The sequence below is a fragment of the Corylus avellana genome, chromosome 1 (assembly GCF_965113065.1).
Source record: "Corylus avellana chromosome 1, dhCorAvel1.hap1.2, whole genome shotgun sequence".
Taxonomy (NCBI): Eukaryota; Viridiplantae; Streptophyta; class Magnoliopsida; order Fagales; family Betulaceae; genus Corylus; species Corylus avellana.
Window position 1 is genome coordinate 13,111,079 of NC_142490.1, and position 140,308 is coordinate 13,251,386.

Sequence of the window (140,308 nt, forward strand, 5' to 3'; positions counted from 1 at the left end):
TGATATATTCTATCAATCTTAAGCTTATGATGATCTTAATTCCTTTGGTGGATATTGGTTTAGGGATAATTGTGTTCCAATAACATAGCATCCAGGCAAGTGGATCTCTTTTTAGAGCACACAGAAGCAGTCAACTCTTTCAAAATCCACGAGGAAATTGCATGCGCATGTTGGGGCACGCTCGAACATGGTGTCCGGCGCATCCACTTTATAACCATGATGAGGTGCATGACTGCACAAATTTCAAACCGGAAGGGCACTTTAAATTTCAAAGCTGGTGGACCAACAAAAAGTGAAAGTATTTCTTATGATTTACAGTGGCCATTTCTGTTTGGACTGTCTCAAAGAAAGTGTCATATCCTATTATCGTACGTATTAGGACATTTCACTTCCTCAATATAAGCATACGAAATCCTGCCCCCTCCCTCTTTCCATGTATATATATATATATATATATATATATATATATATATCTTTCTCAAAAAAAAAAAAAAAAAGCGCATGGGAAATCCTGGTGAATATCTGCAGGATTCAAACTAACCTTCAATTCCTACTTTCTTAGTGCTTGTACTAATGGCCACGAGCCAAGGACAGTGGATTTTTGTCAAAATTATTCTACCCATCTACTTTGTCACAACTCAGGAAAAGTTTAGTCACATGTGTGGCTGTGTGCTATATTTCAAAGAACTAGTTGAAGGTATAATTGGAGCTCTTTAAAATTACTCATGAAACGCAATTTTACTACATGGTATTACTATATATAATATTGGTTCTACCAATTGTCACGATTGAGGAAAAATTCTAGTCATGTCTAGATTATATCCTCCAAAATGACTAATCAAATAATTACAATTGAAACTTTCTAAAATCTGTTGTGAAACTTAATTGTAGCTAATTAATAAGAAATGAATATATATATATATATATATATATATATATATATATATATATATATATATGACTTAACATTGATACAATGTATTTACAATCCACCCATCTAATATAGGATTTAACTCTATGAGAGTCATATCTTGGTCCATACCTAATAATAAGATTTGCATTATGCTCACATGAGTAGATGTAAGCCAAGTCTCCATAATTAACCAATTATATTCTTTTTAATGGGTTGTAGTTGTTTGGGAGAGAATCGCCTAAGAAGTCCATAAAGAGCACATTAATGTATACGTTTGGACACCACTCTAACCCCAAAGCTCAAACTAATTATGTGTTTGGGTCCACTTATATATATTAACTATTTATTTTGTTTATTTTTCCTTAATGTATGACTCAACACTAATATGTACACTCATAACACATCTTCCTCTCATGTGTAAGTCTCTTCTACATTGCACAACTCCTCCTTGCATGTGAGTCCTTTACAAATCTAAGAGTGTCATATATACAAAAGTTCTAAGAGCCATCCACACTCTTTATTAGAGCCAAACCAAACACGTCAATGACAAAGACACCCATTTAAGTGAAAGCTGAAATGTAGCTCTCATACCAATTTGTTAGGGAGAGAATTGCCTAGTGAGTCCACAAATAGCACATTAACATACATATTTGGACACCACTCCAACTTCAAAGCTTAAGTTAATGGGTTTTGTTCTATTATGTATATTAACTACTCAAATTTCTTTAAATAAGATCTCTCTCTAAGGGCTCTCCACTCTCTCTCATAAAGTATGTCCCTTCCTATCCTCTGGCCTTCTCCATTTCTCTCAGTCATAAACCCTGACCTAGCTAGAAGATATTCAGTATCGGATTACCCAAATAAAGGCCCTTAATTGACAGGATAATTAGAGAATTATGGAAAGTGATCGCGCTGGAGATCTTTCAAATCACAAAATCAATTAGCCTTCCCCTTTCTATATTGACCGAAATCCTTGATTGGTTCATTAATGTTCTAGCTGTCAAAAGCCAACTAAATAATCTATGTTAGGGAGATTGATATTTGGAAAGTCTTTTTTAAGTGAGTCCATAATATAGAATGTAGAGACACTACATAACCCAAAAGCTTAAGCTTATGAGTTTGGGCCCAATAATATCATATTAACCACTCATACTTCTTACATATTTCCAAGGTGAGACTCTGTCCATCTCACACATATATACTTAACATTATCCTCCTTATGTGTGAGTTCATCACCACAGTGCTGCACTTCTCTCAAACGGAAGCCTTTTATCAATCTTATGTGGGCTATATGGGTTTGTCTGCGCTACACATCTTTGTCCTTACTCCATGGACTCTCATTGTGCCTTGTGTCTGTGCCATGAACCTTTTTGCTCATTTTCTAGTGATCATTGTTCATTCTCATAACTTGCACATTTGTTCTTACTCCAAGAATCGTTGTCAAGCCCATGCCATGAACCTTTGACATTCACTTCAAGGACGCTCATCCATGCTCACATCTTGTATCTTTTTGTCTATACTCTAGTAACTTTTTTGTTTATGCCTATGCCACTTCACCATTGCCCATCACTTCAAGGACGCTCATAGCACCTTGCACCTTTTTGTCCGTACTTTAGGGACTTTTTTGTCTGTGTCTGTGTCTGTACCAGTGAACTCACGTACACCACCATTGACTCTTATACCACTTATTAGGGAGATTGATACTTGGAGAATCTTTTTTAAGTGAGCTCATAATATATAGCATGTTGAGACACCATACAATCCAAAAATTTAAACTTATGGGTTTGGGTCCAACAATACTATATAAACCACTCACATTTCTTACATATTAAACTCTATCATTTTAAACTCACACATATATACTGAATAATCTCGTCGTCGACAATGAAATGACCCGATAGTAAATCCTCACTCCCCTTGCGATCCGTCTGCGATAAGGTATATAACACATGTCCTACATGTGACAACCAGTCGTATGACTCGTATATATGGTGCTTTTATTTTGTCATGAAGGCATGGCTTTTCATGTTGCGTAGTTGTTGCAGATTCCGATTCTTAGTGTCTAGTTAATGTTTCGCATTAATTTCATACTGCGAATGAGGTGAGCAGTGACATAATGAAGTTCCGTCGAGATCAAAATCAAGTGGCCTTTGGTAAATTAAACAGAACGTACAAGGGAAAATGTCCACCTAGTTTTTTAGTACCTTTTGCTTTGTCTTGTCCGACTACGAGACACATTGAGAAATGACACCGCAGGTTATCCTGTTTCCATGTTGCGTAACAGCTGGCAACTTCAACTCCATTGCTTCAGATATACATTCGACAATTAGCTACCAAAGTCTCTTCCCATTTAGATCACTTGGGATTGATTTTTTTTCCTTTTTCTTTTGGAGTTGTTTTATTTGGACGGAAATTTCGTGCAAGAAGATTGTTCTATTGTAAAATATCTCATGAAAGCGTATAAACAGGCTTTATTTGTTCGGACAGATATTCGAACAGATGCAATTTAAATTGTTCAGACACTCCTATCTAAAAAGATAAAAGTTGTCTATACTTTCACATGAATTGTCATGTTGCAAACAATCTTATTGCACTATATCGGAATCCATCTTATCTAATTGCTTGTTATGGGATCACGTCATACCCAAACATTCTTGCTCCCCTTTTTTCATAAAGTCATAGATAAATGATGAATACATGAGTTCACCAAAAAGGCATATATATATATAAAATTGCTCCACATGCAAAGGCAGTGGCACCAACTTATGATGCACCCCCGCCCCTTCAAACTGCTAAAGACTATATATATATATTATATGTCTAGCTAGCTACTAGCATGAAAGGAAGATTATTAGCATAGCTAGTACTATAGGTAAGATAAGTCTAGCTTGCACATACATAAGACAATAGTATTCTAAGGAACCCACTTTGGATCCCTAGGGCTAAAAAAAGATGCCTTGACATGAGAATTAAGCAGCTTGAGAGCTGCTTTAGATTTGATGCACCTCGGCGTTTTATATTGGTTTATCGACCCACCTCGGTCGATGAACAAGTCCATCAATTCCTCAAAAGTGCCAGGCTCCACCACACGAATCTCAAGGGGCCCTACAGACCTCTCATTTACTCGGCATCCTCTGTATATGTAGTCAAGCTCTTCTTCCACAGCAATGCAACATTCTTGGAGCACCTTATCATCAAGTACTGCAATGGCTGCACCCATGCCTGCAGCCTTTGATCCATGAAGTTGGATTTCCCAAAACAATACATAATGTCCAGGCAAAGTTGACGTGTCTGCATAGCTTGTGTACTCCACCAGCAAAGCATTGTAAGGCTCCAGCAATTTCTTTGCCGCAGTGATGCTCTTATGCAAATCCTCTTCGTTGGTTTTGTCATTGTCAATGCTGAGGAGGACATTTCTCCTGCAGATGAATCTGAACTGAGGGGCTGTATTGTGGAATCCAGTCACTTGCAGCACATCACCAATACGATATCGATATAGCCCTATATCATTTACCAAAAAAGCTTAGCATTAATGCTACTACAACCCTTACCAATTGGTACCACAAAAAAAAAAAAAAAAGAAAAAAAAAAAGGCTTTTGAAGTAAGAATCTTTTTAATCTGTACTTTATCATATATAGAAAAAGAAATGTTACACGAACTCTCTTTTATGACCTTTTTTAATCCCTTTTACTTAGGTGCTTCTTACATAACGTAACAGTTGCTACGTTTGCTTTTCACTACACTATTTTTTTAATCTCATATGCTTATTAACTTGGGTGTAAAAATAAATGGAAATTAACAATGTTTTTAAACCATGAATATGAGAGGAAGCAAGAAGGGAAAGAAAATGGTTTAATATTTAAAGAGTAGTCTTACCAGCAAAAGTAGTGACGACCAATTCATAATAGCAGCCGAGCCTAACCTGCACCAGGTCGACAAGCTTATCACTGTTCACCTCCTCTTCTTCACCGACGTCCATTAACATTGTACCATTCTCTCCCAATGGTATAAATTCAAAATAACACATGTTGGGCATGAGGGTAAACGCAACGTCGGCGGGGTCACATAACGGCTTCAAGTTGACGCCGAAGTAACATTCCGACGAGGCGTACATGGTGGAAACCAAGGGCAATTTCCCATCACTGTAATACTCCAGCGCCGGTATATACTGTGCCATGGAGCCGGTCACCACAGCCTCAATGTACTTAGCTCTAGGCCAAAGGCGGCACAAAACACCCTTCCACGATGAACGGCTGCAGATGTCGTAGATCTCGCTCGCAAGACGCGGGTCCGGCGACGAAAGCACAGCGGACATCCCCGAACGGCATCGGGGGTCGGTGATGGTCAGGTCCAGTTGGCCGGTGCGGATGTCGTCGCAGAGACGAACCCAATTCCGTTCGAGGAACGAGATTGCTCGGAGAAAAGCAGAGGCAAAAACCGCCCCTAGCCGGAGGACTTGGTGGCGGTGGATTAGCCCCGCGAGCAGCTGGCAATACATGCTTTGGCTGCTGTCGTTGGACAAAATGGCTTGGTCGGGGCTTGTATAGTCGTTGAAAGGGTCGCGTGCGCGGCACTTGAAGTGCTTGCTTTTGTAGAAGCTTGTCAGCACAGCCCGCGCGGGTAATCCGCAGGGTGTAGACATTTCTGCCTTGATAAAATAAAGGTACATCGCCTTTCCCCCGTCAAGACCGGAGACATATCTGCCATTTTTAAATTGATTTAATTAGCTGCTCAAAATGATTTTAAATGTCTCTGAAAATAATGTAAATTGGATTAACTGATTCATGATTGGCATGATGAGATTGTATAAAAATGTTCTTCTGTCAAGATCTTCTGCTATTGAAGGCATCAACTTAGGCGCTCCAGCTGAAGTCCCTGAACTGCAAATATATACCATGATGACACAAGTTTATTAATATATAGAAAACCCAGAAACAGAACTCAAAAAAAAAAAATGAGAATCATGCACAGATCACCTGCTAAGCATTTCCGTAATGGGGTGACCAGAAATGAGAGAGGAGTCTTCACCATTAGCAATTCTTTGGATAAAGGGGCGGATACCCTTGTAAGTAATGACAGGAACATTAAGCTTGAACTCTAAGACATCTTTTGATCCTTTCATATACTTGTTGAGATACTCAGTTTCTCTGTTTCGGGTTAAGATTTCTTTCAAGATGTTCTTTTGAACTTCGTCAGCCTTTTGTGTGAGCCTCTCAATCTCCTTCAATGCCTCCTCGCCTTTGTACTCCAATTTCTTCCCATCCATTGTCTCAGACGGAGGAAGATGAGCAGAAGAGCACTTTTGATCGACTTGGAAAAATATTATATTCTTCTTGTTGAAACGCTATAGAACCCACAGGGGGTTTATATAAAATCTCTCTCTACACTCTACACGTACACATCATATGGTGCTGAATGCTGATGCCATTCATATTAATGCATATGATGTGGCCCCTCACAAGCTTTTCTTGATTTGAAGTTTTTTCCTCTCTGCTTAATCTACCATATTGCTTTAAAACCTTAAACATCTTTCTGATCAAATTACCGTTTTTCCTTAAGAGCATTAATTACAAATCCACACGACTAATCAAAGACGTACGTTTATGATGCACGGAATGATGATCATCTTATTATCTGTAGATGTATTTAAGCAAAAGCATTATCCTTATCCTCTGCCCCCAGCTGATAACTTTGAAATTATGTATATATTAAAAGCATCAGGATTAATTCTAGAATCAATATTCTTGCGTAACACACAAGTGCACTTGTTCAATGTCACCTGCATTTCAAACTTATTATGGAATGAGAAAAATTAATTAGCATGTAATTTACTAGAAATATTTAGAAACCGCCTTTATAACATGTGGGTTTTATTCGATAGTGTGCACGTAAAATTGATACTAAAAAATGGAAAATTATTAAGAAGGTATGATTGACAAGTTAATCACTAACTTATTAAATTGACAAATTATAAATTGTATATATGTACCTATCACGTTAGTTTGTAAAAACTTTATAGTAAAAATTGAAGTACTTTAATGCGAGCATGCGTGTATATATAAGAACGTGGCCTAAATGAAATATTCATACGGCATATAAAACTATATAATGGACAACATTGAGGTTGTAATTAGTATCTGGTTCTATGTCTCATGGGATTATCCACATACCAAAGCTTTTTTCTCTTTCCTTGTCTCACTAAAAGCAAGAGAAGAAAAGCAGGTAAAATCAAATCTCCTTTATAGTATATGTTTCCCTCTCTCAAAACGGAATGTGACGTGTAAAACACGCAAACAAAACCCTACTTCTTTCCTTTCAATAGCAAAGGTAGTGCCTTACAAGCTGTGCTAGAAAGGTGCATTTAAAACAAACCCAAGTTGCAGGCACAAAGAGTCATTCAAAGGCCCCATTAACATGATAAAGTGATTCCTAAATACCATGCACATATATATATATATATAAAGGAATTGCATGCAGCTTCAATCCATCCTCTTCAATAGTGAAAAAATAAGAGACAATCTCAGCCGTTGGATGGCTCCTGATCATCTGTGTATATCAGCAATATCCTTATCCAGATGGAAATCAAACCCCAAGTGTCGTCAGCATCGACATCTTTAAGAGATGTACCATTCAATGAGGTTGGTGCCCGCCGCATCTGTTTACAATCTTTCTTCACCTTTTTCAAGGTCCTGAGAATGATTCACTGTATCAATAAGGAAGCTCTCTTGCTCTCAAGCCCCCACAATGACAATTCAGGCAAGACATTAACACTAGTGCAATCGAATTTCTTTTGCCATTGCAGGGAAGTTTTTGATAATGGAGGAGAAAGTGAACTTTTCGGGGCATCATTTTTCCATGACTAGATTGAGCACATCGCGTGCTTCACTCAAATCATGATGTCCCCCAATACCTCCTTGGAAGTATTCACCGTACCATCTTTCTACACTTACCAACATTACATCCATCATCCCCTTCAGTGCCTTTTTTTTTTATATTTTTTCTATGTACTTTACCGTCCACGATCTCCTTTTCTTTCTCTAGGATTGTTCATAATTTTGATGCAGCATGGCGTAATGGGTTTGTAAAGACAAACAGCATAAGAGTCGCTACTCTTTTTAAAATTAGGGGTTGTTTGGCAAACAACACCCCCACCTCTAAACACTATTTACTTTATTCTTAAAAAAAAATCAACATCAAAGCATTCTCATTTTTATTTTACATCATTCACTTTTTATATCATATCATTTACTTTTTACTAATAAAAAAATTTAAAAAAAAAAAATCTCACTATAAAATAAAACTTTTTCACTTTTTAATACACTTTTTCACTTCTCGATCAATACTAATCACTATTTTTATTTTTATTTTTTTTAGGTGAACAGTGTGTGGGGGTGTTTGTGTTGTTTAACAAATTAAACACCCCCTAAGATTTGAGCAGTATTTATTAAAAAAAAAAAAACTAAAAAACTATTGAAAAGCGACGCTTTAGGTTGCATGTCCATAACATGTATCTATACAAAACGAACTTCTAAATCTAGTAGAAAGCTTAAATAAAATTGATTTAACAAAATTATCGACAGCTTGTACAAATGGGATCACTTACTCGTTTGCAATAAAATTTAAAATTTCATTCTTAGATTGTAAGGAACACCCAAACAAGATAGCGAACGTGAACTATTGTAAGTCCTCCTAGCTAGATGATCACCTCGTTCGAAGACCCAGATAGCGAACGGGGCATTTTAGAACCTTTCCTCAGACTTTTGCCCTGCCTAGATAGTATGAACGAGCCGTATACCTCTTACGAACGCCTATGCTAGTTCCATTTGTTTTCTTAAATTCAAATGCTACCTGGTCTACATCAATCTTATTTGCTGTTTGGATGTAACTCACTTCATACATGCCATAGTAACAACAATAGACATGAAGGAAGACATATAATACAAGAGCTTTGAAAGTAAATGAATTAAGAGCAATAATATGTGCGAAACCCTTTCACAAGGAATTTGCTGGCAAAAGCAAATTATCACTATAAATAGGAAAAATGCAATGCGTGTGTACGTGGCAATATTGTTTCAATGTGTGATAATATCTTTCTCAATGTCTATAAATGGGGGTCACATGGGGCCTCATTAACTGAAACCCATCATAAATATCTTTGAGATTTTTCACAAAACGTGGCACTTTTTTGAGGATAGGGCTTCATCTAGTTCTGAAGACTCTTATCCCTTCTCTGATGAAATATAACCGTACGTACAATGAATATTATTTTGCACGACAAGCACTATGCTCTATGACAAAAAAGGCCTACGATAAAAGCTTCCTATAAGGATGTATAGGCCAGCATTTTTCTTGCAAGAAGCATAATGGAGGCCACCTTTTGGGTAGTGTGAGGAAGGTGAGAAAGATACACCAAATGAGACGTACAAATTAACCAGCTGCTTTAACATGATCATGAAATATATATATATATATATATATATATATATATATATATAATAGTTCTTTTTTTTTTCTTTTGGAAAATGTAGGTGTAATGACGTGTATAATTCCTGAATAAGCATAGCATATTATGTATGCATGATATGATGTGACTATGTATAGTAGGTGCGTCGGTGACACTCATTTTACTCTCTTTCTCTCATGACTTCGCTCCATCATGAGAAGGGGTTTTCATATACAGAAACATGCATTGTTTCTGGCCAACTTCTTCAATTCAATGCCAATGCCATGACTTCACTTTTGGGACATTCAATTCTAGGCGTTAATGGAATATTTCATTCTCTTCCATGTTCTTACTAGCTTTTAATCATAGCTCTTAATGAGTACTGAGTATGCATCAATAATGAGACATTTCATGTATGTTTCAATAAAGCACTCTTAGCCAAGCAGTGTTGGCGACTTATGCAATACCCCGAAAGTTTAGCAGCAAAAATCATTAAAGCAAAGTACTACCCCAATGGGTCTTTTTTGTCGGCTAAGATGGGGAATAGGCCGTCGTATGCTTGGAGGAGTATTATGGCAGGCAGGGAATTATATGAAGAAGGGATCTTTTGGCGTATTGGTAATGGTAGGTCAATCTGGATCCGAGAAGACAAATGGATTCCACTACCTATCACGTACTCACCACAATTGGCTAGTCCCAACATACGTGGGCAGGCAGTGGTGGCTAATTTACTAGATGACAACCTAGTTTAGTGGAACAGGTCTTATATTTTCCAGAATTTTGGTGCAGACGAAGCAACTGTAATTTGTAATATCCCTTTGAGTAGATATAACCAAGCGGACAAACTTATTTGGCGAGGGTCCAAGTCGGGCGAATTCTCGGTTAGAAGCGCTTACCACCTCGAAAAAGAGAGATAGGCTCGGAGGAAGGGGGAAAGCTCCTAGGGAGCCCAATCACAGGCCGTATGGAAAATGATTTGGAGGCTGAGGATTTCGAACGCGGCAAAGGTGTTTTTATGGAGGGCTTGCAACAATATCCTTCCAACAAAAGACAACCTTAAGAAGAGGAAAGTCTTCGCAAATGACACATGTTTTTTCTATTGTAGGGCCATTGAAACTGTCCATCATATTCTTTGGGACTGTCCTTCATCCCAGGATGTCTGGAGTGTAAGTGGCAGTAAACTCCAAAAACAGAGGACAGGGGGTGACAACTTTAGGGAGGCGATGGAGTATCTGAAGGATTCCTTACGCAGAGAAGACATGGAGTTATTCGTTTTGACTGCCAAGAGGATCTGGAAAAGGAGAAATGGGGTGGTACATGGGGATCAGTTCACCCATCCATGTGTGGTATCGAAAGAAGCCAGGGATGAAGTGCAACAATACCAGCGGGCCAACGAAAAACATCAAGAGGACTCTACAATCTCGCAGGTGATTAAGCAGAAATGGGAAGCTCCTCCATCGGGAATCTTTAAAGTCAATTGGGATGTTGCTATTGTCCAAGCGAAGGAACGAATGGGAGTGGGGGTTGTTATACGAGATGAAAGGGGGGCTATTATTGTAGCGCTATGTAAGCCAGTAGATGGGCTCCACGACCCAATAGAAGCCGAAGCAGCTACTGCTCTCAGCGCCGTAGAATTTTGCATGGAGGTGGGAGTACACGATATTCTCCTAGAAGGGGATTCGTCTCTCGTGATAAAGGCGGTAAGAGATTCGAGCCCAAACTGGCTCCACTATAGGCAGATAATTGATGACATTAAAATTGTTTTGGGGTCTCTACGTCGATGGAGTATTCGACATGTTAAACAGGAGGTGAACTCAGCGGCACATGGTCTGGCCAAAAATGCAACCAGAAATCCAAATCCTCAAGTTTGGCTGGGGGAACCACCTAATTGTATCCTTGATATGGTTATTTTCGAGCAGTTGGCTCTATCTTTGTAAGGCTTCGGCCTAAATATTTTCTAAATTATGAATGAAATTTATCATTCCTAAAAAAAGAGACATTTCATGTTCAATTATCTTATTATTTTATCAATATTGGGTCATTAATGGCGGGGTTCAAGTAATTAAACAGATTGATGGCAATTAGTTTGCTAGAGAAATGTAAAAAATAAGATGGAGAAAAAGTATGTGTGTGTTGTGTGGGTATTCTTTCCTTAGTTCAAAACATGATTTACATTTTGAAACCATTTATATAAATTAAATAATTAAATTAACAATTTTCTATCAACTTAAGCTTTTAGGATAAATAATAATTTAACATGGTGATTTAACATATTTAACAAAACTGTGTTTCATGAGCAAATTTCAAAATATTGATTAATTTCTGGTTTTTTCCTTGATGATTATGTATGTGGTTTTATATCAATTAAAAAAATAATTGATATACAAAATGCATTTTAATTCTCATGGCTTATTATTTGAAGAAGTTAATATGAAACAGTCGTTAGGGTTTTCTCATCCTCATCAATATCGTAGGGCTTGTTTGGATGCAATATTAAACAATGATATTTATGGGCTGAAGCAAAGCCCCACGGGCCCAATTATGCTAATTGAGCTCAAAATTACAAAAAATGGACTTCTCTACTTCTCAGTCTCATTCATTACGTTTTGTACTTCGAGAAGCTTCTCATGACGTCATCCACTGCGATTGATTCCTTAATCCGTTCATTCAATTTGGATTTTGCGATAAAACAAGTTGGTGATCTTCATTATAATTTTCTCTTGCTCTCACAAAGGCAATACATCATCAATTGGCTTAACATACTCATATGCTACGCAGCGATATTATAAATTTAATATAAAGTTATTTATAAAGTGGTGGTGATAATTTATAATCGAGGAAATAATTAAGTAAAAAAAGTTAGCTTATCAATTTCTCTAATTAGGGGAAAAATACACTTTACTCCCCGAAATATCCATGCATTTGTGTTTTAACGCCAATGTTTAAAAAGTGACGAAAGACCCCCACAATGTATTTGACATTGGCAAAAACCACCATTTGTCCATCAAATCCGTCTATTTGGACGAAACTAAGTCATATGGTGGCACATGACATTTTTCAACTGAAACTTTCAAAAATGTCATCGGGAATAAAGTGTAATCATAAATGACTTTGGGGGTAAAGTGTAAACATAAAAATTTTAAAAAAAATAAAAACACTAGACCTAAAACTTAAAATAAAAAGTTTATATTAAAAATTAAAATTAACAGAAAAAACCAAAAACTAAACTAAACCTAAACTTAAAACAGAAAGTTTATATACAAAATAAAAAATCAATGGAAAAAAAAAAAAAAAAAAAAAAAGCTGGGGGTGGCCAAGCCATTTGGGTTAGCTCGGCCCCCTCAATTTGGCCAAGGGGGCGGCTTGGCTACCCCAATTCGACCGGTATGGGGTACTGAACCACGTATGTGCCCTATGGGGGTGGTCCAACCACTTCATATGCTTGAATAGGGGTGGGCGAAACAACCCCAAATGGGTTTGGGGGTGGCCAATCGTCCGAGAGCTCATCCCTTAATAGGAGGCAAAAGAAAGTTGTTAATGAGGGAACATCTTTCAAATACTTTAAATTCTACTAAAAAATCTTTAGTTTGCTCTTTTTCTAGGCGTGGAGCAATATGGGCACCGGGGTAAATCAATTTGCTCGTAGCTCCTATTTGTCTACTATGATGGGTGAAGAAGAAGATTCTCTCCCAAGTTCAGAGGTATTGGGAATGGAATTGATTGAAGGTTATTGAGACGGATCCTCTAGAGTACTTCCCTCATAAGGCGGTATGATCACAACGTCTAACTTAGCCAACAAGGGAGGGTTTTGTGGCCATGGATGTAAGGCAGAATGGGAAGGCTAGTTACAATTGGAAGTCCTCATTCGGTCGGTCTAGGGGTAGCTTGGCTAAGTAAAAGTTTTTTTTAGGGGTTTCTTCTTTCTTTCCTTTTTTTTTGTAGTTTTTGATTTTTTTTTCTTTTAATTTCTTTTTTATTTTGTATATAAACCTTTTGTTTTAAGTTTTAAGTTTTTTTTTTTTTTGTTTAGTTTTTGGTTTTTGATTTTTCTTTAATTTCGTTTTTTATTTTTTACATAAGCTTTTTTTCTTTTTCTTTTTTTACACTTTATCCCCCCCCCCCCCCCCCCCCCAAAAAAAAAAAGTTACTTACGTTTACAGAGGTTATTTTTGAAAGTTTTGGTTAAAAAAGGTCACGTGCCACTCACGTGACTTGGTTTCCGTCCAAATAGATGGATTTTATAGACGGGTGACTTTTTTGTCAACGTCAGATACATTGTAGAGATCTTTTGTCACTTTTTAAACATTGAGTGCCAAAAAGCAAATGCGTTGATACTTTAGGAGGCTAAAGTGTATTTTTCCCCTTAATTATTTTATTAATGATAGATTGTCAAGTTAGTTTGTAAATGATTTTGTCGTAATAGTTTTAGTACTACCCCTAGTACCCCGAGTATTTTCCTATAAAGGAAACATCACTTATACCCCCATGAAGTTTCATCACTTTTGAGAAAAAAATAATAATAATAATAATAAGAGAGAGAGAGAGAGAATTTAAGGGTAGAAGAGCTCTTATATCCCATTTGGGAAACAACCAAATGTTAAAATACCACCTTCCCATATAAGAGACCACTTGTTAAACAACCACTTGTTAGACCTCTGATTGTGGAATAGTATGATGTACATAGGAGGCTCCTAGCCTTTTTGATTATGATCACTTCACACCAATTGATGTCACTGTGTCGAATGGCCACTTAAAATAATAAAACTTTCCGCATCGATTCAGCTCATGTCACGTCATTGGTATGAAGTGCATATGATAAAATGGGTGTGAAGAATATATTTATATATTAGCATATTAATTGCAACTAGGTTTGGGCGGAAAAAAATAAAATTGTTGATATGAACAAGACATAGTATTACAAATCCCCCATTCCTTGATCAAATCGATGACTCCAAATGATCATTCAATAGTTTCAACATTAAAAATAGTTTTCAAGACTAACACTTGGAAAGTTCTTCCAAACCTTTATGAATACACATGTAACTTTGTGTAAGATATCGACGTTTCTTGATGGCTCATAGCATTTGAAAGAAGCTACAACCATTGCTTTTATTGTAACATACAACCATCCAACCATCGATTTAATAGTACTCCACAATACCATAATTAACATTCCAAGCTTCGATTAGAGAGGCTCCTAGGTTTTTGGAAAAAAGCTCTTTGCGATGTTCCTGCCACCACCATTAGGATAAAACCCGCCAGGTTTACGCTCATCGCCACTTCCATATATTATCCTCAAGATCTCTGGCGGCGTCCGAGCGTATGAACGAGAGTTAGAATTGGCGGAGAGAACATTGTTGTACATAGGATTTTCCACTGAACGAAAGAAAGGTACTGTTACTCCTTCATCTTTGTTGCCACACTTGCCTAGCTTGTTTCTGAGCCAAGAGATTATGTTCGTAAACATAGCAACAGTAATGTTATATGGAAGCACCTTCTGGTAGGCTCTCTCGTATAGTAGTGTTCTTATAACCGCATCCTGTCAAGCCTCCATGCCTAAAAGCGACGCCACCAACTACCAAGAGAGAATATTGACTAATTATAAGGTGATACTTGCATGGTTGAAACAAAATTGTCTAAACTTTTGGGATAAATAGTAATTTATGCTCTGACAGGTTGGCCACACATAATTCTACTAGATCCCAATCACATCTTCGAAGACATTCTATTCCCACACACTATCTTCCTCCAAAACTCCTTAAATTATATGAAAATAAAAGAAATATTTGGTGACTTTCCATACGAGACAAACGTAGAAAATTGTGCTTTAAACCCTTTTTAAGGTTGTAGAGTGTAGACAAATTAATGTTTTCAGCTGAATACATTTCCCAACAGAAAATTAATATTTTACACCAAAACAAAATGGGCTTTATTATGGTATTAGAGCAATTGTTCTAGTTCAAATCTTATATCTGTCATTCATCTTGATACCATATCAATGAAATATTAATTTTGTGTATTGAGCATCATCACTTATTAATGCCATATGTGGGGAGTGTTAGAATATAATTAAATCAATTACTTTTTATTAGCTTAAAAGGAGTACAAGTAGAGGTTCTTACACTTCGAGAAGTTTCGTTGGTAAGGCTTGGAATGGTGCCAACATAACCCACGAGTCCTACATAAAGGATTGCATAACATGTTAAGAGATAGTGGACAGTGTCATAGTAAGGGTCGAATGGAGGATTCAATTTGAAACCAAATGCTTTGTCAAATAAGTTTGCAAAACTCTGAGGGCTAAGATCCAACTTGGACCTTGGAATTCCTCCTATTGATGTAATTATAGCCTTGAAAAATCATTGTCAATTTATTAAATATTGTGTATCTGCTAAAATGAAACAAAAATGGAGGAGATTACAAATTGAATGAAAATAAATCAAATATATTTTTTATCTATAGGACTTGAGATGACCAACTTCCTGGTATGCAAATTCCTCAATGATACTGCCAATTACAGGCTCAAGATTGGCCTTCTTAGCACCAATGGGAGGCAGACCACCGGCAACAAAAGTTGGAGTGATGGCGTCAAGTCCTTTACCAAGTGCACCATACAAGAAAAATTCAGCTTCAAGGAATTCAAGGTTAAAAGCAAATTGAATCCGGTCAATATCATTGGCAACAATTGACCCATAGTTGGGTTTACCCAAGACCTAGCTAAGTTTCAATGAAATAAGAAAGATAAAGACATAAAAGGAAGGGCTAGCCATTGTCTATAATGTCTAAGGCATGCAGCTTATGTGAGATGTGCATTATTGAAGTATGCATTTGCAGCTTATATAGAGAAGGTTTGTTAGAGATAAGATTAGGGTGCATGAGATATGTTTACTATTTGTGTTGGAATTATTAGAATTAGGTTAATTAAAATTAGTATTGGGATTAATTAGAAGTTCTTATATATCCATCAGCTTAGGTGTCACCCTATAAATTGCATTATATATAAAGATCATTTTGTTGTGAATAAAAAAAAAAATCAGATAATGTATTAATTTGTGAATCGGTTGTATTCTCTTGCCTTGAATGGAGTTTTGAGTCGCCGCTTATATGGTCAACGCTATTGCTACAATTTATTGTAGTGTGGTAAAGATAGCATTTATAATTTCCTTAATTTTCAATTTGATGGCTGTTGTAACACCCAGTGAAAATCAATTAACTGTTAATTGATCTCATGGTTCATCTCTCAGCCTTATTCCGCAGGGAACAAGACCAAGGGATCTCTACTCCTCAAAAAGAGAGGATACTAAGCAGCAGAAAGCATTAAGATTTTATAAACATTAATCATTACAACCAGATCATTTACCAAGGAAAATCACAGTAGATGTAATCACACCATACATATCATCTTTACAGGGGATTCATTATATACCTTAATATGCAAACATGCATCAAAGCTCTTAAGTCTACAACATAACCCAAAAGTACTAGTTACCATAAGCACCCGCCTAAGCTTGCAATCAGTCTTCAAGGATCTCCCGGATCGAATCTTCCACAATAACCAGATGTTTCGCGGTATCCATCTTCTGCTAAACTATCTATAACAGCATGTACATATGGAGAAAAAAGAAGAAGGAAAGAATGCAAAGGTAAGTCTGACGACTTAATGAGTATAAATGTACATGAAGTACCCATCATTAAATGGTAAACTCGGTTATTTATAAAGCACATGGAACATTATATGAGATGACAGTTTATCATGTATGCAATATAGATATAATATATATTGTAATATGATAATCAATGATATTTCAACTGTATAGTCTACTCGAAATATTACCTCTTTCCGGCATGGTTGGCGTTGTCCCGAAGGACCTGTATTACAATACCAGTGCCTCGAATATTTTACGCTACCGTCCATAAAACTAACAGCCCGACCGTGTTCGACCTTGGGTGGCCCATACTACTAGTAATGTATGTCCTGTCAGTGGCGGAGCCAGAATTTTGATTCAAGGGGTCAAGATTAAAAAATGAAGTTGAACGAAAATTGATTAAAAATTTTTAAAATAGAAGTAAGGAAATAAATTAACAATTCAACAAAATGTAATTATTGTTTAAAACATATAAATATAACCTCTTTTTTTTTGTCACGCCTAATGTTAATTTAGTCAGTTGTCATCGATGAGTGACATGAGTCTTTATATTTTAAAACTGCTATATAGTTTACTGTCTTTAATATATTTTTCTCAATATACTTAACCATATAATAATTATTCTACTACTAATATCCATTCGGTTATGTAAACGATTTTTAATAATATTTATTGTTAAAAATGCTCTTTCAGTCGTAAATGTTACAACTAAATCAATAACAATGTTACAAATAAATAATTGAATAGGAATAAAGCAAAAGAGTAGAATTGTATGAAAAAAGGTTATACAAATAATTCAAACGGAATTCGCAACTACCAACACAATTTAGGTTCACTTTTTTTTATTTATATATAATATGCTAATATTTCGGTCTTTTTTTTTTATATATAATATACAATTTTTTTTTTTTTTTCAATAGTCACTTTTCACATTTTATCATAAAAGGTTAAATGAAACGGTGCATTTTTTGATCTCTTGAGTTGGGCACTCCACGTCTTCTCGCAATTCAACTGTCAGGCATGAAAAACGTAACGTTTTATCTTGGATGCCCTCAAGATATCCAAAAAAAATTTAGTGGGGGCGAGGGAAATTTTATGCCCCGATCAACCCCCCTCCCTCCACTCCTACGTTTTGTAGTGACCAACCGTTAGGCATGGCTACGTCGGTCACGAAATAATCATTGGATCCAAGGACCACATACACACACATTTGACCATAAAATTAATCTGTATAGTAAGCTTATGACTATTATCCCGCACGTACCGATGTACCATGTCATACGATGCAACTAATTTTATCCATCTCTTACATGTATACTTTTACAAGTCTCATAATTATCTTGTTAATTAACATACTTTTTTCATAAAAAAGAGTTCATAGTAGTTTCAAAAAATGTATTCCATGAGAGTTGTAAATATGTATGTTTAACATAAATAAAATAGACGTGCAATGTGGAAAAAGAAATAACAAGTATCCATGTGAGTTTGTACTCACCCGAGTCGTAAGGCTCTTCCATAAAATCTCCTCAAGGCTCCATAACCTCGAATACTAAAAAAAAAACCTATCATTAGTTTTAAGCTCGAACTAAAACGAACCTATAACATAAAATAAGGACTATAGAACATTGGACCAAGATGATGTTCCCTGGAATGTGGAAAACTTTTTACAAAAAATATTTTATATCGAAACAAACGAACTATAAGTACAACCCTTGTTTTTCATTCACGAATGAAACATGTGAAGATTGACTTCTACTTTGTGAGGAAAAAGGTTGAAAGAGGAGCAGTGGGAACATCTCTAACAAGCCAACCCACAAAAGGCAACAGCATTACAGATTCTTAATGAATTGTTTGAAGAACAACAAAAATCATGCTGATCGAAGCATCAATGTCAGTGATTGTGAGATGAGAGCCGCCTAGAGTAATACTAAAAGGAAGATTAGAATCATTCTTGAGTTCTCCAAATGTGACTTCACTTTTAAAATTATCATTGAATTTGAAATGATCATTATGAAATTTTAATTTGTTGGTAATTTTAAAAATCAAGTCAGATTTAAGAGGATTTTTCTCCTTTTTGCATTACTCGAACGACTTAATATTATGAACTAATGCTATAAGTCACTCTTGTGTCCCTCCAAGAATGATGTGACTCTTAAAATTAATATTTAGCTTGTAATTGATCATTATTGAATTTTAATCAAATTATAATTTTAAAAGCTATATTATTTTTTGAGTAACACAATAAAGACTTATAGAAGTACTTAATATTATGACATAACATTGAACAAAATCAGGTTGGATCCTGAGTACAAAGATCGCATCGAAGAATAAGGTAGTTGTAACAAAGCGTGCACATATGAAACGACAATAACAACAGTGTTGTTGGGAAACGACATGGAACTTAATGCCGTATAAAAAAACGATCAGAACCGTTCCTTCTTACAAGGAACGTACCTACACACGGCCCAGATTTGCGCTGCAGGAGATAAGGGCCCCACTCTCGAAGCTATTCGGATAGATTGACAACGATAATCTGCGACTTGAACTCTCTGTGTCTCAAGTATCTCTCGATGGCCGTGGCTGCTTTTGCTTTGCACCACCAATTGTTCAGCTTCACAAACTCAGAAACAAGAGCAAGGCCATGGCTTTCATACAAAACAAACTTTTTGCATTCTCAAAAGAAAACTCATTTCTGTTTAATTTCTTGCTCTTCCTCTTCTTCTTCTACTTCAGAGTCTCCAGAAGCCAATATAGAGACAGCTGAGTCCTGCGTCAACTTGGGTCTCCAGCTCTTCTCCAACGGACGGGTATGAATTTTATGGTTTTGTGAAACGGGTATGTTGGAATTTGGTGATTTTTGGTCATAGACCGACAAATTTGACGATGTACAACCTGGGTTACGATTTTTCGGTGAAAATTTCCTATAGAGACTGTAGTGATTAATTTTTAGCCGAATTGTGTTTCGCATATTTGAGAAGTTTGAGGCTTTGATTTGGAGAGAGGGGGTGACTTTTACTCTTTGTTGGGAGCTGAAACTTTTACTGTGTTGGAAATCATCCGGTCCTACTGTTGTTCCTTAAAAATCCAGGTTTTTTTGTACAGCACAGAGGTAAGTTGTGTCACTCTTCGCTTAGAAAATCTTTAACACTCAAGTCCCACGTTGGAAAGATGATAACCCACGTATAATTACTAGAATATAAAGGAGCTCTTGAGTGCTAAGTCCTAGTTCCTTGCTAGGTGAGACTTGTCTTTATAAGCAATTCTATGGAACTTCAATTGCAATTTGATTAATCCTTTTGAAATAGTAACGCAAATGTAACTAGCACTTAATAAATGATACTGAAGCAACTTAGCAACGCAATGTAGTAATGGAGCGGACGTCATAGATTTAAGGAAGGAGATTATAACACCCAAATCCCACATTGAAAAGATGATGATCCCACATTGAGTGGGTAGATTATAAAATAGCTCATAGGTGCTAAGTCTTGCATAGTTTCCTTACTAGGCGAGACTAAGTTTTATATGCGATTCTACAGAGCTCCAATTATAACTTCACTACTTCTTTTGGAGTATGGCTATCGCTTGCCCTAAGTTGCTACAAATTCTCTATAACTCATGAACTCTTTTTTAGGTGTTTGTACTGGTATCATGGTTAATGACTTGCCTAAACAATATTCCCTCCTCCAGTTTTAACTCAATATATGTCCAAGCCACATGTCTCAGAAGGCTGTATTGTCCAATCATTTAATTTTTCCCACGGGACCAGTAACAACATGTCTTTGCATGATGTAATCTTTGTTTTTGTACATCAAGTAGGTATATTTTGTTCTTATATCTATTTTTTTGTTCTGCAGAGTTCACTTTTTGAGAATATGTAAATAAATTTAATTTGATCTCCATAATGATGGATTTATCAGGTAAAAGATGCTCTGGTCCAGTTTGAAACAGCACTTAATTTGGATCCTAACCCAATGGAGGCCCAAGCTGCACTTTATAACAAAGCATGTTGTCACGCCTACCGGTATTTTTTTTTTTTTTTCCCTGGATGATATGGTTTTCAGGATTTCCTTTTGTTTTGTCACTATTCATGTCATTTCATTGGACCTATTTCTTCCTTTGTTTTAGTATCAACATTATTCAATTACATGGAAATCACTTGTAAAGGGTGAAATGAATGATAAGCATTATTAAAATGATACAATATGAACTCCTGTTAAGGAGTATGTTACATTAATGCTTACTTGAAATTGCTTCCCAACCATATAGTGTAGCTTGTCTATCAAAACTCAAAATTTAGAATCTTCTTTCAAAGAAAGGCCTTGAATAGTCACAGATACTAACATATGGTTATTAGGCAAGCATCGAATCCAATCAATTTTCCTGACATCCACATGCTCTTCTTAAAAAGAATTACCTAGATAAACAGCTGTTAAAAGGTTTTCTTTGTATCTTTCTCTTAGCCTAGTGTTTCAAACCAAATTTTGAATTCATCTTTAAGAATTGCTTTACAAAGCTGATGGATCTAGTTTTTTTCATTCTTATTTGGAGGAAGAGGGGAAGGAAAAAAAGCCGCTGATTGTCTACGAACTGCATTGAGAGAATATAACCTTAAATTTGGTACAATTCTGAATGATCCTGACTTGGCCTCCTTTAGAGCTTTGCCTGAATTCAAAGAATTGCAAGAAGAGGTTTGTTGCTAAACTTTGGGTTCTTAAGTTGTGTTTGTTTCAACATAAAACATTCTTCAGAGATTATCTACATTTTCCATTCTTAGGTGTAGTTAAAAACCTTATTTAACAGAAAACAATTTCCTAGTCCGCAGAAAACTAAGCAAAACAAGCGAAAAATGATTCTTTCTAAAAAGGTAAACATTTTCCAAACGTTAAAACAAGCGAAAAATGATTCTTTCTAAAAAGGTAAACATTTTCCAAACGTTAAAAGCCTCTCTCTTGAGGCCTTAGCCCTTGCCACCATGGCCAACCTAAGCCCCAGTGTCACTACCCTTGTCAGTGAAGTCCTTGTCAGACATGCTGGTCTAGATGATGTTGTTGGATCAAGTGCCACCATTGATGACCTGGCCACTCCAGATTGTCAGCCTTGAGTACACCATCATGATAATAACATGGATGTGCATGAGGAGTGTGGCAGCAAAGTGGATGCTACTGATGCTACAGAGGATGACGACAAGGGCCATATAGATCTTGGCATACTTGTGGTCAAGCTTCTCAAGGTGAGGTTGATGCCTTGACAGGCCATGCTGACCATTCGGACAATGCTACCAACGATGACCTTGCCGCTCAAGTAGCAAGCACGGAGTGCACCATCTTGATAATAACATCATTGTGATGGAGGCAAGCAGGCGGCAATTTGGATGCTATTGGTGCAACAAAGGATGATGTCAAGGTCCATATATATCTCAGCATACTTGCAGTTCTCAGGGTGAGATTGATGCCTCGGCAGGCCAAGATGATCACATGAATGGCCTAGTTGACAATGTGCAGGCACTCAAAGACGTTGACAACGGAGTTATCGTTGTTGTGGTCCGCGGTGGTGATACCGAGATGGTACATCAAGGGGTAGTTACTCTCCACACTGACAAATGGCCTGGCTTGTTGAGGCGCCAAGGGGTTGTCACCACAGGAGGCACTGGGGTCGTCATCAACAGCAAGAAGCATCAGATTGTTCTATCAAGAGTTAGCAGAAAAGCTTAAGCAGGTTTGGCTGAAGGCAGAAACCGCAACGAGTGTACAGGCTGGTGGAAACCGCTCACGAGTCTAGACGAGGCTCTTGAATTAGTTTGCGAGTTGGAGAGAGAGAGAGAGGAGGGGAGGGGGGGCTAAATAGGAGATTGTAAAGAACTTAGGACTGATTTTCAATACTATCCAAACTACAAAAGAATGTTTTCAAGATTATTTTTAAGGTTTTAAGCCAAACAACAGAAACGTTAATACTTTTTTCTTAAGATATTTTCTACTGAAAACATTTTCCAATGGAAAATATTTTATATTGAAACAAATAGATCCTTAATGTCTATTCCTGTTTTGTCCTTTTCTTTTTACTTTTATCTTTTTTGCACAATGGAAGTTTGTCAAGCCACCTTTAACCTTTAGAACTAAATATTTCACCTCATCTTCAGCTTCTTCTTTTTTTTCTTTTTCTTTTTTTCTAACCATGCCAAAATAGGAATTGATAGAATCTCTTGAAAGGATTTTAACTATGAGTAAACCCTCACCATGATTTCTTCTATCTATGGATTCAAATTCTAAGACGTTATATCTCACAACTATTTGTTATTTTTACAGGCTAGGTTGGGTGGGGAAGACATAGGCTACGGTTTCCGAAGAGATCTCAAACTCATTAGTGAAGTCCAAGCACCATTCCGGGGGGTTAGGAGATTCTTTTATGTGGCATTCTCTGCAGCCGCAGGAATATCAACGTTCTTTACTATACCCAGGCTATTTCGTGCAATTAAAGGTGGTGATGATGCACCTGATTTATGGGAAACTGCTGGAAATGTTGCCATTAATGTTGGAGGTAAACACTGAGCTTTTACTTACATAAGAAGAGATTGGAATGTAATTGATATACGTTGTCTTTGGTGAACGATCTTAAGTTTAAAATGGTCAATAGGGAAAAAGTATGATTATTTAGAAAATGCTTTATAACTTGTTTCTTAAAATGACTAAGCTTTTGAATCAGCATTCTACAGGTATCATTGTCCTGGTGGCACTGTTTTTATGGGACAACAAGAAAGAGGAGGAACAACTTGCCCAGATATCCCGAGATGAAACCCTATCAAGGTTGCCTTTGCGCCTTACCACTAATCGAGTTGTTGAACTCGTGCAGCTGCGAGACACTGTTAGGCCAGTTAGTATCAACACTTAATTTTGCTTAAATTGTTCCTGTCAGAATTTGTGTGCACTATTCTAGATTACTTTTCATGCACCAATGTCATCAAAAGTATTGCCCTAAATATTGGTTGCATCTTTCTTCATCTCTACTTATAAAGCAAGAGAAGAATGTTATGCAAATTCAGATTAGACAGTTTCAGTTTTTCTGAAAATGTCTATTCCTCTGTATATTCATGAATATATTGTGATACTTTCCAGAGTGGTACTACTTCAACATGAACTACTAGGTTACTTTTAAAATTTTTGGACTGTTATGTCAAGGCAGAGTGGTAAGTTTTGCTTCCAATGCAGTTTGAAGCATCTCATTGATGCTCATGCATGTCGAAAGCAACCAGAAATTTCTGGCAATGATATGTCTTTTACTTTCTTCCCCTTTTCCATATTTTCTGAGAAATTAACATCAACTGGGGAGAATGGGGAGTGGGGCATAAATATGGAGAGAATCAAATGTATAAGGAGAGGGACTGTAAAATTGAAAAACTTTGGGCTTTTGCACTTGAAGATTTCATCAGAAATCTGGGACTAGATTTTGAGTGTGTGTTCATCTCTTTAAGTACTATTGCTTTCTTTTTCTGCATTGAATTTCTTACTCCATATGCTAAGTGTAATCTATATGTGTCTCCATGTGTGTGTGCATGCAAATGCAACTTATACATAGATCTGCTTCCTTTTCTTTCCTGTCCATTCTTTTGTCTTTATCTGAATTTTTAAGGCTTGGATATAGGTTATTTTAGCAGGGAAAAAAGAGACTGTTTCTTTGGCCATGCAGAAGGCAGAGAGAGTCCGGACTGAGCTCCTTAAGCGAGGTGTTCTTTTAGTCCCTGTCATCTGGGGTCAAGGTAAGGAACCACAAATTGAGAAGAAAGGATTTGGTGTACCGCCAAAGGCAGCTGCTGCTCTTCCTTCTATTGGAGTAAGACGTGAAGGCTCAAATCTGAAATTGTCCTGCAAACATCATTAAAATCATTTTAGTCATTGAGTTTTCATATCATCTGTCATGTGTATAGTAACATTTTTGGGTAATTGATATGAATGTGATCTATTTTACATGATGCTGCATCTGCATGCTTGTGTGTGTCCGTGTTTCTTTCTTATGCTACAAAAGGCTATATCCAAAAGTATCACCACCAGTTTGATAGGTATGTAATAGATTGGTTAATGTCTTATGGAAATGAATTAAATACATGGGTTATAGAATGGGATAGATCCATGCATGTTTCAAGCTTACTTTTTAGATATAAAGATTTTGTTCCTTTCTTGACACTATATGTAATGGCACCATGGTAGGAAGATTTCGAGAAACGGGCTCAGTCCATAAGTGCAAAATCAAGGTTGAAAGCCGAAATTCGATTTAAGGCTGAGGTTGTATCACCTGCAGAATGGGAAAGGTCACATGCCACTCTACCTTGTTTACATGCTTGTTTTGCTAAAAGTTCTTTGTGCTTCTCCATAATTTGTATGCATATATTTTGACTAGTTCTTATTCTTTTTATCTTTATATATTAGATGCAATCCCACGATTTTTGGTTTAATTAGTCAATAATTATCTATTAGTACTAGAGATTTAGAGTGTTGTTGCCAATTTATAATTAAGAATTCTTGTCATTAGAGATTAGGAATCCTTTTCTATTACGGATTAGGAGTCTTTATTTATAATCAATAGAACTTATGTCCATTAGGGATTAAAAGTTTTGGGAAGTCAGAGCCACTGTCCCGTAAGCCACACAAAATTGTTTCAGAACACCTCAGAGCCACGGTCCCGTTAGCTCTCTCAAGGCTACTTAAACAAGAAACCACAATTAGGGACCATCAACCAAGATACCTTATCCCGAATAATGCCTCTAAGATCCAAAATCTTTCTCCGAGACCAAGAGCAATTCCCTAGAATCTCAACATCCAGGAAACTCCTATTTCTTAGAAACTTGAATTAACCTAACTGGACAAGATAAAGCTACCACTATTGGAGCAATGCCACACATGTTTCAACATTTTATTCCACAACTCCAAGTTTTTTGACACCCAAACCACCTTTCTTGGGAAGGCAAACAGAATTCTAAGCCACTTTAGCCCCTGAACTATTAAGCTCACCTCTTTTCCATAAGAAAGACCTAAGGATCTGCTTCACTTGATTGATAACTTCTTTAGGAAGAATAAAAAGGGAGGACTAGAACACTTGCATGGCAAAAATAATTGAATTAAATCAACTAAAGCCTTCCTACATAAGAAAGGGCTCGGCTTGCAGCTTTTGGCCTTGGTTGCAGTCCTCACTGCCTACACTGCACAATCAGCCTTCTTCAATCTAAAAGAAATTAGAGGAACCCCCAAATACCTCATTGGAAGTTTAACTTCTTGATACCCCAGAATACCCAACATTTGATTCTTAACAAGTCCTGCAACTCCACAATTAAACAAATAGCTCTTATCAAAGTTAGTAGCCAACCCTAACATATCCCTAAACCGATTCAAAGATGCCTTGACCATGGCAACATTGTTAATCTTGCTGCTACATAAGATTAGAATGTCATCAGCGAAGCAAAGATGGGATATTTTCTCCCTATAGCACCTCCAATGGAATCTAAATTAGGCCTCCTAGTCATACTATCCATGAGCCCCAAGAAGGCCACCATCACCAAAACAAACAGATAAGGCAACAAGGGGTGACCTTCCCTAAGACCTCTACTCCCAGGGAAGGTAAGTAGGCTTATATGAGAGAGATTATCCTTACACTGGTACTGATCATGGAACCTACAAATTTGAGAAGACCAAGATTGCAGCCAACTTCAGTGTTGTCTCCCTAGATGAGGTCAAATCACTGCTAATCCCGTGAAAAATAGCCCTCTTGTAGTGGCTATCAATATTGCATTCATGCAGACATATGTGAACGAGTTTCATGCCCATACTTGTGCTCAAAGCAGTTTATCACGAACTGTTATTTGTCGGCTATGGTGTCTATACTCCTGTCCAGAAAAAGGGTAGCCATCAAACAAGAAAAAGAAGAGGCTAATCTATCAGTGAAGATTCTACACGGGAGCTAATCCAGAATTTGTTAATGCCCAACCTTGATGACAAGGTTGTTATTAAGGGTGGGGAATGGTACAATCCCATGATTTTTATGTTTAATTAGTCAGTATTTATGTATTAATATTAGAGATAGAGAGTGTTTTTACCATTAATAGTTAGGAATCTTTACGCCCTTACTTGCAATTAATCAGGAATCCTTAATAGACAAGGATTAGGAGTCCTTATTTTCAATTATTAGGTTCTTGTCCAATAGGAGTGAAGAATTTTGGTAAGTCTATAAATTGTAATGTCCTATGGATTTGTTATTATGGAAGCAATAAAATTATAACTTTGGCTTAAGAGGTTAGATCCCCTCAAATATATCTAGAAGGCCAGATTCACTTGAAGTGATAACTTCTTTTTTTTTCCTCTTTCTTTTTTTCTTCAATTTCTCAAGTTATAATTGATAGAACCCTAGGGTCCTACCAATAGGATGCCAATTGACTTACATAATAAAATGATTTTGAAATTTGATTATTAAAGCTCAAAATTTGTGCATAAATTCTGCATCTTTTTCCTTGGCACTAATTTTGATCTATATAGACTGATAGATTTTTCTAAACCAATTTAGGTGGATAAGGGATCAGCAACAATCTGAAGGAGTTACTCCTGGTGAGGATGTCTACATTATACTGCGACTAGATGGTCGGGTTCGAAGATCAGGGAGAGTAAGTGCTTGTGGAGGAGATAATATGTTGCTTGTTCTTGGATTGAAATGAAATTAGTTGCAATTTAGCATGCTCAGTAGGTATCAAAAGGGAAATAGGGATATAATAAGTATTGGCATATCCAGCCTTATATGCTTGGGTAGCTGAGAGACAGTAAAACATTGAAATTTCAAAATTCAACAACATCCTACTTGTAATCTTAGATAAGTTTATAATTCAATTTTTTTTTTTTTCTTTTGTTGGAGTACTCAGCTGCAGCATTTAGTTTTCTGAAACTGATGATCAAGTCATGTTGCATGCACCTCTAATGGTTTAAATTTTTTGGGGGAAAAAAGCAACTTTGGATTTGTGTCATGTCACAATATCTTGCATTCTATTCTTTGAAGATTTTAAGAGGAGCATTGTTTTGACATAGTAAACATTTTTTCTCATATTCTGATGTTTTCAGTGCTAAACTGTCATATCTTCGCAGGGCATGCCTGACTGGCAAGAAATTGTGCAGGAGCTGCCACCATTGGAGGCATTGCTAAGTAAGCTAGAAAGATAGATGCTTGTTCTTTTTCTGTCTCTCTGCTTGTTATGTATAATTTTCTGGAAAGCAAGTCCTTTGATGCTGGTTAAAAATCTTTATCCATTCTTTCATATTTCCCAACTATCAATGTATTATGAAATTACAAAGCAAATTTTGGGAATGGAGAAATTGATATTGGTATTTGGAAGCTGATAATGTGATCCATCTCTACTGTTGATCAACTTTAGCTATTGATCTTCTTGGTTCCATTTATTTATTTTCCTTCAACATCATGATGTCCCATACCGCCACGCTGTTCTTTTTCCCCATGTTTGGATTCTCGCAAATTTTGTTTTGGTATTGAGCTTACTTGATTTTAAATGGTTTTAAGGCCATAATCTATTGAATAAAGAATATCATCTTCAAGTGTTTTGGTTTTCGAGAACAGCTCGCTGCTTGTACCTTATAGGTTCTTGAGGTGTGAATAATATGGAATAACATCTTCATATAATTTTTTTATGGATAGTGCAAAAGCATATTTTTGGACGAGATAGGTCACCTGCAAGACAAGAAGAAAATCATTGGAGTGGTGTGGGCCGGCGGCCGGTGGAGAAATCTCTGATGCATAAGTCAGTAACTTTGTGGAGAAAATAGAATAGAAAGAGTTTTCAGGTAGAAAAAATTTTTATTTTATTTGAGGACGGCCTCTCTCTTTTATATTAGACACCTTATGTTATTGTCGAGGCAATGGGCTTGTACTTGTGCGATAGTAATATGTAGGCAGTGAGGCTCCTAGGCTTTTTAACATTTCTAGTGAGTAGATATTAGGCCTTAGGCTTATTTATGGTATCATTAGAAAAGCTTCTCTCTCTAACTTTTTAGAAAGAGAATAGATCTCTCTCCTCGCCCTTGTGTGAGGCTTTTCTCCATTCTAACGAGAGGTCGTCTTCCCCCAAGTGAGCATGCCCCTCCTTCTCCCAAACCTTGCCCCTTGTTTCTTCGCCCACACGCCACCCCCATTACCTTCATTGTCTCTCTACCACCTCCTGCCACTTCCCTCCACCATGCATATATCTCATGCACCACCCTGGCTTGAGTGGGCTACACACGCGGCGCCGCTGCTCTTTTTTATTTCCTGCCACAATTTCTCGATTCTCTTGTACATCATTTCCCTCCTCCATCTTCCCCTCTACCTCTACATGGTATGTACCCCTTTTTTGGCATATAGAAACTACTAGATCTAGATATTTGACAAGGCAACTCCTTTGTCGCAAATTTTGTTTTGGGATTGAGCTTACTTGATTTTAAATGGTTTTAAGGCCATAATCTATTGAATAAAGAATATCATCTTCAAGTGTTTTGGTTTTCGAGAACAGCTCGCTGCTTGTACTTTATAGGTTCTTGAGGTGTGAATAATATGAAATAACATCTTCATATAATTTTTTTATGGATAGTGCAAAAACATATTTTTGGACGAGACAGGTCACCTGCAAGACAAGAAGAAAATCACTGGAGTGGTGTGGGCCGGTGGAGAAATCTCTTATGCATAAGTCAGTAACTTTGTTGAGAAAATAGAATAGAAGGAGTTTTTGGGTAGAAAAAAAATTTTATTTTATTTGAGGACGGTCCCTCTCTTTTATATTAGACACCTTATTTTATTGTCGAGGTAATGAGCTTGTACTTGTGCAATAGTAATACGTAGGCAGTGAGGCTCCTAGGCTTTTTAACATTTCTAGTGAGTAGATATTAGGCCTTAGGCTTATTTATGGTATCATCAGATAGCTTCTCTCTCTAACTTTTTAGAAAGAGAATAGATCTCTCTCCTCGCCCTTGTGTGAGGCTTTTTTCCATTCTAACGAGAGGTCGTCTTCCCCCAAGTGAGTATGCCCCTCCTTCTCCCAAACCTTGCCCCTTGTTTCTTCGCCCACACGCCACCCCCATTACCTTCATTGTCTCTATACCACCTCCTGCCACTTCCCTCCACCATGCATATATCTCATGCACCACCCTAGCTTGAGTGGGCTACACACGCGGCGCCGCTGCTCTTTTTTATTTCCTGCCACAATTTCTCGATTCTCTTGTACATCATTTCCCTCCTCCATCTTCCCCTCTACCTCTACATGGTATGTACCCCTTTTTTGGCATATAGAAACTACTAGATCTAGATATTTGACAAGGCAACTCCTTTGTCGAATATCGAGCTTCGAGTCGAGTATGTTCATGAGCGACTCTATTTATTTACGGCCCTAATTAAAGATAATAGAAAGTAATTAATGTTTAGAACCTACCAAAAACTAAAAGGACGTGACTGGAATACACAACTGTTAGGTCCTAGCTAGCAAGAAGATCAAGATGCAATTATGAGGCACATGCTTCTAAATATATTATCACACTTCACGACTTTTGTATCAAACTTGCATTTTTTTTTTAAAAAAGAAAAAAAAATTATTGCATACAAGTCAAATTCATACGCTATTCATAGTATCTTACCAAATTATTTATATAATTATAATTTTTTTTTTTAAAAAAAAAAAAAAAAAAAAAAAAAAGGGTCCAAGGAATGGCCGACACAATAAAAATAAAAGAAACATTACTTATTAGTTTTAATTTTGGGGGTTTGACGTTGCTAGAATATCAAAAGTACTAAACTAATGAGGAAATTAAAGCTAGTTATTCAAAATGGTTCCTATCATCATCAGCTGTTTGACAGAAATTGCTAGATGCACTAATAGATTTATGTCAAAATCAATCGTGCATGACTATTATAAAATTGCAGTTTTATTTTTTTTAAATAAAAAAACAAATTTAAAAAACATTATATAAAAAATAATAATAAGAAGAAGAAAAAAAAGGTGGTCAAACTCGGTTTGATGGAAAGGATTGTGTAAACGATACAAATTGCATATAAATTATAGGTACACAAAATGGTTAATTAAATGGTTTGAAGTTGAACAAATCAATCAATTTCGGGCAATAGTTTATATCATTTTCTGGGTAGGTTTTGAAGAAGCCACAGAGACGACAGAGTCTCAAGAATCCAGCTTTCTTTACGTAAATCACAACATATTTGAACTCTCTTCAAAGAGTCATTCAAGCAATGACCTTTCTCTCTCACAAACATATTATTATGCACCTATGTCAACTAAATTTATTTTTTATTTTCTTTCTTTATTATTATTATTATTATTATTAAGGAATCCAGGATTGGGACAGCCATGCTAGAACACGGTCTGATTCTTGATCCCCCCCAAGTAGTCAAACTCAATCCCTCCAAGATCCGCTTACACATGAACCCATTATCGTCCATTTAATTACACAACTGCCACTTTATTATTGTTGATATATATTTTATGCGTCTTAATTAGGTAGGTTGACAGAAGGCCTCAAAAGTGGTTTTGTTTAATTACTCATACTCATCTACAGGCTGATTAGCATTATATATATATATATATATATATATATATATATAATATTTGAGATGCTATAGCTTTTATTATAAATGGAATATATAATAAATGGAAATATAAATGGAATATATATATATATTATCCCAACCTTTAAAAGGACGCTAATGAACTTCAACGTCCTTGGATTCTAATTTCCACCCTAACTACAACATTATTAATTCTAATGTTTTATTTGTTTCGGACCTTATTTTTAATATCTTATGATCATAATAATGGTTGTGAGCAAATTACCAAATCAATTAATTATTAGGCTTTCTTGCTAATTTTAATTTCAAGAGTGGCATTTCCGCAAATATTGACAAGTTGAATGCCATTTTTTTAGAAGCAAACTAGTTTAGATTGCCACCCGCTCTAGTCCCAAGTCTCATACAATGTATATATATACATATAAACAAATGTAAAAACTGAAAAACAAGAACGATGGGTAGCTCTTCTTTCTCGATGCTCTTGGCCTTCTCCTTGTTCATGGCAGCTCTGATGATCTCCTCCAGGGCCACCGTTGCTGAGGCGAGCTTGGAGCAGAGCTTGAGGTGGGTGCCGACAAGGCACCACTGTCAAGGTTCCATTGCTGAGTGCATGGGTGCAGGGGATGATGAGTTTGAGATGGATTCTGAGATCAACCGCCGGATCTTGGCCACCACACAGTACGTAAGCTACGGGGCGCTGCAGCGGAACACCGTGCCATGCTCTCTCAGGGGTGCCTCCTACTACAACTGCCAGCCGGGTGCACAGGCTAATCCCTACAGCCGTGGTTGCAGTGCCATCACTCGTTGCCGAAGCTAAGCTTTTTTTCTTTTCGTTTTTTTCTTTTTTTTTTTTTCTTTTCTTTTTTTGGGTCCTTTATTAGTTTGGTTTCTACCCATTTGTAATATATGATTGTAATAAAAATGGGTATTTACTATTTAGTTACATCAATAGTGTGATTCCTCTGTGGTTATGTAGGGTGCTTTGTCTTATATAATTTTCTACGACTTTAATAGAAAGATGATTATTAATTTATGTTACTGTTCTTTTATATTCCCTTTTTCTTTTCTTTTATTTTTTTTTTATTTGGGTCCTTTGGCCAGTGATTTCACAAGTAAAAATGTGTTTTTAAAAGAAAATTATGAAAGGTATATAGTCGATCGAAAGTATGAAAAAATTCAAGTTAAACCGATTGCGATTTTAAATGTTAAACTATAATTTTATTGAGCCGTGATACAGATTACACGGCGTGCTTAGCACCCCGTGAAGGAAAAGTTTTTTTTTAATATTTTAATACAAAAAAAAAATTATTAAATGCTAACCGGCTAGTTGCAATTTAAGTTGCTATTTTTCAAGGCAGTTGTTTTGCAATTGCAACCACTAAACTAATCTTTTGCAGCCTTTTTCTTGGGAGGGGGAAAGGGGGGTTTATGTACAAGGAACTCGTGATGGTTCTCATGGAGATCCACCGGAGTTTTTGTGGCAAGAACTTCGGTTATAAAGGTTCAAAATTTTCTTATAAATGTTCCAAAAGAAGGTTAAGAGTCGGCTAATATTTTTTATATTTTGTCGATTGTCAAAGTTATGATTCCCAACTGCTAGCCCCTGACGTGATTTAACCATCATAAACTAACATAATCAATGAACAAGAGCAGATGGTTTTGAGATGTCATATATCAAACTTTAAACTATAATAATGCCCAAGTTGGGTCAGACTGAGGAACAGATCCACCTGCATTGATTCTCATATTCATGACTTCCCTATTTTAATCACAAAAACAAAACCAAAACATTTCGGTACTGTATTTATGGAAGGAAAACAGCAAAACATTAACTAAAGACGACAAAGGGGGCACTCATATGCCATGTAAGAGCAGTATTTGTTTCTCAGACCTAATCATAGACATAAAGCGGGCTTCAAATCAAGCTCATCAACTCAAATGTAAAACATGCACTTTGTTAACTTTATGCAGAACCTTCCTCTTTCTTCGCTTCATCTAAGTCTGGCTGGGATGGGGGCGCCATAGGAGATGGAGAGCCCTCCACCCCCATCTCTGCTCTTAAGTCGTTGATGCTTTGCTCCAGCTCATTTATGCGGTTTCCCATCTCATCAAGTGAGTAGCAGTTAAGGAAAGCTAAAAGCTCCTCCACTTTTACCAGTTTTGCAGAAAAGCAAATACATCTGATCTAAGTATATAATGACATGGCACACAAAACAAGGTTCCAAATCTATTTCAATCTAATGCTTTAAAAACCAATTTTGGCCAAAACCAGGAACATAGAAACAGGTTTCAATTCATTCCTGATTCCTGCTTGGGTGGTCCAAAGACCATGCATAAAGGTTTACTTACACTAATCTCTATCCATTATTTGCACCATCTAACCGAGCAATGCTACACACACTCTCACTCTCACTCCCACACTTCCTGACATGGCACTAAATATCACCATTAAATTTGGGTAGATCACTATTAACTTTAGATCCAATGGTGATTTTTCATGCTACACCATGAAGTACGAGTGTGAGTCCAAAAATTGAATGGCCAGAGATTAGGGGTTACCCTCCCCCCCTCCCCCCCGCACGGCATCTTTTTCCCTGCTTTCTCCCCCAAACTTTTAAAAATTTCCCCATATGGCCATTATTAGGAAATTTTACATGTTTCCCCTACCACAAATATGACCTATTCATCAAACAGTCAATTTGCTTTCAATGGAAACTTAGTTCCTTCAGTCATTAGTGTTCCTATCCTAGAGAAGTTATTTGTCACCAAATTGACATATGTAAGAAAAGGATATTCTTTGTAACAATAGAGTCAGACATTTGTTGGAACCTTGATTGCTGCAACAAATTTATTGTTAGTAGCGGGATATTTATTGAACATAAGCTCTATACACTACAGTAACTTACCATCTGCTGAAGAAGATTTTGCACCTGCAAAATTAATGAAAAATATATATATGTCAATAAGGCTTTGGACAAGAAAACCACCAAAACAGTAACAGCAGTGACTATAAGAAATTCCTATGTCCCTCGCACAAGCAACACCAATAATTACCCAATCATTATTGGCTTGCGAATGAATTGTGATAGATTTAACAAACAAAGGCTCAAAATCAACAGTAATAACTTCATCTTCATAGGTTCAAACTCAAAGAATACACTCATCCAAACAATTTCATACAATTACAAGAGTTAAGACATCACATTTACCAGTCACACAACTAATGGTGAATAATAATTCAATGCCTAGATTGTTCTCTATCCTTAAGAACCTGACAGAGTCCTTGGACATCAAATAGCAAAGCAATAAAGTTACATTAACTTGTTATTTTGAGAATGTTGTGGAACTTACAAAAACTGTCATATCCGCAGTGCTTTGCTTAGAATCTTCTGCATCATGTCCATCCTGCCAAAAAGATCGAAAAGAAGAAATTCAGACCACACTACACTAACACCACAAAATTTATGAAATATAAAAGGACAAGCAATTAGCCCCCCATGAAAGCTTGGATGACCAAAAACACAAAATTAATGCTAAAAGCGCAACAATTATCGATAGAAATTCAATTCGACACACAAATGCAACTGATGACCGAAATTTGATTACAGAAGTAGTTGCATAGAGATTAGCAAAAAGGAAAAAAAAAGAACAAAATAAAATTCGCTCCCAAAACTCACCTACAGAAGCAATATGAAAATTTCGAAGCATCCCCAAACGTATACAATGGTTATCACAGACACACAAAGTTATTTGGTTCATTCAAGGCCCAAATTCCCCACCAGATACATACATGTGTACGCGCAAAAATCTAATACAATACAAAATCTGACATCAAAATTTGCAGTAATGCGTCGTGTTAAAGCAGATACAACACCTGACATTCTATAATTAACATAAACTGTTGAACGAGAATAGATCTATACGCTCCGAAAAGCACATTTTGGAACAAATTTGGACTCGAAATTCTTGAAACCCTAACGGCTTCTCTACACACGAATTCACAAAGTGTATTGGTATAATGCCAGAAAATAAATCAAAAACAGAAATGATGCAAATGCTTCAGCGCAAATCTCTAAAAATAAAATAAAATAATTACCATATTCTCTCTCTCTCTCTCTGTGCTAGTCCGTACAATGGCTACAATTCGAAGTTTGAAGCGAGACTGTGTGAGAGAGAGAGGAAATGAGTGACTCGTTAACTTTTTATATTTCCCAGTCTTTTGGTACAATGACGCTTTTGCCATTGATCGGGGAAATTGCTTAATCACATGGCTTATGTTGAGTTAATCATTCTATGGGGGAATAAAAAGGACGAGATAAGGATGGTCTCCATTTTAAGTAAAGCGGAGTTCATTTGTTTCATTGGTTCAGATTTAATTATGTATATATTATCATGTGTAGTATTACATATTACCGTTAGACACAATAAAAAAATATATATAAATCATAAAGTAAAATAAATAATTTTTATTTCCTTTGAAATTGAGTGAATTCAATTCATTAAGTATGCGTGCGAATTAGTAATCCTTATAACAGACCGACATAAATTAACAAAACTACTTAACCTTTTGGCAATCCTTAATTATTGCATACAACCATTAATTAATAATTAGTAGTATAGATTATTTATTAAATGTAGTACATAGGTGGCACATTGATGTGAGCTGGATTGTTTTGTGTATTTCTCATATTTTAATATTAGACATAAATTTCTTTTAAATCAATCTGAAAGAAATATCCTTCAACCCATTTAAAATAGTGCTATAAAACCATGGCCATTTTTGTCTTTTTCTTACTTTTTAGCTTTGGCCTTGGGATTTGTTTATGGAAGCCGTTGCCCATGCCATGTGGAAAGTTCTATTGATTTCGCTGGTAGGAGCGCAAATCGTCTTCAAATTTTCAAAATTCAGGCCCACAAAAGTAAATGGAGCCCATTGTTTATGAACATAAACATGCACATGCCCCGCCCATATGCAAAAGGTTATTAGCATTAGAATTTAGAAGTAAAAGAGATCCTCTCCCTAATTTCCCTCCTTTGTTTTTTCAAGTATTGCTCAAGAAAAAACAAAATTTAAGTATTGTCACAACATATAGAGCATTAAATATTCAAAATAACAACTCTTCGGTTTTCTTGTATTCTTTAGGGTTGTGTAGATTTTCAGCGTTTCAATTGTTGATCCATTCGTGTTAGCTTCCAGCAAAAAGTAGAAACAAGGTTGGACACGATCTTTCATTTTCAATAGAAATCCAAGGCAAGAACATAACTTCATCTAGGTTTCCAACGGAATTTCCACATCATTTTATTTAAGGGTCAAATGACATTGTTTTGGCCACTATATATAGCACCACGTATACTGTTAAATGCAACAAAACAAAATCTTTAATAATAAAATACTCTTGCATAAAGCGCAACAATTTCAACAACATAATCAAACAAAATGGAGCTCTATTAAACGCACCGGCTGCACATCTGCTTGAGCTTCAAAATAGATAGTATAGAACGCTGATTAAGGTTCATCACTCTTACAAGAAGAAACCAGTTACAAACAGCTGTTTTTGCAGTCAATGGTGAAGTTTACATTTATAGTTGAAGAGTTAAAAGACTTTTTTCTTTTTCTTTTTCTTTTTTTTTCATTTTTCCTTGGTTGCCTTGTTATCCGCATAAGGATATTCAGATGGGGCAGACCAAAGACCCCATAGTATAACCAAGTGGAGAAAGAGAAGCACTGCAGATGAATAAGCATTTGAAGGATAGATATTCCAGCAAATCTCTACCCCTATAAACAAAATTAAACTGCACAACACAAAAATTGATCATGATTGAAGGAATAATCATTGCAAAAACTAACGCAGGAAGGCGTGGACAACGGAATCGACATACCGTAGCAATGTAGGAAAGGTTGTTTGCCACAATAGGTAGGGCAAACTATAGAAATACCTGCATCAAACACATAAAAATGGGGGTTAAGCAATTGTTCCTCTTCAATTTAAAATGATATGTTCTGACCATCCATAGCTAAGTTTATACACTAGATTTTAAACGATAATTGTAAAACCACATATGATCTTTACTGGGGCTGATTCTAGCAGATTCATCAAAAGTGATCCAAGGTAACAGCATGGATGTTTCAAAAAAGAGTGTAGATTACACTTCCCTCCAACATGGTCCCCTAAATATGTATTTGTGTATTGAAGACCAACAAAAATCATTTACAAATGAAAAGAACGATTTAGAGAAATGCAAAGGTAGAAAACCCAGATATGCAAAGGTAGGACAGGCACAATAAGGAAGTACGAATAAATAAAAGAAGTCCCACAATGCTTCAAATTGATTTCCTCTCCCCATCTGAGATTGCAATTAGGTACATTTTGATTTAGCAGTTAGAAAATGGGTGAGCAACTGTTCCAGCAACCAGCAGTGCTGTTCATCTACCAAATAAGTGATATATAGAAAAGGATTTTATCCAGCAAAACTTACCAAGAATAGAACTGATAATGCAATGATCGGGCACATATGATGCCAATGAAATTCCCAACAAACATTGTTGTCACGATATCTGATTTAATCAGGAGGAATTTAGCATCCAACTGGAGGAAAAGGAGAAAGAGAGTAGGAAAGGACAAAAGGGTAGGGTCAAGGGGATGGAAACCAAAATACATAGAAGTCGAATAAAAAGAGAAAAATAATCAAAGAGACGGAATTAGACATTCTCCCGATTTCATTTGGAAACCCCACCACTTACGTTCTTTCTTGAGTATCTTCAAGGATGAACTGCTATTGTCAGACTTCTTCAAAGAGACAAATCTAGAATGCAAAAAGTTGAGAAGCCCCCCATCATGCCTACAAGCAATCATTAACCAAATATAATGAACAAACAAATAATGTGGCTGCATCCAAATACAAATCTTCTGTTGAAAAATGTCTATATATATATATTATTGCATTATAATATGGTCTTCAGAAATTCAGATTTGTAACTTCTCACTGAACTTTTACTATTTTTTGATAAGTAAAATAAAATTATTTTTAGATAAGTACGGTCAATTTAACCTCACTGAACTTTTACTATGTTGAAGATACAAAATTTTTCTTCAATCTCATGTCCGCATTATCATTGCAACTTTCAATTTATTAGTTATAATAAAAATATGAATCCTTCTACTTACTTGCACCATCTATAATGAGTGAAAATTGCAAGTAACATGAGGTGAGCAAAAAGCAAAGAGACTGCAAATTCCTTTGAAACAAAAAATGGTTCAGGAATGAACTTGAAGTTAACAGACCTGAAAAAATAGAGGGCAGGTTAGGATCAATCACGACAGAAAATCATATTTTCTGATTAAAATAACATCTATAACAGAAAAAAAAATAATAAAAAAAAATTTTTTTAAATTTTTTTTTAAAGATAGAGCTAGAATATGTCATGCAAGTCATTATGATACATCACAGCAATGTTAAACTATGTTACATCACAGAACTAATTCACTTCAATGGACCACTTGGCATGGTATCCGCCCTTATTTCAAGCACTATAACTCTGAAAGTTACAAATTTGATATGTGGTTGATTGAGTAATTATCATACCGATCATGATCCTTAAGGAGTGCATCTTGCATCAACTTCAATTAAATCGACCTCTGCTGAGCCCTAGAATGATTTCTAGTAGCTCGTCTGAGGCACATATCTTGTCAAATTAAAAAAGTTCCAGCAAGTATCTACAGTAAACCATTTCAGGAAAATTTTAATTGCTTTTTTGTTTATTATTTAACAACAAAAGTATTTGCCTTTATCCATTTATTGCTCAACAAGCTAATAAGTCTGCATGGAGAAAGGTTTTCAAGAATCTGCAAAAAACCATGAAGTCAAAAGCAGAGTACCAAAAGTGGATGAAGACACGCCCAAGATTGAAGGCTCTTGATATGTAAGCAATTGGATTTGCTATGATGAAAGGAAGCCCCAGCAGGATCTGTAGAGCCATTCACCATGTAGATACAAACAAATGAATGTCATGGACAATGCCCTCTCTTACAACATAATGGTAGTTGAACTCCAACTCACCTAACCACATTGGAAAAAAAGAAATTAAAAGAATAACACATGCATCCAACTTCCAGTTTTAATAGACTTATATACCAGGAGGAAAATGACCGAAGAAAAATTTCAAGTCTAAACAAACAAGCCCTAAGAAACATGAGAGACAAGGTTAGTACCTGCACCAGTGCAGCACCAGCTAAAGCCGATATCACCCCACTAATATCCATAGCCTGTACTAAAAGTGTTTCAGGAACAAAGAATGGTTGCTTGAGAAAAATAGCTGCAGGATAAAATTTAGGAAATATAATCAAACAGAAATCACTTACCTTTAGCATGAGAAGAAATAGAGGTGGAGCGTATAGGAGTACATTCATCTTTATTGAAACAGCCCCACTGTACAAATAAAAATGAAATGATCAACCGACTTCATTTACCATAAAAAAGAATGTGCAGTAAGGAAGAGAAGATGCTACCTGAAAATGATCAAGCCTAGATGCCACTTTTTGTAAAGAAGTGATGCCAATGCAGCATGAAAGAGCATCATGGCAAAACAGTCATTAAAAAGACGAAGCACAAAGATAGAGTGCACTCTTTTTGATAGACAAAGCAAGCTAAGAGCCCACCATGGAAGCTGTAAGACATTCGAGAACAAAAGTTTATTAAAGCTGAGATAAAAAAGGTGGAGGAGGGGGAGGAGGCACAAATTGAGACGAAGTTATGAGTATGTAAGCAGTTGGGGGATAATTTCAAAGACGTGAATACTTCTTGAAAATTTTACTTTAGGTTATTTCCAGAAGACACTTTCAATATAAAATATAACACAATCTCACATCAAGGGAAAATCAGTTTCAATGATCACAGGTCACACATTTGACTTTATGCTAAAGTCGATGTTGTGCACATATCACCAAAGACCGCCAATGAGGCATGCACATGGTACAGTAGCTGATACTAATCACCTACTAGCTTTCTAAGGAGTAGCAAATGGCACATCAGTCACAGAATGTTAGATTTACTGCTCAAAGTGAGTACAGCATGTGATGCAATTTGACCATATCATAGGCTATACCCACAAGGCCTCCAACTACGTGTCAAAAAAGAGAGACAGAAACCAGAACAAGAAGAAGAAAAAAAACCCCCAAGGTGCCCCATCCCAGTGAATAAAGAAACTTTCACATCAATAATGCGAAACAAGCACATATTCATGACTAGGCTCAAGCTGAACACAAACTTGACCACTGCTCTGACCAAGCATCATTGTCCACACTGACATACAAACTGAACACTAGAAGCTGATTCATGATAAGAATAATGGAGTATGCCCCACACGTCTATGTGAACCATCAACCTGGGAGCCATAAATCAGTTGACAGAAAAGAAACTAGATAATGATGTGGGAGACTCCACAAATTGGTTGATAGCAACAGTGCAAAAGAAATCTGGGAATCTTGTAGGCTTTAATGTGCTCGGTCACCCTAAAAAAGCCTAATTAAGGACAAATGTGGGTGACTCCAATTGGCCTGAAAGCTTTATTGATACAAGCCTCATGCTAAATTGACCTAAGAGGGAAAAAACATAATTAAGGTCAGTAAGCAATATCCTGACAACAGACCATCAATCCTGCAGTTAAAGGAGGCCTGTATCTATGCATACTACAGACCTATATACTAAACCAAGCCAAGTCCCACAAAATTTTTTAACTTCTGGAGGATTTTTGGGAAAATATGTGAAAAAACAGAACTTCAGGAGCACTTAAAGATACTATCACCTTCTTCCCTTGCTCCAAAATCTCCATTAAATGGCCTAATAAAAGCAAGAACGATGCTAGCAATCAGTTAGACCAGGCTTGAATGCAGTCAATCTCATTGTTCTCTACAATGCACCTCTCCTTCTCTTCCTTCAGTGCCTCTCAACTCCATATAGGTCTCTCATCCTCGCATCCTTTCACTCCCATCCCTTCTCCCTCCTAATATGCAGATACAATGAAGGCCCACTAGGTCCACAGCTAGGCCTCATTTTGCTCTCCCAGCACTTAGTATCCTAGACCAGTAATGTTGAGAGCCATTAGCAAATTGTTAGACCAATCAGCATGGAGCATGTAGTTGGGGGTAACTCACACCACCCTGAAAATGCATGCAATAGTTTGACAATGAATACAATCTAACTACTGCATCCTTTTCAACTATACTCCACATATCAACTAATATGTACAATAGTTTTATATCAAAATCAATACCATGCATACATCAGTGACAAGCATGTCTCTTTTTTGGGTTGAAAGTGATATACATGTCTGTTAAAGACAAATTAGCGCAAAATCTTCAAAAATTAAAGATCATACCACGTCAGTCTTCGTGTAGATGAATAAGATGATTCCCAGATTTATAATGTACAAAAGGCCAAATAATATCTGCATCAACAAAAATAAAAATAAAAACCATGAGGGAGTAATTTAGCCTATGCATACATAGCATATCAATGTAAAATCTTCAATATGCAACCATATCAGTTTAGGTAGCCAAAAGAGAAAAGGGGCTGGGGGGTGGATATCAGCTTACAAAAACATATTTAAGATCGAAACAATCCCTCCAACCTGTAGCTACAACAGTCAAATTTCATTGAATGCAGCAATTAACAAAAAAATTGTCCAACATTTCCAATATCACAAATAGTGGAATTAATTTTAGTAGTGCTACAACCTATTTAACTACTATAGTGTTCATATCACTCAGATCATTCCAACCAAGATAATCTTTTAACCAGCCATCAGTCCAATATGGCTACTTATCGCCATTTTCTAAGAAAATAAAACAATAATCTCATGAGAAAAAAAAAGAGTGAATCAAATTACCTGAGCTGGAAAGATCTCTCCCCCTGTAACATACTGAATTGCAGAATAAATATATAGAAACCCAGCTGGATAGACCAGAGGCCCTGTGTCCCCTTTCAATTTGCTGTAATCCCTTTCTCCTCCAATAAACCCAGTTACCTGTTTCATAAACAGACCAGATGGTAGCAACCCATTTATCCAAACTAAAAATCACACCACCCCAGAAAGCAAAACTCCTCAACAATTCATTTGGTAGCTTACAAACTAATCATTACACCAACTTAGCCTAACCCTTTAATCCAAAATACAATCTAATCAACACGACAGTCATTTGGTAACCAATAAACCAAATACAGCCCGAACAAAAATTGAAAATTTAATATGGAGCCTTTGTTTATTGCATTCAAAGAATAAGACTTCAATGTGTTTATTTCATTTTACTTGCTTCGTTTTCTCGGGAACCAAACAAATGCTAAGATGACCTTGTGAGTTCACAGACCTGTGACATGTAAGCGTCCCAGTCAATCTTCGTATCTGAAACCACAAGATACAAACTATCAAAAATACGCTATCGTTTAAAAAGAGACCCAAAAACAACAAGAATTAGAGGGACGGAATTTACAAGGAACGTAAGCGATGATGATAGCGACGAGTATGGCATCGGCGAAAATCAAAGCGAAAGCGAAGGGCACTTGGGGGTTTCTGAAGAGCTTGGAGGTCGAAGCCGTCGATCTCCGTGAGGGTTTTGCACGCGGCGCTGATCGGACCGCCATGGTCACTTCCTTCGTCGCTGAGTCGTTTGCTTCTTCGTCAGAGAGTAAACAGACGCGGTCGTTTTCGGAGCATTCGGCCCAAACTAAGATTTATTTCTGGTCGGCCCAAACTAGTTCGGCTTAAGATCTATTATTTATTTTATGTTTTGAAAATGCAATGTTCTTTCCTAGTATTTAATTTTATATTTTATTCAATTTTTAATTAAAAATAAAAGAGTGTTATTTTGTAATTCAATAATAAACTTGTCCTAAACTCAATCAAACCAAAATTAAGGTTTTGTCCATCCGTACTCCGCCAACTTCACATAGGTTTTTAGGAAGTTCTGCATTAGAGAAAATTTAGCACACTTGATAATACAAAGATTGTTACAATGAAGATTTTGCTTAACAATTCTACCAAACAAATGACTCAAGTCCTCAAAAACATATGCAAATCATATTTGGTTTAGGTGCTATAAAAAAAACTTACAATTAATTTCATTATCTTTTTATATAAATTTAATCCATTAAAGGAACTTTAGCTCATAATCCAACCATCGGATCTTATCCCATCCAACAGACCACCGCAAACTCTGACTTCATTCCTTAATCAATCAGTCCCCTGCCACGTGCGGCTTCCCCACAGCTTTAGAAACTCCATTGACAACCTAAGCAGCACGAAAGTGTTCCAAAAAATGAAACAAGCCAAAGCGAGAGACCAAATCCTTTGAACGTGCTGTGCTGGCACTCAGCCTCACCTACGCGGAGCATTCCTGTCCACTTCTTACCACCTCATACTCCACGTGTCACCCCCTCCACCTACACAATCTTGTCTATATATATCCCTCCCTTCCCACCTACAATTCCTCCAAGAAACTTCACATACTCACAGAGCGACGCACACACATTCATGGCTTCCCAGGACCTAAAACATCGTACTACTACTACCGGAAAGGACTCCAGCATCAGCACCGGCACCGGCACCGGCACGTCCAACAAGAGCAAACGAGAGAGAAACATGGGCACGGCCAAACGTGGCCTAAGGTCACTGGCCGTGGCGGTTTCGGTGCCGCTTTCTCTGACCCTCGCAAGCATTTACCTCGGCTCAAGCCATAGCCATGGCAGATTACCAAAGCCCTTCTGGTTCTTACCTCTCTGGGCACTACACGTGCTATGCATGGCTTCGAGTTTCTTGATGGGTCTGTCGGCTTGGCTTGTCTGGGCTGAAGGTGGCTTCCATAGGAACCCAACGGCGCTGTCTCTTTACTTGGCGCAGCTCGGCTTGAGCTTCGTTTGGAATCCGATTGTTCTTGGGGCCGGAGCCACTCGGGTCGGGCTGGTGGTGTGTTTGGCAATGTTTGGTGCTCTGACTAGGTGTTATTGGATCTTTAAGGAGGTCAACCCGATTGCTGCTGATCTGACTAAGCCCTGTTTGGCATGGGCAGCGTTTTTGTCCATTGTAAATCTTAAGCTTCTTTTTGTTTGAAAGTTCACCACCCTTTTCTTTTTTTTCTTTTTTTTTTGGTTTTTTTTTATTATACTATGATGTTATTACTTATTACGTAGTGGTTTGTACATTACTGAACAGGGATTAATGTTTACATTATATTGAATGTATTTTAGTGAGTGTTGAATGTTTAAAAGAAAGATAAATTAATTGTTGTTTGGATTTTAGCCAATTCTAGGGTTCCAATGAAATACATTCAACGAGCTCAAAATGGAATCCCAATGGAGTAGGCTGCTAATATGAAAAATATAAAGAAAATCTAAATTTATTCTTTCAACATATTGAGAGGTGAAATCACCATCAAAAGACAAAACCCCAAAATGGAATCCCAATTGAGGAAGAACTTTGGCACAAACTCTCAAGACTTCAGCATTCTTGGTGATTTAAATTCTGTTTTCATTTAAACATCACAGCAAATGAAGTTTGCCTGTGACCCATTCCTTTCAAATCACAAAGACTAGGGATTTCATATAAACTAATGATATTAATCACTGATCCAACCAATCCCAAGCATAATGGTTTATAAATCCTACATAGATGGTGACAGACCTTGGTGTTGTAAAACGAGAAAGTTACAGAACTCTGGAGAAAAAAGCATCACAAATATAGCATTTAGAGATGCTGATAAGAAACAAGAGATCAGAAAGCAGCAAAATCTATTAAAGGCCTTGATGGGTATGGGATGAATCAATTTTCTGCCAAGTAAAAATTCATGGGTTAACAGATAAATTTGAAATTAAGGGCTATTTTTAAAATTCAAAAGTGTGGACTATCTGCTACAAGCATACTGATAGCCCTTCGAATTTTCATCAATTTCTATTTATATCGAGCAACCAAAATGCCCCAACGCCACACGAGTTATTGGCAATCTAAAACACCTCCTTACCCCACTTGTTGCCACTAGGACATGATGGTAAACAGATTATCACCTTCAAAGACCAGTCTACTTGATCTCCTTAGGATTTCTAGTTCTCTACCTCCACCTTTTCTGTTCCCACAGCGTCGCACAGACACAGCAAGATTGTTCAGTAACAATTTATGAATAGTATTTGCAAATGTTCAAGCCAAAATTATTTTTCTCATCCCAACCTTGAATTGCCAAACTATGTCAAATGTACTGGTATAGTGAGACCTCAAATGCAAAAGTAGCAGTAAACAATACATCACCAACATCCACCACAAACCAGATCAAAGCGGTCTCAGAGAAAAAAAAAATCCAGCCATCTGCTCATTCAAGAAGAGTTTACCACACTCTTTTCTCATCGCATACTATTCTGAACCTGTAAAGCATCTTAGGATTCAGCTTTACATCATCTTCATTAACAGATAGCTTGCTATAATTCAATGCCACATTTTCAACGAGATGAGGAGTGTGGGTCTGTGTGCATGGCTTGCATTCATCCTTGATTAACTTCAAAAAAATGGATGTTTACCACTCTTTATTGTTTTTGCAGATAATAATGAATTTATTAGTTAAAATGGAATGAATGACAAACAAGTAGACAAATAAAATAAAATGAACCAATCACACATGCAACTATATTGATGTGGTTCAACACAAGATACAAAAGATTATGTCCACAGGCAAAGACGATCAGAAAGAATTCCACTAATCAAAGATAGAATACAATGATGGTGAGAAACACTTGATACTAGCCCCTAGTAATCCCAAAGTCTCACTCAATCCCTAAGGGACTTCAGAATGGAAGAACCAAACTTGAGTGTATATACATTTACAAGGTATATTTGCACAAAGCTGACTTTTGATGCATAACCTACATACTAAGAAAAAAATACATAAAGTTGGCTAAAGATGCGTTTAATGCACAACCAAGAAAGGGAAAGGTATCTGTCCTCTTTTTTTCTTTTTGGTAAGATGATTAATACAGCCAACTTTAAGCCACTACAAAAATTTGAACTTTATAAAAACCGACTTCTAATGCATAACCAGCACGCTAAGAAAAAGCAATCAACAAAGTCGGCTACAGATACATTCAATTCAAGCCCATCATAGGGAAAGACTGTCACATTCACAATTGATTTCCTCCACATGAAAAGGCCTTCCTTAAGTTGGTAGCGCATGTAACTTACTTCAAGTGTGGCAATTTTTCCCTATGTTGGTTTGTGTATGGAATGCACATTTTGCTGACTTTATGTGTTTCTTTAATTTTTTGGCATGTCAATTAACTTAGCTGTCTTTGAGCCCCAATCTATGTCTGAGCTTTATAAAACCGACTTCTAATGCATAACCAACATACTAAGAAAAGGAATACACAAAGTCATCTAAAGGTGCAATCAATTCAAATCCATCATAGTGAAAGGCTGCCAAATTCACAGTTGATTTCCTCCACATGAAGAAGTCTTCCTTAACCAACTTTGAGTGTGACAGTATTTCCCTATGTCAGTTTATGTATTGAATGCACGTTTTGCCAATTTTATGGGTTCCTTTATTGCTTTGGTATGTCGATTAACCTAGCCAACTTTGAGCCGGTATATGAGTTTGAGCTTTATAAAACCGACTTTTAATGCATAACCAACATACTAAGAAAAAGGAGTAACAAAGTCAGTTGAACCAACATAGGAAAGGCCTTGCCACATTCACAGTCGGCTGGTTACATGAGCTATCAACTTAAAAAAGCTTCTTCATCTGGAGGAACATGAGTTGATGTTCTCCACATGAAGAACTCTTTCTTAAGTTCATAGCTCAAGTAGCCAATAGTGCATATATAAGAGCAACCATCACTGCCCGAACAAGAATTTATACCAGTGATGGACAACGAATAATGACTACCCGTGCTTATCCATGATGCGATGATTGCAATAATTTGTTATGATCTTTAGAACTTCGTGGATAATATCTCTACATCACTATATTGACACAAAACAAAAATCCGCCAAGAAGCTACAAATTTTTAATATCAACACAGATGAACAAAAGAATATACCATCTCCATACCTAGCAAATGATACAGATAGCAACAACATATAACAAAATAGCACACCTTATCTCATCACTTAGTAGTATAGGAGTGAAAAATGCAGATCAACTAAGATGATGATACCTTAACCGCTTTAACCACCGGATGAAGTAAACGAAGTTCATCTTTAACCTCAAGAGGATTACTCTTCTCATCCCTCACTCTCTTAACCCGTCTACTAGCCAACGACTTGTGCCTAAACCCATAAATCTGAAGTATCTGATTATCCCCGAAATTAAAAGCCCTATCCATCTGCTTCAAGCACTTTTCAACTGGGTAATCCCCGAACTTGCCGCACGGCTTGCACCCCACAAAATGCGTAACTAATGGCCACCGATGATCCCCAAATCCGGGCTGATAATTCTTAATCATTTCCTCAAACCTATCAACCAAAATCCCCCAATAACCGTGCAAATGATACTTGTTTTCTAAATAAACCTTATCCCCCCACTTCTCCCTCTGACTGGCCAACAAATACACCATCGCCGACTGATCATCGGCTTCGAAACCCGGCCTATCCTTAAGCTCCCTAGTCAGTACCTTCCCAGCTTCGTCCCTAACCTTCCCTTTGGGCCCCATTGGCGCCCAAGCATCCAAAATATCCAATGCCCACTGGCAATTCCTCAACAAGAAACTTCCAGTGTTCAATCCAATCCAGTTTTTCTGATCATACACCATCTCATCCCAACCATGCAGAACCAAGTTGTGATCTTTGTATCTCTCCCAAGGCACCTCAAAAGACATATCGGTGAACAGAGCATCGCTATCCATCCACCACAGAAATTCCACTTCTGGGTGTGACAAAAGTAGCCTCCGAATTAACGGAAGCTTGGCCCAAAACCCAGCCATTTCAGCGTCGAGAAGCGCCATATTGTAAAAAACCTCAATCTCATGTAACCTACAGTAATCGATCTTGTTCTTGATCGATTTCAACAGGTAATGATCACCCACCGGGTTTTCGCAGGGTTTCGGGGACGACCCGGTCACGAGCATTACCCGGGGCTTGTTGGGTCCGACAAAGTTCGGGTAATTCGGGTTTTGTTTAAGCCAATCGGATCTCTTCTCGTCCCAGTTGGAGACCTTGGGTCCGAGCCTGTAGGGTTTATTTGGGTCGAGTTTCGGGTCGTCCTCTTCGTCGTCAACGAGGAGTTTATTGACGTCGAAGGTGTTATAGTTGTTGGGGTCGTCGTCGCCGGACGTGGTCGTTTGGAGCTCTTCGAGCACGCGGTGGGGCTCGGCGAGCTTGCGGGAGGACTGGTAATTGAAGTGGTCACGGATCTCGATGAAGTCTTGCTCCGGGGTCCCGAATCGTCCAGCTCCGATCGTCCCACGTAGGACGACGACGGTGAGCACGAGGCAGAGGATTGTGACCTTGCAGTGGCGGAGAGTTCTCTGGATCTTTCGCGATCTCTGGGCTCCCAAACACTTGTCTATCATTGTTTTCTACAAATGCCTTAGAAAAAAGAAAAAAGAAAAAAGAAAAAAAAAAAAGAAGGAATTTGGAGCTCGGAGGAAATGGAAAACCTCGGCGAAATCAAAATTATTAAGGAAGGGAGAGAGTGAGTGGCACCGACATGACAAGCGGTTTGAACTTCGACATCTCGTTTTAGGACCCGATTTTGTCGAACATGGGTAAGATTGTGGGATGGTATCTCATGACATGACAGTTATATAATACCCGGTAATTATCAATTTTATTCTTAAAGTAAATAGTTCGAATATTATCATATCTGTATTTTAAACGTGATAAATATTCATGTGATAAAATATTAATAATTTAATTTTAAAATAACACTAGAGCCTTTTTTAAAAAAAATTTTATCCTCAAGATCTTCGTACGTAGTATGTTTATTCAAGACATTCTCTTTTTTTTTCTTTTCTTTTTTTTTACTTTTTTTATTCCACCTTGGTTTTCTTTTGCCCAAGAACAAGTAAATCTCATAGACTTGGCAAGAGGAAAACAATGGTAGGTGACGTGGAGGAAGAGTTGTCAATGCTGTAGGAGAGGCGAGGGCTTGTTTAATGTTTACTAATGTTTTTTTAATATTGTTTTAAGCAAAAGAACAAAAGCATTAACGAACAATTTCACACATGAAACGCTCTAGGAGACCATTGTTAAAGACTTAAAGCTAATCAAATTGGTATTAAGTTTGAAGTTACCACGTGACATGTATTTGATAAACGGTAGGAGTTGACAATATTATCCATTGTTTCTTTTTTCTGTTATTGTTTATCGAATAAGTAAGTGGAACCCTATGAACACATACAATTGGGCTTATTATGAATTATTATACGAGTATTTATTTTCAACCTAAATTTCTAGAGATGAGACTTCTCTAAAAAAGTTCACTACCAAACCTTTCGGTGTATCAGATGAGCCCCGCTGAGCACCAAGAGCTTCACCGGCAAGTCCAAGACTAGTCAAATTGCAAGTTTATTCGTGAGAGCTTGAGCTCATATGCCGTGTTGGTGTTACTAACCCTAAAGAAAGATGAAAGATGACGGATGTGTGTTGAGTCAGGCTATCAACAAAATCACCATGAAATACCGATTTTCCATTCCTTGTTACAATGAATATTCAAATCATAAGAAGCTCTGTAACAAAATTGAATGGAAAGACTTATAACTAAGCTGTTCCAGTGATGCATATGCCAAGAGGGATTTCCATCTTGAGGTTCTGTCACCCCAAGTTGGTGACAGAAATAAAAGCTCAAGTTTATCATCTAGAATGGAGTCACTAGAAGAATATAAAAGATGATGAATTTAAGTCAACCAACATTCAAGGTCAGGCCCTAAAACAGAATAATGCATATTGCAGATTTAAATGTGATGATTAAGATTCTACTCAACCTTGCAGAGCTTCCTCAGTGTTACAGAGATTCTCCTCCTCTGATTTAGCTCCTGGCCTTCCCATATTTGAAACCCTGGATTGCGATTTATTTCATGCTTCCAACAGTAGCGAGCTTCTTCTGACATAAGAATTAGAGATCCAGGGGTCAGATTAACAGGAATCTTGGTGATGGGTGGATCTGTTATTCCCTCATTTGCTATGCCACAATATGCTTCTTCAACTTGGGTGAAATGCATCACACAAGATGACTCTAAGGAGACTATGGCAATTCCATCTTCAAACCGCAAAAGGTCAACATGTGCACAGATCCCCTGGACATAATATACAATAATTGGTAAGGAACATTGTCTTTGAACTTTGTATGAAGAAGAGCTTATGGTAATGTGATAATTGGCAAGATATAGAGCACTGGAAAAGATCAATGACCCAATAGAAAAGGTATCTCGCTCTAAGACATATATGCCCCAAGGACCAGGAACAATTTTGTTGGTTTAAAACTACTCCAACCTCACGTGCTGTCATTATAAGACAACTAATCAATACCCACACAATTCCAAATTGCAACAAGGTGGAACAAATCTGTCGGGTTTCATAAGAAAAATGTGGATAGAATATCGATGTCTTAGTAATGACACTTGATGGATAACTACAAAATGCCATCGACTTTAGATGTAAAACTGCAAGAAAACCTGATTGAAGCATTTTGTCTCTTTACTGAATCAACAATCATATACATTCCTCACTATACTTATCAAAAAAGGGAAAATTAAAATTAAAAAAAAAAATCAACACTCAATCTACCAGACTACCAACATGACAAATATTAAGGCTCCATTTGGCTCTTGAAGTACAAAAGAAAAGTTGCAGGAAAGCTCCCAAAAAAAAACCTGAGGAACCAAATTTCTAAAGCAATAGTTAGCCTTTTTTTTTTTTGCTTTTTTCTCACCCTTCTTGAGATCCAAACTAACCAACTTAGAGAGAGAGAGAGAACAGAATTTTATATGTGATATATTAAAAGCATTTTTAATGTTCTACTAAAACAAATGATGATTTCTACTTACATATATTAAGTATAATTTGAGAACAGGTATTTTCATTAAAACAAGGCGCCCTTGCCTCCGGTTATACTTCTTTTACTCTTTTATTAGGAAGATCAATTTCAAATACAACCATCAATGAAAACTCTATAAGCTCTCATGACTTCCAAAGGAAGCATAAGAAATGAAACTGAAAACTTAGAAATCTGCAAGAATAAGCTGAACTTAACAACTCGCCAAGTCCAATGACTTCATGAGTTCTGACTCTGTAAAGCACAGCCTACTTAGTAGTCATATCGCACCTCACCTGGTTGGTATGCATTTACAATAAGTTGGTCAAAGAGTGGTTCTCTCCACAACAAATGTGATGGAAACGGACATGCTTCTTTAGCCCCACAATCAGTTCCCAAGTGTAAAGGATCAAAAGCAGGATCACTTAAAAGCACCAGCTCACGAATAGAATTTGAAATTTCACTTGCCCATGGCGGAAGATCTCCAAACCTCATAGCCTGCGGAGAAAGAAATGAGTAAGCTTATCAGAAACAACCTAAAAGTACACGTAAGTTTCTCATTCAATTGCCTTCGACCTTAATTATGATCCAACCCAAAAACTGTGATATATATTCTTCCTATATCATAGGATCTGCTAGATGATCTCATTCTTCCCATGCTTGATTTTTACTCTATTCATCCTACATCATTGATACTTTATTCCATTTTGAGATGTTCCAAAATGTTGTCCATTTTAAAAATTCAGGCCTAAAATTCAAATAACCTTCTTAACTTACTCTTTACTTTATTTGAAAAGTGAATTTCCGTTGTAGGTTTTCTCTATTTGGGTCTAAATCCAGGAGAATAGTTTTGAAAACTTACATCTTTTTGTTTGAAAGACAAATGTATTACATACTATCCCCTGAAAAGTTGGATTTTTCTAAACAAAACCAACAATACGGGATGGAGGGAGTACAAACTTTTGGAAATTGAGGCCAATTTTCCATATAAAATAAATGTTCCCGACTCCTAAGAGGAAAAACTTATCTTGCAGCCTTTCATGCAGCTTAGGTAGTGTGTGTCTACTTGTATAACACACGCACAGGCACTAGACTTAGGCTATGATTCCTCTAAAACTGCTACAACTAAATCACAACCCTAACCACACCAAACAGACTGCTAATATGTAAACTGCTTCACAAATGCATGACAACACATGACAGATTATCAAAACCTTATCTTGAAATGAACACACCCACAATAAGTTATAGATTATACATACAAGACTAAGAAATAACAACACTATGCTAATCTTATGTTGCATTGCCAGGACTTGGGGCTGCTACTGACCTGGTTGTTAGAGGCTTCAGCGAACCACCCTTCTGCAACAACCACACGTTAATACAAACACTTTAAAAGCATATCAATTTAAGAAAGAAAAAAAAAACAACCTTGATAGTCCCAATTTCCTTTCCATTTCTACCGATTTAATCATCAATCAAAAAGGAAGAAGAAAAGAAAGTGCGGGCATAAAACGCACCGTTCTCGATTGCGGAGAGCAGGGAAGACTGTTCTTGAGCTGAGAGGAAGTCCCTGCACAACCATAGCCCCTTGACCTCTTTGATTTGTTCCCAGTTAGGGTTTTGACCGGACCTTGTTGGCTGAGATCGATCTTCCAATTGAGGCTGCTGTTGTTGTAGTTGTTCGTAGTCTTCGCTGTCCGATGAGTCGCCGAACACTTGTTTGAAAAGTGCCCTCTGATCATCCATTCCTTCGGAAATTATGGATGATTCCGACAGGACAATGCTTTTGTTTTATCTGCCCACGGGACCCTTCCAACTGACGTGGAATTTTTTTAAAAAAAAACTGATGTGTCCACGGGGGATTCGATCCGGGCAATGCTCCAAAAATTGTCCCTCAGCTTTTTCTTAAATTTTGACCAACCAATCTCATCTACCAGCCATAATTTTGCAACGTATCTCAACTAAAGATAAATATTAAAATATTATTTATTTTAAAAAATATATATATAAAACAAAATATTAAAATTAAAAATTAAAAAAATTAGGGTGGCCGGTCAGCCCTTTGGGGTTGGCCGGCCACCCCCATGGCCCTAGGACCACCCCTGATGGCCAAAACCCAAAAATTAATTTTTGGGTTTTGGCCATGGGAGGTGGCCGAACCACCTCCTATGGCCACGGGGGTGACTCCAGCCACCCCCAGGGACCAGTTGGGGGCGGCCAAAGCCATCGCCAGCAGCCGATTGGGGGTGGTCGAACCACCCCCTAGGGCCACAGGGGTGGCTTCGGCCACCCCCAACTAGCCCCTGGGGGTGGCACCCATGACTCAGTTGGGGTGGCCGACCACCCCAGTTTTTTTAAATTTTGATTTTAATATTTTGTTTTATATATTTTTTTTAAAAAAATAATAATAATAATATTTTATTATTTATTTTTAGTTGGAACACGTGGCGAAATTGTGGCTGTTGGATGACATTAGATTGCCAGGATTTGAGAAAAAGCTTAAGGGCAATTTTTGGAGTATTGTCAGGGATCCTGATCTGTCAATGGGAATTAGTTTATCTGCCCATGGGACCCTTCCAACTGATTTTTTTTAAAAAAAAATACTGTGGCCAAAAAAAAAAAAAAAAAAAAAAAAAAAAACTGATGTGGGGAAGAATGGTAAGCTATGTTTGGCAAAGGGCTGAACCGAACTCAAAAACCTAAAAAATTCTCCTCAAAATCAACATAAACATTGTTACTTTTTACATCACATCAATCACTTTTTATTACTATTCAAATAAAAAAATCACTACAAAACAAAATTTTTCACCTTTTTATACAAAACATTCTTATTTTTTTCTCAAATATCAATTAAATTCGCCAAAGTACCGTTTCACTCCCTTTTTCCATTCCATTACCAAACACAACCGTAATTTTTGGGATCCCGGCAAATCAATTTCAAAATTCAAACGTAACTAGAACCAGTGCCACAAAAACAAAACATAAACCAAAATTTATGAATTTCTGAGAAAAACCCAGCATCCATCAGCTGCGACCACCAACGGTATCAATCCTTGAGGGGTAGTGAAGGGTAGTGTAAGGGAGGATGAAGGGTTATTGTGGTATCTTGAGAGTAGCAACACAGTAGGTTGCACAATATAAAAGCTCTCCTGTGAGAGAGAGAAACTGACGAGAGAGTCAAACAAAGGGGCTCTCTGCTTCAAGCGCCACTGGGGAACCGCCGGAGCGACGGTGCTTCGAAGCTCATGCAAAAGGAGGAGTACCATCAAGTAAAAGCTCTTCCTTGGTTGTTTTGATTTTGGAGTTTCAATGGGCTTGGATATCTTAGTGGATGGTGCTTTTCTCAATTCATGATTTTCTGAAGAATAAATGCCTTAGCTTAGCTCTGTTTATGGTTGAATTATGTATTGATTAGATACTTAGATGTCGAACATAATAGAATTTGAAGCTCTTCATCTCTGTTGATGCACAATTTTCCTCTTGGTGACATGGCATGCCTACTGAGTCTGAGTCGACTAACACTCAAGTCATTTTACTGCACAACAAAGAAAAAGAGAAGGATCGAAGAGACTGGGGTGAGCGGGGACACTCCGATGCCTAAGTCAGAATTTGAGAGAGAGAGAGTATAAGCAACAAAGGAAAGTTTAAGAGCCAAGGTTGCGCTTACCCAAATATGAAGAAATGATCCGTCTTTTATAGGCATGAAGTAGTGGAAGTCCCCTAACCAATGACTTACTCTTCCCTGAGTTTCTACGACGCAGTTACTAACAAGGGATTTGAGTGGTTATCATTTCTGAGATCTTAGGGGATTAAGATCATAGGATTTGGTGGTTACATGTATCACTTAATTTGAATATTTATATGCGATCATTGGATAATATATCTGATTTGTATTTTAAATAGATGTGATAGCTTTTGTATAGATAAGTGATCTTATCCATTAACAGTTGTATCTCCCAAGATATCCGAGTTATCCTTGTTACCGAGACCTATGTGTCTTGAGTTAATCTCGGACTTAATAGTCTCGAATCTGAGGGTCTCGGACTTGTAGGTCTTAGATCTGTAGGTCTCGTATCTTGAGGTTTCGAGCCTGGTTACCCGAAACTTTACTGGGCTTGGACCTTTCCATGCTTAGATTGGGCCCGAGGATTGCCGAGCATTTAATAGGTTGATCTATGACTCAACAATCTCTACCAAGAACTATCCCAAATCTTCTTAGATTAAAGGAAATAATGTGGGAATATATATATATATATATATATATATATATATATATATATATATATATATATATATATATATATATATTAATGAGCTCTACCTTTAGGGCCACTGCTCTCTGGTATGCGCCAAGTGTTGATGCTACTCTGTTTTCTTTTTGGTGAGTGTATGCTAGTCTTATCTAGAAAATGTAGTGCATATCACATTGGTAAGATCTCCATGCATAGTGAAGAGGAATATTCTAGCACATGATCGACCCAACTTTTTTATTTATGTAAACTGTAAACAGATGTAACTATTTTTTCCTTTTCGTTTTTATTTTTTTTATTTTTTTATTTTTTTATTTTTTATGTTGTTTAAGGACACCAACCTATATATATATGCTCACAAGGGTATTAACAATAGGTTCATTTGATTTGCGTACAACTTTTGTTCGAGCATTAGTATACATATAGTCACAATAACTACCAGTAGTGCATGCCATAACCCAAAGCAAAATGACTTTATTAACCAGCAAACCAAAAGAGAGGCAAAACAAGCAACCAGAATTCAAGCCCCATTCTCGATAGTCCATGAAACAAAGAAGAAAAAAAAAGAAGAACCAATTACTCACCACCAGACTAAGAATCTGAGTCATGTTCCTTGTCATCTTCAGCTCCGGGGGCAACTTCTTCATGAGCTTTGGGAGAAGCTACTTCAGCTTCCTCTTCCGCTTCATGAGTCGTAACTTCGGGAGGAGTTTTTGAACTGCAGCTTCATCTTCCTCTTCATGAGCCACAGCTTCGGGAGGAACAACAGCTTCGCCATGAATATTTATTCCATAATTATAAGCTCTATAATGTTCTAAAGCCGTTTCCCAATCTAATCTATCTTTATCATATTTGTCTTGGGCTTCACAATTTCAAATAAATTTTCGATGCACTTTCTTTAGGATTATTACTTCTTTTTCCACAGCTTCCTCATCTAAAAGAGAGAAAGGTACATAATCGTCATCCGGGGGACGACGCCTACCAGACTCTTTTTTTTTTCAGCTTCTATTTCATCATCAGATGACGATTCTTCTTTTTCTTCCTCTTCCTCTTCATCTTTTTCTTCTTCCTCTTCCTATTCCTCTTTTTCTTCTTTTTCTTCTTCTTCTTCTTCTTCCTCTTCCTCTTCCCCTTCATGTGTAGCAACTTTCTCTTCCTCTTCTTCATGAGTTTTGGGAGAAGCTACTTCAGCTTCCACTTCCTCTTCATAAGCTGCAGCTTCGGGAGCAGTTTCATGAATTGTAGCTTCATCTTCCTCTTCATGAGCCGTAGCTTTGGAAGGAACAACAGCTTCGTCGTGAATATTTATTCCATAATTATAAGCTCTATAATGTTCTAAAGTTGTTTCCCAATCTAATCTATCTTTATTATATTTGTCTTAGGCTTCACAATTTCGAATTCGCCGTGCTTTCTTTAGGATTGGTACTTCTCTTTCCACGACTTCCTCATCTAAAAGAGAGAAAGGTACATAATCGTCATCCGGGGGATGACGCCCATCGGACTCTTCTTGCCTCCATTTCATCATCAGAGGGCGATTCTTCTTCTTCTTCCTCTTCTTCTTCTTCTTCATCTTCCTCTTCCTCTTCCCGTTCATGTGTAGCAACTTCCTCTTCCTCTTCTTCATGAGCTTTGGGAGAAGCTACTTCAGCTTCCTCTTCCTTTTCATGAGCCGTAGCTGCGGGAGGAGTTTCATGAACTGCAGCTTCGTCTTCCTTTTCATGAGCTGCAACTTCAGAAGGAACAGCAGCTTCGTCATGAATATTTATTCCATAATTATAAGCTCTATAATGTTCTAAAGCCATTTCCCAATCTAATATATCTTTATCATATTTGTCTTGAGCTTCGCAATTTCAAATAAATTTTCGACGCGTTTTCTTTAGGATTGTTACTTCTCTTTCCATGGCTTCCTCATCTGAAAGGGAGGAAGGTACATAATCGTCATCCCGGGGACGATTCCCACCGGACTCTTCTTCTTCAGCTTCCATTTCATCATCAGAGGATGATTCTTCTTCCTCTTCCTCTTCCCCTTCATGTGTAGCAACTTCCTCTTCTTCTTCTTCATGAGCTTTGGGAGAAGCTACTTCAGCTTCCTCTTCCTCTTCATGAGCCGCAGCTTTAGGAGGAGTTTCATGAACTGCAGCTTCGTCTTCCTTTTCATGAGCCGCAGCTTCAGGAAGAACAGCAGCTTCGTCATGAATATTTATTCCATAATTATAAGCTCTATAATGTTCTAAAGTTGTTTCCAAATCTAATCTATTTTTATCATATTTGTCTTGGGCTTCGCAATTTCAAATAAATTTTCGACGCACTTTCTTTAGGATTGCTACTTCTCTTTCCACAGCTTCCTCATCTGAAAGAGAGGAAGGTACATAATCGTCACCCTGGAGACGATGCCACCGGACTCTTCTTCTTCAACTTCCATTTCATCATCAAAGAATGATTCTTCTTCTTCTTCTTTCCTCTTCCCCTTCTTCTTCTTCTTCTTCCTCTTCATCTTCCTCTTCTTCTTCTTCTTCTTCTTCTTCTTCCTCTTCCTCTTCCTCTTCCTCTTCCTATTCCCCTTCATGTGTAGCAACTTCCTCTTCCTCTTCTTCATGAGCTTTGGGAGAAGCTACTTCACCTTCCTCTTCCTTTTCATGAGCTGTAGCTTCGGGAGGTGTTTCATGAACTACAGCTTCATCTTCCTCTTTATGAGCCGCAGCTTTGGGAGGAACAGCAGCTTCGTCATGAATATTTATTCCATAATTATAAGCTATATAATGTTTTAAAGCCATTTCCCAATCTAATCTATTTTTATCATATTTGCCTTGGGCTTCGCAATTTCGAATAAATTTTCGACGCGCTTTCTTTAGGATTGCTACTTCTCTTTCCATGGCTTCCTCATCTAAAAGAGAGGAAGGTACATAATCGTCATCCTGGGACGACGCCTACCGGACTCTTCTTCTTCAACTTCCATTTCATTATCAGAGGACAATTCTTCTTCTTCTTCCCCTTTATGTGTAACAACTTCATCTTCCTTTTCTTCATGAGCAACTTCCTCTTCCTCTTATTCATGAGGAGGAGGAGGAGGAGCTTCTTTATAAACTTTATGAAGAGCAGCTCCGGAGCATGAGCTATTCTTGGTTTTCTTTCTTCATTATCTTTGCCTTTCATTTCTTCATTATCTTTATGCTAGCAGGAGCTGCTATTCTTGGTTTTCTTTCTTTATTATCTTTTCTTTTTCTTTCTTCATTATCGATGGTGGAGGAATGCATATTGACGAGTTGCGAAAATGGAGAAGGGTACTTACAGTTAGTTGAGGAGGTTAGTTGGCTAGAGTTGTTAAATAAAACTGTTAAGTAAGAGGAATTGATTAATGACTCCACCAATCGGGCCCTTGACGGGCGGAGACCTCTCTGGTTTTATTCCCTTCAGGTTTGAATGACCTCTCTAGTTGTATACAAATAATTATTTGTAGTTATGCCCGTTGGCAAAGTCAAAAGTCTTATCCAGCGAAACTGAAAATGATTCAAAAGAATCGGCATCTTGCTTGCCTTAAATAATGCTTGCAACATTATGGTAGTGAATTATTATAATGAGATATTTGAACAAATAATGCTAAAAGTACATTATTTGATATATTCATTGCAATATATAATGTCACATGGATAAATTAAAACGCATATAAGATACTTGCGAAAAATCTTATAAATTTGTTTAAGCTCAAAGATAGACAAATAAATACAAAATCCAACAAAGTTAAACTATTATTGCACCATCTTCCGACGATGAACACAACACATGTCCAACATATGTGATGATGTTGAATATAAACACAATTTTGTTGAAGGTTTCTTGTACTTTGTTAACTTCTCAGTAATGAAATCTGATGACATTGGTGAAGTATACAAAATGACCATCGCTTCCGATTCTTGTGCATTCTTGAGCAAATATTTGATTAGTTCTATTTCTTTCACTCAATCGAAAAGCTCCACAGTTACTTTTTCCAATTGATGAGTAAACATGAGGTTTTGAGATTCCCAATCTTCCATCTTCAATGAATGCTGCTGCTCTCTCGGACTCATACTCTATTGAAATTGAAATTGATTTGAGTGAGTTCAAAGATCCATGGACAATTTACAAAAACTAATTTGAAAAAAAGCAAGCTACTACTCTCTTGCTTACTCTAGCAAAGCGTATAGTGAGATGCTTTAAATTAGTTGTTCCTCTGAGAAGGTAGGACAATGGTAGGACTTCGTGAACACTAGTAGTAATTGAAGTTGTTTCCACAATTAAGTACTTAACATTATCAAGAGAAAATGGCAAGCACCCTTGCTTATTTAAAAGCTACAAGCCAGGCAAATCTTAGCACAAGTAAATTAATGCTTAAGCTAATAAAAATAGGTAAATTTGAATGTAAAAAAAATAACAAAAAAAAATCACTTTACCTCAAAGAACCTAACCATACCTATGGTTAGTTTTGTAGCCTTTTTCACACTCTGGAGAATCTTATCCAAGTTATTCTTATTGGCAGCAACTTGATTGACTCCCCTCAGTGAAAGAGCAATTGTGGCCTGCCACAGATGTTGCGCCTCCCTCATACAATAGTGATCCACAGTAAATCCACTAAACTGAAATTTTCGAAGATTTGGAGCAGAGATTTTGAGTGATCTTCTACTACCACCAGCAGCAGCTATAGAGGGTTTGGCATGCCAGAGAAGATTAAGGTCGTGGAGTTTGTCTAGCTGCTAAATGTCAATGTCGTAAAGGTGGCTGTCAAAACTTGTAATTGACAAAATCTGAAGGCACGAGCTGCTGATAGCCATGCTCTTTATCCCGCTTACTTTGTCAAGCCCCAACATCGTGAGGGACTTGAAAGATGAAAACAATGCTCCAATGTTGCTGTCGTTTTCGATTTTAACGTGGGATAATCTTAACTTCCGAAGCTTTGTAGCAAAATATGGAGGTGAGGGTAGTTTGAGAACCACATTCCCGGCATCCACCCCCAGGAACCTTAGGGAATTACAACGCACGACACAATGTGGCAAGGCAAAACTTTGCCTTTGCCTTGCCTTGCGGGGGTGGATGAATTTAAGGCAAACTTTTGCAACACCACCACCCGAAGCTACCGCATGCTGCAACCACATCTCCACTGCCCGTATTTGTTGGTGTCAGCTTTGTCTTCGTCGAAAGACCAATGGAGCTTAAACCGCTCCATCGTCACGCCATGCAAGCAGCGAAGAGCCATGAATTTATCCACAAAGCTTTTGAATTTGTCATCCGCGTGGATGTTACTCAAATGCAAATTTGGGGTTGATATGCATAACTCTTGGCATCTTTTTGACACCATGCTTTGTCTCGCAAGGTCCTTCAACCTGGCACCTTGGAGATAAAGAATGTTATGAACAACTTCTTTTGGAAGATTGATGAATCCAACAACATCACCGCCATCAGAATTCTTCTGCTTCTTCCTAGGCAGTTCCATGGATACCAAATGTTTAATCAATCAAGAGAAGAAGAAACTGGCTTGGGGCTTAATAGGTTCACCACAAAGACCAAAACCGTCTAGGACTCCAACACTCTCATACTAGGAGAATAAAACACAACTATATTGGTTTTAACTCACCCATTAGATTGTTAACCACTCTACCAATTATTACCATACTATCTTTACGGCAGTTTCAAACTCAAGCATATCTCTTATTCTATCAACAATTCAAATGTTATATTCATGTACTCAAACTCTCAAATGTAAAGTCTAATTGATCAAACATCTCTTCATCAAAACTTTCATAGATAACTATCTCTAATGGCTTATATATATATATGCAAAATATCTATATATATATTTTTAGTTTATTTCAATTTCTTCCCTCTTTTATATACCCTACAATAAAATAAATAAATAAAAAACAAACCAAATTAAGTTTGCCAAGGGACCGTTCCAAACTGACGTGAAATTTTAAAAAATAACCCTACCTGTACATAGATGTCGTGTTGGGGTGAATTTGTCAAAAAAAAAAAAAAAAAAAAAAAAAAACTTGATGTGAACGAAGGATAGAAATTTCTTCTTGTTAGGATAAAATTTTCTAATAAATTGATATTTGTTTCTAAGACATGTGTTTTTTTTTTTTTTTAGTAGCATGTGTTTTTAATATATTTTTTTTAATAATATTAATAACAAATTATGCCATGTACTTTAGAAATACATCTCACTTTATTAAATTGGTTTTATGAATTTTGTAGCTAATTTTGTTCTATTGGTACTAGATTTCCAAGGTAGATTGAAGAGGGGTTTTTGTCTTGCTTTTTTAGTGGTGTAGTTTCTGCCAACAATTTGAAAGAGTGTATGTTAAAGGCTGGTTTGCGTGTGCAACTTTTCTGTGTTGTTTTTTTTTTATTCTTTATAATTGTATTCAAAATTGTGAATACCAAAAAAATTAATTTTAAAAAAATATGTTTGGATGGTTTAAAGAATATGAAACAACATTAAAAAAAGATGTTTGGAAAGGTAAATTAATTTGAATATATTTGGAAAAAATAAAATAAATAATCTCTCAATTTTAAAAATCAAAAACTGAAGGAGGGTTGTTCGAAAACCACCCCTAGGGGTGGTAGAGGGTGGCTATACCCCAAGTGTTTGGTGGTGGCCAAGCCATCCCATTAAAGAGACAAGGATGGCCAATCAACCCCAAAAACCGCTTTGGGGGGAGGGGGGGAGCCAACTCCTAGGATGTAGATCAGCAACCCCTAAAACTAATGTAGGTGATCGAGCCACCCTCAAGCATTGTAAGATCAACCCCAAAAAAAATTGTACTCTGCTCGGCCACCCCTTTGTTTTTTCATTTTAAACTATACTTTTTAATTTTTTGGTTATTAATTTTTTATATTTTTAATATTACATATCACCACATGTTAGCTTTTTATTGTGTTGACTTGGACTTCTGTCAACAAATTTTACTGAAGTTGGACAATAGTACTATCTCCGTCTTTAAACATAAGTGAGGTACAATCTGCAATACCAAATGAAAATTAGGTAGATAAAACTAAATTATTTAAACCACTAGAGTAATAGGTGTTTAACGAAAAAAAAAAAAAAATTCGAAACTCTATTATTATGGCATAGTTCACTTTTTCCCCTCTCCCACTTTGAATAGAAAAAAAAATATATATATATATATATATATATGTATATATAGTACAGTTTGCATGGGCTTTCGTGAAATAACTAAAGATTCATCTCAAAACTCAAGTCTTGATTCAGGTTGCCAGCTCGGTTGGATTGAAAAAAGAAAAAAAATGTATATATATATTGGACTTACGACAAAGAAAAAGTGTAGTAAAATAAAGGGAATTCATTATGTAAACAAATTATGAGAGTTTGCCCTTAAAAAAAAAAAATTTATGAGAGTTTGGGCACAAGAGCATTCGATCACCAGGGTAAGAGTTGGAACAAGTGGCTTATATTATCTCGGAAATAGAGAATAATACCAAAATATTAGTGGCTGGCTTGGTATTTATTTTCTAACAGGAGAGTGGAGCTATATCTTTTTTAACAAAAATCCCTAAAAGGGTAACTAAACCACCTTTTGAGCTTATAAGAAGGTGGTTCAGCCACCACCAAAAAAATACTTTGGAGGTTATGAACAACTTGCATAGTTCTAGGGGCTTAGTTCGACTACCCTTGAGATTTCAAAAGGGGTAGTCGAACCAGCCCTTCAAGTTAAGGGGGGTGGTTTGGCAATTCTCATAAAATAACTTTGGAATTCTCAAATCACCTCTGCAGCCTTGTGGTGTGGTTTAGGCACGTTTGAAATCTTTAAGGTGGTGGTTGAGCCATCCCTTTTGAGTTGAAAGGGTGGTTTGGCCACCACTAAAAAACGACCTTGGAGATTGTCGAAACTCTCTATAGCCTCAATCAAAGGGTTGTTGACCACCCCTCAACACAATTTTTTTTTTTTGGTTGAAGGGTAAATTGGCATTTCAAGTAAACGTTTTGTATGTGTTGGTTCTATCTTAACGTCATACAGTAATGGATGATGTCGATTAGAAGGAAATGGTAATTTGAGGGGTCTCAAATGTCAAAATTAATAGTTTGAAGGTAATCTGCAAATAGAGTGTAAGTTCATGGAGGTAGGTCTTCCCCCAAATTTTATATCCTTTCATATTGAGAAAGAATTATTGTTCTATAATTCGAATTGATAGTAAAGGTTATATATATTATTTAATATCTAATTGTGTTAAATTTATAAAGAGGTTTTGATTTATCACATATCGAATGTGTAAGAGGTAACTTGCTCAAACTGAAAGTGTATGGATTAAATTGACACGTGCAAGGGTGATGTTTATTATTTTTCTTATATGATGCTATATATGAAGCAATCGTCCTATTACAACTATTGTGAATAATCATTTTCTTTTTAATGGAAATACTACCTTTTGTATATATAGTTTCAAATATTATCATGTTAATATTTTCTTCAACGATTTTTAATTTTTAAAATTTTCTGCAACAAATAAAATACGATATATTATTATATATACACACAAAAAGAACAGTGGGTTTTTCGTTTTTATTTTCAGGCTTCTGATTGTTAGTGTTTTTGGCTCAATTATTTTCCGCTTGGCTCCTCGGTACTCCAATCGAATACGCAGGCAAGTTTTTCAATCGATTTCGACCTCTTATTTCGAGCATTGTTTCCGATCAATATTGTGTTTGCGTTAGAGCTCGATTTCTCAGTTATATTATTGAATTTCGCTTCTGCAATCGCTGTCTTGCGGAATCATTTGGAAACGTTTTATTGAGTAAATTTTGTACTTGTGTCGGTACAAGATGTTTGTGTCAATTATGCTTATAAAAAAAAAATAAAAAAAAAAGAAAGATGTTTGTGTCAATTATGCTTATAAAAAAAACAAAAAAAAGAAAGATGTTTGTGTCGATTATGCATATACATAATATAACTTGGTTGAGATTGTGATTATTTTGATTTTGTTGTGGATTTACAGATTATTCTAGTTTGACTTTGTTTTTTAATCGGCCTTTACTACAATGGACCGCAAGATTATTGAGCTGGACCAAGGTTGGGATTACATGAAGAAGGGCATTACGAAGCTAAAGAGGATTCTGGAAAAGTTGCCGGAGCCTCCTTTCACGAACGAGGATTACATGATGCTCTACACGTATCCTTTTTTTTTATTTAAGTAGTACATACAATTATTCTTTATTTAAACACCTGTCATTTGAGGCATTCATGTTTATGCATTGTGATTGTATTTCCTTAATTCCAAGTATAGAACAATCTACAACATGTGTACCCAGAAGCCCCCTCACGATTACTCCCAACAGCTCTATGACAAGTACCGTGAGGTGTTTGAGGAATATATTACTTCGACGGTGAGAAATATTGGCTTACTTTTTTCTTTTTCTTTTTTCATGTTTTAGTAAGTATCATAAGGTGTAGAGTTGTAGGCTATTGTGTGGATCTATTTCAACTCCCAATGGGAATATTTATGTCATGTAATTTGATCTTTGATTGTGATTGTTATGTTTTGTAGAAGTCTCTTGTATCTTGTAGGAAAGGACTTATCTTAGAGGTCCTAGAGTTTTGTTGAACTTTTGCACAAAATTGATGCTTAAAAAAAGAGTTTTATGGTCTGAGGTGGTGCTTTTGGTTCTAAAAGTGTTTTTGTACCAAGGCTTTTGGTTGGTTGCATATAACTTTTTTTCTTGCATAGATGCATTATTTTTGTATGTAATTGATTAATTTTTTCCAGCTTCATTGTTTGTCTTTCAATACAAAACCTTTTATTTTTTTGTTTGGATGATTGAGTAAATCTTTCATGTATCACAATGAAGTACAATTCTCTATAACTATTTTTATTTTTTAAGCTAGAAACTCCTGGAAACAACCAAGTTTCCACACTAAAACTATACACTAAGGATTAGCCAAATTATACACCACTAGGACAGCAATCTAAACAAGACAGAATCCACAATATGTACACCCACAACCTATCTGCATAACCAAGAAACAGAGACAAATAGCCAAATCAGCTACCACCAATCTGTCCCCAACCAACAGAGGCTAGGATAGCAAAAACCAAGCTGCAACAACTCCCCTGCTGCACTATCAATACCCACCTTAAATCCTCATCTACTACATCCAAGACAGCAGCCCCAGCCCACACTAAGCCAGGAGCCTCATCATTCACACTCTGAAGCAACTACAAAAATCACTGCACATAGACACACTCTCCTCAATCCTCTGCATAGTCATACCTGAGTCTGCATCAGCACAAAATGCTCAGCCACGCCTGCGAATCCAGTTACACCAGCAGACAGATCCTATTCAGTCTCAGCTTTAAAAATGCTCTCCAGCAAGTCCCAATTCTTAGATAATTCTTCATTTTCCTTGCTTCTCTAGAATCTTCCCTTAAACATAACCCAAGTTCGAACTTCCAATCTTATTTTCTGGCTAATCTTCTCCTCAATAAGTAAGTGATTTCTGTGCGTTATATTATTTGTCTCCCTCCATAAAACAGTTTCAACCCTTTTCCCTTCCAATCCTTTACTCCTCTTTCCACAATAGCATCCCATCCATAAGGAGGATTATCTATCAAACAGTTTTCCAGATTCCCAACCCTACTCTTCTTCAAAAACTACATTAAAAAAATAAATGGTTTTTCGCTTCCATAAATCCTCTACAAAATACACAAAGAACGTCTCCAACAAAACCCCATTTGAGCAACCTTTCACCCGTGGTTAGGTTACTACGAGCAACCAACCATAAAAAATAAAAGCTTGCATAGGAATTCCTCTGGAAACCAAACTAATCTCCACCAGGAGACTGATTGCTCTTTGATCCGAATGGCATCCCAAGAATCAGCACAACTGTAAGTTTCTTTCTTAGAGATGCTCCTAGTGGGGTGATCCATATCCCCAATACACAGCAAGGACAGTTTGCTTTGAATCTTAACAAGATTTTCAGACCTTGTCGCCTGCCAATACCAATTTCTATCACAGATGACAATGGGCAGCCTAGCGTTTAGATGACTCCCTGCACCATTTTTTTTTTTTTTTTTGATAAGTAATTGACTCCCTGCACCATAGATGATCCTAGGACCATAAGTTTCAAGTAATATCCCATCTGGATTCCAATGATCCATCCATAGAAAAATGTTCTCTCCACTCCCTACCTTATACAAAATAAATCTTCTAGCAATGTCTCTTAACGTCTGAAGCTTTCTCCAACACCATGAGCACCCTTGTGGGATTTTACTTGCCAAAAGCATTTGCCTTTTAGCAAATATTCGTTTACCCATGCCACCCATAAGGACCCAGCCCTTGCAAATAAGGTCCATATATGTCTCGACATAGAAGCCTTGTTCCAACCCTCCAACCCCTTAATCCCCAAACCCCCTCCCTCTTAGGAACACAAATCAGATTCCAGCTTACCTTAGCTCTAGCTTTGACAACATCCGTGTCTATCAATACCATACTTGCTGCTGGAGTCTCTTACTTTTTGGATTTTTTAACCCATTGTCCTCCCTGGTTAACTTTATGTATCAGGTGGTACCCTCTTTAAAAGAGAAGCATGATGAATTTATGCTGAGGGAGCTGGTGAGAAGATGGTTAAACCACAAGGTTATGGTGCGGTGGCTGTCACTCTTCCTTGGGTATCTTGATAAGTATTTCATTCGAAGGAGGTCACTTCCTACACTTAATGAAGTTGGACTAGCCTTCCTCCCTGATGTGGTTTGTTATAAGTCGCTCACTATTTATGACATTTACTTTGGTCTAATTCCCCTGCATGTCTTCTGCTTCAAAGTTACCTTGGGTGGTATGAGAATGCATTTTTTTTCTTCTTTCAAATCTAGGTTTACCAGGAGGTAAAAGCTAATGCCAGAGATGCTGTAATTACTCTTGTAAGTTTGTTGCTTCTTGATCCTGAATTTTTTGTAAGATTCTGTATCTTTTAATCCAAAAGGTTTAGCTAATCAATGTGTGTGGACCAACAGATTGATAAAGAACGTGAAGGAGAGCAAATTGACAGAGCACTGTTGAAGAATGTTATAGACATATTTTTAGAAATGGGAATGGAGCTTTATAAACAAGATTTTGAAGCACAGATGCTCGAAGACTCTGGTGCATACTATCGTCATAAAGCATCAACCTGGATTTCAAATGATTCTTGTCCAGAATACATGTTGAAGGCAAGTCTATGCACACAAAGATTCTTGATGATGTAGTTTATGTTGATAAACTTTGTGATTCTAACATCTATTATCTCATTAAATTATATAGGCCGAGGAGTGCTTGAAAAGGGAGAGGGACAGAGTTTCTCATTACCTGCATATAAGCAGCGAGCAGAAGTTGGTGGAGGTTAGTTAGTTAATGTTTATATGTGTATAACAAAATACATATTAGATCCATGTGTAGTTGGTTTTTTTTTTTTTCTTCTTTCTCACATATGAAGTGGTGATACTTTTCAGCAACCCTCCCTCTCCCAAGAAAAAAATAAAATAAAGCTATTGAGCGGTTGCTTTATATAGCAATGCTTCATTGCCAGAAAAATAATAAGGACCTTCTGAAGTTGGTATTATTCCATTAAAACACTTCCAATTTCCAAAATTAAAAAATAAAAAGGAAGTTGAATTAAGGAGCATTATAAATTAAGGAGCATTATAAATTCTTGGTTACAATTTTTTATATGTATTTGATACAAATATGCCCTCCGATGAGATAATAATATAGAAATAAACCAGAGTGGAGTGGTGAACAAGTTCCTCACATATGCATTGTATATATGGCACATATGACACCACCCCCTTCTATATGGAAGTCTCTTTTTTGGCTGTTAAAAGTAACTTGGAAAGAAAATCCTGCAGCAGAAAACATTTTCATTTCATCCATTTGTAGTTGTGGATGCATACTAGTACTATTTGGAAAAGATTTTCTGTGGTTTCTCTCTACTCAACTTAGCCGCATGCTTGGTTTGTAGAAAGTTCAAGATGAGTTGTTGGTGGTTAATGGGACACAACTGCTTGAGAATGAGCAGTCTGGATGTCGTGCTTTGCTGAGAGATAATAAGGTACTTTGCTCTAAGTCTTGTGCTTTGGCAATTTTTATTTTTATTATTTTTTATTTTTTATTTTTTAACTATTTCATTAATGCTTTATCTATCATCCTGACCTTGCTATTAAAGGTGGAGGATCTTTCTAGAATGTGTAGACTTTACCATAAAATACCGAAGGTCTTGGATTCTTTTTCTACTATATTCAAGCAGGTCAGTTGTTTCCTGCTCACATTTATTTTGATGAACAAAAAGAACGTCTCAGATGTTGAGAGACGTCTTGTACTGATTCTTTGAGGGTTTCCCTGTTGTAGCATGTTATTGCTAAAGGTACAGCCCTGCTCCAACAGGCTGATGATGATGCTGCTAGTAGTCAGGTTAAGTATTTTGATTTATTCTCCTTTAATGTAGTAAAATGTGCATCTTTGCACACATTTTTTTTGCATTCCTTTGTTGTTTAGTTGGTGTGCTTAAATTTCGTTGTGCACATGTTGGTGGATATTCTGTGCAGCTTATATTTGTGTTAAACAAAAGATAATTCTATTATTTGAAGGCCCAAACTTCTGTGTTGTTTTTGTCTATTTGTATATTATCAATGTTACATCTTTTTTGGCATTTAGTTTATTCGTGTTTCATCTGTTGGCCTTAACATGAGGTACATACCTTTTATATATAAAGCCGTAATCAATGTTCTTGACTGGCTTTTATCATCAATGCATTTTGAAGGGGTAGTTTAATTGGCTCCACTCTCTCTCTCTCTCTCTCTCTCTCTCTCTCTCTATATATATATATATATATATATATATATATATATATATATTGAAGTTAAAAGATCATTAGTGGCTCTCTTCCTTTTGTCTTGTAGATCTAGTTAACTTTTTAGATTTTCAACCTCATTAGGGTGGTTGCTTCTCTTGTATACTTTTCGTGTACTCGAGCTTTTCTTTTTCATCAATAAATTATTATTCATTAAAAAAAAAAAATTCATTAGTGGCATGCAAAGAGCGATAATTAATTGCCATTTAGGTCGAGTTTTACTCGAGATAGGTGTTGTTACATATGAAGTCTTCATTAAGTTCCATAAGATCTTCGCACTAGAAAGCTTATGTTTATTCTTGTAGTATTTCAGAGTAGCTAGTTATGTGTTGGGTATAATTGTTCTTTTGTTATGTGCAATTTGTTACGCCCCGAAAAGTACTACATAGAAAGAAGAACAAGATGGATTCTTAAAAGAGTGTTAAACAAGATCATTAATGTCCTGCAACATCTTTACTTGTTTCTTTTTTTTATTTGTTTTTGTTGAAGATACATGATCATTACTGCTGTGCGAAGAGGGATTATTATGCAAGAGGTTAACATACAGCTGTTGGGTTTTACTGCCACACAAGGGCTGTTAGAAATAATTTTAAAAAAAATTATTTCATCGGATCCTGGCACAAGAGAGCTTTTGTTTGTTCGTGTAGTCTATTAGAGTACTTTAAGTCTTGATTTCCTTGTTTCTGCGGACTCCAAATGGGGCTGGTGTGCGGGAACAGGTAAATCTTTTGACCTATACTGGTAGAATTTTTAGAAATTGTAAGAAAGGTTAAAGATGGATTTAGTTGTGAGGTCTGCAGGTCCTTGTCAGAAAAATAATTGAGCTGCACGACAAGGATATGGCATACGTGATTGGTTACCTTTCGGACCACAGTTTGTTCCGCGAGGTTTGTGTTGGGAAATACTAGTTGTTTGGACCTGCCTTATCACTTTATATGTCTAAAAAATATTAATAATTTTGAGTTCCATTAGGCCCTGAAAGAGGCTTTTGAGGAATTTTGCAACCAGATTGGTTCTGGCAGTTCAAGTGCAGAGCTACTGGCTTCATTTTGTGATAATATCCTCATCCTCAAGAAGGTTGGGAGTGAGAAGTTGAGTGATGAAGCCATAGAAGAAACACTCGAGAAGGTAGTATTATTAGTTTTGTGCTGTACATATTACTGGCAGTGGCACTGGTCATAATCTATGTTATTGTGGTCTACAGGTAGTGAAGTTGCTCGCATGCATTAGTGACAAAGACCTTTTTGCAAAATTCTACTGGTAATCACTAATTTTTTTAGTAGGTTTTGACTTTGTTTTATATTTCATTTGTTACTGTTGGAACCTTTGAGCTTAATCAAGGGTGGTTGCCTCGGGATTTGTGGCATAAATGGTTATTTTTGCTAGAAACAGTCGGTAATTTTATTTTATTTTATTATTATATATATATATTTTTTCCAGTTGTCTGCTGATTCTGCATTGCTGAGACTGCAGGAAAAAGCTTGCTCATCGGCTGCTTTTTGATCGAAGTGCTAATGAAGAACATGAAAAGAGTATGCTTACCAAGCTGAAACAGCAGTTTGGCGCACAATTTACATCAAAGATGGAGAGGATGGTGAGTTGGCTGTGATTATTTGGCCCAAGTGTTGCATCTGTCGACATTATTGTTCTGTCAATTCAGATAATGATTGGCATCTTTTGTTCTTTTTCTTTCATCTCCAGGTGACGGATTTGACACTGGCACCTGAAAACCAGAACAACTTTGAGGATTATCTTCGTAATAACACAAATGTAAATCCTGGGATTGATTTGACAGTCACGGTTCTTACTACTGGATTTTGGCCAAGTTATAAATCATTTGATATCAGCCTCCCTCCGGAAATGGTAACATTTACTTGTTTAGATGATGGGCATGTTAAAATTTCCACCGCTAATGTTTGTTTGCTGTGAAGTAGTCAGGTTTACTAATATATGTTATATTTGTAATGTTTTTGCTTCAGGTCAAGTGCGTGGAAGTTTTCAAAGGATTCTATGAAACAAAAACAAAACACAGAAAACTAACGTGGATTTACTCATTGGGCACTTGCAACATTAATGGCAAGTTTGAGTCAAAAACCATTGAATTGATTGTGTCAACCTATCAGGTAATCTTATTTTGCAAAATTTACTATGTCGTTTAGTGGGTTGGAACTAGATTATTAGATTCACTTGTTGACTCTGAATTTGGGATCGTAATCTTCTGTTTATATTTTACAGGCTGCTGCCTTGCTGCTATTTAATAATGCTGATAGATTGAGTTATTCAGAGATTATGACTCAATTGAACTTGACCCATGATGACTTGGTTAGATTGCTCCATTCTCTGTCATGTGCCAAGTATAAGATCCTGAGTAAGGAGCCAAACACAAAGACTATCTTGCCAACAGACAACTTTGAGTTCAACTCCAAGTTCACAGATAGAAAGAGGAGGATTAAGGTATTTAGCGTTCTCACTTTTCAATTGCTTTTACCACTCCCCTACTTCCTTCGGTTCTTCTATATTAAAGGTGATACCTTTTGAAAATTTTCAACTGTAGATACCGCTCCCTCCAGTGGACGAGAGGAGGAGGGTAATTGAAGATGTTGACAAGGATAGGCTATACGCTATAGATGCTGCAATTGTGCGCATTATGAAGAGTCGGAAAGTATTGGGTCACCAACAATTGGTTATGGAGTGTGTTGAGCAGTTGGGCCACATTTTTAAGGTCTCTCTCTATTCTTTCATCTTCTGTTGATGTGTTGTCGGCATTCATCAATTGTATCATGAAATCTGGCATGCATCTTACTGCAAATATTATGTTTTTTTTTTTTTTTTTACTTCATTTTGGCTTTTGAGTTGCATATAATATTAATATATGGTGGGCATTGTTTTAGGGGCCATTGGTTCCAAAACAAAGTATTTAGTTCTGTAGAAATGTCAGATGATTCCATTTCTTTTATGTTATTTTCCTGGTTTTCATTCTCTATACTAATCCAACTTAATAATGGATGCAAATGTGCAGCCCGATATTAAAGCAATAAAGAAGAGGATGGAAGACTTAATCACCCGGGACTATCTGGAGAGAGACAAGGATAACCCGAACGTGTTTAGGTACTTGGCATGATTTTGCTACTAGTGCCTGTTGAACGTTGCAAAGCTGGAGCTGTTGATGGTTTGTTTAATCACGGTGGGTGTTGGTGTAGGGGGCCTTGGCATGGACCTGTGATGTTCTTGGAAAGGAGTAGGGGGGGGACATTATTATACTCATTATAAATTTCTGTAAATGCTTTTCGTTACAGCTTGCTGTGCCCCTTTCTCTAGTATATTAGGAAGGTAAAATTCAGGAGTAGCGAATTTTTGTGTACCACCTTAAGGGCAAATATATTGTGATTTACCTATATAATTACCCTTTCGGAGAAGAAAATTAATAGGAATGCCCATTTTTAACATCATTGGTGATGCCTGATAATCAAGTGAGTGTTTCAGTCACAAAAACCCTGCACTTTCTAGTTTTTACCAACTTGACCCATTAAAAATGTTTTATGTTATTTGTCTTTGTTTTACTGGGTTAATATGACAATATGCTTGCTTGTCAATCTATAATTTGGATCATAAAATTGTTCAAAATCCTTATCGGAATTATAATAAGTTCGGTTCTTTCTCAGTATTTACAGCCGTTAATCATGACAATTATCAAGGTAAATTCATCACATCAGATGAAAAAAAATATTTGAAGAATGAAAAGATGTAAGATTTTATTAATAAGGATTGGACAAATGTTGCTACTATTATACACGTGTAAAGAGAGCGCAAGTCTGGAGAGGGGTCAAAATCTCGTCATCAATGAGTTAATCACTATTTACAAATCAACCAAAAATAAAAGAGACAAAGTAGGCTGAAGTGAATAAAGAAAGTCAAATTTTCCCCTGCTGCTGTCAATAATCCACTAGCAAACCATACTTTACTTCCATGGCCACTGCGTTTTAATTACTTAACCTGCATCCACATGCAATTATGTTAGTATTAATAAGACTTCTAACTCTAAATTACATAAACACATAATCCCCAATATAAGCATATTTCGGAAAATAATATCTAATAACTCTTTTTTAACTATAAATTGCGTACTACATAGAACAAATTCGTTATTCCTTTTTATTTTTGCTTTTCTTTTTCGTCTTCTCAGCATATAACTATAATTTTATATTACTTATGTTATTAATTTGATGGAGAATTAGACAGTCGTCTTGAATTACAAGTAGCCCAAAGCTTGGTATTAAAATAAAACATTTAAAACTTGGGTTTTAAAATTAAATTGATGCAGAGCACAAGAAGCAATAGCTATAATTTTCTGAATATTTATGTATCAGAGTTACAAGTAAATACTAACATAAAAGAAAAAGTGGTAGAGGGGCATTTTGAACACGCTCTTGGGGTCTCCTATTCAAACCATCAACCTATAACTCTTTATAACTTGCTAACACGTGTTAGCATGTGGTTAGAGCCACGCTAGTTACTAAAAAAAATTAAGACCCTCTAACCACATGTTGACACGTGTTTTAAAAAAATTATTGGTCTAGCATTTTTCTATATATTAATACTAAAAAAGAAAAACTATAAATGCAATTTAAACCTGTAATAAGTAATTCTCTTGACACTAATCAATTGGGAGGAAATAAGTATTTCATAGACATATGAATTGAAGTTTCATGTCTTCATCAAGTTTAATTAGGGGTGAAAAGAGTAACTTCACCTGTTACTGTTAGATCCAAATGTACTAGCTGATGGCATGGAATTACACTGCCTCCAGCCCTTCTGAACAAAGAAACTTGAGCTGTTCTGGTATGAATGCGAATCAATGATTTGCATATTTACAAATATAGACACTGCCAATTAAGAAAATAAAATGAGTTAGAAATGAATGAAGAATAGCAGTAAAAGCAAATCTTTCACAACAGAGCACCACAAACCTCTAAAGGAAAACACTTGATGAATGCATTTCTGAAAGCTGCATGGTTGTTATTACTGTAATTACTTTCTTGTATATAATTTTGGCTGACTTATTCCTGCTTGTATCTATCAACAACAAAGAGAACATTGTTCCCACCTACAATAATATAAACTACAGAAGACCACCTGCAAATATGCATAAAACACAAAGTCAGAACAAAAACAGAGAATTAGAAACAATAGGTTGATGGAAAAGAAAGGATTGATGTAAAAGAAGTTGCCTACATGAGACTGCCATTTCTTTTATGCTCTATACTCTGAAGTGTCGGTGCTGGTAAACCAATTCAAGCACATTCGGGCAGCTCCCCATGCTTCAAGTTGTCTCCAACCAAAGTAAACATCAAATTGAGAGGACAGAAAAACTACAACTTCCTTAGATGAAAATCGAGGCCAATTGAAGTTTCGGTATCAAAATTCAAAAACCCCAACTATTATATCTTCAACCACAATCCTGAAGGATCATATATCCACTTACATCAAAAATCGCAGAATCACTTTGGCAGAACCTTAACTGATTCACACTTCCTCAACTTGTCCCTTGTCCAATTCAGAAAGCAGATACAGCACCTTAAATGGTTCATTTCAAGATGCCATTACTCATCTTGCATCACAAAAATGTATAAAGTGCACTAACTTTGCAAGTTGGTGATGACTAGTCTCTCGAGAACTATCATGAAGTGTGGCAGAGAGATCCAGGTCAGCCTCTTTTTCTTTGTCCCTTAAAGGCTTAATACACAGGATACACCAACCAAAATTAATTTCTTCTCAGGGTTGAATTGTCTCCATAACCGCTTTTGATTCTTTAACGGCTAATGGCCTCCATCGCAAGCCGTACCAAACGTAGACATCCCTCAACATCTTGGAAGTTAAAATCAAGAGCCCTTTTAATGGAAGAGATACTCTCCCCACATTTGGTCTCACCTAAGCTTACATTAGCAGCTGCAAAAGCAATTCGTGATTTCCTTGAGGCTTCCATTGCAAAATTTACATCCTGTGCCTGCATATCATCAAGTTTGATTATGCTCATATACAAATAGAGTATAATATGGAAAAGAAGCTCAGTAAGACATTATAGCTGTTGTATTATAGGTAAGATTACATTATAAACTTGATGTGGTTCGGATGGAAGTTGTGCTGCCCATACATAAAACCATTCCATGACACATATAGTGAGAAATTAAGCAGGATGCGTTTGCATCAAGGGTATTGAGGAAAGATGCATCATTTGCATATAATATTCTTCTCCTACTAACGATGTACATTTGAAGCCTAGTTGGTTTATAATATTATTATTCTGAATATTCTGCAACAATTTAAGTTTATAAACAGGATTAATATATGCTTACAAAGCTGAGCAACCGCACAAAGTTGGGACGGCTTCGGGCAGCAATGACATGGTTTCCAGGAACTTGGGGAGAGCTAACACCCGTTGATAAGGTAACCTTGTCCACTGTGGTGGGGTTGTTTAAGTTGTCAAGATCAGAGGCAGATGAAGAAGGAGACTCACCTGAATAATGCAACAAAAAGAATGACATCACATAACAACAAGAATGGTAGTAAACACCCCTTTTAGTGTCAATTCAGTGGCATATAATAAACTCTGAAAGGCAATTTCTAAAGGAAAAGAACGAAAAATAAAAAAAATAAAAATCATTTAATATGACAAAAAAATGGCACCCTCGTGGACCTCGTCACAAGCTCTTCTTTTAAACATGGATTTTAGGCAAGCAAACTAATGCATGTACCACTCCACCAATTAGAGAGGCCAAACAAAATTGGGGCAATTTTTTTGCTTTTATTTTTTTTAGAATTTTTTTAATTTTTTTTAAATTTTTTTGCTTATATATATTCTGATTTTTTGCCATAGGTTCATCATACAACTATATCAAATTATTAGATGTGTGCATTCACTTGTGTGTGACATTTACTTAGAACTGTGGGAAACTCGGGATTTTATGCTAAGAAGAGCTTATTGTAGCTTTAATGCATAAAAAGTAACCATGAAATAATTTCCCAGGAAAAAAAAAATTGTTCCCACAGAAAAACAACAATTTTACTAGATTATAATTACCAGGAGGAACCATTTGTAGAGCAGTTTGCAACTCGTGGCGATCTCTACTTGCACTAGTATGTGAGAAATAAACTACCCTCATATAAGCCACCTCCATGCATTTGTAGGCCAGAGCAGCAGCAGCAGCAGCCATGTGTTTGGATTTCTCATATTCAAGGGCACAAAACCTATTCCATATTGCAGATGATCAAAATGACAGGCATGAGAGCTCTAAATGCTCATTCAAATTTACAAAGATCAACGCATCCAGAACAATTTCAATATTAAGACAACCAAGTTCCAAATAGCTGCAGTATTATCCAGACAATTAAAAATTTTTAAACTGACGTGGCAGACCGTGAGCGGCAGACAATGGAGAGAGAATTGCATTTTTTTTAATTTAAAAACTATTGCCACATTAATTTGAAAATTTTTCTGGGATCAATTGTTTGGCTCTCTAGCACTTCTCTTTTTTATATGATACTATGAAGCAATCTAATGGAGGCTTCTATGGCTATTGTCCTATTAGAACTATTGTGGATAATCATTTTCTTTCTAATGCAAATACTACATTTTGTATATATAGTTTCAAATATTATCATGTTAGTCTTTTTTTTAACGATTTTTAATATTTAAATTTTCTGCAACAAATAAAATAAAGATTCTCCACGTTTAACCCAAACATAGCTAGCTTCTTTTTGGGCGTGAAGCAGTGTCAAACCAAAATATCCAACAATCGTTAGCTCTACTTAAAAAGGAGGTGATCCAACCGCACCTTCTAGTACGGCTACCTTGTTACGATTTCACTCCAGTCACTAGCTTTTCCTTCAGCATCTCCCTCCTTGTGGTTAAGGTAATGACTTCAGGCATGACCAGCTCTCATAGTGTGACGGATGGCATGTACAAGGCCCGGGAATGAAAAAAAAAAACAACTTAAAAAAATAAAGATTTTGCTACTTTTATTTCATGAAAGGTTTTGAAATACTTATTGTGATCATGGGGAATTCAAATTAATTAAGGCTATTAAGGCATTTTGACAATTTAGATGAAAATTATTATTTTAAATAACAAAGTTTTTTATTACTTTTGCTAATTATTTTGGCAAATTACTACAAAGTTTTTTCATCACCTCCTTTCCTTTTTAAGTAATTAAATTTTTTTTCTTTCTAATGTCGTATCATTTGAATTCATTTCTAATGATTTCAAATGCCCTTCATAATTTCCAAGAATTCATTTCTACTGATTTCACTTTTTTAAACATTTATTACTTGTTCATGTGAATGCATTTATCCCTTCTTCTTTTTACCATTTATTATTCATTTACATAAATGAATAATGTGCATATTTACACCCTATACACTACAATATTACATGCTTATAACTTCTTTCAAAATACTATTTAAATGGAAGCTATGATATAATATGTTGTGAATATTGGATGATAACTCATCACTTGTTCTTTTAAATTACCTTTTCAGTATAATTAAATTTTACAGAGTGTCATATATTAATTGTATAAGAAACTCCTCTACAACCAAAGACATTACTTCAATGAAAAGTTATTTAACTGTAATATTATCATATTTCCAAAAGCTACAATTCTTAAACAACTATTTTTTAAATAAGTATTTTAGGAATAAATCAATGTAAAAAACTAGAATATTTGTCTTTCAAGGGTTTCAAGCTATTTACTTGCGATAATTATCAAAGGATTTAATCCCAGTATATAATTTATGCATTTGACGTCCAAATAAGAGAATTCTAGAGTAGAAGCTAAAATCTAATGGCTATGAAATGTATCAAAAAATTTATGTTGGTGATGATAGAGTTGATTCTCCTCGTAATAATTGAAGTGCATGGCAGTTACCCATTTTTCTTCTCTCCCTACCAACCTTCATGCCTTCCAACTTGATAATACTTATGGCCATCATCATTGCCTTGAAGGCACATTTGACAAATGTGAAAAAACAAGGAGGTTGCATAACATAGAGGAGTGTATTATTCGAAATCTTTTTGATTGCCTTTTTGAGAACCCAATACATCTTAATCAACCTATTAACGAACGTCTTGATATTGTGTCAAAATGCATACTCTCTTGTTTGGGCATGGAAACTAAATATCGAGGCATCCGTCTTGCAACATGTTTATTAAACTACTATGAAAAGCACACTACCAAGTATTAAATGTCTATATATAGAATCAATGGCTCCAAGGCAGGTAAAAGATTCCCGACTACTTCTCTAGTTCTCTCTAAACGGACATGAATGCACACACTTACGAAGAAAATATTATCCTATAATAAATATGCATGAATATTCTAATACAACGGAAAAGAACACTTAACATTGTTATATATTTTTATTATCCAACACATTAAGACTTACTACCCACTCACCTTGTTATATAATTTATATACACCAAGTATATATATCTTACTTGTTAAATTTGTGTTGTGATTTTAGGTTGAGTAAGATGGCATTACAAGTTGGTGTGCGAGATCTTGGATAGTTGGATTGTGTGGACAACAAATCATAGTTTATTACTCGATTCAGTAATGTATCTATTAAGTTATAAAAATGTGTATATGTAAAGACAATTTTACTTGATTTTGTGTTTGGATTATGGTTATGGACATGGTGGACTCAAGATTGTACTATTTTGGAGTTGCTTATGTTATTCGACTATGCGTGGGGCGATTGGGACTTGCTTATGTGTGTTTAAATCTCGAATATTGAGACATATGTTCATCATTTTATAATATATATGCCTCACTATTGAAAATACTTAATAGATGATATAAAACTTAAAGATTCCTTATCCACACAAAAATTTACTTTAAATTTTCTCAAAAATTTATTATATTGTTTGTGTATATAATTATCTAAAAAATAAAATAAAAAATAAAAAATAAAGGCTAACAATAGCTATGTTCTTTCAATTTTATGCTCCTCAAAATTTTGATATCCCTCCTCATTGAGAAAATTATGCATATTTGCCTAAAACATACAATTGCAAGTACAATAAAAGCATAAAGTTTAAGCTTGTACCATAATGATAATAAACATAATTGTCTCCAAAATGTAGCTCATTCAGCTGTAGATCACGTCTTATGAAGCAGAGGTCACTAGTTTGAATCCCTCTTTCCCCTCCTCTTGTGTGGACTGATTCCTGTTTGCGTATGCAGCTATTCCTATTCTAGTTTAGGAATATGATAGCCTGATTTAGTTGTTATACTTGGAGTTCTGTTTGGTTACGGATTAAGGTAATCATTATCCCAGTTTATGTACTCTACAAACAGAATATTCTTGAGAAAAAATAATAATAATAATGAAACCGGAAAAATATATATATATATGAAAAGAGGCCACGTTGCCCATTTTTTGGTCATTTGTTGGCCTATTCATTATTTGGTCTATTGTTGGTCCTTTGTTGACCTAGACCGATTGTTTACCCTTTGTTGGCCCAATATCTTCAGCCTTTGTGGTATTGTTTAAAATACAAGCCTATTTGAGCCCGCAGTTAACTTTCATTTCTGGCCCATTTTTCTTTGGCCATTTTGGCTCATTTCAGCCCACAGTTTGCTATCTTTTCAACCCGAGAAAGGAAAAAAAAAATCAATCAAATTCAAGGTTTCAAGATCTTACCCATTGAGTTTGAGGGAGGCCTTTGGGCTTTATCTGTGGAAGTAGGCCATAGACCGAACCGCATAAATCTTTGTGTCTCATTTATTTTATTATAAAAAATGTAAAATTAGTCCATGTGGTTTACCTAATTTGCAATTAACTCCCTATGATATCAAAATGAACTGAAATGTTCTAGATGTATGTAAAAAAAAAAAACAATTTAGTCTCTACAGTCAAATTTTGTTAAGTGACTTAACAGATTCTAATAAAGTGAAACGTTAGAATCAATAAAATTGTGATACTTGCTATATTCTGTATGGACTAAATTATTTTTTTGGCATACCTAAGGACCTTTGAGTTCATTTTGATACCACAGTGAGCTAATTGTAAATCAGTTGAATCACAATAACTAATTTTACATTTTTTCCAATTTATTATTCCGCATTTAATTTATTTTCTTATATCTTTATAAATTTCTTCGTAGACATGTAAAAAAAAAAATGATAATAAGCATAACTATAAACACATGAAATTGAGAAGAATTCAATCTCACGGTTTAAGGGAAAACTAGTAATGCCCCTTGAAAATCATACATCATTGTAATTACCCTGAGCACCACCACTACTCCTTTACCATGATGGCGCCGCATGGATGATCGCACCGGGAAGTTGGGACGTCGATGAGGGTGGTAGTATGGTGCATTGCAAGTTGGAACTGGCGGAGAAAGGAAGATTTGATTTTGAAAAAATAAATAAATAAATAACCATCTTCAGAAATTCATAGATCTTGCCGACAACGCGGTAGAGAAGGCAACTGGCAAGAAGGGAGGTGTGGCCGGCATGGGGGAAAGTCTGGCTACGTTTTTTGGATCGAGGATAAATCATTAAAGACAATAGATAAAGCCTTATAAGAGACTAGAAGATCTAGAGAAAAATAAGTTCTCTCAAAAAGATAGAAACCCAATAAAGAGAAAAGCAAATAGCAGTAAGTGAGGGGGGAGGTGGGAAACCATATCCTCAAGCGACTTTTGGCTTTTGGCTTTCTTCTCGGTTTTCAGGAGAGAAGAGAGCGAAAGCGTCCCATCTATATATATATATATATATATATATTGTAAATAAGAAATGCTAGACATCTCAAGACTTTTTTCCTAAAAGTTCTCAAATGATGTGTCACCATCCCATGAATTGATCACACACTTCCCAAAATAATAAATCTCTTGAGATGATGAAACATCATTTGAGAACTAATTTTTTAGAGAAAAATTTAGAATGTGTAACACTCTTCATTGTAAATTTATGGCACAATATAAACTTTTAGGGTTAGATGTAATGAATGGGTCAGATTTTAAGATCCGATAATATCAAATTATAGAAAATCTTAGAGAATCCGAATCCAACTTCGACTCGCTATTAAAAGGGAATCGTTGCAATGCACTCCTTTTTAGTATTCGTTTTTATGCGATAGAAATTGGAGCAAGTCAAATCTCATTCTTGTTTTGTATTTTCTTGGAAGCAGTTTGAAAATGGCGGACGCAGAAAACAAACGACCAACAGAGACGGTATGTAGCACCATCATCTCTGCTCTTTGGATTCTTAAAGATCTGATCTTCGACGAGATAGGGTTCCATTCCTTTCATTTGAAGATTTTTTTTTTTCTAGCCTACCCTTTGGTTACTGAGAAAATGGAGGAGAAGTGTGAAGCAAAAATTTTGCATTTTGTGTTCTTGATTTTTCTCTTACGTTTTCTCAGCAACCAAACAGGAAATTGAATCGATGATATGCAAAAATCATCTAAATCTTATTTTTTATTGAAGGTACAGGATGATCAGAAAAGGCTAAAGTATCTGGATTTCGTACAAGTGGCGGTGATCTACAGTGTGGTCTGCTTCTCGACCCTCTACGACTACGCCAAAGAGAGCTCCGGTCCACTCAAATCGGGCGTCCACGCCATCGAAGGCACCGTCAAAACCGTTATCGGACCGGTCTACGAGCGGTTCCACGACGTCCCCTTCGATCTCCTCATGTTCGTCGACCGCAAGGTCCGCACTACACACTGCGCACATATATATATATATATATATATGCCTGTTTATTTCACGTGCTTTGCAAATTGCAGGTGGACGAGTCCATGAGGGAGTTGGATAGGCACGTGCCGTCGCTAGTGAAGCAGGCGTCAAGCCAGGCATTGACGGTGGCTCACAAGGCGCCGGAGGTGGCGCGAGCTGTGGCCTCGGAGATGCAGCGGGCAGGCGTGGTGGACACCGCGAAAAGCATCACGAGAACCGCGTACACCAAGTGCGAGCCAACGGCGAAGGAGCTGTACGCGAGTTACGAGCCAGTGGCCGAGAAGTATGCGGTGACGGCTTGGCGATCGCTGAATCGGCTGCCGATGTTCCCGCAGGTGGCTCAGATCGCGATCCCCACGGCAGGTTACTGGACAGACAAATACAACCAGGCGGTTTGTTATTCGGCTGAGAGGGGGTACGCCGTGGCGGAATATCTACCGTTGATTCCCAAGGAGAAGATCGCTAAGGTTTTTGAAGAGACCGATGTTGGGCCTGGGCCATCTGCCAATGGTGAAGTTGTCGACGTGGCACAGTGAGCATCGTTGACATGGGGAAATTAGTTGGTTGATGTTGGCTTGGGGTTAGCTTTGTTCATTACTTCTTGTAGGCCTACTAAACCCCATGGCACGATGTTTGTGATTTTCTTTACTGTGGAGCGTGGATCACATCTATTTGATTTTTTTTTTTTTTAAATATAGTTTTTTGCTGGAGTTTTAAAGCTCCAAAAGACTCCCAATCAGTTGAGGTCAAACGTGCAGATTTAAGAGAAGTAATCTGAATGATGATTTCATGTGCAAACTTGACAATAAACTGTCCTGAAGGAGAGGGTGCCAAATCCATTTGTCAGGGGAAATCCCTTAACAAGTGGTTCAAACCAGAGAAAACAGCCCATGGCCAGCAACCTCCTTATCCACCACAAATCTATGCTCAAGTATTCCTTTCCACGACCAAGAGGCATCAGCTTCTAAGAAATGAGCAGATTTTTTTTAAGTATTTTGCTTTTAAGGTATCTACCAAAAGCACAGACTAATAATCATCACCTTTCTAAGAACCAAGTATAGAAAGTTTCGTGAGCAAGAATGAAATTATCATGAATAGATCTGCCTTGAATAAAGGCAGATTGGGAAGGAGAGATGATCTTATTCAAAAGGGGCTTCAAACTATCAGCAAGAATCTTGAAAATAATTTGGTAGTTGAAGGGTTTAGCAATCTTAGGACTAAGAGCTATAATGGAATGGTTAAATTCCTTAAGGAGATGATCATCTCTGAAAAAGATTGGACAAAATGAATGATATCTTTTTTAACAACCAACCAATAGGCTTTACAAAAAATAATTTCTGACCTTTTCAATTGCTCCTACAGAGAGCATCATGCATAGAAATCTCCTGTGCTGAATTTTGAGCACAAGTGTGTGGATTGCTGGATGCGATCAATATCCCTCAGAATGGACGTCTAGATTCTCTCCCAAAGTGGTCTATGTTCTAGATTTTGAAAACTTGCTTCGTGGACCTCCATTTTGAGAACAAATGATATAAGCAGGGAATCCCACATAGAAAGAATCCGAAGCATTGACAACAACAGAGAGACCGGAAGGGTCTCTGGTCCAAAAAACCTCAAAACGAAAGGCCTTGGGGATATGATTATAAATCCCTCCAAGTCCACCAACCCATTGAGGCTTCTTTATTTTCCATCTCCCCTTACTCAGCTTACCAAAAGCGTCAAATTTCAGCTTTGAGAGATAAAGAGAGATATTTTTTCATGCAGCCAAAATGCTTACAGGAATTAATAAGGAAATAGACTAAATGACTGAATACTTCCAACTGGAACTGGGTGATACCACAAACCAGAATGGGTTAAGTTTCCAAACAATAATGTGATGATTTAATTCAAGGAGAAAACAATGAAGGTGAGAGACAGTTACTGCTTGCGCACTCTCGAAGAAAAAAAATTTTGCTGGTACATACAAATCATTTTCCAGGAGAAGACCAAAGCTAAAGACAATGACATTATATAAAGGAACGAGTATGATAGGGCAGGCCTAGAAAAAAGAAAAGAAAAGAGACCCTTCTATCCAATTCTTCTCTACCTAAGAAACAGGATCTCAACACTAGCCAATAGACAACTGAGACAAGTGTTTCCATATGAGCAAATAGAGAACACAACATCATATGTAACTAAATAAAGCTACTAAACAATCATATTATTCAATTCCCTCTTGGTTCCATCTCATTTTCAATACAATTCATCACGCAATGCAAAATGTCTGATAAAATCAGAGGTTCAGGATCAAATAAGATAAGCATTATTCAGGGAAGTGATAAAGATAATAAGCAGATTATGCTTAATCTATACCAACTCAGGAAGCTCCAACATAATCAAAAGAAAAGAAAAGAAAAAAAAAAAACCAAAGAAGTGCAACATAAACTAGTAGATGGAATAATTCTCACTTGCCCCAGGCCAGATGGTCTTATAGATAGACCTGACAATAGGAAGAATAGCCACAAGTGCGAGCTGAAGTTGATCTGAGCTGCTTGTTCTAACAGTTATCTGTCCACTGAGCTTGTTGTTGAGTCCTGCACGAACAGCCACCTTGTAACTCCTTCCAATTGAAATCTGTGACTGAAAATTGGCCCCTAGTGCCAAGTCACCTCTCCACTTTACGAGAGATAGACCCAGTGAGGATTGGTCCTGACCAATTGGATAATCTGCTTCCCTGAGACGCACTTCCAAATTAGCTCCATATGCTGAATCACCCTGGGATCGGACGGTCCCAGTGCTGCCTACCAATACCAGGCGCTTTCCAAGTGAAATCTGATCCTCCACTTTAACTCCAGTGGACACATTTTCACCTAAAAATGTCACAGATACGCCGGCAGTTGTCTTGTTCTTTTTGAAATTTTTAAATTTCGTCTCTCCTCGAACAATGTAAGCAAGTTGCTTTCCGATGTTTTGGATATCGAAGCCTGCCATGCTTGATCCATTCTCCCCATGTTTAGCGGAAACGGCAGAATCCAAATGGAGATTGAACTCCTTCTTATCCTTTGTTATTTGGACAGTAAAAGCAGCTGGAAACTGATTAGCAATGGCCAGACTATGTTCAAGATTGACACCATCATATCCGTAATCATGGTCCCAACCATGGGTGTCCAACACTGGTCTTGTTACAAATTGAGAAATTGGCTCCAAGAACCGGTATCTGTAAGCTGGAGTATCACTATCAAAGGAAGGTGGCAAAGCCATATCAGGTAATGCAACTGGAACAGCAGCCGGACTTCCATTTTCAGGGTCATCTTCCCCATCATAACCATAATCTTGTGCATTAACTTTACCTTTCTTCTTCATCTCTCTCATCCTTTTCAACTCCTCTCTCCACTGTTTCTTCTGGAGGAACTTCACCCGATATTCGTACTCCTCAAAATATGCCTTTTTCTGCTCTTTGCTGAGCTTAGCAATTTGAGATTTTCTGAGAGGCTTGAAGGGCGGTAGCTGGTCATACTCATCCTCCTCTTCCTCTTGATCAGAATCAGACAAGTCATCCAAGTCAATGTCAGAATCACCATTATCACCACCTTGATCAGCAGACAGTTTTGGATGTGTACGAGACTGCAACAACCAAGACAACAGGTATGGAAGTGGAGGCGACCGGGTACGGAAACCAAAGAGCTTTTTGTGGTCAAACACATCTTGAGGTTTTGACAGATTACTCACTTCAGATAGGATCTTCATGGAGTAGCTCAGTAGCAATAACTGAGGCCTCCAACTTAAACCATTAGGGAGTATCTTTTGACCTTCTCTATTCTTTCGACAAGAGGGATGGTTCTCAACAAGTGATACAGGAGTCATCATCAAACTTGGATTCATAAGACGGATATCACCCACAGCTTGTCCAATGGACTGCTGAACAACATGAGATCTTTGAGCAACAAATGCATCATAACGCATAGGGGAACCAGATGGTCCATCCGGAGGAGCAGAGGCAGCATGAGTTAAAGTAATTATGGCACTTTTCCAGATTGAAGAGCCAAGAGAACTAGTGATTGTTCTTAATAATGGCAGATCATTAAGATCCCTGGTTTGAGCATCCAGCCGATCCACGTAGAGGACAATATCTGGGGGGCATTTTTTTGTGAACTTCTTCACCGAAGATAACATTCTGCGGTTGATACCTTGTTCTGATGCAGAAGACTTCAGGCCGGGGGTATCAAATACCCTGATCTCAACTCCATCAACTGTCCCAACTATTTCTTTCACAGTAGTTGTGGCAGGTCCAAATGCATCTATGGGGGTCCTTTCTTCACCAAAAATTGAATTTATCATAGCACTCTTACCTACGCCTGATTTCCCAAGAACCAGTATGTTCAGGGAAAAGCTCAAATCATCTTTCCCCTCAGCTTCAAGCAGGAGAGCAGTCCTTTTTGCCGTTTCAAGGCTAAAAAGTTGACCAGTTTGCCTCCCTGCAAGAAGTGCCATCCGGTATAGGACCTGTGCTGCTATTGACTCTTCTGGAGAAACACCTAGTCTCTGCACAAGCCTCAAGAATTTCACCCTTATCTGCTGTAACTTCTCCAGCTTCTTTTTCTCCTCTTCGCTCAAGTTGTTTTCAGACTCACCCCCCATTGTGAGATCAGAAGGAGCAAAAAGGTTAGGACGGTTTTGTCGAGGAGCAGGTTTTACAGACGGGAGAGAGGATCCCAAACCAGCAGGACGCTCAACAGAAAAAAGCCTTGATCCATCTTGAGAAGTGATTGTGATACTGCTGCCATCTGATTCACCACCCGTTGCAGCTTTCAGTAGAGCTGCTAATGCAGCAGAATCAAATAACTCCTTCCCATCTCCCTCCTCATCGGTGTCCACTTCTTCATCAGAGTCTGTGGCAATTTGACCATCCATTCTCTGGGAGTGATCATGAAAACTCTCTGCACCTGAGCGAGAACCAGCACCTGATCCTCGTTCCAACTCCTCCAAGAACTGTTTGGCAGCTTCAGAACTTCCAAAGATCATACCATCAGTCTCCCCATCTGTAGCTGAACCTTCAATCTGGTCTTCCACATCTGAGTGGTGTTTTTCCCCATCTTCAGCTTCTAGCTTTATTTCTTGGCTCAAAATGGAACTTAGTTCTACAGATTCAGGCGTATCAGTTTTACCAGAAATCCTGGCTTCCACTTCATCCCCCCGAGCATCTACATCAATAACACCATTATATAATGATTTTTCCACTTTGCTTAATTCATGTTGGCTAAACTCGGGGATACAGTTCACTTCCCCAGTTTCGGCTCCTTCCCCTCCATCTAGTTTGTTACCGTACACATTTTCTACTCCAGCAGCAGCTATCTCTATGGCACGTTCTTTCTGTTTGGCTTCAGAATCAGCTTCTGGCTCATTTTCGACTTCTGGATTCTTCTCAGCATTAGCCAGAACCACAGTTTCCTCATCAATAGCAACAACTTCATTGTCCAAGTTTTCACCTTTCTCCACATCCGTGACAATACTTTCACTGTTGTTTATGGGCTTAACAGTCTGATCAGACTCAGTACTTGCAACAACAGACTTCGAATCAACCAGCTCTTTTGCATTACCACTGATTTGGTCAAACCCATTATCTAACCTGAAGCCTCCATCAACCAGGACCCCCATCCCTTTAATATCAGCATCCTTAATTTCGCCCACATCCCCAACCACAACAGCTCCCGCTTCCACAACTGATTCCCCTCCACTAGTAAATTTCAAACCATCCACTTCAACCAATTCGTCATCTACTGGTTCTACAATCCCAGGCTTTGCTTGGTCAGCTCCGCCACTGAGAATCGTACTGTCTTCGACTGCCACAGCAGCCTTCTCAGTTTTCGTTACCACCACCGACTCCTTTCCATCCAAACCCTCACTTTTCAACTCTTCCACAGGCTCCTCACCCTGCAATTCAGTCCCTTCCACCCTCTCTTCCATTCTCAAGCCCCGTTCAACCCCAAAACTCGAACCCTCGTCAAATTTCGAACTTTCAAACACCTTATCCTCTCCACCACCCTCAAAAACCTCAGCAGTGCCCTCATGAGCACCACTTCCAATCCCCAATTCACCCAAATTCCCATTCTCACTAAAACCCTTTTGCCCAATACCCAAATTCTCCACAGAACCCTCAACCCCAACTATCTCCAAACCCTTATCACCACCTCCCTCAGCTTCCTCACCCAAAACCCCAACTTCTCCTCCTCCTACAACATAATTTTCATCATCTTCGTCATAGTCATCATCATCATCATAATTTTCATCATATTCGTCATCATCATCATCATCCGCTGATACCTTCGCCACCGGCGCTACGCTTACGCTCTTCAAAAACTCATCAAAACTAACAGAAGGGGCATCAGTATCAACCCCTCTAATGGCTTTCTCTAGGGTTTCTTCATCTGGGTCCCCCGACGCCGTTTCAAACCCCTCCCTAACACTCCCAAACCCCTCATTTTCAGACCCACCACCATATCCATTATCCTTGCCATTATCAACCTCTAAAGCATAGTTTTTCATCGAATTATCAATACCATCAGAAGCATGAGAATAAGAAGTGGGGAAAGAGAAATTAGAACCTGATGAGTTAGAGAAAAGTGACGTCGTTTCCTGAGCAGAGTCCTTGGAGTCCATGTAGGTTCAATGTGATTCTCTAACAAACTACAGGAAAACACGAAAAGCAGAGAAACTTATTAAAGGGTTTAGAAAGAGTGAGAATTTCAGGGTTTTTGCTTCGTTTGGTTGTTGGGTTTTGATGGGTTTGGATAAAGGATGTGGTTTTGGATTGGGTTTCTGAGACGAGAGCTTGTGGGAGGAAACAGAGAGAGATGCGAGGGAGATATAGAGAGTGTGAGAGATAAGGTTTATGGAGGCCTCTCCGCGCAGGTTTTCGATGTTTTTCATAAGATGGGTGAAATGACGGTATGACCCTTGATCATATTTTCTTTTTGGTTTTACTCTCTGCTGGCAGATTATCTCGGGCAGATTTTTTAGAAAATTTTACGCCAGAAAAATATCATCGTCCAAATACCATTAGTAAATAGACAGATGTCAATACGAAACATGCTTTCATTTTCTGATATTTTGTTGTACTCGACATTTTTTGATTAATCGTAAAATGTTTTATATTTTTTTTTTGACAAAAATAATTATGTCGAGTAATGTATGAGTTAGAAAAGAATAATTATTCCTCTTACGAAGAAATGTATATTCTTCTCAAGCTATTCCATAATGCTTTCAAAAAAAAATAATTATTCCTCTTACGAGCCCAAAAAGGTGGTATGACCACTTTCTGTGAATTTGGGGTGGCCTGGATACCTCCGATTCGCGTCGGAGGTGATGCACCCCTAGAACCTCTCAGGAGTTGGGCGTGGTCATAGCCACCACAATGCGTTATGAGGGTGGTGTTGTTACCTACAAAATTTCAAGGTTTTCTTTTCCTTTTTAAGAAAAAACAAATTTGTGTTTTAGTAAAATAAGAAATATTTTGGATTTTTTAATAATTTTAGTTCAATTCCAATTAAAGCATATCTCTTGTCATCAAACAAATATAAATAACTTTTTCTTTCATTCACTCTTCGTAATAACCATTCATTTTCCCATTAAAATACCTATTATTCGTACTAAACGAGACTTTAAACTTATTTCCTTCGGATAAACACGCATTCTATGGTATATGTGGATCCTCTCCATTTCCTTTGAAATTGAGAAGAGTCGGTCCCTTGATTTATAAGGGTAAAACTGTAATTTCACTTGATTCATAAGGGTAAAACTTTATTTATAAACAATTTTACCCTTATGAATCAAGGGACCGGCTCTCCTCCATTTCCTTTGAAATTGAGAGGATCCCATTCCCTTCCATGCACACCAACCAATGTCAAAGCCATGCCGGCCAGTAAAAGATGTTTTTAGAAAAACATTTTTAATGCAAACTGAAAGCTAGAAAAAAAAAAAAATGCTTTTAGAAAAATATTTGAAGGGTGACAGGCAAAGACGAAAATCAACAATTTTCTTACAAAATGTTTTCAGCTAAAATTATTGTACATCAAAAAAAACCTTTACGCCAAAACGCTATAATATATTTTTGATTCAGCTGAAGCTGATGGCAATTGTAAACTATTAATATAATTATCTTCTATTATGCTCAATCCCTCCATCTTAACATGCAATTATCTTTCTTAAATGGATAAATGTAAAATTGGTATTTATAGTTTGGAGTTTTGACAAAATATTTTAATTGGATTAAAAAAAAAAAATCCAAATTCATTGTGTTAAAAAAAAAAAAAAAAAAAAAAAAGGTCAATGTTGTTACACATGTCACTTATATTAAAAATAAAAAATAAAAAAAGTTAAAAAGATAAATATAAAATATATTACAAAAAATACAATGGATGGTCAGACCACCCCTTTTAGCCAGGTAAGATGTGGCTGAACCACCACTATATTGTTGATGCAATGGTTTTTTTTTTTTTTTTTTTGTTAAAACAAAATAGAGAATCAGTAACTTGTTCAATTATTTGTCAAAAAGAAATGACATCTAAGTAAGTTTATATTTATTTTTTTTTGGCTTTAACTTAGGTGCATACTTCTATCAACTTGCACAAAGAATAAGCCCCCCTCCCCAAGAGAAATCCCAACTCCCACTACCAACTTTCATCATATCAAAAACTCTTTTCAAATTCAAACACATAAAATATTTTTCAAATCAAATGCCAACCATAGGAGCATTTTTAACTTTCAAGAATGAGATTGTACATTGAATCACAACTAATATTGTACATAAAGTGGCCAGTAATATTGATAGTACACCAATAACCCATGTGGAACAAGGTACAATACATAACGCACATCAATAACCCATGTGGAATAAGGTACAATACATAATATAACCCATGTGAGATAAGGTACAATACATAATATAATCTAACAACCCTCCTTAAACTTAAGGTGGAGTGCAAGAAACTAACTTCAGTTTAGAAACAAGATCACAAAACCACCGATGTGACTTGGTGAACAGATTCACGAGATGATCATGAGATGTAATAGATTAGCCTAGGTTGGGTGCAGAAGCTCTGGTTTTGCTTGAGAGAGAGAGAGAGAAAGAGAGTAAGTGAGCAAGAAAATTTAAAAATTTTAAACAAAATTTATTCTAGTGTAAAGAGTTAATTGACTTTATAACTTATTTACTCCTCACACTATAACGAAGAAGAAATTGCTTATTCTGTTGTTGACGAAAAATTGTTCATAATAATTATTATAAGCCATTTGGCAACTTTGTTGGAGTGCTATAATATGTAGCATTGCTCTAAGAATTGTCTAGATGGTTTTTCTCTTCTTCTTCTTCTTTTTTTTTTTTTATAATTCCTTTTTTTACTATCAAAATCAACAATTTCATAATACATATTAAATTTTACGGACAAAATAGTGTATATATATTGACATATCTTTTAAATTTTTTAAAATGATGTAACACTATGTACACTATTAAATACAATAAAACAAAATCTAAACTGTAAAATGGTGCTTGAAATAGAAAGAATCCAAATCCGCTACAGAAAAAAGGGTTTGACTACCACCGAACCCAACAAAATTTTGAAAGGTGAATTTGATCTAAAATCCATCGACTGAAAGTTGCTTATAACCAATAGAAGGGTGTAGATTCTTTGAAATTTATTGTGCTCTTTTGTTTCATTTGGAAGATAACGTTTTAGATTTAACTTATTCTTCTGACTTGTACGTAAGCACGTGTTTCTCTTTATTCCCTCTTATTCCTCATCTCAAATTCATGGCCAACATTTGTTGCTTCTCAACTTCTGATTTATCTTCAATCTCCCACCCCCCCAAAAAAAAAAAAAAAAAACTTGAAGTAGGCCGTTGGATTGGGCTTGCACATGCCGGCCCACGGGATTGCTGTTTACCGAAAAGCCTAATGCAGATTTTTTCAAATACATAGCTTGCCCACTCTAGAAAGCCCACGGCCCTAGTGATTTGCTTTGCCGGATCAGAAAGCCCTGACATGTCCACGATCCATTTAAAATCAAATAAAAACCTGTAAGTATTTGTTTGTTTTTTATATTTATATATATTTTATTAAATGAAACATGTTTAGGTATGACGTGATAGGACCGTTCGAAATTTAAGAGAACGTGGACTAAAGGATTTTTGAAAACCTTATAATCTTAGAAAGTAAATTAATAAAAATTAAATCTTAATAAGTAATGAAACAAAACATAATTAATAACTAATAAGCTTATAAATACATTTGATGGGACGATGTTTCTACCAAACTCGGGCCTACGTAGCCAAATTCGGTCTTAAAAAAAAAAAAAAAAAAAAAAAAATTTAGATCCATCAATTAAGGTGTCTACTGTCTAGGCAGTAGGCATGAACTTCATAGGCTCGTAGCCCAATTCTTTATTTATTATTATTATTATTATTTTTTATCTGATTTCAAATACAATTGTTAAGGCATTATTCCAACCCCGCAAGAAAAAAACTAGGGGCGTGTTTGGCAACCCTCTTTCGTTATTATTATTTTTTAAAAAGAAAATCAAATAAATTTTATTTATTTTTTTTTAAAAAAAAAATCTCACAAAAGTGAACATCTTGTTTATATCACATTAATTACTTTTTATTACAAACAAAAAATTCACGCTAAAGGATTTATCAAACACACCCTCAAACTCCGTTTCCAATGACTTCACTTTAACATTTCTTGCTTTACTTATTAAAAAAAAAAAAATCTTGCTTTTTGCCTTATTCTTAACCTACGTGCTCCACCAATGGAAAGTCATACGGCCACTTTGAAATTACGTTTATAGATTTTTAAAAGTGCATTTAACATTCAAAAAGTTCGTTTTAAAAAAAAAAAACACTCGTTTGATAAAAAAAAATTCAAAACGCATTTTTTGTAAAAGCTTAAAAATGAAGCTTTTACCAAAAAAACGCTTTTTTAACTTAAAAATTCTATTTCTCAAATGCAATTTCAAACAATACCATAATCCATACTATTTATTGCTTCTTCTTTTTTCTTTTCTTGAACATAATTGACCATAAAATTATATGGTTGACTTGAGCTTAATTAAAGCACGACTTCAAACAATATGATTGACAAGTACTAATTGAAATAATCATTTAAGTAAACATTAAGTTGAATATGCAAGCATCTACTAAGCACAAGCTCCCCGCTTGGTCAAAATTTTCTTTTCACTTTATTATCAATCAAGTCGAATCGAGATTAGGTGCTATTAGTTGTTAAATAACTTCACATCGAGAGTAGTCTGAGTAGATATAGATGTCTTCTTTATATAGGACTATCCGTATTATACCGGATAATTTTTCGGCAAAAATTAATAATATATTTCAACGTAAACATGGCAATGATTAAACCTAATGAAGACCATGCATAATTTAAGTGCGGGTGATGCCTTGCTCCACTTTGTATGGTGCATGTGATGACTTGTTTCATAAAGTTTGAAAAGTATAAATAAATAAACTTCCCTAATCCACAATGCTCTCTGGGTTGGTTGGCAACTAATGGACAATTGTGTTAATTAAACACAATCATGGGTAAGCTAATTAAACATCCGCAGATTAATTAATTAATTAAACAAACAAAACATGATTAATCAACTTTGCGTGCCTGCAAAGCTTCTTCCAAATCAATGCTCGGAATATGCAATATAGTTTCGTACAGGCTGCGGTCCTACACATCATATGATAACTCCCTTTTTGCGGCTTTTCAACTTTTAAAGCCCAAGTCCACGTCATCATTTACTATATATATATATTAATATATATTATATATATATATAAATAACCCAAAGTGGGTCGGACCACAGAACACATGCCATGGCAATTGGCGTTTTTAATCTTATAGTATAATTTAACACGATCCTACTTTCGAGTAAACAATTTTTTTTTTTTTAAATCTTTAAAAATTGATGTAATTTTTAAAATTTTTTTTTTTTAAAAAAAAAAAAGAAAATAATGATATATAGTATTACTCATTTATGATATACTAAATTTTACCGATTTAGGCTTGTTAAGTGGTGGTCCATTGCCAGTATTGTTGACTAGCCTAGGCTAAGATGAGTCCAATAGTATTATTTTTGCGGTTGCTTGCAAAAGAATCAAACTAGACCGTGAATCATCCAATTACCTATATTACCTAAACCATGTTAAAACCCTAAATATTGTTAGTTGCTTTTATGGACAACTCAAGCCGAAAACGGTATCGAAGCACCATTCTCTCTCAATTATAGAGGCAATTAGCATTAAATGACAGTTGATTCGTAACAAAGAGGATTGTCAGGAATACTCGCCAAAGGTAATGACCATGATTAATGGACAAACTACACGCAACTCAATCACAAGACAACATGTGGCAAGGTCTACGGGAAAAGAATGACCTGTGATTGAAAGGAAAAAATTATCAAAGGAGGAGGTAAGTTTTTACTCACTCATTCATTTAGGTGAGTACACACTTATGCAAAAACTCCTCCTTAAGAAGGACTTTGACAACTACTGACTGACTTAGAAATTGAAGGTATCTCTTGCCGGCTCACCTCGGCTCATAAGCAATTTGTTTTAGTAATGTTTCAAGTTTTTCTTGACATAAAATTGGCGGTGCATACTTAAGCATTTCCATATCCCATCAGGTTGCATTAGGTTTGATCCTAAAGATACAAAAGAGCCCGTTCGCTAACTCTTTTTCATTTTTTTTTTTTTTTTCTATCAAAGTTAAAATATTAACAAACAATTTTCAGCATAAAAAACTCAATATATATATATATATATATATATATATATATATATATATATTTTCAATTTTACGTCACATTAAAACACTTTTCAATATGATAACCAAGAACACATCTTTAAGAAAGTTATTAAACACCACCAAAAAACCTATATGTCACTTTCATTGTTCCCTCAGCAGATTGAAATTGATTGCACACACAAACGAGGTTCAATGAAATGATTTATTTCTTTCAAACTCTGGCAATATTTTTTCAACACTAAAGCTATGTTTGCAAAAGCCGGGGCCGGCACTGTAGCTGGAACGGCACTGTTCCAGCTACAGTGCCAACTGACACGTGGCTGACTTTTTCATCTTAATTTTTTTTTTTTTTTTAAAAAAAAGCAAAATATTAAAAAAAAAAAAAAAAAAAAAAAAAAAAGCAGGAGAACGCTGGGGTGGTTCCAGCCACCCCCAGGCTGATCTGGGGGTGGTTCGACCACCCCCATGGTCAAGGGGGTGGTCCGGCCACCCCCTTGGCCAAAAAAAAAAAAAAAAAGGGAATGGGTGCATTTGGGGGTGGCCGGACCACCCCCAAGGGGCTGGGGTAGTTTCGGCCACCCCATACGGCCGGTGTGGGGTGGCCGAAATCACCCCCAGCCCCTTGGGGGTGGTCCGGCCACCCCCAAATGCACCCGATCCTTTTTTTTTTTTTTGGCCAAGGGGGTGGTCCGACCACCCTCAGATCGGCCAGGGGGTGGCTCCAACCACCCCCTTGGCCAAAAATGGGGTGGTCTGGCCACCCCATTTTGGCCAAGGGGTGGCTGGAACCACCCCAGCGTTCTCCTGCTTTTTTTATTTTTTTAAAGCTTTTTTTTTAAAAAAAAAAAAAAAAAATTAAGATGAAAAAGTCAGCCACGTGTCAGTTGGCACTGTAACTGAAATAGTGTCGTTCCAGCTACAGTGCCAGCCCCGGCTGTTGCCAAATATAACTTAAGAGATGGTCAAATCCGACAACTCCTTCCTGTGCATTTAAGGAGAGTCAATTTTGTTGAAGTTGGACGGCTACAATTGCCATTGGGTGCCTGAATTGGCAAAGCTACATAGAGCCTATGTGGGTAAGAGTCACCTCATAATTATGACAGAAATATAATGCATTGACTGAGAAAAACCTCAAAATGGCCTCCACTAATTGGTCAAGGTTGGAGTTGAAGGAACTATATATTTATAAGACTCTCACATGGACATGGTAATTGGGTGCCCATTAGGTGCTAGAATTGGCAAAGCTACATAGAGCCTATGTGGGTAAGAGTCACCTCATAATTATGACAGAAATATACTGCACTGACAGAGAAAAACCTCAAAACGGCCTTCACTAATTGGTCAAGGTTGGAGTTGAAGGAATATATATATAAGACTCTCACATGGACATGGTAACGATTTGTTGGATTCTTGTTTCCACAGCTGCTGCCATTTTCCCTTAAAAAACTTAGACATCCACGTACTTTTACCAAAATATCCCATGAAGACCACATAAATTGTCAACAAATTAAGTTAAAAGGAATCTTTCGATCCAATATCTAAAAAGTGATATATATATATATAATTTTTTGATTAATTTCATTTAAAAAGTGTGTAAAAAGCATATGTTATTAGAAAAATATGTAATTTTCACTAGTAATGATATACATGACCTATTTATCCCTCAAAGTTTATGCGACGTGATCTTTTATAGTATTTGGTATATAGAGATTAGTTTTTTGGTTTAGAAACCATGCCACATAGGCTTTTGAAGTGATTGTTGAGGATGAATAAAATTACTCACTTGTAAAATATACATATTGCTTTTAGGGATTGAATTAAAATAATTTTTCTTCAACATAATTTATTAGAAATTTTCTTTCCTTTCCAAAATACCTACTCGACTTAAAGCTGAATAACCCAAAAAAATATGTTTGTTGGTCCCATCTAAACATAATAAATACCAATCTCGTCAAAGTTATATATATATATATATATATATATATATATATATATAATGGAGAATATAACAAAGTTTACGTTAATATTTCAAGCTTGTAATTTTTAACGCTCTAAAAACAGAAACGAAAGTCTACATATCCCTTCAAACTATCACCCAATTTATAATGTCTTTTATAAACTTTTAATTGTAACAATGTCTCTCTAAACTATCAAAATATTGTCAATGTCCCTTCCAGAGTTAGCAAAAGATAAAAATGCCCTTATATATTTATTAATAGGACAAAAATACTCCTAAAAATTCGAAAAAAAAAAAATTAAATTTATTTAAAAAAATTAAATTTTTTTTAAAAGGAATTTTAATAACAAAAACGATTTTTTTTTAAAAAAAAAAAATTATATTTTCAATATTTTTTGTTTTTTTGTTTTTTTTTTTTGTTTTGAAAATTCATAGGGAAAAAAAAGCGAGTGGCATGGCCAACGAACAAAAAAAAAAAAGAAGAAGAAGAAGAAGAAGAAGAATATGAGGATGAAAGCAAAGGATGTGGCTGATCTCACCGAGGAGATGTAGAAGAAAAGTCGAGAGTTTTCGGGAGCTTGACTTTACGTGTATTAAGACAAGTTACTTGTTTGACTATAGTGCTTTGTTGTTGTTTCGCATGCTCCACAGATTTTATCATTCTATAAATTTTACTAGTACTACCAATTAATGATAATTGTAGTAAAAAGAGGTCAATTAGTAAGCAATAGAAGCCTTTAATTGCCCCATTTTTCCGACGAATCCGCCACTTCATTGAAATCTCTGATACATATCCATGGCATTGTAGAAAGGCGAGCAAGATACTTAATTAGTTCCCACGCTTCAAATCTTTTTGATGGTTCCGGGTGTCCGTAAAAACCCGTGAATTGCCACTCTTTCGACTCATCAAGTGTTGTCACCAAACCTCCTATATGGCGTTGGCTGAAATTTTTTATATTAACCGACACCTTGTTCCCCCAAAAGAGAGCCATACCGCCGCTCTTCCCCAAACAGTCAACGACAAACATATTTTCAAAATTGAGTTTACAACGAATTACCTCCATTTTGTTGCAATGCAATTTGGTCTCCATAAGGAAGACCATAGCGGGCCGCTTTTGCTTCACCAACCGGCAAAGTTCTCGAACTGTTCGAGGGTTTCCAAGCCCTCGACAGTTCCAACTAATGATCTTCATTGCGGTCGGCGGGGCTGTTCAATAGCCTCCGCCATCCCCGATCCATTTTGTGTTACCTCCAAACAAGTTGTTGTTTTCCCGCTCTGTATATCCCCTCGTGGTTTGAGATCACCATGGACATCCCTTTTGTGTTTTGGGCTGTTGTTATTCTTGCTAAAGTCCTCTGCATCAATAGCATCACCAAGTTTACGTTTCCAGGAGACTGTATCAGACACAATAACCCCCTTATCCTTCTTTTTTCCCCCACGTTTCCCCTGCATGGTTTTTTCAATCTCAGAAAAAATCGGGCCTTGGAAAGTCTGCGAGTTCATTGGGCTGCTTATAATTCCACATGGGCCCATAGAAAATTGTTCAACCAGTCCAGGAACAGTCCTGCTACCCACGTGTCCTGGAGAATCATGCAAAGAGAGCTTACGTGCCTCTTCATCCCATTTTCCTTTTTTGGTGGCCCGTATGTCTTGAAATTCTGCCCGCAAATCCTCCCCCAGTGATGCATGATATTCAAATTCGCGCTCCTTTCCTTGTGGGTATCAATTCCTTTGTAATCGTTGTCCTTCGCGTATCTTTCCATTAAGAGACCCGTGATTAGTGCCACCTCCTCTGCCCTTGCTGGTTTGGGATCTAGGGTTAACATTCTCCCTGGAAAATTCAGTGCCGACGCCGCGTCCTTCCTCCCCGTTGGGGTCTGCTACATGTGGGTCGTCTGATTGCTGGTAGCCTCTCTCCCAGTTTTTCTCATGATCACCCCGCCTTGCATTCCCCTGACTGCTCTGTCCCCTTGGAACATTTCTCCCTTGGTTTCTGTCGGGCAGTCTGGTTGGAGAGGCAGCCCGCAACCATGGGCCATATTCCTGTTCTTGCTGGCGGAATGAACTTCGGCGAGTACAGTCTGCCTTACCATGGATGATGACCCCACAGTTGTAGCAAAACCTTTTCGGTAAACACTCATATTGGAAAGATATCCACCTGACTGCTCCTTGGATTTTAATCTTCTGTCCTCTGGGAGGGGTTTTGTGAGAACAAGAAGAATCTTAACACGTAGGGATTCGCCCCACCCAATACCATCTCCATCCGTATCAATGGCTTCCACCACTCCTACCGAGGCTCCAATCATTTGGCCTATCTCACGTCCCATACAGGCTAGAGGTAAATTTTCTATCCGGACCCAAAAAGCTGCATGGTCGAACGTGAATTCAGAGGGAGCAAAGGTGCCATCAAAATCTTCAATTAAAAACAAACTCCCTTCAAACACCCAAGGGATACCAGCCAAGACCCGTTCCTTGTCTTCGTTGCTAGTAAAATCAATTAGGAAGAGATTGTCTCCGAGAACTTTGAAAGATAGACCACCCACAAGTTTCCACCAGCGTGACAGTGATTCCTTGACTATCTCTTTGCTAACCAATCTGTCCGTCAACAGTTTACCCACAATGCATGCTTTGCCCCGTGATGCCAATTCCTGGAACTTTTCTCCCGGAATTTCCAGCTCCAATTCTTCATCGTCCGTGAGGGTGAACTTTTCCAAAAGTTTGGGAAGGTCTTCCTCCATACTTTGGTAGATAACAAATAAAAAGAAAACAAAAACAGTGTACTTTCACAGATTCAAATCTGGAAAAACGTTCCTTTCGTCTCTAGAAAAAGCTAGAGAGAAAACTCATTGTTCCTCTTCAGTCTTCACCAATCGTCCACTCGAAATCTCTTATGCCGAAAACATATATATTGTATATAATATTCTAGTTGCCTTGACATGGCGTACAAAAAAAAAAAAAAAAGATTTGTAAAAGTAAGGCTGTTGAAAAATAGTTATTACTATTAGTTATTTGTAAAAGTAAAATAAAGCGAGAAGTCAGATGTTAGCTTTCCAACAAGCCTTAGAGTATGGCAACCTTACTGATTTGGGCTATGTGGGCCCTAAATTTACTTGGAGCAATTGTCGGGAGGGACATGATTTTACTAAGGAGCGTTTGGATAGGGGCGTGGCAAACCCCGAATGGAGAAGTTTATATCCAGAAGCAGAAGTTTGGGTGGACGTGACCACCTGCTCGGATCATTTCCTGCTGACTCTTGCATTATCGGGAAAAAAATTGAGGGGCAGTGCAGGAAAAAGGTTCCGTTATGAGGCGAGTTAGAGCCTTGATGAGGGATATGAAGAGGTGATACAAGGTTCTTGGCGTCACTCTAGCCTCGGCACTTTGGGGGATATTGGAGAAAATTTGAGACGTTGCCAAGCGGGTCTCTTGCGATGGCAGCAAGGTCAGCATGGGAACTTGCAAGGAAACATCAATAAACTCCAAAAACAGCTAAGCAGGTTGTAAGGGGAAGAAGGCAATGGAATGGGTCCTCAGCTTAATTCTACAAAAGCTGAATTGCAACTCCTCATGGACAAGCAAGGTCTTCGTTGCTAGTAAAATCAATTAGGAAGAGATTGTCTCCGAGAACTTTGAAAGATAGACCACCCACAAGTTTCCACCAGCGTGACAGTGATTCCTTGACTATCTCTTTGCTGACCAATCTGTCCGTCAACAGTTTACCCACAATGCATGCTTTGCCCCGTGATGCCAATTCCTGGAACTTTTCTCCCGGAATTTCCAGCTCCAATTCTTCATCTTCCGTGAGGGTGAACTTTTCCAAAAGTTTGGGAAGGTCTTCCTCCATACTTTGGTAGATAACAAAGAAAAAGAAAACAAAAACAGTGTACTTTCACAGATTCAAATCTGGAAAAACGTTCCCTTCGTCTCTAGAAAAAGCTAGAGAGAAAACTCATCGTTCCTCTTCAGTCTTCACCAATCATCCACTCGAAATCTCTTATGCCGTAAACATATATATTGTATATAATATTCTAGTTGCCTTGACATGGCGTACAAAAAAAAAAAAAAAAGATTTGTAAAAGTAAGGCTGTTGAAAAATAGTTATTACTATTAGTTATTTGTAAAAGTAAAATAAAGCGAGAAGTCAGATGTTAGCCTTCCGACAAGCCTTAGAGTATGGCAACCTTACTGATTTGGGCTATGTGGGCCCTAAATTTACTTGGAGCAATTGTCGGGAGGGACATGATTTTACTAAGGAGCGTTTGGATAGGGGCGTGGCAAACCCCGAATGGAGAAGTTTATATCCGGAAGCAGAAGGTTGGGTGGACGTGACCACCTGCTCTGATCATTTCCCGCTGACTCTTGCATTATCGGAAAAAAAATTGAGGGGCAGTGCAGGAAAAAGGTTCCGTTATGAGGCGAGTTGGAGCCTTGATGAGGGATATGAAGAGGTGATACAAGGTTCTTGGCGTCACTCTAGCCTCGGCACTTGGGGGGATATTGGAGAAAATTTGAGACGTTGCCAAGCGGGTCTCTTGCGATGGCAGCAAGGTCAGCATGGGAACCTGCAAGGAAACATCAATAAACTCCAAAAACAGCTAAGCAGGTTGCAAGGGGAAGAAGGCAATGGAATGGGTCCTCAGCTTAATTCTACAAAAGCTGAATTGCAACTCCTCATGGACAAGCAAGGTCTTCGTTGCTAGTAAAATCAATTAGGAAGAGATTGTCTCCGAGAACTTTGAAAGATAGACCACCCACAAGTTTCCACCAGCGTGACAGTGATTCCTTGACTATCTCTTTGCTAACCAATCTGTCCGTCAACAGTTTACCCACAATGCATGCTTTGCCCCGTGATGCCAATTCCTGGAACTTTTCTCCCGGAATTTCCAGCTCCAATTCTTCATCTTCCGTGAGGGTGAACTTTTCCAAAAGTTTGGGCTATTAATTCTTTGCATCATGACATGAGCAGCCTGGGTCATCTGGTGGATGATGTCCAGATGGCAGTTAGGGAGATCCCTCTTTGGAAATTTTCCTTCATTCGTAGAGACGGGAACTGGGCAGCTCACCTCCTTGCCCAGTATGCTGCTTCTCATTTTAAATTTAAGACCTGGAAGGGAGATACTCCTGCTTGTTTGGAGGACATTGTTAGTTTAGAGCAAACTGCTATGGTGGTATGAGTTTTGTTAATTATTTTTGACCACTTATCCCGGCTCTGATTTCGCAGAAACTAATGGGGACAATAGGGAGTGTAGCCTTTGTGGTGGCGCTACCTGTTGTCCGTTGAGGCCATTAGGGAGAAATTGGAGATTTGTGGACATTTGGTCATATCAGCTATTGTACTCCAGCTATTGATTGATTAATATAAGAGACTCTTTTATCAAAAAAAAGAAAAAAAAAAAGAGAAAAAAAGGAGCCTTTAATTGCCCTCTAAAACTGGTGTAGACCCTAGTAAAACATTTAGAAATAAGGGGCAAATAGGTATTTGAAGACAAACGTTTTCAACTAAATACAAAAGAGAGAGAAGCCAAACAAAATTAATCAATAAAAATTCAAAATATAAGTGCAATAATCAAAGGATAATGCGCAAGAATAATTGTTTACAAAGTAAAGAGATTTTGAAGAGCTCTTCAAATGAAAAACTACTTTGGAAGAACTCACTCACTAGGAAATTCCACTATGGAAGGAAAATATTACAACATATTCGCAAAAACCTTTATTGACTCAAAGATCAAGAGTTCTATAATACATATAAATATAGTATACCACCTAGTTATCTTATTTACATAAAGAACAAAAATTAAAGAACCTATGAATATTGACAAAACTATCACTATTGTTAACCAAGGAAAATAATTCGTAGTAAAAACAAGATACATTTGGACTAAAAAAAATCCGTGCTTAAAAAAACATATTCTATTATTTTATTTTATTTTTTTGAGCAAGGGGATTTTTGTCGATAAAAAAAAAAAGGTATTTAGAGGGACTTGTGAAAGGGATCAATAAGCTAGCGAGGCTTATAATCCCATGAGTGACACACTCGATCTTCGCTCAAAAGCAAGCCCATAACTCTAATCTTCTTCTAGAGTGATTTGCCATGAACAAACTTGTTCGATCTCTTAAACTCTAGGTATGATTAATTCATCAGCCAAACCCTAGCACTCATAAGATAATTAAGAATTTCATAGAGGTTTGGTAATAAGGAGAGAAGCATGGAAGTTTAAGCTCATAAAAGTAATAGGCTATTATCTCTCTAGGGTTTTATTTATGTTGTACATGCACTTGTGAGGTTTGTGACCTACATTAATAAAGTATAAAGAAAAATAGTAACTAATATACCTAAGTAGATCCAAGCCCATTAGATTAGACTTTAAAGTTATAAGTGGTGTCATAATATGTATATTAATTTATTCTTGTTTGACTCATTTAGTGTTTCTCTCCCCAACAATTTATATATCCTATAAATCATGGTATTTATAGGTAAGGGAACATCTTGGGTTAAAGAAGAAATCCTATTTAAAAACAATTTACAACATTCATAAACTCCCTCAAGCGATTGTAGCGTGAGAGTTGAGCAAAATTTATGTTTAATTTCGCTTGAGCAACGATTCAACAAGTCTTCATAAAGTGCAAATATTAACCACATTTTGAACCAAACTCAAATGTAGCTAAACTACTATCAATTACAATCTAAATGACTAATAGTTTAACATTAGGATTTGTCAACATAAATACAAAGCCTAACACACTCAATATATATATATATATATATATATATATATTTTTTTTTTCCTAAGCCTCAATAGCTTGTAATTGTCTAACAACATTAAGAGTTATTTAAGGGGTCTACGACTCTACATGTAAGGATGAACACTCACCCTCACACTACAAAAATAATAGTTGTTCACGTCATTTAAATGAATAGTGATAAAAACAACGTGAATCAACTCATGTCGTTTCTCAACAATCGTGAAGCTGCAGTCAAGAAATGCCTTTCACGTCATTTTAATAGTGAAACGACAACAATCTACTTCGTTTATATTAAACGTTGTGAACAAATTTAAGTCGCTTAACAAAATTGATGTGAATTTTCACATCGTTAACAAAATTCATGTCGATTTAAAAAAAAAAAAAGAAAAGATTTCCTCCGGCAGGGCCTCGATCTCCTTCACCACTCTCAAATACGTGGTCTGCTCCCTGAACATGTAGGCATTTAGATAGCCCCCACATTCTCGATATCCTCGTTTTCAAGGATCAAACAAGGGCAGTTTTGGAAGGATTTGGTCAAATATGGTTTTTATATCCACTATAACGGTTAACGCTAACAAATGAACTTAATTGCAACAAAATAGTAATTTGATGTGTCTACACACACATGTTCATTAACGTATTTTATATCTTATTCCATATAAGGTTTTCAACCATAATGATTGATCATTGATTTAAAATGATCGAATAGTACAACGTTGGACATAACAATCGAACGATACGATGCTTTACATAATGATTGGTAGTTGCTTTTAAAGATCGAACAATAGTAGTCTCTATGTAAATAAAATTTGACAACTTGAGCACAAGCATGTGGAAGGGGGTCTATTTAAAGGGCTACACCCTAGACCCTTGTTTTCACCCATTTTATGATACTAGATCCTCGATAGAAAAATATGAGGGTTCCCTTGAGAGTTGTGTTATTAGGGCTTAGAAAGCTCCTACCTTTAAGGTATAAAGTCTAACCTAACCTTGTTTTATGTATTATCTTTTATATTTAAGCTATGATTTACATGATGATTTGCATTATAGTTGCCTTTAAGGTATTTTGGGTAAATAAGTTTGACCTTGCATGAAAGGTGTGAACCTTGAGGATTAGCTTTCATTTTAACCCTAAGACAGTGTTTAAACACATACCTTTCCACACCTTATAACATTTTATTGGTTGTTTAACAAGTAAAATATGACTGTGGTAAAAAAGTTAAGGTCCTTTAGAGTTTTTAAGTTGTGTATGTAACTTTGGTTGTTTTAAACATTTATGCATGTTGTGTGATCCCTCTAAGAGTGTCGTAACTTCTTGGGATTTTGGGTAAGTGATAGATTAGGTTTTGGTAGGATGAATTAGGGAAAACCATATTATGGGGCATAATGATCGATTGATCTTGAAGAACGATTGAACGTTTTGTAACAATCGAATGGGCCTCGAGAAACGATCGATCGTTATGGGCAAAAAGTGCAAAATTAGGGTTTTTACATGCATGATTAGGGTTTTGCTTAGTATCTTGAATAATATTAGAGCATAGGCTACAGAAACGAGAATTTTGGCTATTTTGATATCTCCGAGGTTGGATTTGAGCGTTTGAGATAAGTACTTGCCATGAAAACGCCAAAATGCTTGTCATTAAGCATGAATATTTTATCTATAAATTGTGCATTTTGATACTCATTTCTTTCATAAATTATGTAGTGAGCTTGATTGTAATGCTACACCTCAATGACACTTAATATTATTCACTTTTGGCTCTCCAAAAGCGAGCTTAATTGTGGAGTTCTGATAAGATCATGACTATTACGACTTTAAAACGCGTTGATGTCACAAAGGATATAAGTATACATATAAGCACATATCCATCTCCATACTCAAGCGATGTGGGACGCCAGAGAGATGTTGAACGAATGCTAGTAAAATACCCTTTATGAACTAGCTAGGGCAAGTTACACCCCTAACTTAATAAGGATATTTAGAAAGTCCTTTGTCAAAATCCTCCAATATATTCACTATATAACCTATCTCACAGTAGAACCCAATTGTGTCACGTGACATATTTTCACGAGTAATGCTAGGAACCAGTTTCACCCTTGGAAAATTTAAGCCTACCATAAATTCAAATCCCTCACCAGTCTGTACATTCACTAAACACCTCATAAAAATCGAAATTGTAATCCTACTTGATGAGTGAAAGAAAAAAAAAAAAAAAAAGAAGAAAGAAATCAAAGCCATAATTGTACTCGGAAAAAAAAAAGTTATAAAAAAGAAAATAAATTAATATCCCGAATCTAAGCTTTATCTGACAGCCAAACCAAACAGCCGAACCTACTTCCCACCGCTTAATAACTTCTTCTCTCTCAAGGAAAAAAAAAATTTTACAACTACAAACAAAAACACTGGAAAACCCCCCAAACTGATCTCCCGCAATAATTGACACCTCTCTCTGATTCTCTCTCCGGCCAAGGCCTTGTTTGGATCGGAGACCAACAACACCAGCAACACCATGGTTGAAACCAGGCGCAGCTCCTCCTCTTCCAAACGTGCCCTCTCGTCACCTGCTCCTCCTCCACCCAGCACCAAACGATCCAAGGTTCCTTCTTTCCCTTTACCTTTCCGGTTATATGTACATATAGGTGTATAAGACATCTGGGTTTTATGCATGTTTGAGTTTTGATCTATGTATGCGTTTCTTTGGCAAGATTTGTTTCTGGGTTTGATGAAGTTTGAACCTTTCTTGTGGATTAATTGTGGGCTGAAACTGTAGGCGTCTGAGGCGTCCTCGTCAACCAATGATGTTCAGAACGGTCCGTCTGTGGAGAACTTGGGTCCGGTTAAGGAATCCGGGTGTGAAACTCGAGAACTGGAGCTGCAATCCCCTGATCTGCTGGACACCGGTTCGCCAAAGCCGGTTGATGGATGCGATGCCGATAAATGTGTGGATTTCAGTGTCGAAGGCGAGGCCTTGGTGTCGCCTCTGTCGTTAGGTGATAAAATTTCGATGCTTTAGCTTTTGCATGTGCTTTTGGGTATTTTTGAAATCTGGGTTTTTGTTCAATTGTGAATTTGGGTTATGGGTTTGATTCTTTTTGGGGTTGGTGGGGGTTCAGGTGGAGCCGCCGTTGATGCTGAGAAATCGAAGGTGGCCGTCACGGCGCTTCGGCAAAAGAAGCGCCTGACAAAGCTGACGAAATCGAGTCCCAAAGTCGCGTGGGGAAAGCTGCTTTCCCAATGCTCTCAGGTGGGTTTTACTTTTATTCGATTCTAACCTGCTCTTTTGATTAGATTGTTGCCCTGTTTCGTTTCTTAGAAAGAGAGCGGTGGAGAAAAGAATTACTTTTTTTAGGTTGTTTGCGACTCAATCTTTGCCAAAAATGATAAAGATTTTGTCTTGTTGTATTCTTTTTGGTTTTTCAAGCAATTGAGCAAAGACTTGGAGGTTTTTTGTATTGAATTTTGTGGTGTGGTCGAATTGGTTAGCCATGGCATCGTAATCCTTTTATTGGGTTATGTGTGTTAGCTCCTTGGGCAGTGACTCCCCTCTTAGGTCTGCAGTTAGGTTTGGTGAATTTGGTGTATTTGCATGCTTAATTGTGAGGTTGCTTACTTAGTTTCTGCAAGTAGCTGTATGTGAGTAGAGTACTGCATGCCTATCCGACCCTAGTAGAGCTGTATGAATAGGCACATCGTGACCGACCTTACAGGGTACCAACTGAACATCGGTCAGTTATCGACAATTGGTTGGTTGGTGTCAGTTTTGATAAGTTTAATACTGATGTTGTCAGTTGGGGGTCAGAAGTTGGTGTTAGTAATTCGACCTGGTTGACCCCTTATATAAATACTTATTTCTCTATTCTGGCTTTTCATTTCCTTCATGAGATATGCTTCGACCCCAACCCTAATGCACTGCTGACTACCCTTCCTACCTATTTGCAGCCGTGCAATGAGTTGGTGACCCAATCCTAACCCCACACCACACCACACCCAGGCAGTCGGTCCACCCTCCCTCTTTGCACGAGCCAACTCCCCTAGTTCTTGGGAGATTGATTTATTGGAGTGGCTTGTTGTTGCTATTGGTGATCGACCTAGGAAAGGAGCAGATCAAGAGGGATGGGAAGCGAATCTTGTGATGATGGCAAGAGAGAGAAGCATTGATGGGTAAATGCATGGTGTTTGGTTCATGGGCTGTCATGGCCCGTGGGTGTGAAGTTTTCATGGGGGTCAATGAAGGGTGTGTGGGTCGTGGTTGGGAATTTGGGCTAGGTCATGGTTAGGTGTGGGTGTTGAGAAATTTTTTTGTTTGGTTGCTGAAAAATTAAGGCTCAAACGGGCCAGTCCAAGCGGGTATAGCGAATCTTTGAAACCCAACCCAACTGACCAGCTGAATTGAATCCGATTGAGTGATCGACTATTGTTGTTTTGGCTTGGTTTTCTTACTGAGGTCAATCAGTTTGGGGTCAGTAGTTGGATTCCGTTTACCTCCCTTGTTGGTTCAGCCTTTAGAATCCGGCCCATATCGATCCGAGGGTTGGTTCTCGCCCCCCATGAATGAGATTTGCAAGCATGATATGCCACCTGTGCAAGTGGGTTGAAATGATGAAGGGGAAAGTAGGCATGGATCAGCCACCTCCAATTTGGAATATGATCTCTTTATGTTTCTTCTTAGGGGAGCTTACTTTGGGACTGGCAATAATTTGATAAGTAGTAGATGAGTTTCCTGTGAAATTTTAGTTGTTCACGTGTGGCCTTAAATCTAGTATGCTGTTTTGGCAATTAATTTATTGCTACATTTTGTTTGTGCTTATTCATATCTACATAGATGTTGCTAGATTATAGAATGCATAAAAATTGTCTATTTTGAAAAAAGGAAAAAGAAAGGGGGACGCCGTGGGGGGGGAATGTGATATCACTAGGTAAGAAGAGTGATCTTATGATGCATCCTGTGTTGAAAGAAGGGGAGGGAGGATGACCTGGTATGTTCTTGAGGGGAGGGTGGGAGTAATCATATAATGGACCCTGTGCTGGAAAATTAACTTCCTTTACATGAGTGCGGGCTCTCTGATCCTAGTTAGAGTGTTGTTTGATGCCTGTGTTGCTTGAGACATGAGTTTGGATCATGTTGCAGGCTGAAGGGTTGGTGGGAAAGTCGCTTGAGGTTGTCATGTGAGGCTTCAAGTGCTGTATGGTGAGGGTTTAACTTGTCAATTTTTTATCTCTTCCGTCAGTTAGGATTCTTTGGTGTTTTTTTTAGAAGATAGACGGAAGTGGCTAATGAGCTTTAGCTCATGTCCTCCCCCTCTCTTCCCAACAAGAGCAAGGTGGAGGTTGTGGTCGTGGGTTAAAGAATTGTGGATGCTTTTATAACTTATCAATCAAGAAAAAAGACAAAAGAGGAAAAAAAATGATCACGTTATGCCTTATTTTTTGTTTTTGTTTTTGTTTTTATTCTCTCTCTAAGACGGTCTGTAGTATGTATTGTCTATCTAGATTTAATTTTTTTTGCTGGTTGAAAAACCTTTTTATCTTATTTATTATGAAAGGCCATATGTATCTGGTAATGATCTGACTAATGTACTTCTTTGTAAATATTTTGATAAATGTGCTGGGTCATTTCCCTGTAATTTATTATGTTGAGCATGTATCTTAGCACTCTTTTGAAGGTTTGAATTTTAGGGTTTGGCTGACTATGCATGGCATATTATTTTTAGGTGAAAAAGGATCTATGATTTAGTTTATGAAATTCTTTTTAACCCTGAATGTCAGTTTCTTCCTTTTTCTAAGAAACATGGATTCTGTTTTTGATTATAAAATGATCCTTTCAGTCCAAATCTGATAAATTAGTTTTAATTGTTATCTATATTTGGGGGTGTTATTTACTTTCGATTGCCACAATAAAAAGGAAAATGAGGACTTGATTTTTGCTTCTTTGTCTCATCTAGTAAGGGAGGCAGGGTTATAATGTTGATCTTAATGTTATATTGTTGCTTTTGAACTCATCTGCTGTTTGGTTCTTATTTTTTTGTAGAATCCTCACCTGCCAATGTCTGGTACTACTTTCACTGTTGGTCAAGGTCGTCAATGCAATTTGTGGCTTAAAGATCCATCTGTTAGTACTAATTTGTGTAGATTGAGGCACATAGAGGTTAACTCTCTGCACAGTGCAATGACATTGCTTATTGTTCCTCCTCAGGATGGCTTGTAAAATTACTGACCTTTTTTTTTTGTATTCATTTTATTTTGGATAGCGTGAAGGTTCATCTGTTACATTACTGGAAATCACAGGGGGAAAAGGTGCCGTTCAAGTAAATGGCAAGATCCATAGAAAAAATTCCAGTGTTATCTTGAGTGGAGGCGATGAGGTGGTCTTCAGTTCTTCTGGAAAGCATGCTTATGTATCCTTTTTTCCCTCCAAATATTGCCAGTGCAGTCATGTGTAGTTTATTTATTTAAAACATCCCACCACCCAAAAGAAAAAGAAGAAGAAACCCTGATGTTGTCTTTTAATGTGGTTGCTTTGTGGAATTTAGTGTGATGCAGTTGCTTTATGCTATTTAGCGTGATTACAATGTTTTTATTTTCCCTCATGGATGTCCTATATTTTCCTTGACAAGAAATCAGATCTTTCAGCAGCTTGTTAATGATAATTTAGCTGCTCCTGGTATATCTTCTGTAAGCATATTAGAAGCGCATAGTGCTCCAATTAAGGGGATACATATCGAGGCAAGATCTGGGGACCCCTCAGCTGTTGCCGGAGCATCAATTTTAGCATCTTTGTCAAATCTGCCAAAAGAGTTATCCTTACTTCAGGCACCTGCTAAAACTGGTGAGAATGTGGAACAGAATACTGAGATGTCCATGTTACCTTCTGGCTGCGGAGGGTTAGATGATCATTCTCTGGACATTGATTTGAAGGATAGTGTTAATGATAATGATCTTTCTGGTGTTTCTTCAAGAGAGAAAGTTGTTGCTCCATCCCCAGATGCTGCCAATCAAAAGCCAAATCTTGATAATCTTGGATTGGATCCTTGTATGGACACAGACATTGGAAAGGTCACTACAGCAAATTATGAATTAAGGCCGCTCTTGCGAATGCTTGCTGGTTCATCTTCTGAGTTTGATTTAAGTGGCAGTATCTCTAAAATACTTGATGAGCAAAGGGAAGTGAGAGAACTCCTTAGGGATTCTGATCCTCCATCCATTTTGATATCAACTAGGAGGCAAGCATACAAGGATAGTTTACAACAAGGAATTCTCAATCCTGACAACATTGAAGTTTCATTTGAAAGTTTCCCATATTACTTAAGGTACCTGAATTTGTTTTTAATTGTTAATTAGGTTGTATCGGATTTGAAACTTATTTTAATCACTGCAAATGCTTTATTCGACAGTGTGTTGCGCTTTCTATGTGTAGGAAACTACACAAAAAGTTAAAAAAGGGCTTCTGGCTCTATAGTTTCTTGTTGGATCCAGACTGATGGCCTGCACTTGTTGCGTATTCTGCTGGATAGTGGATATTTATGTTGTTTGGATGTTGCGCATTTTTATCTTTTATCGTCCACTTGATTCTCTCTCTCTCCCCCCTCTCTCTCTCTCTGCTGTCGGTGTGTTTAGGCACATCTTGACGTCCCTCTTTTGTTTGTTGGACCCTCCATCAATGATGTTGTCTTAGTTCGTCTTTTCGGTATTTTGCAATGGGGTATTCGAGTATGTTTTATGTTGAAGCTAAGTCCTTCGAATTCGTTTGAGGTTGGAGGATCGGTTCTGCAGGTTTTTGAGAGAAGCAAGGGTTCCGTTCATTCAGTCTTTCTCGAAAAAGTTGCTGTGAGCTGGCTATTGGTCACCATGGAGGCTCTGCTTCAAGCAGAGGGCTCTAAAGAGTTTGTGAAGTCCTCTAGGTCGGGGAATAAAGCTTTTATCATTCAGTGGTGTGAGAACAAATTTGGGCGAGTCTTTGGCGGTCGCGAAGTATGGAGGAGGGGGACAGAGAGGTTTGTAGCCAATTACATAGATCAGTTATAGCTTGATTTCTTGTGGGGTGGTGTTGGTGAAGAGTTCAAATTTCACCTAGTAAGTTGATCTAAGGTTTGTTCTCCAATATAAGGGGGGTGGTTATGGCGCTATGTCCATGAGATAGAGGCTCTGTGGAGGGTGGTAGTGGATTTTAAATATGGTGGCTTGTGGGGTTGGGTGATGTTCTAATAATGTTCATGGGTTGTATGGGGTGATCATGGGTTGTATGGGGTGAGTCTATGGAAAAACATTAGGAGGGGTTGAGGGGAGTTTTCTAGTCATAGTAGATTTAAGGTGGGGGACTGCTTGAAGATTAGATTTTGGCATTATGGTGGTGTGAGGATTAGACCCTTAATGTACCTTTTTCGGAGTTATCAAGTATTGCTTGATGCAAGGATGCTTCTGTGGCTAATCATTTGGAGTTTTCTAGTGACTCTCATCGATGGAACGTTAATTTTATCTGAGCGACACATGATTAGGAGGTAGATTCATTTACCTCGTTCTTTACTCTGTCATACTTCAAACCAAGACGGGGTGTGAAGACAAACTTTGTTGGATCTCTTCCAAGAGAGAGTTGTTCGATGTCAGATTGTTCTACCATGTCGTAATTCCCCAAGATAGTACCGTTCCCTTGGAGGAGTATTTGGTGGTGTGAGGTTTCTTTGAGAGGCATTCTTTGCTTGGTCGGCAGCTTTAGGGAGGACCCTCACTATTGAGAACCTAAAGAAGCTGCATATTGTGGTGGTAGATTGATGTTGCTTGTGCAAGAAGAGTGGGGAATTTGTTGATCATCTCCTACTCCACTATGAGTTTGCTAGCACTTTGTGGAATACTATTTTCGGCCTTTTTGGATTTGAGTAGGTAATATGCCTAGACGAGTGGTAGACCTCTTCTCGCCCGTTGGAGAGGGCAGTTTGGTTGTCTCATCGTGCAGCAATGTGGAAGTTGGTCCCATTCTGCTTAATGTGGTGCATCTAGAGAGAAATAAATTATCATAGTTTTGAAAACTGTGATAAGACAGTGGTGGAATTAAATGCATTTTTCCTCAATTTCCTCTACCACTATACAAGTGCCATTGATTGTTTTCATTTTTCTAGCTTTCATGATTTTCTTGATTATTTTTCTTTTTTTTGGTTAGGTGTTTCTCTTGTATGCTTTCTATGTACCTGGCTTGTGCCTTTACAATTTTTTAATGAATTCCAATTACTTATCAAAAAACAATTGTGCATTGTTACAGTGATACGACAAAGGATGTTTTGATTGCTTCAACGTATGTTCATTTGAAATGTGATAAATTTGTGAAGTATGCCTCAGACCTACCTACTGTGTCCCCGCGAATATTATTATCTGGTCCTGCAGGTACTACTACTATTTCTGTGTTGATCTACTTCATATTGTTGTGTGTTTGTAGTTTTTCCCTTCCTAATCCTTGATGAGACATTATATGCCAATGGAATTTATGTAGGTTCGGAGATATATCAGGAGACTCTGGCAAAGGCTCTTGCCAAACATTTTGGTGCTAGAATGCTGACTGTTGATTCTCTTCTGTTGCCTGGTGTAAGCTTCTTTAATGTCTATTTGATTTTCGCTTTTAAAGTAGAAATTTATGTATTTTGTTTTCTATGAATTTTATTACTATCTTTTAAGCTACAAACTTCTTCCAACAACAGTTACTTATTTTAAAAAAGAATTCTTCCAACATCTGTTTCTATATTTTGTAAGATGAGGTTGAACTGCGGAATGTCCAGTTTTGCAGACATCTTATTTTTGTCTTGTACACTTTCAAATAATTTTAGGGACCAACACCTAAAGATTCTGAGTCTGTGAGAGAAGCTTCGAGGCCTGAACGAGCATCAATTTTTGCCAAGCGTGCTTTGTTACCGCACAAGAAACCGGCTTCTAGTGTTGAGGCTGATATTACTGGTGGATCCACATTATGCTCTCAGGCTATGCCAAAGCAGGAGGCATCTACTGCATCATCAAAAAGCACTACACTCAAAGAAGGCATGCTATTCCTTGCCCCAGTTTTTGTAATTCTAATATACAGATGCTTGGTTATCCATGTGCTTGGTTATTATGGTTATGCATGGTTTGCCCATCCTTTATTTAGTCCACACATGTATAATTTATAGCTGTATTATATAAAATTTTACAGGTGATAGAGTAAAATTCGTGGGTACCACCTTACCTTCTGGAGTTTCGCCATTGCATAATTGTCCGTTAAGGTATTCTTTCCCTATGCTCTATGCATCCTATACCTTTAATTGGCATATAAGGTTAGAATTAAAATTTTGCTGTGTATCAGTAAGGTGCTATAATTATATGCTTTTGAGACTTTGTACCACAAAAGATTCCATTAGATTCTACACAGGAGCGTGCCCCTTTGCTTAAAATTCAATAGAAATTGAATCTAGTAAATTTCGGTGTGTGGAACCATTTTAGTACTAGAATTCATTTCATTTTGGTGTCAAAACAAAATCATTTTTGCAAGCAACCCGGTGATTTGAATTCTAAATCTATTTAACTGAGTTGCGATAAACTCTCTGCAATATGGATCCAAACATATTTTCACCGATACTAATTCTTGTATTGATGTAGTAATTAATGATCTGTTCTTACTAATTATTACTAGTAACTTAAGTTTGTTTAATATGAAGTAACTGTTATTTATGTATAATATCTATGTACTTGTTGAAAATTTATCTTCTTTTTCTATGCTGGAGCAGGGGACCAACACCTGGTTCTCGAGGCAGAGTTGTCCTTCCATTTGAAGAAAATGGTAATTCAAAAATTGGGGTTAGATTTGATAAATCAATTCCAGATGGAAACAATCTTGGTGGCGCTTGTGAAGATGATCATGGTTTCTTTTGTTCTGGTGATTCTTTTGGCCCACTTGTCCTAACTTTCCTTTATTATATATATTGGATTTCCATTTGGTGCAGTGTTGTATTGTTTTGTACTCATTGATCCTTCACTCTGCAGCCAATAATTTACAACGCTTAGATGGTTTTGGAGGTGATGATATCGACAAGCTTGCTATTAATGATATCTTTGAGGTACTTCCCATCCTTTATTGGTCTAAGAGTTGTTGCTGTTGTCTTGGAGTTCAGATTTAATGCATCTCCTGTATATAGGTCACATCAAAAGAAAGTAAAATTGCTCCATTAATATTGTTCGTGAAAGACGTAGAAAAGGCCATGGTGGGTAGTTCAGATTCATATACAGTCTTAAAGATTAAGCTTGAAAATTTGCCGAAGAATGTCGTTATAATTGGCTCCCATACCCAGATGGACAGTCGCAAGGAGAAGGTAAGAAATTCATTGTTTTACTCTGTTGGCTTGTTCATATATGGCTTGCTGAATTATTGTTACCCATTTGATGTTGACAATTTTGTATTTTTCAGGCCCATCCTGGTGGACTTCTATTTACAAAGTTTGGAAGCAACCAGACTGCTTTGCTTGATCTTGCTTTTCCGGTATGCTAACCTCTGCCATTCCTTTTCCCTTTTGCCTTTTTCCACTCTTGAAGTATTATAGCACGTGGGTGCATGTGTGCTTCCATGTGTGTTTGTTTGGGTGTCTAAGCGTGCTCTCTTGAGTATAATTTGTCTCTAACTTATCTTTGTCTGGACGTTGTTAGATTTTAACCGAAAGTCTTTTTTTATTTATTTTTATTATTATTATTTTTTTATTATTCATTTGCATCTTTTACCAAATCATTTTGCCTATGTCTGGTTCTAATTAACACCATAAGTTGTTCTCATGTATATATCAGTGCATGCATTACCTAATATATCGTTTATTGGCCTAGTTTTTGGTGTCGGTTTCATGTATGATTTAGACATTTGAGTAATTTTTTTTTTTCAATCTCACACCTGCACGGGTCACATATTTTTTTTTTTTCTGTTTCTTTTTCTTTTTAGCCTCTAAAGAGTTGGTTTAGTTCATGGTGGCTGATTGTCTAACCATGACTGATGGAACATGATAGCTTACATGGTCTTCAGACTATGGTCCTAGTCTGTAGCACAAAGGCACCTGAAGCTGATTGAGCACAAGTCTATGAATTATTCTTTGACTAGTCTACGTAATTGAGGTGATCCTATATTTAATTAGTTGAAGATATAAAGACAGCAAATAAGTTTTATTCTTATAGATGGATAAGTTAAGGAGAAAGGTGGGTGTAAAGGATGAGAAGAACCTGTGCGCTCATGCTAGGGTTTTCAAAGTAATCACCACTTTACAAGGTGTGCTCTGAACACTGTCTAGAAAGGCCTTAAAGTGGGAAATATTAAGAGTTAAGGATAAGCATAGCATGAAAGGTTCTCGCATAATTATGCCTTAGAATCCATTTGGACATCCTTTTTCACACTTACCACCCCCAATTACCATTATGTGTCATAAAATTGAAAAAACAAGTTCTGTTAATGTGTAAAATAGCTTGAGTTAAATGGTTTGGATACCCTGGAAAAGAAGTAAACCCCATCTCCTAGGTTTCTGCCTGATAGCCTGCATTAAACTTGTTTAAGTTGATTCTCTCCTCCGGCCAAAAAGCAAAAAGGTACATTCTCACAAGTCCATGGTCAATATCAGTCTGTTGGATTGGTTTTCAAGGTAATGCTTGGCCATAATAGATCAGCTCGCCATGCTGCACTTTACAATGCATGGGAAAGTTCAAGCATGACAATCATAGACCATGACTATTCAAGTATTTAGATCTTGACAAGGTTCCCTTCATGTTTGTTAAGTTAAACCACTTAGTAGCATTTTGGGTATCTTGGTCGTACACCTCCTTCCCGTAGGAAAATGATATTATGTATCGCTCGGATCAGAAACATAAGGATGTAAGAATTCCATAAACTGAAAATTAAAGTAAATCAAACATCTCATAACAATTAAAACTAATCCATCATCCCCATTAAAACTTAACCTTTAAACCCTTAGTCTTCACATAGAAAGTGTGCTGTAACAAAACCAACTAATGTGCTTCATGCGCTTATTTAATCCTCTTCTAGGTGAATGCTTCTTTCTCTAGTTTTCCTAGCCTATAGAACCTTCCACAATATCATCTGGGTTGTTTTAAAACATAAAGCTAAGGGTGAGTCAAATACTCAGTAAATATATACAACATATGGTAAACGAAATTGGAAACACTTTCATTTCAAAAACATTGAAAAATACAAGTCAACATTCACATATACCATAAACCTGATTTTTCCTGTAATCTTTTGAATGACAAACACCCTATTACGCCATGTGTGTAAGGGTTGGCGATTACAAATTTACAAGGATCCCATCTTCGCTCTTGTGGCCACAGGTAGAGCTGCGTCTAGGATATGTACATCACTTGATAAACGATGGTGCACTCGAGTACTTGAGTCATTCTCAGCAGACCCTACAAGATGGCTGCCCCCGCCCATTAACTCTGTTACTATCACACATAATTTCATATGGCCAAGAAAAACAATTTAAAACCTTTTCATGCATTCATACCATCGTTTTCCTTTTTCTTTCCTTTCTTTCTTTTCATTTAGTTTTCATCAAGCATCATAACAAATTCATTACATAGCGGAGCACACACATAAAATTATTTACATTCAAACCCTTTTTTCAAACATATAGATTTGGATGCATTAAAAGGCTATCAAATAAAGGCTAACATTATATCATATACCTTGAAAACAATTTTAAGAAAAATATTGCATTAACATTTAGAAGAGAACAAAGGTACGTTCATTTCTACTTACCTTGCTCCTTAGGTTCAAGAATTTTACACACTTCACTTAGCAACTTAAGCAAACATTTACGAATAATTGTTGTCTAATAACATTTATTCTTTTCTATTGTTTGATTCTCCTAAACATTGATTCGACAGTAAGTGGCAGTTTGATTTCTTCTCATCTGATTTCTTCTCTTTAAGACACTTATTTCCGTATTCTTTTCTTGAATGATCGCACTAACTATGCATGTATGTTCAATTTACTACAAATGGATCATGCAATGTGAGCTTATTCCTGTGCTCTTTAGAGTGTAGGTTTCAACACTACTTACATCTAGTCTTCATATGGTTTTTAAGTCACCTTAAGGTCCCTAAATAGGTCTGGTCTCGGGTCAAACAGTTAGGCTTTAATAAGGCCTCAAGATTCAACTAATGTGTTTGTGTGTGTCTGTTGCAATTCCAGCAACGTGTCAGCGAAGATTATTACATTGTTAGCCTTACGTGTCCAATGATCGCATGGTTTGGATCATTGGAAAGACAACTTAAAGAACATTTATTCTATGGTCACTTTGTTGCAAAACATCTTTCTGGAGAAGGCCATACAGTCAGCTTTCTTGGTGATTCTGCAGCAACCTAATTTTGCTATTCGGCCCCTACAGTGCTATGCAACACGCTCAACTAGTCATTCATGCTACGATAATGTCAAACATTCAGCAAATCATGCTGTCTAAACCATGTCTATGTTGTCTTAGAGAAGAAATCAGATCCAACAGGTTTTCCTTGGGGCTGGCAGCATGCATGGGAAACTCAAACATCAAACAAAATCCGGCCGTGAAGTAGGAGAAATCCGAAAGACATAATCTTTTCCTCTTTGGCAGCAAGAGTTCTCTGTGTAAGAATCAGGTTCTTGCACTTTTTTGCAAGATTTAGGACATAGGAATTAGGAAAATTACAAAGGAGAAATTTTTCTCAGATTTATTTTGATAAGTAATCGGAATATCATTAAAAGCCTAAGGTGCCCTAGGTATACAAGAGAAGCCATCTAACTAGGAGGGGAAATTTTTTCTCAGATTTATTGAAAAGGAATTCTCAAAGATTTGAAAGAATCATTGAAAACACTTACCAAAATCTTGATTTGAAGCTGTACAGCTAGTGGTAGCTTCTAGGAATCAACTATGGGGCCCAAATTGCTACTGATTTTGCTTAAAAATGAGACACCAAGTTTTAGATAGGATATATGAAATCTGAGTGTCAATTTTTCAATATAAAGTTTGAGAAAACATGGAGAATTCTACCTGTTTTGGTTGCAGCGGTGAGGGAGATAGTTCGTAGGCTTTTTAGGTCTTAGCTTGAAGAGAGGGAGTTGAGTTTTTTCAAACTCAGGTGGGGTATATTTTGGGGGGACAATAAAACTGGTGGCAGGTTAGGACTTGGTGTGGTTACAAGCTTGCAGCAGATTAGGTTTTAGTTTCGTTGTAGAATTGAACTTCTTTTCTCTTTTGATTAACTTTGGAAACAATTCCTAAGGGAGGAATTGGCATACAATTATGGCTTGTTTTTAACAAAAAAAACTTTCTTACCTGGCCAGATTCTATTAGGTTTTAGTCATAACAGTTATTGACCTTTTTGTTCTATTTAAGTCTTTTTCAGCCCTCTAACACACTCCCCTATTAAACCCACAAAATTAAAAGAGATAATTAAGCAAACAACTACCGCACAACTATTTTTTTTTAAAAAAAAAAAAAAAACAAAAACTACATCATCATAAAATTACCCTAGAGGTCTAGGGTGTTTCACTTTGTGGTTTTTTTTGACAAGTATTCAAACTTAATCTTTTGAGACTAGTATGAGTGCTCTTTCTCTTGGCTATGAGTTTAGATCGACCTTCAGAGTGAGGAATGGTGGTGTTGGCCACTAGTAGTGTTATGTTGCGACACTAAGCAAAGCATTTTGGGTGTCAGCTTTAAGCATCCTAAGAGGTGATTGAATCTCTAGAAGGCTATGGAGTGTGCTAGGGAATGATTTGTCACAACTGATAGCACTCATGTTTTGGGGTTTGATGTGAAACTACATGTGGTAACGGATTTTAATTGATTGACATTATTCTTAAGTATATTGGGTATGTTTATATGCACTGTGGTTGGTATAAGTTCTGAGTGTAGGGTTGTGAATTGCATTGTGAACTAGGGATGGAAATGAGCCAATGCACTTTTAGTTGCCTTACGCTATGACACTTTGATGTTGCTTGAATCTCAGATGCTTTGTACTTTGCTCAGGCATGCATCTGGTGACGGGCCCAGTTTTATGATGTGGTTGTGCTTGACATTTGGTTTGTACTGTCACCTGCTTTGATTTGTGAACATGGACTGACTGTCACTTCTGAGATGGGCATAGGACATCAGATGTGCTAAATCCTAAAAATCTAGACACCATGACATGACTTCGTCAGTCTGTCTATAGATACCAAACTCGTGTCTGCATCTATGTTTTAGTTGTTGGTCATATGCTGGAGAACCACAGATGGTGAAATTGTTGACATAACAAACTATAGTATTTTTCTAGACAAAATTGTGTAGCGCTCTCATAAGTTTGGAATTAATTAATGGTGAATATTAATTAGATAAGCACTTGAACAACTGTTGGATATGGATGGAACACAAGGCTCCCGTCCTTAAGTATTGTTTACTAAAATTTTGGTGGAAGCATCCGACAATTTTATTTTATTTTTTGGTATAAGCAAGATGGTTTCAAAAATGATTATCCTTGTTTTTCTTGTTGGCTAACTTATGCTGCAGTGGATTTTTATATTTTATTTTATTTTATTTTGTCTCTAAAGCAGATGATCTGAAATATCCTTAGCTTGGTCTGAGTTGTGGCAATGGCATGCCATGTAGCCTTTATTGTTGTGGAATATCTTATGCCAAGTGCCATGGTGGCAAGGCCGCCACCAACCTGATTGCTGTCACTGCTCTGTTAACGGGGATAGTAATCTTGTCTTTTGTGTATATAATTTGCTTTCAGATAATAAAGTTTCTATTGATGTATGGTTCTCTTTGTCGTCATGCAAACAAACATACACATGCACACCCACACACTCAGGCACGTGTACACACGCACTTACACATCATAAGTGTGGTCACTATGTTTGTGGAACAATATTCTTGCCTGTTGTTTACATGATTTGCTATCAGATATAAAGTTATATTTGCTATATGATTCTCTCTCTCTCTCTCTCTCTCTCTTGTCCTTGCATGTACACACGCACACATCGTAAGTGTGAAAGAACCATGCACATTTTTTTTATGGAACTCACGTGTTGGTGGGGATTCTGGAACTGTTATTGCTGTGACACTTCATTTGCAGTGATTTATGTATTGTCAATGGTGGTTTCACTTCCTTCACAAATCAAAATGATGCAACTCTGGCTTCATGTTCAGGATAACTTTGGTAGGCTGCATGATAGGAGCAAAGAAACGCCAAAAGCAATGAAACAACTCACTCGGCTTTTCCCGAACAAAGTGATAATACAGCTGCCTCAGGTATTGAGCCCACTTTCATTTATACTGCAATCCTTCTGCTGTTATTTTCCGTGGCCTCTCATATCTCTTATTCCGGATAGGATGAAGCATTACTTTCGGACTGGAAGCAGCAGTTGGAGCGTGATGTCGAAACTTTGAAAGCTCAATCAAATATTGTCAGTATTCGCACGGTGAGTATAAGCGGATTGTGCTATTTGTGGATCTTGCATTCTCTCTCCATGGTCCTATATGCTGGTAGCTATTTCGGTTTTGATTATCGTTGTTATGGTGAATTATCCCACAAGGCTGGATAAAACCTTGGACAATGTGACAGTATTAGTGCATAGCTGAATATACATTTGACCCATAATTTGGGTCTAGTGGGTATTAGATTTCAATTTATGAATAGAGAAGTGTTAGCTTACCTAATGTTTTTTTTCCAAAAGTTGATTCTCAAATGATGTGTCATCATCGATGAGATATATTATTTTGAGAAATGTGTTACCATCTCATGGGATGGTGGCACATCACATGGGAACCAACTTTTGGGGAAAAAAGTTTGGGAAGTATAGCATTTCTCTTATGAATAATATCTAAGGTCAAATAGTAGTCTCTCTCTCTCTCTCTCCACACACACACACACAAGGAGAAATGCAGTGGGGTAGCTCCTGGTGGACAAAGATACCTTCTTACTTAATGTTCTCATGGTAAATCATAGATTATTGCCTCATCAGCTTTCGAAATCCTCGATATTTGTATTTCCTGGAAATTCCTTATTTGTTATATTAATCAGACTAATCAAGTATTATTCATCTGAGTTAATTTTTTTGGATTTACAATATCATCTGGTTGACTTTGTGTTATTGGATATTTACAAAATACCTTTGGTTTTCAGGTTCTCAACCGAATTGGCTTGGATTGCCCTGACCTTGAAGCCTTGTGTATTAAAGATCAAGCCCTTACTACTGAAAGTAAGTATTCTTGTACTCGATCTTGTTGTCCTGAATTTTTATGCAGTGATCTTTACTGTGGTTTTAACTGATGCTATGATTTTATGATAGGTGTGGAGAAAATAGTAGGCTGGGCTCTAAGTAACCATTTTATGCATCATACTGAAGCGTCAGTTAAAGATGCTAAACTCGTAATTTCTGCTGAAAGGTAGCCATATTCTTTCCAATTGTGGTCATCATTGTTTTTGAAGTTTATAATTAAGTAGTTAAAAATGGTTCACCTCTCTATTGTCCTGTGTTAACATTATTCATGATGGTTTATATTGCAGCATCAGCTATGGGCTGAACATTCTGCAAAGTATTCAAAACGAAAGCAAGAGCTTGAAGAAATCACTGAAGGTAAAGTTTACATTTATCTCTTGGGTACTATCACAGATTCAACTGCCTCCTCTCCTTATCGATTCTGAGGATAAAATGTACACCCTTGATTTGTTTGAGATTCATATTCAGTTCAAGTTCAAAATTTTCCAGGATGTGGTAACCGAGAATGAATTTGAGAAGAAGCTTCTCGCTGATGTTATTCCTCCCACTGACATTGGGGTTACTTTTGATGATATTGGGGCTTTAGAAAATGTAAAGGATACGTTGAAAGAGTTGGTGATGCTTCCACTTCAGAGGCCTGAGTTATTTTGTAAAGGGCAGTTGACTAAGGTGAATGGCTTTGCGTTTTTTTCTCTCTATTTTCTCATAGATATTTTTGGCTGAGCAACTAGCCTTTGCTTTCCCATGCGAATGTGTTTGTTTTGGATCTTTTTCCTTTTTGTTGGGTGCGGCCCCCAGGCTGGAGGAGAGGGGAACAATTTTAATATATCTTGTATCTTTGATGTTTTCCTTCTTAATATGGTTACTCATTTTACAGCCTTGCAAGGGAATATTGCTCTTTGGCCCTCCGGGTACTGGGAAAACAATGCTTGCAAAGGCGGTGGCAACTGAGGCCGGTGCAAACTTTATCAATATATCTATGTCAAGCATCACTTCAAAGGTATATATTCATATAGAAATGGCACGTGCATCTCTTATTTGGTTTTTGTTTTGTTTTTTTGTTTTTTTTTTTCAAAAAAAAAAAAAAAAAAAAAAACTTGAATTATGTCTCTCTATTGCTTGCAGTGGTTTGGTGAAGGGGAGAAGTATGTCAAAGCAGTTTTCTCTCTAGCTAGTAAAATTGCTCCCAGTGTTGTTTTTGTTGATGAGGTTGGTTTAATGCATCCACAACAGCTATATTTTTGTCAATTCTTTGTTATGTTCATGTCTTTTTTTTTTTTTTTTTTTTAATTTTAAACCTTCCTTGATGCCTCTCTCTAATCTGTGTCTGCCTTCCCTTCTGAAATAATTTTTGTTCACTTCAATTATTTTTGCAGGTTGATAGCATGCTAGGAAGACGTGAAAATCCAGGAGAGCATGAGGCTATGCGTAAGATGAAGAATGAGTTTATGGTGAATTGGGATGGTCTGCGTACAAAAGATAAGGAGCGTGTGCTGGTTCTTGCTGCTACTAATAGGCCTTTTGACCTTGATGAGGCTGTTATTAGGAGGCTTCCGCGGAGGTAAATATATTATGCTTGTCATAACTTTGTTCAATTTCTTTTGGCACAAGGAAATTATCATGATGTCCAACTTACAATTGTTATGTGCAGATTGATGGTCAATTTGCCAGATGCCCCAAACAGAGAAAAAATTCTTAGAGTTGTTTTAGCCAAGGAAGAGTTGGTGCCTGATGTTGATTTGGAAGCAATTGCAAATATGACTGATGGTTATTCTGGGAGTGACCTAAAGGTTCCGATCATTTTATCTTTGTTTTCTGATTTTCTGCCTGCTAAAGAATTTTATTTTATTTTACTTTATTCATTTCGGGTTCCTCTGGTTACATTTTTGGTTGCAGAATCTGTGTGTGACTGCAGCACACTGTCCCATTAGAGAAATTTTGGAGAAGGAAAAGAAGGTTAGTTTGATATTTTCAGTATCAGGAATTGTTATTTTAATTTATTGGTTTTTCTGTTTGTTGATCTTTTGCATGTATTCCAGGAGAAAAATGCAGCCTTGGCTGGTAACAGACCTTTACCTGCATTGCATAGCAGTGCTGATATTCGTTCTCTAAAGATGGAGGATTTTAAATATGCGCATGAGCAGGTATGATGATGGATGATTTCTATATCGTGGAATCAACAACTTCTTGAAAATATTAGATTTTTTTTTCCTCTCCTTTTTTAAGAAATGTTAAACATTCCAAATTTTTGTTCTAAAAGTTGGTTCCCAAATGATGTTTCACCATCCATCCCATGAGTTGGTGACACATTTTCCAAAATAATAAATCTCATGAGATGGTGACATAATATCAAAATAAAATTTGGAATGTGTAGCACTTCTCGTCTTTTTTGGCATAATATCACGTTACACGATTACACAAAAAGCGTTGTGTTAACCAAACGAACCAAAAGTTTTCTGCCAAACTGGGTTAAACTCGGATTAGGGCTTAAAGTCGAAAAACTTGGGTTGAGAAGATCCTGCTCTTATCAATGATATATCTTCATTCATCCACATTAATGCAGGTGTGCGCAAGTGTGTCATCAGAGTCTACAAACATGAACGAACTCCTGCAATGGAATGACCTATATGGAGAAGGTGGATCAAGGAAGAAGAGATCTCTAAGCTATTTCATGTAGAGCTGGTATCTTTGTGTATAGCATTTCTTTTAGATTATTCTTCGTCACCCTTAAGAGTGGCAAGATTAGGGGCCACTATTTATGGAAATTCCATTGCAGGTCCTTACCCCGATTGTATTATATATAGGTTTTTCTTCCCCCCTTTTTTTTCATTGTTTTTTCAATCTTAATTTTCGCTTTTTTGTTAGGAATTTTACAATGCCCCAAGCACAGTTAATTTAACTGTAGCATCTTTTTTTTTTTTTTTTTCTTTCTTCGTTACTTAGGGCCTTTCTGCCCGTACATGCTTAACGAACAAGCATACTTAATCCACTCAATTTCTTCTCTTAAACAAATTGTAAGTGTAGCTTAATAAATTGCAGAAAAAAAAGTGTATATTGATCATGTCAATGTTTCTTTTCTTCACATGCCATGTCTTCTCTATTTTTTCCAATTGCAGTGGATGAAAAAGGAAATTTCTTTTTTTTTTTTTTTTTTTTTTGGAGGTGGGGGGGGGGGGGGGGGGGGTCTGAATTTCAGAGAAACCCTAATGGTGTTTACTTGTCTTAACACTTCGAAAATATCTGCTACTGGGAGAATGCAAAATGTGCATAAATGCTGGGAAGCAGCTCCCCTCTCATGTAGGAGGGAATATGATTCTTTCCATGTCACTTGAAAATAGAGAGGATTTATTTATGGTCCATATTAAGTTTTACAAATTTAATGGTATATGCTAATATAAAGTGAATATGTTGTTAGTTAAAGCAGATAACACAAAATTTTAAAGAGAATAAAATCTTGATCCGAGTAAGAGCATAGCTCCCAATTTTTTAGTAGGTGAATGTCAAGTCATAAATAGTAATAGTGCAATCAGATTTTCCTACCAATGGTCTGCACCGTTTCTCTTTAGCGGTTGACTAGCCTTTTAGAATTGAGAATATCTTTGTGTAAAACCTATATTTTTACGAACATAAATTTCCTCAAAAATTTTCTTCAAGTCTGTTTGGAGGAAATATCCTCCAACTCTGAGAATAACTTTTATAAGGTCTTGATACAAACCAAGACCTTTGTGCCCACCAATAAGAGGTTGATACCTTAGCTGGGAATAAGATAATAAAATGAGAACGAAACACTGGATCATACCAAATTTAAACTCTAAAAAAACTTTTCATCTACTTTTTTCACATTAACCATTTATCATGCTACCGCCACTGCTCATTCGAAAGCTGGAGTTTGCTGCCCTAGATGTCACAAACTCCATCGCACAAAGCTTTGTTAGGTTCATCCCTCTCTGTCTTGATTTCATTAAGCAACATTCATGGCGGTTTTGGTTTAAGCTTATTGTGGTGGGCATGGTAGTGTGAAATTGAGGAGATCTCATAGTTGGGCATTAATGTATTAATGGTTGAACGGTAGATACGGAGAAAGAGAGGAAGCTAAGAGATCCAGCGGCCTGGGCGGTTGATGAGAGAGAGAGAGAGAGATAGATAACTTATCGGCATGGGTGGTGACATCTGGCATCTAGTTGGCAGCGGCAGTGGCGGCGTGGTGGGTGGTGTTGCTTGGGGTATAGATGTGCGTGTGTGTGAGAGAGAGAGTGAGAGAGAGAGTGAGAGGATAAATTGCCGGCATGGGTAGTGGTGCAGCGGCAGCGGCGGTGGCGTGATGGATGGATAATGTGAAAAGTAGATAAAAAGTTTTTTTAAGATTTAAATTTGGTATGATCCGGTGTTTTGTTCTCATTTTGTTATCTTGTTCCAAGCTGAAGTTTCAACCTTTTATTGGTAGGCACAAAGGTCTTGGTTTGTGCCAAGACCTTATAGAAGTTATTCTCAATATCTTCTAACCTATTTAAAATAGTGTCAAGTGTCCATAAACATTTAAGAGGCACATCTTAGTTAGTATGGGCACTTTGTATTTTGTATTTTCCTTTATTTTTGTATTAGTGCCTACATGTTAATTGATATATCAATTTGACATATATTTATGAAGTCAGATAGATATGCTTTTTGTGATACATATATTGTAGTGTAATTTACTTTTTGATTGTATTTATCATATTATAATAAAAATATAATATATAAAAAGAACAAAAAAAATTTATTATTATGTTTTATTATTGGGGAAACTTCACTTACCCCTTATGAACTTACGCTCCTTTCGCAAATACCCCTTAATGTTCAAAGTCTCTCACTTTGGTGTATCGAAATTTGTTTCATTCCAAATACTTCTCTACTGTTAGATATTGCAGAAAAATCAAACGGTTAAATAAGCAAAAGACCTTTATACTCCTAAATTTTTTTAAAATTCCAAATTTACCCTTATTTTTAAATTAAAAAAAAAATTATTATTATTATTATTATTATTATATTTTTTTTTAAAGAAAAAATAAAAGAAAAAAAGTGACCCACAAGTGGCCTACGGTGAGTCACAAGTTGTGACCCATGAGTGACCCACGGTGGGTCACAAGTGACCCTCCGTTGATGACCCACCCACTGTCTTTTTTTTTTTTTTTTTTTTTTTTTTTTTTTTTAATTTTTTAATATTATAATAATAATAATATGATGTGTCGATCTCAATACGGGTGGATTAGACCCATGGGTCAAGAGTTTTTTTTTTTTTTTTTAATAAAAGATAAGGGTATTTTAAGAATTTCAGAATTTCATACCTCTCCGTTAGGATTTAACAGAAAATCTTAACGGAATTGGATAACTGAAACGAAACGAAAGTTCGATATACCAAAGTGAGAGACTTTGAATATTATGGTGATATTTGCAAAAGACGCCTAATCTCATAGAGTGCAAATAAAGTTACCTGTTATTATTTTATTTTCGCTCCGACTGAAATTACTTCATGTTTTGGCCACCGGCTTTGAGGAACCAAGAAACCATTTTCATGATTTGGAAAAGCAGCTTGGGCTCTGTTCTGTAACATGACATCCGACCAGACACATGATTGCTATCGAAGACAATCAGCATGAAAACATCACACGTGAAAAGTTGGTGCAACTTTATTAGCGTTGGCATCAATCGATAATAAATAGTATGCAAAGGTTTCTTACAACTTCTATTAGCGTTGGCATCAAAATATATATAAATAGTATGCAAAGGTTTCGTTTCTACTAACTTTTGCCTTTTGGCAAATGCTTTTTTGGTTGTCTCCCAAGTCCAATATGTCATGTAATGTCAATTGCTTTTCCCAAACAAAATTAATATACAACCAACTTTGTGACCATTCTTTATTTAATATTTTTATCTTTTGTCTAAAAATAAGTTAATAAGGTAAACTGTAAAGTAAAAGATATATATATATATATATATATATATATATATATGACATCACATGTCCTGTTGGCATTTTGTACCCCGAAAAAGAAAATAAATTCTCCACCGGTAGAAGACAGAGTATGGGGAGCTAGGCCTGGGTATCGGTCAAAACGGTCCGGTTAAGGACCTTATCGGTTATTAACCGATAATTTTCGGTTAAACGGTTTATTAACCGATACTGAACCAATAAGAATTTTAACCGATAATTTCGGTTAAAACGGTACACGGTTAAACGGTCCGGTTAAACCGGTTAACCGATTTAACCGATAGCTTTATATTGATTTATTTTGTTGGGCCAAAAACAAAAAATGAGTTTTTTTTACTTTTGAGAGCCCAAATACTTTTTGTTGGGCTAAAATAATTTATTAAAAATGAGTTATTTTAGGGACCAAATACTTTTTGTTGGGACCCAAATATTTGTTTTTTGGGCTAAAAATTGAAGTTTTTTTATATTGATCCACTTCAATTTTTTTTTATATTATAAAATACATTTTTCCAAAGCAAATGGACTAATTAACACAATGAATGCTAATTAGACTAGCAAAACTAGTTAATGAAAAATGCTTTTACCAAAGACAAAGAAATCTCATCAAATGCCATCACTTAAAAAAAAAACATCAAACCTACCCAAACCCAAATTAAAATAAAATTCATTAATGAATAATAAACAAAGTATTAACTAATTAAAGTCACTTAGCAAAAGGAAAATAAGTCATGGGCAACACCATTAAAAAAAAAAAAAAAAAAAAAAAAAATTCCGGTTTCTTATCGGTTAACCGGTTAACCGATAAGAACCGCTTAACCGGACCGGACCGGACCGGACCGAATTCCGGTATACTTTTTTTAACCGATAAGGATATCGGCATATCGGCTACGGTTTATATCGGTTCGGTCGAAGCCGGTAGACGGCCGGTTAAACGGTAACGGTTAATTTGCCCACCCCTATGGGGAGCCCTTCAAGTCGAGCTGTACTTCATGAATTATTTGACTTTTGAGTGGAGAATCACCCAGATATCTTATACATTATTATATTTATTTTAGGAAAATTTATTGTGATTTCATTGATAAAGTAGTCAAGAGCATAAGACTTCTTTATAATTATAGAATAAAATAGTTTTGAAATATTATAGTCGAAGTTAAAAAATTACACGTCATAGAGGTCAAAAACATATAGATCTTAAATTGAAATCCAATCTATGACGTTAAACATTCGCAAACCCTGCCCAATCTTCAGCTTATAAAACAAATATGCTTTAGCAGACTCCTTCTGGGGCAAAGGTAGCACATTTTCCAGGCATGAGCAAAAGACTCACACCCAAACTATTCTCTTCTAGACTTGAAAGCTATAAAATTATTCACGTCTTCAACTCAAAGGCTAGGACAACAAAACATACATGAAAATACAAGAAAAAAAACAAAGCAACTAAAACCCACAAACCAGCAGCACCATCAGAATGAGAAGCGGAGGGAAGCTGCCAGAAGATTCTGGTCAGAGCGCAAAAGATATAAAAAGCCCACAAGCACCAAAGGAAGTCTACCGGAAGAATCTGGCCAGAGTGCAATAGACCACGCATCGGTGCGTGGTAGCCCAAAAAAGATGTTGATGGTGCCGTTGGAAGCGGGCGGAGCCAATGAGCGCGGTGGCGGGGCTCATGTCGAGGTGGGTATGATGGAGGGAAGTAAATCGAGCTTTGAAAAGTACTACCGAAGAGCCCAGTCAAAAACCCAAAAAAAAAAAAAAACGCGGCCGAAGACGATGGATGGCATCGAAATTGAGCTTTCTAAAAATGACAATAATAGTATAATACCTATGTAGCACATAAAAAAAAACCATAATGAGAAGAGACCCATAATTAGGAATTCTTTATTTTTTTTTAAAAAAAAAAAAATTAAGGGCATAATCATATTTTCATAAATATATAGGTATAAATATAATGGATATTTTAACGGTTATTTATTTTATTAAAATCAACCGTTAAATTAGTAGGACCATAACAAGTCTCTTAATTCTCATTTTTTTAAATTTGGTAGACATTGAATATAGGTGGAAGTTTGACCACTTAATTATGGTTTTCATTTGCTCAAAAAAAAAAAAAAAAATTATAGTTTTCATTATAATAAAAGCAAGGAAATATCTTCTGATATTTTCCCACTTACCAAGCAGCTTATTTAATTTAATTGGTTACAAAGCTTCTGTGGTCAATGACTCAATGTCATGATTGATACTAATACTTTTCTATTGTGCCATATGTCATCATTTTCCCCATATTAAGTAGTGCTACGGTTAGTCATTTCTCTCATGATTATCACATTTATTTAGCAAATACAACAAATAGATGAAATTTTATTTGCTCAGAAAAAAAAAAAGATGAAATTTTATTTGCTAAACATTTGTAATTTTTAAAATGTTATTAATTTATGATAAATACAAAATTGATAAATGTGGTAAATTTTGAGTTGATAACTGTAATAAATATTGAGGTGGCAAAATCTCATCTATTTAATTTAAAAATAATAACTACATTTTAAGAACTATACATAATAAAGTACCTTAAAATTTTAGAAAATCTTAAATCGAACATACAACAATAAAGAGATTTTCTTTCAAAAAATAAAAAATAAAGAGATTTTGTCAAAGGATCATTATTCTTTAAATAAACCGGTCCTTTAATTTGCGGAATAGATTCGTAAAATATAATAATTATTCCTAGAATATAATCGTTACTTTCATTTCACATGTGTTAACCCTTAATTGATTTTTTTATGTCAGTTAATTTTAAAAAATAAAAGAAAAAAGTCACTTAAAATACAATATATCAGACGGTTCAAAATGAGTGTGATCTGATATGATTTTTTTTTCCGTATTTTAAATTATTTATTAATATATTTATTTAAAAAAAAAAAGAGAAAACCTTTTATCAGAATCATCCTGATAACACCTATTTTATAGCCCTCAATTAATAACCGACACATAAGCAAAAACATAAAAAGTGCATAAAAATAAGTTGAACCAAAATACACTAGATTTTAGGGTGATAAAATTTATAAATGGTTAACTTCCTACCTCTAAGTTTTAGCTTTGAATAAAAAAAACGAGTTTTGGGCATTAGAAATGGGTTTTGAGGCATTAAAAACGGGTTTTGAGGCATTAGAAACAAGTTTTGAGGTAGGTGATGGCCGGCAGGGTTTGAGGCATTCACCGCCAGCCAGACCCACACCGTGGGTCTAGCTTAGGTCTGCCAACTACTGATTTCTTTTCTCTGATTTGGTGTGATTGTTCTCACTTTTATTTTTTATATTTTTCTTAAATTGATAATGTGTCACATAATAATTAGAAGCTATAAAATGAATATTATTACGATGAACCTAATAGTAGGGGCTCCCCCCCCCCAAAAAAAAAAAAAAAAAAATACAAGCATGTCAATTTTTTTATTTTTTATTTTTAAAATTCATGATTGAAAATAGACTTTTTTAGGTACTTCGAGACTTCGAGTGATCATGACACGTCATTCTCTTCCCTCCATTGCAGTAATAAATAACGAAACGAAGAAGCTGAGGCCTTCGCTCTCGCTCTCTCTCTCTGTGGAATTAGTTTTTGTTACCGAAAGGCGCACGTTAGCGATGGAGCTTATGTCCCATTCGTCGGCCTTCCTTTTACCCACAATCCCGCCCGACCACCGCCCCTCGCTAACGTACGCACTGGTCGTGCTTAACCAACGCCTCCCGAGATTCACTCCTCTGCTGTGGAAGCACGGTACTTATCCTGCACCCTTCGCTCTCTGTTTTCAGTTGTTTTCTTTTCCTTTTTTCTGGCCTTGTTTGGGTTTCGATTGGCGATTTTGAAAGCTCTGAGAAATAATCCGGTGCGTGCATGCGTTTGTTTAGAGCAGCACACCTCCATCTCTGCGCTGATGGCGGCGCGAACCGCGTCTACGATGAAATGCCTCTGCTCTTTCCTCGTGAAGACCCTTCCGATGTTCGAAGCAGGTTTGCTTTTTATTTTTTATTTTTTTAAAATTTTACTGTATTTATTTATTTTTGTCGGGAAATTATCTTGTTGATCAAATTTCGTGCTTTTGATGATATGCTTCAAATTCTGCTTCTATTTATCTTGTGCTGATTAGTTTAGTCCTTGCAAAATACATGAGGTTTAGAAAATTGCAATCAAGTCCTTTTAAGTGTTAAATCATCCTATTATCTGAAAAGCTTCTAAAAGGAAAGGTAATTTAATCATTTATTTAATATTATAAAGTGCCTCACCCGTGGCAACTCTTTTTCGATAAGTAATCCACATAAAATATTTAATTAAACTAAATGGGGAAATTATAAAGATAAGATTTGAACTCGGAAAGTTGTCCCCTGCTACCATGTTAAATTCTAAAAGTTTTAAGTTGATAGAAAATAATGAATTTAATCATTAAGTAATTTTTAAGAAGTTGCGTTTAGATCAAACATGTAATTTATAGTATGGAAATTATAACTTTGAGAGTTTTTCAACTTTAGGAATGGTTCGGATCGGTTTTGAAACATGTAAGTGATAATTCTATGGTGGCTGTTGTAATTGATGGCACAGAATTAAGAAGAAAAGCTGAGAGTGATATGTTGTATTTGGGGTGTAAGCAAGAGTTCTATGAAAATTCCATCTGTCTTAAAGAACATTTTGAATGGGTTTATAGAGGCACTGGAATTTACTACCAATTTCAAGTCATTGGAAAATGCTGAAGTGTGTAAAAGGATACATGATACTACTACCACCAGGAAATATCTGGACTTGAACACGTCAAGCGATTTGTGGCTTTTGTTGCTTTATTCTTTTATTCTTAGTCACATGGTGCCAATCCTTCGGAGCAGTGTGGCATGAACTTCTCAAAGGGCTTCCTTGTTTAGTTTATGGTAGTTATATGAAGTTAGGGCTTATTTCAGATCATAGCATCATGAATCCTACTGTCAATTACCAAAGAAAAAAAGAAAGATGCATCCTGCTTGTGGTAACTGAAGTTGCTGTATAAAAGCTAGAAATATTTTTATGCTGCATTACCTGGTTCTGTACATATGCACCATACTTTTATATTTCAAGCTTTCTGTTTCTCAAGCCGATATGTGGTTTTTTATTTTTTGGTAGTGTTCCCTGATGCTCTTGAGTCTTGGGACAGTCAAAAAAACAGATATTCTAGTCATTAGGTGTTATGTGCTTTTTTTTTTCTTTTTTTTTTTGTTCTTTTTTAATTATTTGAAATTTATGCGTGCGCTTAGCTTTTTGAATCCGCAACCTCACCCTCCATCTCATTCGTATGGGGGAAGGAAGTGCCATTTGAGGAAGAGCGTGTGCTAATTTGAAATAACTATATCAATTTTGCTCCTCTAGCCTTAAACCCACTGAGTGGCATTGTGGGAATCTGAAGCCACGTAGTTATTGGAAAGAACTTATTGAATCCATTGTTTGGGCTCATAAGAAATTAAAAGTCCCTGCAGATTATACTGCACAAGATAGAGCTTTTTGTGTGCATTATATTAGCGTATTATCTTATTTTGAAAGCCATAGAGATGCTGGTTTCTTAGTTTAGTTCTTGGAAGCATGGTTTCTAAACTAATGCTGGTGTGTTAAATAACTCTTTAACTTCCAACATTTGTGCCAGGTACAAGCCAGAAGTTATCAAAGGTGACATGGATTCTGTCCGAGAAGATGTACTAGGCTTTTATGCAAACCTGGTAACTTGCTTTCTTTACTTCCTGTGAAACCCCTTCAACTGATCCTGTTGTGGCATTTCTGTTCAATTTTGGAACTTGTGACCCAGATAAAACCTTCACAAAGATGATCTCTGCAGTATATGTTATTGTGGTGTTATTGCCATTTGGTTTTAACATATGCAGTACTCTGGAGCCATTCTCAGGATGTCTGTATTTTTTCACTGAATTCAGGGAACTGAGGTAGTGGATGAATCTCAAGATCAGGACACCACAGATCTACATAAATGCATAGAATATATACGCGATTTCACATCAGACATCGATAAGTCAAATGTAAGTTAGATAAAATCTTCTCTGCTCGAGTTATCTTGAATCTGTCTGTGTATACTAAAATTTCATTTGTGGAACCATTGGCATTTGTTCTTGCACCTTCTGATTAGGAACCGGTTAGTACAAATTTATTGTGCCAGATGGTCTGCAACTGAGTTAGTCACCAGCATGCATGCTCAATTTCGCATTGTAATTCTTGATTTAATTCCAGATATGCATTCTTGTTGCTGGAGCACTTGGTGGGCGGTTTGACCACGAGATTGGAAACATCAATGTTTTATGCCGCTTTTCAAGCATGCGAATAATTCTTTTATCTGATGACTGTCTCATTCACCTTCTTCCAAGAACTCACTGTCATGAGATCCATATTCAACCCTCTGTTGAGGGTCCGCATTGTGGACTCGTTCCGATTGGGATGCCATCCAAAAGCACTACAACCACCGGACTCCAGTGGGATCTTGGTAAGCGTATTACAATCACATAATACTGTTTGAGTTGTCTCTTTCATTTACCAAGCTTTAACAGAAATAACTCCTTTCTTGGCTTTGATGGTCTGATCACCAATTTTCTGCACTTGACATCTTGCATAAATACATATTTGACTAATGATCAAGAAGGGGGGCGTTGGCTGACATGCCTCATTTATGTTGGAATGACTGGCTGGCATGGCCCCAGAATGATGATTTGTGGCATGAAATCCTCTTATGCATAATTAGCACGGTCTTCTTTTTGAGTAGGCACATGGGTTTTGTTTGGCAAAACATTTTAGATGGTGCTTTAACATAGAAGTAAAATTTTGAGCTTTTAGTTATTTGTTAATACTTTCGCCTTTTTGCTAAAGACTACCCTAATTGAACCCACTTTCCATTACTCTTCCACTCACCCCAATAATTTCTCACATATCGAGGGTGATAGATTGTCCATTTGCGCAATGGGTGTGTTATTATTCTGTTGATGGTCTCATTGGTGTTTCACTTTATTATGATTATTATTATTATTAAAATTCCTTTCCTCTTTGATTATGTGATTTGCTACACCCGTCTGATGCACTGTGAATCTGTAATGTCTATTCCAGATAACACGGAAATGAGTTTTGGTGGATTAATAAGCACATCAAATATTGTCAAAGAAGAAAAAATAACAGTGCGATCCGATTCAGATCTTCTTTGGACGATCTCCATTAAAAAGCAGTAGTGGATATTGCTTTTGAGAGGTGCAAAAGTGGCAGTTTTTCTACAAGTTTTAGCCTACATATATAATATTGCAAGTGGTGTCACCTTCAATTATTGATGTCCAGGTGAACGTCTGTAGGAAGTATCCTAATTTCTAATTGGATTTGATATTTGTAATTAATAGGGCACAGTGTGTAACAATATCTCCCTTTTCTTCTTGCATTTGATTTTGGAGCAATGTTAGGGACCTTTTTTTTTTTTTTTTTTTTTTTTTATCTTTATAAAGCTGATGTGGCTTTCAAATCACCATTGAATCAAAATTCAAGTATGATTCATCTTAAATTTAATAGTGATTTTGAAAGCTAAATCAGCTTTAAGAGAATAAAAAGAGGATAAAAAGATGGTCCCTAGTATTACGCTTGATTTTATGATTTTGTATTATTTATCTATATTCGAATATTCCCGAAATGATTTTATTCTTCATAAGTTTTGTTAGATTACTAGTCAAATGGAATAGGCAATGAGATGCCAAAGCCTTGGCGTGAATTCACTTTGATAGAAGTGGTGTACCTAAAGAACAAAGCATATTTAGTTTATTATACTGACATGTCTTTACGACATGTGATTATTATATGTATTTTTAAAAATATAATGCAAGAATCATGTATTTTAAAAGTACATATCAATTTAATATACTGAATTGGAAGAACGGATTCATAGATAGAATGCAACTAAAAATATGAGTCCATGCGGTTTGAAAAGAAAAATAAAAAACAAAGGAAAATATGATTTCTCTTTTTTTTTTTTTTTTTTTTTTTTTTTTTTTTTTTAAACAAGTCAATTATTGCCTCTTTCATTTGCACAAATACCAAAACCAATACTATTATTTGAAGCAAAAGTTTTCAAAGAGGAATATGATGGATGGTCTCCATTTGAAATAATCATGTCATTGCTATAACAACATAAATATTAGGCTTAAAGAAAACCTAATTTATCGCCTCGATTCCTTCATTGTTGCGATTTCGGGTTTTACAATACTTTTTTTTTTTTTTTTCTTTTACCTTTCTTTTTACTTATTTACTTTATTTATTTGGCTTCTGCTACCATCAAATAGTCCTTAAGTCCAACTGATTTTTTTTTTTTATATATATATTAAAATGTAATTTTTATATAAATATCAGTTTAGTAGACTATATTAAAATAATGTTCACCCACCTAAATGATTGAGCTAATTTTGTCAAGGGTGGACAGAGGACACATGCTACCATGCCTCGCTGTTCGTGCACCGCCACCCATCTACATGAGAAACCAAGAAAGTGCAAAATCTTGAAAAAGGACAGGTGTACTTGTCCGTGCCCAAATCCTAACCAGGGACCAATAAAATCATAAAATAAATAAATAAATTACCACCGACTCTTTTGATTTTACCCAAAATCATTCATTGCTTTTTTTTTTTTTTTTTTTTTCTAAAAAAATATAAAATTGCAAAGATAAAGTTGGAAGAAATTTTATTTCAAAAGCATGTGTTCGACACATAAAGAGTGACGCATCATTTTTATGGACTAAGTTGGAGAAATTTTTTTCAACTCAGTTTAGAAGAAAACTTTGTTTTTTAAAAACCTTCAATTAAAACTGTTTCTTAATTATTTCTCTCAGCATGAATAAAATCAATTTATGATTCTACAAATAATTTTTTATTTGAAATATATTATTGAACACCTTAATCTGTGCCTAATTAAACTAAATGCCACACTTTAATTATTATGAGCTTTCTAGCATTACAAATTTGACATGGCCATCCATAATTGGTGAATATGATTAAGTAAGCAATTTAACTAGTACTTAGTCATTGACTTATCAACCATATACACTGTATTATTTTACCAATTATAAACTATCATACAAGTTTATAAGCAAAACGCTTATAATAAAAGTTGTAATACCCAACTTTATTCCATACCCAAAAGAAATAGTTATTTATAATGTTACCTCTCAAATTTCCAACTTTTCAACTCAAGGGTCCCAAAATGGACCCCAATGTCACCTAAATTTATAAAATGAAGTACATCTAATCTCACCAATTACGTGTGAAAACTAGAAAGAAATGAAAGACTTTTGAGACCAATTACACTGCCGACGAAGACCCAAAATCACTATAAAATGGGGAGCCGTTGCTCTAGTTTTGAATCATCAGGACCCAATTGCCAAAGATGGCCAACACACACTTGCTTGTCTTGCTTCTTGCCCTGGTGACTCTCACCATTGCCTCCAATGCCGACTACCAGAAGCCACCATCTCCTATCTACAATCATCCTCCGGTGACCAAGCCACCGGTTCCAATTTACAAGCCACCAACTCCTGTTTACAAGCCTCCTCCGGTGACCAAGCCACCCACAGAACACAAGCCACCAACTCTACCTCCCAAAACCGGAAACTCTCCACCTGCATACAAGCCACCGGTTGAGAAGCAACCTCCAGTGTACAAACCTCCTACTCCAAAGGCAGAGAAGCCACTCCCAGAACACAAACCACCACCACCAAAGCACCTGCCATCACCACCTTATGGTCACTTTCCGGGACACCCTCCACTGGAAAATGGTCAAGATCCTCACAAACCACCCCGGAAGGTTTTGCCTCCTCCAACACCATATGGGAAGGGGAAGCCACCTAAAAATGGCGCCTAGTTTGCACCACAAGGCATCAACACCTATCCATAATTAGTTCAATAGAAATAAGAGTAAATTTATCACTACTCATTATGCTTCAGCATTACTAGTGAGTAGTGAGGATTTCTCAGGTCATTAGACTATTGTTCTGCTTGTAATGAATGCTCTCTTCAGTGTTTTTATAGCTATCTATAATATAAATTTCCTTTTACCAATGCGGCTATGTCTTTTCACATACCAACAATGGAACATTCCTAGGGAGAAATGACTCAAGCTCTATCTGCATAAATATCAAACGATTTATACTAAGGTCTAAGACAACATATTATACTACAGATTTGGTTCAAAGCCTTAGATTTGAGTGCAAAATCATAAGCAACAAAAAGGGAACTAAATGGATGTGATTTTAGATAGAAGGAAAAGTATACAATTTGGGATGCAGAAAATTTAAATACAAGGAGGCAGATCAAGGCCATAACAGATCACCACCTATACATTTTTATTTATTGGTAAATTAAGATGCATATTGCCCATCAATATAATATAATAGTTACTAATTTATCAAGCCATAAAGTAGATATGATAATTTTTTATTTTTTATTTTTTTTTTTGATAAACAACCAAAGAAAGTATAAAAAAGAATAAAAGTAGAAGACAAAAGAGTACCTCTCTGCTTCTATATTACCTCACAAGCAGCCTCTGGAGAGAAAATTCTGCGTAAAAAAGAATAGAGAATTCTAGCAATTGAAGGAGCCCATTTGGTTGAGCTTTGTGAAACAAAGGGAGTACTAATTCCAACCTTGTAAACGTTATAAGTCTTTCACTCAGCCCTATGACGGAAAGCTGTGTTGAAAAGGGCAAATGAGTAGGAAAGAAAAACAAAATCTTGACCAGCTCCTGCCCTAGCCTTCTTGTTGTCCCCTTCTCAAATCAAATATGCAAAATTTGATGGCTTCAGTGGCAGTAGCAGCAGATGACAGTCCCATTCTTTCATGCACAACTAATAAACCTTGACAGGAAAATCAGGCAAGACCATAATAGATCACCATCTATACATTTTTTATTGTTATTTTAAGAATATTTAAATGGTATAGGGAAAGGAAAATAGACGTTATTGTGGAGTTTGGTTTCCTAAATTTAAAGAAAATTTAAGAGAAGTTACTGCTAGTGCTCTAAGCCTATAACAATATAACATATTAATTATTAATTAACTAATTATATTAGGATATAATAATACTATTATACTAGTTAATACTAACTTCATAGTATTAGTATATAAAGTATTTAATGTCATCATAGGTAGTATAGTTTAATATGAAAAAATCTCTCTCTCTCTCTCTCTCTCTCTCTCTCTATATATATATATATATATATACTAACTATAGTTAACTACACTTAGTATATAAATAAATAAAATTGATCATGTAACTCCTGCAAAAAGGAAAAATATTTGTTTTCTGATGAAAGCTCCATATTGCTTGCCTTGAGGGAGGCTTTACAACAGATATACTCCCCAAGTAATGCCTCTTACTCTGTTAATAAAGTTGAGGAGTGTACTGAGGAAGGACATAGCTCTGAGTTGTGTTGCCCTCATGCGAAACCTCCTTTGTTGTTCCAAATGAAAATAGTTCACCAACAAACATAATCTGAGTAACTATATTCTGCAAATGCAAAAGGACAAGGCTTAGGTAGTTGAGATTCCTATAAATAACTATAAGAATATTTAAGAATGTCAATGAGGTTTGAAAAGAAAAATAAAAAACAAAGGAAAAGAAAATTTCTCCCTATTTTATATTGCCTACGAAGGCCCCAAAATCACTATAAAATGGGGAGCCATTGCTCTAGTTTTGAATCATCGAGACCCAATTGCCAAAGATGTCTAACACACACCTACTTGTCTTGCTTCTTGTCTTGGTGGCTCTCACCACTGCCTCCAATGCCGACTACCAGAAGCCACCATCTCCTGTCTACAATCCTCCTCCGGTGAGCAAGCCACCAACCCCAGTTTATCAACCTCCTAAAGAAGAGCAGCCAAGCCCCGAGCACGAGCCACCAACTCTACCTCCCAAAACCAGCAAATCTCCGCCGGTGGAGAAGGAACCCCTGGAGCACGAGCACAAGCACAAGCACAAGCACAAGCACAAACACAAGCCATCAACCCTGGAGTACAAACCTGCTACTCCTGAGGCAGAGAAGCCAGAACCAAAACACAAAAAGCACCTGCCATCGCCACCTTATGGACATGGACACGGACACCCTCCACTGGAAAATGGTCAAGATCCTCACAAACCACCCC

General features: G+C 36.7%; 13 protein-coding genes, 1 long non-coding RNA gene and 3 pseudogenes across 21 annotated transcripts; 7 read left to right on the plus strand and 10 right to left on the minus strand.

The window, feature by feature from the left end:
* Positions 1 to 3,553: 3,553 nt before the first annotated feature.
* On the minus strand, positions 3,554 to 6,300 carry GH3.9 (putative indole-3-acetic acid-amido synthetase GH3.9). Its single transcript, XM_059581689.2, has 4 exons — positions 5,891 to 6,300; positions 5,693 to 5,794; positions 4,791 to 5,614; positions 3,554 to 4,414 (listed from the first exon to the last, which is right to left on the minus strand). Exons 1-4 carry the CDS (start codon positions 6,178 to 6,180, stop codon positions 3,828 to 3,830), a joined length of 1,803 nt encoding a protein of 600 aa, XP_059437672.1. The 5' UTR covers positions 6,181 to 6,300; the 3' UTR covers positions 3,554 to 3,827.
* Positions 6,301 to 14,554: 8,254 nt separating this feature from the next.
* On the minus strand, positions 14,555 to 16,124 carry LOC132169125 (ferritin-like catalase Nec2 pseudogene; annotated as a pseudogene).
* A 3,408-nt stretch (positions 16,125 to 19,532) lies between these two features.
* LPA1 (tetratricopeptide repeat (TPR)-containing protein) lies at positions 19,533 to 28,423 on the plus strand. Of its 3 annotated transcripts, none has more exons than XM_059581540.2 (9): positions 19,533 to 19,807; positions 20,918 to 21,021; positions 21,553 to 21,688; positions 23,303 to 23,534; positions 23,710 to 23,867; positions 24,636 to 24,824; positions 25,199 to 25,299; positions 27,543 to 27,639; positions 28,112 to 28,423. In XM_059581540.2, exons 1-9 carry the CDS (start codon positions 19,571 to 19,573, stop codon positions 28,184 to 28,186), a joined length of 1,329 nt encoding a protein of 442 aa, XP_059437523.2. In that variant the 5' UTR covers positions 19,533 to 19,570; the 3' UTR covers positions 28,187 to 28,423. The 3 variants fall into 3 exon arrangements, 2 of the variants coding, with proteins under 2 accessions (XP_059437523.2, XP_059437524.2); XM_059581541.2 differs by having other exon boundaries at positions 19,719 to 19,807; positions 21,549 to 21,688; XR_009438972.2 differs by lacking the exon at positions 28,112 to 28,423 and having other exon boundaries at positions 25,203 to 25,299; positions 27,543 to 27,633.
* A 3,614-nt stretch (positions 28,424 to 32,037) lies between these two features.
* On the plus strand, positions 32,038 to 32,400 carry LOC132169127 (protein RALF-like 33 pseudogene; annotated as a pseudogene).
* Positions 32,401 to 33,297: 897 nt separating this feature from the next.
* On the minus strand, positions 33,298 to 35,756 carry LOC132171486 (heat shock factor-binding protein). Its single transcript, XM_059582808.2, has 5 exons — positions 35,680 to 35,756; positions 34,935 to 34,988; positions 34,490 to 34,513; positions 34,378 to 34,420; positions 33,298 to 33,695 (listed from the first exon to the last, which is right to left on the minus strand). Exons 1-5 carry the CDS (start codon positions 35,680 to 35,682, stop codon positions 33,547 to 33,549), a joined length of 273 nt encoding a protein of 90 aa, XP_059438791.1. The 5' UTR covers positions 35,683 to 35,756; the 3' UTR covers positions 33,298 to 33,546.
* Positions 35,757 to 37,011: 1,255 nt separating this feature from the next.
* Positions 37,012 to 43,331, minus strand: ALG3 (asparagine-linked glycosylation 3). 2 transcript variants are annotated; one of them, XM_059581842.2, is made up of 13 exons: positions 43,070 to 43,330; positions 42,947 to 42,981; positions 42,469 to 42,606; positions 41,959 to 42,027; positions 40,091 to 40,248; positions 39,944 to 40,010; positions 39,794 to 39,847; positions 39,461 to 39,549; positions 38,750 to 38,866; positions 38,326 to 38,423; positions 38,061 to 38,139; positions 37,464 to 37,520; positions 37,012 to 37,376 (listed from the first exon to the last, which is right to left on the minus strand). In XM_059581842.2, the coding sequence occupies exons 1-13, from the start codon at positions 43,218 to 43,220 to the stop codon at positions 37,214 to 37,216; spliced, it is 1,275 nt and encodes a 424-aa protein (XP_059437825.2). In that variant the 5' UTR covers positions 43,221 to 43,330; the 3' UTR covers positions 37,012 to 37,213. The 2 variants fall into 2 exon arrangements, with proteins under 2 accessions (XP_059437825.2, XP_059437826.2); XM_059581843.2 differs by lacking the exon at positions 38,750 to 38,866 and having other exon boundaries at positions 43,070 to 43,331.
* A 724-nt stretch (positions 43,332 to 44,055) lies between these two features.
* TSPO (TSPO(outer membrane tryptophan-rich sensory protein)-like protein) lies at positions 44,056 to 44,757 on the plus strand. The gene has a single exon (XM_059581844.2). It carries the CDS (start codon positions 44,110 to 44,112, stop codon positions 44,683 to 44,685), a length of 576 nt encoding a protein of 191 aa, XP_059437827.2. The 5' UTR covers positions 44,056 to 44,109; the 3' UTR covers positions 44,686 to 44,757.
* Positions 44,758 to 47,639: 2,882 nt separating this feature from the next.
* LOC132172664 (xyloglucan 6-xylosyltransferase 2) lies at positions 47,640 to 49,303 on the minus strand. The gene has a single exon (XM_059584203.2). It carries the CDS (start codon positions 49,119 to 49,121, stop codon positions 47,754 to 47,756), a length of 1,368 nt encoding a protein of 455 aa, XP_059440186.2. The 5' UTR covers positions 49,122 to 49,303; the 3' UTR covers positions 47,640 to 47,753.
* A 909-nt stretch (positions 49,304 to 50,212) lies between these two features.
* On the minus strand, positions 50,213 to 53,371 carry LOC132171268 (2-oxoglutarate (2OG) and Fe(II)-dependent oxygenase superfamily protein). Of its 2 annotated transcripts, XM_059582545.2 has the most exons (4): positions 53,104 to 53,371; positions 52,914 to 52,945; positions 51,875 to 52,081; positions 50,213 to 50,846 (listed from the first exon to the last, which is right to left on the minus strand). In XM_059582545.2, exons 1-4 carry the CDS (start codon positions 53,330 to 53,332, stop codon positions 50,526 to 50,528), a joined length of 789 nt encoding a protein of 262 aa, XP_059438528.1. In that variant the 5' UTR covers positions 53,333 to 53,371; the 3' UTR covers positions 50,213 to 50,525. The 2 variants fall into 2 exon arrangements, with proteins under 2 accessions (XP_059438528.1, XP_088367381.1); XM_088511255.1 differs by lacking the exon at positions 52,914 to 52,945 and having other exon boundaries at positions 53,104 to 53,349.
* Positions 53,372 to 59,582: 6,211 nt separating this feature from the next.
* Positions 59,583 to 61,300, minus strand: LOC148587957 (putative F-box/FBD/LRR-repeat protein At4g03220; annotated as a pseudogene).
* Positions 61,301 to 64,260: 2,960 nt separating this feature from the next.
* On the plus strand, positions 64,261 to 72,922 carry LOC132170427 (cullin-1). Of its 2 annotated transcripts, XM_088516590.1 has the most exons (20): positions 64,261 to 64,470; positions 64,822 to 64,995; positions 65,110 to 65,209; positions 67,385 to 67,570; positions 67,693 to 67,740; positions 67,834 to 68,028; positions 68,120 to 68,197; positions 68,817 to 68,906; positions 69,021 to 69,101; positions 69,203 to 69,260; positions 70,371 to 70,423; positions 70,505 to 70,591; positions 70,677 to 70,832; positions 70,909 to 70,964; positions 71,178 to 71,298; positions 71,406 to 71,567; positions 71,684 to 71,827; positions 71,940 to 72,158; positions 72,259 to 72,426; positions 72,724 to 72,922. In XM_088516590.1, exons 2-20 carry the CDS (start codon positions 64,865 to 64,867, stop codon positions 72,823 to 72,825), a joined length of 2,235 nt encoding a protein of 744 aa, XP_088372716.1. In that variant the 5' UTR covers positions 64,261 to 64,470; positions 64,822 to 64,864; the 3' UTR covers positions 72,826 to 72,922. The 2 variants fall into 2 exon arrangements, with proteins under 2 accessions (XP_088372716.1, XP_059437397.2); XM_059581414.2 differs by lacking the exon at positions 70,371 to 70,423 and having other exon boundaries at positions 69,203 to 69,265.
* Positions 72,923 to 73,663: 741 nt separating this feature from the next.
* Positions 73,664 to 74,816, minus strand: LOC132168512 (uncharacterized). Its single transcript, XR_009438878.2, has 3 exons — positions 74,672 to 74,816; positions 74,455 to 74,587; positions 73,664 to 73,697 (listed from the first exon to the last, which is right to left on the minus strand). It is a non-coding gene; the product is annotated as an uncharacterized LOC132168512 (long non-coding RNA).
* A 697-nt stretch (positions 74,817 to 75,513) lies between these two features.
* LOC148587958 (cysteine-tryptophan domain-containing zinc finger protein 3-like) lies at positions 75,514 to 76,915 on the minus strand. Its single transcript, XM_088513482.1, has 3 exons — positions 76,783 to 76,915; positions 76,058 to 76,218; positions 75,514 to 75,708 (listed from the first exon to the last, which is right to left on the minus strand). The coding sequence occupies exons 1-3, from the start codon at positions 76,913 to 76,915 to the stop codon at positions 75,514 to 75,516; spliced, it is 489 nt and encodes a 162-aa protein (XP_088369608.1).
* Positions 76,916 to 81,744: 4,829 nt separating this feature from the next.
* LOC132171879 (Rubber elongation factor protein (REF)) lies at positions 81,745 to 83,292 on the plus strand. Of its 2 annotated transcripts, none has more exons than XM_059583290.2 (3): positions 81,745 to 81,942; positions 82,198 to 82,422; positions 82,500 to 83,292. In XM_059583290.2, the coding sequence occupies exons 1-3, from the start codon at positions 81,907 to 81,909 to the stop codon at positions 82,983 to 82,985; spliced, it is 747 nt and encodes a 248-aa protein (XP_059439273.2). In that variant the 5' UTR covers positions 81,745 to 81,906; the 3' UTR covers positions 82,986 to 83,292. The 2 variants fall into 2 exon arrangements, with proteins under 2 accessions (XP_059439273.2, XP_059439274.2); XM_059583291.2 differs by having other exon boundaries at positions 82,204 to 82,422.
* Positions 83,293 to 84,620: 1,328 nt separating this feature from the next.
* TOC159 (translocon at the outer envelope membrane of chloroplasts 159) lies at positions 84,621 to 89,337 on the minus strand. The gene has a single exon (XM_059579788.2). The coding sequence runs from the start codon at positions 89,083 to 89,085 to the stop codon at positions 84,874 to 84,876; it is 4,212 nt and encodes a 1,403-aa protein (XP_059435771.2). The 5' UTR covers positions 89,086 to 89,337; the 3' UTR covers positions 84,621 to 84,873.
* Positions 89,338 to 106,263: 16,926 nt separating this feature from the next.
* On the plus strand, positions 106,264 to 125,256 carry LOC132168810 (uncharacterized). 2 transcript variants are annotated; one of them, XM_059579869.2, is made up of 27 exons: positions 106,265 to 106,532; positions 106,707 to 106,926; positions 107,050 to 107,180; positions 109,965 to 110,081; positions 110,185 to 110,331; positions 110,558 to 111,243; positions 113,187 to 113,308; positions 113,415 to 113,506; positions 113,746 to 113,953; positions 114,105 to 114,174; positions 114,676 to 114,824; positions 114,932 to 115,005; positions 115,084 to 115,257; positions 115,353 to 115,424; positions 121,102 to 121,203; positions 121,284 to 121,373; positions 122,078 to 122,153; positions 122,244 to 122,340; positions 122,462 to 122,531; positions 122,664 to 122,843; positions 123,052 to 123,174; positions 123,300 to 123,383; positions 123,551 to 123,735; positions 123,826 to 123,964; positions 124,071 to 124,130; positions 124,214 to 124,318; positions 124,738 to 125,256. In XM_059579869.2, the coding sequence occupies exons 1-27, from the start codon at positions 106,446 to 106,448 to the stop codon at positions 124,849 to 124,851; spliced, it is 3,774 nt and encodes a 1,257-aa protein (XP_059435852.2). In that variant the 5' UTR covers positions 106,265 to 106,445; the 3' UTR covers positions 124,852 to 125,256. The 2 variants fall into 2 exon arrangements, with proteins under 2 accessions (XP_088368633.1, XP_059435852.2); XM_088512507.1 differs by having other exon boundaries at positions 106,264 to 106,532; positions 122,462 to 122,843.
* A 6,467-nt stretch (positions 125,257 to 131,723) lies between these two features.
* On the plus strand, positions 131,724 to 135,613 carry TPK1 (thiamine pyrophosphokinase1). The gene is made up of 6 exons (XM_059582701.2): positions 131,724 to 131,910; positions 132,047 to 132,143; positions 133,793 to 133,865; positions 134,076 to 134,177; positions 134,386 to 134,635; positions 135,250 to 135,613. Exons 1-6 carry the CDS (start codon positions 131,778 to 131,780, stop codon positions 135,366 to 135,368), a joined length of 774 nt encoding a protein of 257 aa, XP_059438684.2. The 5' UTR covers positions 131,724 to 131,777; the 3' UTR covers positions 135,369 to 135,613.
* The last annotated feature ends 4,695 nt before the right edge of the window (positions 135,614 to 140,308 follow it).

Coding starts and splice junctions, on each gene's coding strand:
- TPK1 (XM_059582701.2), top strand. CDS start 131,778: ATGGAGCTTATGTCCCATTCGTCGGCCTTCCTTTTACCCACAATCCCG. Junction 133,866..134,075: donor TAGGCTTTTATGCAAACCTG/GTAACTTGCTTT, acceptor CACTGAATTCAG/GGAACTGAGGTAGTGGATGA. Junction 134,178..134,385: donor CAGACATCGATAAGTCAAAT/GTAAGTTAGATA, acceptor ATTTAATTCCAG/ATATGCATTCTTGTTGCTGG.
- LOC132171486 (XM_059582808.2), bottom strand. Junction 34,514..34,934: donor CTGCGGATATGACAGTTTTT/GTAAGTTCCACA, acceptor TTAATTTTGCAG/GTGCAAAATCTTCTTCAGCA. Junction 33,696..34,377: donor TGACTCTATTGTTACAAAGA/ATATCCTTTTCT, acceptor ACTGCTACTCAC/TTGATGAGATGGGAAACCGC.
- ALG3 (XM_059581842.2), bottom strand. CDS start 43,220: ATGGCGGTCCGATCAGCGCCGCGTGCAAAACCCTCACGGAGATCGACG. Junction 42,982..43,069: donor CATCATCGCTTACGTTCCTT/GTAAATTCCGTC, acceptor TTGTGGTTTCAG/ATACGAAGATTGACTGGGAC. Junction 42,607..42,946: donor GGGACGCTTACATGTCACAG/GTCTGTGAACTC, acceptor TTTATGAAACAG/GTAACTGGGTTTATTGGAGG.
- LOC132170427 (XM_088516590.1), top strand. CDS start 64,865: ATGGACCGCAAGATTATTGAGCTGGACCAAGGTTGGGATTACATGAAG. Junction 71,828..71,939: donor TGATTGTGTCAACCTATCAG/GTAATCTTATTT, acceptor TATATTTTACAG/GCTGCTGCCTTGCTGCTATT. Junction 72,159..72,258: donor ATAGAAAGAGGAGGATTAAG/GTATTTAGCGTT, acceptor TTTCAACTGTAG/ATACCGCTCCCTCCAGTGGA.
- LOC148587958 (XM_088513482.1), bottom strand. CDS start 76,915: ATGGCTGCTGCTGCTGCTGCTCTGGCCTACAAATGCATGGAGGTGGCT. Junction 76,219..76,782: donor TCTACAAATGGTTCCTCCTG/GTAATTATAATC, acceptor TGCATTATTCAG/GTGAGTCTCCTTCTTCATCT. Junction 75,709..76,057: donor TTGTGCGGTTGCTCAGCTTT/GTAAGCATATAT, acceptor GATGATATGCAG/GCACAGGATGTAAATTTTGC.
- GH3.9 (XM_059581689.2), bottom strand. CDS start 6,180: ATGGATGGGAAGAAATTGGAGTACAAAGGCGAGGAGGCATTGAAGGAG. Junction 5,795..5,890: donor ATTACGGAAATGCTTAGCAG/GTGATCTGTGCA, acceptor ATATATTTGCAG/TTCAGGGACTTCAGCTGGAG. Junction 5,615..5,692: donor ATCATGCCAATCATGAATCA/GTTAATCCAATT, acceptor TAAAAATGGCAG/ATATGTCTCCGGTCTTGACG.
- TOC159 (XM_059579788.2), bottom strand. CDS start 89,085: ATGGACTCCAAGGACTCTGCTCAGGAAACGACGTCACTTTTCTCTAAC.
- LPA1 (XM_059581540.2), top strand. CDS start 19,571: ATGGCCGTGGCTGCTTTTGCTTTGCACCACCAATTGTTCAGCTTCACA. Junction 21,689..23,302: donor TCAAAGAATTGCAAGAAGAG/GTTTGTTGCTAA, acceptor TTATTTTTACAG/GCTAGGTTGGGTGGGGAAGA. Junction 23,868..24,635: donor TGCGAGACACTGTTAGGCCA/GTTAGTATCAAC, acceptor GCTTGGATATAG/GTTATTTTAGCAGGGAAAAA.
- LOC132171879 (XM_059583290.2), top strand. CDS start 81,907: ATGGCGGACGCAGAAAACAAACGACCAACAGAGACG. Junction 81,943..82,197: donor ACAAACGACCAACAGAGACG/GTATGTAGCACC, acceptor TTTTTATTGAAG/GTACAGGATGATCAGAAAAG. Junction 82,423..82,499: donor TCATGTTCGTCGACCGCAAG/GTCCGCACTACA, acceptor TGCAAATTGCAG/GTGGACGAGTCCATGAGGGA.
- LOC132172664 (XM_059584203.2), bottom strand. CDS start 49,121: ATGATAGACAAGTGTTTGGGAGCCCAGAGATCGCGAAAGATCCAGAGA.
- TSPO (XM_059581844.2), top strand. CDS start 44,110: ATGGCTTCCCAGGACCTAAAACATCGTACTACTACTACCGGAAAGGAC.
- LOC132168810 (XM_088512507.1), top strand. CDS start 106,446: ATGGTTGAAACCAGGCGCAGCTCCTCCTCTTCCAAACGTGCCCTCTCG. Junction 106,927..107,049: donor GGTGTCGCCTCTGTCGTTAG/GTGATAAAATTT, acceptor GTGGGGGTTCAG/GTGGAGCCGCCGTTGATGCT. Junction 111,244..113,186: donor AGTTTCCCATATTACTTAAG/GTACCTGAATTT, acceptor GCATTGTTACAG/TGATACGACAAAGGATGTTT.
- LOC132171268 (XM_059582545.2), bottom strand. CDS start 53,332: ATGGATGATCAGAGGGCACTTTTCAAACAAGTGTTCGGCGACTCATCG. Junction 52,946..53,103: donor GCTCTCCGCAATCGAGAACG/GTGCGTTTTATG, acceptor TGGTTGTTGCAG/AAGGGTGGTTCGCTGAAGCC. Junction 52,082..52,913: donor CTGAAGCCTCTAACAACCAG/GTCAGTAGCAGC, acceptor CTTTCTCCGCAG/GCTATGAGGTTTGGAGATCT.